This window comes from Amblyraja radiata, chromosome 5, assembly GCF_010909765.2.
Source record: "Amblyraja radiata isolate CabotCenter1 chromosome 5, sAmbRad1.1.pri, whole genome shotgun sequence".
NCBI classification, from domain to species: domain Eukaryota; kingdom Metazoa; phylum Chordata; class Chondrichthyes; order Rajiformes; family Rajidae; genus Amblyraja; species Amblyraja radiata.
Window position 1 is genome coordinate 14,268,901 of NC_045960.1, and position 107,835 is coordinate 14,376,735.

The 107,835-nt window shown below is 44.5% G+C and overlaps 1 protein-coding gene across 1 annotated transcript; it reads right to left on the bottom strand.

Annotated features, from left to right (window-relative positions):
* Positions 1-26,496: 26,496 nt before the first annotated feature.
* LOC116973016 (EH domain-containing protein 3) lies at positions 26,497-101,951 on the bottom strand. The gene is made up of 6 exons (XM_033020652.1): positions 101,321-101,951; positions 96,667-96,843; positions 79,982-80,079; positions 54,764-55,176; positions 36,691-36,855; positions 26,497-30,997 (listed from the first exon to the last, which is right to left on the bottom strand). Exons 1-6 carry the CDS (start codon positions 101,545-101,547, stop codon positions 30,470-30,472), a joined length of 1,608 nt encoding a protein of 535 aa, XP_032876543.1. The 5' UTR covers positions 101,548-101,951; the 3' UTR covers positions 26,497-30,469.
* Positions 101,952-107,835: the final 5,884 nt, after the last annotated feature.

A 107,835-nucleotide genomic window follows, 5' to 3' on the forward strand; every position in this document is an offset into this window, starting at 1 on the left:
AGTATTTGTCTATCTCTGCCTTAAAAATATCCACTGACTTGGCCTCCACAGCCCCCTGTGGCAATGAGTTCCACTGATTAACTACTCTCTGGCTAAAGAAGTTCCACCTCACCTCCTTTCTAAAAGAGGCCTTTTAATTCTGAGACTGGTCCTAAACTCTCCCACCAGTGGAAACATCCTTTCCACATCCACTCCATCTGTGCCTTTCATTATTCTGTAAGTTTCAAAGAGGTACCCTGTCATCCTTCTAAACTCTGGCGAGTACAGGCCCAGTGTTGTCAAACGCTCATCATATGCTAACGCACTCATTCCTGGGATCATTTCTTGTAAACCTACTCTGGACCCTCTCCAGAGCCAGCACATCCTTCCTCAGATATGGAGCCCAAAATTGCTCACGATACTCCAAATGCGGCCTGACCAGCGCCTTATAGAGCCTCAGCATTACATCTCTGTTTTTGTATTTCCAGTCCTCTTGATATAAATGCTAGCATTGAATTTGCCTTCCTTACTACCGTTTTGACCTTTTGGGAGTCCTGCACCAGTCCGGGTGTGGGAGATTGCAACCTTCACGTGGTCCGCCCTGTTTCGACGAATGCAATCAACCCGGCGTGCACAATCAAATAAGATCAAATAGAACAAGTTGTCCGACAACTTTGGGCTGTGTACGCCATACGCAAGAAGAAGAAGATGACCCCAAGTCCTTTTGCACCCCAGATTTCAGGATGCAGCCAAACGATTTCCCCTTTGACCCACTTAACAAAGTGAGGAACACACTGTGTTGACGGAGTGCCAGCGAAACACCACCCGAGCAGCAAAAAAATAGAACCTGCTGTCCCCGTGTTATTATTTTATTTTTGTAAGAGGCAGGGATCCTCCCTATCCTGGTGTGAGGACACATCCTCGAACCTTTGCCGCCATTTGATTAATAATAGTCTGGCAACTATCTGGAGCGGAGATAATTCCACACACTGCAAACAAACATCCTGACCCCCTGGAGACGTCAGGTTGGTAAGAAGCCACATTCCTTCTCGGAGTAGGATTCTAACAACAAGTCACTTAATCACAGCTGAATTCCTTGCCGATAAGCAAACAGGAACCATTGTGCTTTTTATAGATGTCCAGTTTACAGGTTACGGGAGCAAAGGGCAGCAGAGCAGTTCCCTGGTTTGCGTGCTCGGGGGAACGGGATCCCAATGCTCGCTGCCGCCGCGACTGAGGCGGGCAGCAGAAATCATGGAGATGGCACGACACGGTGGCGCAGCGGTAGAGTTGCTGCCTCACTGTGCCGGAGACCCTGGTTCGATCCCGACCTCGGGTGCTTGTCTGTATGGAGTTTGTACGTTCTCCCTGTGACCCGCGTGTGTTTTCTCCGAGATCTTCAGTTCCCTCCCACACTCCAAAGACGTACCGGTATGTAGGTTAATCGGCTTGGTGTAAGTGTAAATTGTCATTAATGTGTGTAGGATAATGTTAGTGTACGGGGACCGCTGGTCGGTGTGGACTCGGTGGGCCAAAGGGCCTGTTTTCGCGCTGTATCTCTAAACTAAACTAAGATCATAAGAGGTAGTAGGAGGAAGAGCACGGGGACAGGCCCATCGGCCAACAATGTCTGTGCTAAACATGATGGCGCGTTAAACTCTCTCCTGCCTTACTCAGATTCATCATTACGCAATTAAAATTCTCCACGGTGTCGCAGAGTAAACAGCACCAACCTTAGCAGTCGCTTTGTACCTAATAGGACAGTACAGCACAGGAACAGGTTCGTCGGCCCACAATGTCCGTGCTGAACCTGGTGCCAAGTTAAACTAGTCTCCTCTGCATGCACGTGATCCATATCCCTCCATTCCCTGCATATCCATGTGCCTATCTAAACACCTCTTAAACACCACTATCGTATCTGCCTCCACCACCATCCCTGGCAGCACGTTCCAGGCCCCCACCACCCTGTGTCCCGCACATCTCCTTAAAACTTTGCCCCTCTCACCTTAAAGCTATGGCCCCTGGTTTTTGACATTTCCACCCTGGCTGTATCCTGCGAGTCTCCTCAACATCTTCTCCAGTGTAGTCACATCTATTAAATGGCATCATAGAGTCATACAGCACGGAATCAGGCCCTTCAGCCCATTCCTTCACTCCAGAGATGCTGCCTGTCCCACTGAGTTACTACAGCATTTTGTATCTATCTTCAGCCTAACCCATTCATGTTGCCTTCCAGATCCAGTCACATTAGCCTGTATTCGTCCCATATTCGTCACCACCAGCGCGATTGGCAGCCCCACCAACAGTGTTTACTTTTTCATCTTTTTTTATTTTTAGCATGTGTTAAAAGTTTGTGTAAATGTTCTCCGGTTTTTTTTAAGTGTGGGGAGGGGTCGGGGGAAACTTTTATTTTCAGTTTCATACCTTGCCGGAGATGCGGCCTACCATCGATGGAGGTGGAGGCCTCCTCGGACTAACCTTGGGCCCCACCGCAGGGCTTGGACATACATCGGCATCGATCCCTTGCCTGGGATCGCTCCAACCACGGCCTGCGGACGTTACATCGGGAGCTCGCTGTATCGGGAGAGGCCGTGGATGTCGGGAGCTCCAACGTCGCGGATGGTTTCGACTAGCCCTGATGTGGAGTGCCCCCCCCATGCAGGAGCTGATCGCCCCGACGCGGAGGACCCACTGCCGGCTACTGGAGCCAAGATCATCCCGTCAACGGAGGGATCGAGGGATTGAAATTTGTTTCGCCTTCCATCACAATGAGGAATGTGGAGGAGTCACTGTGATGGATGTTTATGTTAAAATGTGTTTTGTGCTTTATATTTGTATGACGGCTAACAAAATTCCTCGTATGTTGCAAAACATACTTCGCTAATAAAGTATTATTGTGATTGTGATTGTGATTGTGATATCTTTCTAAGCTTTTCCTATCCATGCAGCTATCGAAATGTCTTTGAATGGTAGTTATTGTACCTACTCAGGGTAGCACAGTGCCAGAGGCTTAGGTTCGATTCTGAGAAAGTACAGAGAAAGTGTGATAACACAGAACCAGTGTGAACAGGTGATTGATGGTCGGTGTGGACTCAGTGAGTTGAAGTATAATGTATCTGTAAACCAAACTAAACTACCACCTCTGGCAACTCGTTCCATACACCCACCACCCTCCGTGTGAATAAATTGCTCCTCGGAAAGGAACAGCAGAAGCTGGTTTAAACCGAAGATAGACACAAAATGCTGGAGTAACTCAGCGGGAGAGGCAACATCTCTGGAGAGAAGGAATGGGTGATGTTTCGGGTCGAGACCTTTCTTCAGACTGATGGACATGTGTGATTGTATGATTTTACTGGAATCCATACAAAACAAAGAATTTCAGAATGACAAGGTACATGTGACAATACAGTAACTATTGACCTACAATTGACTGAATTATTAAGCATTACTCCACATATTCCACAGCCCTAACTTTCTCATCCACTCATGATACACTGGAGGCAATTTACAGAGGCTAGTTTTAACCTGTCTTCTGTTTGCTTAGTGAGCATGGCAAAAACTAAGAAAGACATGAATGTAATCTGAGTAGATATTTGTTACACATCAATAAAACACTTCAGGTGGAGACATGAGGAACTGCAGATGCTGGAATCTTGGGCACCTGTAAATGGGGAATTAGAGGAGGGCACCTGTAAATGGGGAATTAGGGGAGGGCACCAGTAAATGGGGAATTAGAGGAGGGCACCTGTAAATGGGGAATTAGAGGAGGGCACCTGTAAATGGGGAATTAGAGGAGGGCACCTGTAAATGGAGAATTAGAGGACGGCACCTGTAAATGGGGAATTAGCCGTTTTTTCTGGAGAAAATTCAACGGGTGCAGCAGCATCTATGGAGCGAAGGAAATAGGCAACGTTTCGGGCCGAAACCCTACTTCAGACGTCTACAGGCACGTGCCTGTAGACATGATTTACACAAATTATATAAACAGTGGGGCCGGCCAGTATTTTCAGAACTCCTTGACACATCTCTGCAAAATGTCCACCGTGTTGTTTTTTGTGCAAAATCCCGACGTCGATCTTTAGCCGTGTGGTTGATTCTGTTCAAAAGTTGTTCTGATGAGGTATGGTTTTTCCTGTGTCTCCGGGACTTACAAATCAGCGGGTAATTCACAATGCGTTCAGCAAAATGCATGAACTTCCTTTAAGCGGTGGAGAAAATAGAGGGGGATGGATTTAACACATTTGCAGTCGGGTTTATCTTGAGGTCAGCTGAAGTTCTTCAGATTCAGTATAAGATCACCCCTCATCCTCCGGCGCTCCAAGGAATAGAACCCCAGCCTACTCAACCCTCGAGTCCTAGCAACATCCTCGTAAATCTTCTCTGCACCCTTTACATCTTGACAACATATTTCCAATAACATGGTGCCCAGAACTGAGCACAATACTCGACGTGTGGCCTCACCAGCATGAATTGGCCTATTTTGCAGCACCCATGAAGAACACAACCTAGACTGAATTATTAAGGGGGCTTTATATGGAACTGATGCATTGTCTATGGAATTAATGTACTGTCCGATTCACCGCTACCTTATTGAGAATATTGCTTATCTATGGAATTGATAACTGATGTACTGTCTGATTCACCTCTACCCTATTGAGAACATGGGACCTTGTCTATTGAACTGATGTGCTACAATATTGAGAAATTGAGTTTGACTTAATTGTATTTTGGCCGAACGCAGGCAGGTGGGACTAGTGTAGATGGGGCATGGGCAAGTTGGGCCGAAGGGCTTATTTCCACGCAATGTGACTATGACTATTTATGTGTAGTAATTGAATTGAATTGAATTGAATTGAATTCCTTTATTGTCATTCAGACCTTACGGTCTGAACAAAATGTTGTGCCTGCAGTCATACATACAATCATACAATAATAAACAACACTAAACACAAATTAACATCCACCACCGTGTATCCTCCAAGCACCTCCTCACTGTGGTGGAGGCAAAAATCTTAGGGCTGCAGTCTCTTCCCTCCTCTTCTCCCTCTGCGCTGAGGCGATTCCCCACCGGGCGATGGCACAAACAGTCCCGCGGGTCACCGAACCCCGCAAACGGGCCGGCTCAAACACCGCGGCCCGGGGTGGTCAAAGCTGCCGCCCTCCAGTCTAGCGGACACAGCCGCTGGCCCGCGGCTGAACCCCGGACTCAGGTCACCACCGCCAGAACGCCGTCCCAGCCACCAGAGCACCGTTCCAGCCCCGAGCCGGATCGCCCTCACGTGAGTGCCGTTCCTCCCTCGAGCTGGGCCGCTCCGACGGGAGTGCCGTTCCTCCCTCGAGCTGTGCCGCTCCGACGGGAGCGCCATTCCACATCGAGCTGTGCCGCTCCGACGGGAGCGCCATTCCACCTTCGAGCTGGGCCGCTCCAACGGGAGCGCCATTCCACCCTCGAGCTGGGCCGCCCCGACGGGAGCGCCACAGCCCCTCACGGGAGAGTCTCAGCCCCTCGCCAGGCCGCCCTCACAGGAGCGTCACAGCCCCTCACGGGAGCGCCGTTCCAGCCCCGAGCTGGGCCGCCCTCACAGCAGCGAGCCCAGGGTGAGTCCTGACTGGCTGCCTCCGGAGTCTTGAGGTCGCCAGCTCCGCCATTAGGCCTCAGCGCAGACGGAGGCAGAGAAGGGGGATACGACAAAAAAGTCGCATTCCCCCAAAGGGAGAGACAGCAAGCCCCGTTTCAACCCCCCACCCCCCCGCCCACATAAACACAACCTAAAAACCAAAAACTTAACTAGACAAAACGAAAAAAAACAACACAAAAAAAGTAAAGACAAACGGACTGCCGGCGAGCCGCAGCCGTTCACCAGCGCCGCCACTTCCGGATCCAACTGATCCGTTTGGATACCAGTGGCACAGTGGTGCAGCAATAGAGCCGCTGCCTCACAGTGCCAGTGACACAGGTTCGATACTGACTACAGGTGCTGTCTGTACGTTCTCCTGTGACCGCGTGGGTTTTCTCTGGGGGCTCCGGTTTCCTCCCGCACTTCAAAGACGTGCAGGTTTGTGGGTTAATTATCTGGTAAAAATAGTAAATCATTCCTAGTGTGGAGGATAGTGCTGGTGTCCAGGTGATCGCTGGTCGGAGCGGACTCGGTGGGCCAAAGGGCCTGTTTCTGCGCTGTATCTCTGAACTAAACTAAATTTAAAAACTAAACTAAACAAAACAAAGCGTTTAAGAAGGAACTGCAGATGCTGTAAAATCGAAGGTACATAAAAATGCTGGAGAAACTCAACGGGTGCAGCAGCATCTATGGAGCGAAGGAAATAGGCAACGTTTTGGGCCAAAACCCTTCTTCAGACTGATGGGGGGGAGGGGGGGGGGGGGGGGGCGGGGAGAAGAAAGGAAAAAGGAGTAGGAGGAGCCCGAGGGCTGAGGGATGGGAGGAGACAGCAAGGGCTAACAAAATTGGGAGAATTCAATGTTCATGCCCGCAGGATGCAGACTCCCCAAGCGGAATATGAGTTGCTGTTCCTCCAATTTCCGGTGTTGCTCGCTCTGGTCGTGGGGGAGACTCAGGACAGAGAGGTCAGATACAGAGTGGGAGGGGGAGTTGAAGTGCTGAGCCACCGGGAGGTCAGCGAAACAAAGCTTTTCACTGTGATGTGCCTCGGTACATGGGACAATAATAAGCATAAACCTAAACCCGCCCCAATTTTCAGATTACACACCACCTCATAGACATGTAGTCCCAGGCCTTTATCACTGTGTCAATATCACAGTCTCCCCTCATTAGTACATCATTTGGAACACAAGATCATCAGTACATGTTCTACACCAGGGTTCAAGCAGGCAGCACAACATCATCATCAGACCAATGAATATAACCGTGCCAATATTGCATCCATGCATGGGTCTAACAGTTCATGGTTAAAGATGTAAATTTGATTAAAACATGCTTTCAAAGAGAATTATAGCATTTTCCAAAGCGAACATGAAACTTCACAGGTACGAGATGGCGCTGGAAGCCTGGGGACTCGTGTGTACTGCCTCAGTGTAATCTGCTATCTTACGCTCTTGTACTTATGTGCAGGATTCATCGGAGGTGGTCTTGGAGAGGAGGATGTTCCTCAAACTGTGGGCAATACTGGGCAATGTAGCTCACCCCCTCCATGACACACTGGTCAACCTGAGGAGCACCTTCAGCAACAGTTAGAGACAGTCATGGAGCATCAATGGAGCGAAGGAGATAGGCAACGTTCGGGCTGAAACCCAGTAACTTACTGAATTGTACTGGGTGACAATTTCACTGCCCCTAGGTATATGTAACAATAAAGTACCATTGAACCATTGACACTGCCTAACCTGCTTAGTATTTCCAGGTCCTCCTATCAGTCTGAAGAAGGGTTTCGGCCCAAAACGTTGGGGAGGAGCCATCTTGGTGAACGGCTGCTAGCCAGCAGCCGTCTGTTTTAAATTCGTTTTTTTAATAGTTTTTAGTGAGTCCTGTTTTTTGTTTGTAGGGGATATGGTCTTTTTAATGTAGGGGGTTAGGTGTAACTATATTTTTTGGTCCCTACCTGGTCGGTGTGGCAGCCTTTTCTCCGGGCTGCCCGTTGACCCGTCCTCGTGGCCTACCAGCGGGCTTGGAGCGCCGTTTCCTGGCGGGGACCGCCCAGCACCTCGGCCTCGGCGGTGGCACAGCGTTGGAGCGCTGGAGCGGAGTGGAGCGGGCGATGCCTTGCCTGGGTCCCCGCGCTGGAGCTCTGGCGAGCTGGCCCGCCGAGAGCAACATCTCCGGGCTGCGGGTCTGCGGAGCGGAGAGGCGGCAGTGCGGAGAGGCGGCGCCGACTTTTTCATCGGGAGCCTGGGAGCTCCAAACCGCCGCGGCCTTGTCGGCTTCGGCAGCCGCGGGCTCCAACCAGGAAGCGGCCGTTCCAGGTGTCCCAGCCGCCGAAAGGACTCTCCCGACGCCGGGGCAAGACCACCCGGTGAGAACGGCCAGGGACATCGGGCCTCCGTAGAGGCAATTGCGGTGGCCTCAATAGGCCTGACTTTGGGGTGAACATGGGGTGGGGACTGGACATTATGCCTTCCCCCACAGTGCTATCCACTGTGGGGGGATGATTTTTTAATCTAATTGTAGTCCTGTAGGTCTGTGTCCAAGATGGCTGCCGTGAAGAGAGAGTGGATGCTGGCGCGCTTTGGCTGCCACTGCTCTCTCTTCACACTGTGTTTTCGATTTTCTGTTTTTGGATTGAATTCTGTTTTTAATTTGTGTCTCTGTGATGTCTTTATTACTTGTTATATTCCGATTATATGTTATTCCGATTACTATTTAAGGTGTCCTTGAGATGTCTGAAAGGCGCCCATTAAATAAAATTTATTATTATTATTATTAAAACGTTGCCTATTTCCTTCGCTCCGTAGATGCTGCTGCACCCGCTGAGTTTCTCCAGCTTTTTTGTGTACCTTCAGCAACAGACTGGTTCCACCAAGATGCAGCACAGAAGGCCAAAGGAGATCCTTCGTCCCTGTGGCTATCAAATGGTACAATTCCTCCCCCTTCGGTCGTGGGGTAGACTGACCCCCCCCCCTCCCAAGCTTTACACATCCCCTATCCTGGACTTTCCACTTGTCACTTTTATTTCATGTTTCATGTATCTTGTGTCTTATGACCGTTGGCAGTTCAATTTCCCTCCTGGGATAAATAAACTTCCATCGTTTCGGATCGTATCATATCACATGATTATTCTTATGTATCGTAAGATGTTACTGAATTGTACGTGAAAAAATAATTTCACTGCACCTATGTATATGTAACAATAAAGTACCATTGAACCATTGACAGTGCCTAACATGCTTAGTATTTCCAGGTCCATCTGTTTTTGCTTTAGATTTTGATTATCTGCAGTATTTTTTTGTTCTATCAGTTTGCCATCAGTTGCTGAAGGCTGGTAAATCGCCAGGCGTCGCTGAAATTAGATTCTGTAGATTTTAGACTTTAGATATAGAGCGCGGAAACAGGCACTTCGGCCCACCGAGACCACGCTGAGCAGCGATCCCCGTAAACTAACACTATCTAACACACTAGGGACAATTTACCATTTTAACAAAGTCAGTTAACCTGCAAACCTGCACGTCCTTGGAGTGTGGGAAGAAACTGGAGCACCTGGAGAAAACCCACTCAGTCACAGGGTGAACGTACAAACTCCGTACAGACAGCACCCATGGTCAGGATCAAACCCTGGTCTCTGGCGCTGTGAGGCAGCGACTCTACCGCTGCACCACCGAGCCACCCCGAAGAGCGAGACTCAGACTGAGCAGGTCAGATAGCATTAGGGTGTGTGAGACACAGAAGTGCTGACTGCTATGCTGCCTAAAACCACAGTAGACACTGTTATTTTCCTTTGACGAAATATATCACAAGGAACTGAAAACAATTTTAGCTAAAGAGTCATACAGGCTGAGTCAATCATTGACTTAAGGATACAAAATGCTGGTGTAACTCAGCAGGTCAAGCAGCATAAGGTCATAGGTGATAGGAGCAGAATTAGGCCATTCGGTCCATCAAGTCGCAACAACCTGGAGTTCAATGCTCTTAAGACAGTGAAATTGATTGTAGACTTTAGGAGAGCTCCCTCTCCCCTAACTCCATTCACCATCAACAACAGCACAGTCACATCTGTGGAGTCATTTAAGTTCCTTGGAACCATCATCTCCAGGGACCACCATCGACTCCACAGTTAAAAAGGCACAACAGAGGATGTACTTCCTGCAGCAGCTGAGGAAGCACAATCTGCCACAGGCAATGATGGTCCAGTTTTATACTGCATCATAGAGTCTATCCTCACCTTCTCCATCATGGTCTGGTTTGGCTCAGCCCCCAAGCACGACATCCGGAGTCTGCAGCGCCTCGTTCGATTCGAGAAGGTTATTGGCCGCAACGTTCCCCCCATCGACGAACTGCAAGGGCCAGTAAGTGAATGGGCAAGATCATCTCTGACCCCTCTCACCCTGGCCACAAACTCTTTGAAGCACTTCCCTTTGGAAGGCGATTCCGGACTGTCAAAGCCACCACAGCCAGACATAAAAACTGTTTTTTTCCCACAAGTAGTAGGTCTAGTCAACAACCAAAAGTCTCCTTATGCTCTGGTATTTTATTTCATTCTTCACATGTTTAAATTATAATGTTTTATTCTTAATTGTTTACTGTATGTCATGTTGTTACTTGCGAGCAAACCACCAAGGCAAATTCCTTGTATGTATACACACTTGGCTAATAATATGTATGGAATTCAAGTCTACTCCGCCATTCAATCATGGCTGATCTATCTCTCCCTCCTAACCCCATTCCCCTGCCTTCTCCCCATAACCTCTGACACCCGTACTAATCAAGAATCTATCTACCTTAAAAATAATCCTGCATCTCTGGAGAACATGGACAGTTGGCACTCTGGGGGTCAGAATTTAGACGAAGGGTCCCCATGCGAAATGACACCTATCCATTATCTCCAGAGATGCTGCCTGTCCAGCACTTTGTGTCCTTTTGTGTATTAGCCAGCATCTTTCAGTCTGAGGAAGGGTCCCTACCCAAAACGTCACCCATTCCTTCTCTCCAGAGATGCTGCCTGACCCGTTGAGTTACTCCAGCGTTTTGTGTCTATCTTCGGTATCAGCCAGCATCTGCAGTTCCTTCCCACACATTTTGTCTGCAGTTCTTTGTTTCTACATTAATCATTGACCTGATTGCAGACAGATACCTGAAGAAAATAGGATTAGGGAGGAGTGTTGACATTTAGGTATCCACGACTGATTTACCTTTAAAAATCTAGTGTAGGGATTTGCTTCCATAAACCTGAGTTCACCTGAAAAACCTTGTTGTCGTGACTCACTCACTCTTTATCCATCACTCTTCAGGGCCTGTTCCACTTGCCGATTTTTTCGGCATCATTGACAGACGTATCAGGGTCGCCGAAAGATTTTGAACATGTGAAAATCCAGCGGCGACAAAAAGAATGTTGTGACACGTGAGGAAACACCGCGCATCAATAGGTCATCACGTCATGCCGCGTCACGCCGCATCATTTTTTCGGTGACCCGATACGTCAGTCAATGATGCTGGCAGTCACCATAAAAATCGGCAAGTGGGACAGGCCCTTTCCTTTCACTCGCTGACTGCTACCTAGTTTTGTATTCCTCATCATTCCATGGTCTACGGTGCCGTGCATCGAAGTAACTTAGCGGGTCAGGCAGCATATCTGGAGAAAATGGATTTCAGGTTGGAACATTTCTTCAGACTTGCCTCAAAGACTGCAGACCTGAGGCAAATTCTTCAACTATTCATAGAAACATAGAAAATAGGTGCAGGAGTAGGCCATTCGGCCCTTCGAGCCTGCACCGCCATTCAATATGATCATGGCTGATCATCCAACTCAGTATCCTGTACCTGCCTTCTCTCCATACCCCATGATCCCTTTAGCCACAAGGGCCACATCTAACTCCCTCTTAAATATAGCCAATGAACTGGCCTCAACTACCTTCTGTGGCAGAGAGTTCCATAGATTCACCGCTCTCTGTGTGAAAAATGTTTTTCTCATCTCGGTCCCAAAAGATTTCCCCCTTATCCTTAAACTGTGACCCCCTTGTTCTGGACTTCCCCAACATCGGGAACAATCTTCCTGCATCTAGCCTGTCCAACCCCTTAAGAATTTTGTAAGTTTCTATAAGAACCCCCCTCAATCTTCTAAATTCTAGCGAGTACAAGCCGAATCTATCCAGTCTTTCTTCATATGAAAGTCCTGCCTTCCCTGGAATCAGTCTGGTGAACTTTCTCTGTATTCCCTCTACGGCAAGAACGTCTTTCCTCAGATTAGGAGTTAGCATCTCATCAGATTAGCATCCCATCAATCCTCTAGCGACACAATTTGTGACTCTCTAATCCTTTTCTCTCACACCTTGTGTGTGTTCATCTCTGGCCTCTGTCCAACCATCTTTCAATCAATGGTGGCACGGTAGCGCAGCGGTAGAGTTGCTGCCTTACAGCGCCAGCGACGCTGGTTCGATCCCGACCACGGGTGCTGTCTGTACGGAGTTTGTACGTTCTCCCCGTGACCTGCGTGGATTTTCTCTGGGATCTACCGTTTCCCCCCACACTCCAAAGACGTGCAGATCTGTAGGTTATTTGGCTTGGTATAAATGTAAATTGTCCCTCATGAGTGTTGGATAGTGTTAATATGCAGGGATCGCTGGTCAACACGGACTCGCTGGGCTGAAGGGCCTGTTTCTGCACTTTATCTCTAAACTAAACTAAACACCCCTCCCTCGCCTGTGTTCAACTATTACCTACTATTCCAGCTTTCTTCCCCTCCACCCCTGCAATCAGTCTGAAGACAGGGTCCCGACCCGAAACATCACTGATCAATGTTCTCCAGAGATGCTGCTTGACCCGCTGAGTTTAGTTTGGTTTAGCTTAGTTTAGAGATACAACACGGAAACAGGCCCTTTGGCCCACCGAGTCCGCACCGACCAGCGATCTCTGCACACTAGCGCTATCCTAAACACTCTAGGGACAAGTTACAATGTTATCATGCTAATTAACCTACAAACCTGCTCGTCTTTGGCATTCCTCCAGCATTTTGATATACTGGTGCTATTTTTGAATTTGCTTTCCCTCAGTTATTAATGCTATTACACAATCACCGCATGACCGCACCTTATAATTTTGTTCAGGTAAATATTTATATTACTCAGCCAGGACTAGATCATATCCTGCAGCCCAGAATCACATCGTTATTGTCAAAGCATCACTTTTTCTTCAAACCCGCAATTATCCGGTAACAATTATCCGGGGGCGAGACAGCAACAAGGCCGTCTCACAATTCCAGTGCCTTCGCTTCAATCCTGACCTCAGCAGCTCTCAAAATGGAGTCTGCGTGTTCTTTTGAATGTGATGGGATTAGTGTAGGAAGGAACTGCAGATGCTGGTTTAAATCGAAGATAGACACAAAAAGTGGAGTAACCCAGCGGGACAGGCAGCATCTGTGGAGAGAAGGAATGGGTGGCATTTCGGGTCGAGACGCTTCTCCAGTCTAAAGAAGACCCTTCTTCAGTCAGAAACGTCACCCCTTTCTTCTCTCCACAGATGCTGCCTGTCCCGCTGGATTACTCCAGCTTTTTGTGTCTATAATGGGGTTAGTATCAGCGCCCCACCAAAGGTTTCCGTGCGGTTCCAGGAGGTTTTTGTCAGTCTCCCTACCTGCTTCCACTACCTGCAACCTCCGGCAACCACCTGCAACCTCCAGGAACCGCACGTAAAACTTGGGTGGGGCGCAAAGTCTCCAGAGGTTTCCGTTCAGGTTTCCTAAGTGGGACAGGGGCATTACTCCAACATTTTTGTATCTATCTTCGCCTCTAACCCTTTTCTATCCATGTCCAAACTGCTCTAGCACTCACCCCAACTACCTCCTCTGGCATTTCGTTCCATATACCCACCACCCTCTGTGTGAAAAAGTTGCCCCTCGGATTCCTATTATATCTTTAACCTTTCACCACAAACCTATGCCCTCTGGTTGTTGATTCCGCTACCCTGGGAAAAAGTCTCTGCATAACGTGTGAGTGTGTGTTCCTGCCATTGAATGTGTGGGGAAGAGGCAGAGCCGGACCTCCTTATCACTCTAAAGAGGAAATACTCTTTCTTCCTGGAAGTGCTACGCCAATCTCATTGCTGTTTCGGGAAATTGTTTCTGTGTGATTTATGTTAGTTCCCAGGGGACAGGGAGAAGGCAACAGGATGAAAATACTTGTCGGACTGGATACCATATCTCGGAATGGAACTGAGTCCATCTCCTTCAGACTTTGGGCAGAACAGGATGCTTCCTTGTACATCTGGGCCATTGGTGAAGGGAACTAGGAACCGACTGATCGGTATCTGTACTGATTTCCACAGTGAAGAAATAAGAACTTAAACACATTTAAAATGAAGGCTTCCTCATTCACATGGAGCAACTTGCTCCCACCTTCATGGCCCGGCATGGGTCATTCCCTAAAGGGTGGCCATGGTGGCGCAGCGGTAGAGTTGCTGCCTTGCAGCGCCAGAGACCCGGGTTCGATCCCGACTACGGGTGCTGTCTGTACGGAGTTTGTAAATTCACCCCCGTGACCCCGTGTGTTTTCTCTGAGATCTTCGGTTACCTCCCACACTCCAAAGGTTGATTGGCTTGGTATAAATGTAAATTGTCCCTAGTGTGTGTAGGATGGTGTTAATGTGCGGGGATCGCTGGTCGGTGCGGACCCGGTGGGCAGAAGGGCCTGTTTCCGTACTGTATCTCGAAAATAAACTAAACTAAAATAAACCAATGAGCAGAAGGTCATAAACTTGGGACTCACTATGTAGAAAACACACAGGTTGAACTAACGTAGCAGATAAAATCATGAGTGGATTCAATAGAGTGAATGCACAGAGTCGTCTACCCATAATAGGGGAATCAAGAACTAGGTTTAAGGTGAGAGGAGACAAATATAAAGGGAACCTGAGGGGCATCATTTTCACACAGCGGGTGGTGGAACAAGCTGCCAGAGGAGGTAGGGGAGACATTTGGACAGGCATGGGGTGAGGAGGGGAGAGGTGGGGTGGGGAGGCGAGGGGTGGGGTGAGGAGAGGTGGGGTGAGGAGAGGAAAGATGTAGTGCGGAGGAGACAGGTTGCGATCAATCAGCTCACAGCAAGCTCCACATAATGGAATGTTGATTTTACTCTGGAGGGTGAAGGCTGCCATACTTTAGGCTTAGAATTTAGAATCATAGTGTCATACAGTGTGGAAATAGGCCCATCGGCCCAACTTGCCCACGCCGACCAACATGCCCCATCTACACTAGTCCCACCTGCCCATGTTTGGCCCATATTCCTCTAAACTTATCCTATCCCTGTTTCTTAAACAGTTGTGATAAATGCTTTGGGCGGTACACCCTATTTATCACTTTGGAACAAGGAGCAAAAGCATAGAAGGACGCGAGCAAATGGGATTAATGTGAATGGGGAAAAAAGGTTTGCATGAACGTTGATTGTTTGAAAGATACAGCATGAAAACAGGTCCTTTAACCCACCGAGTCCATGCCGGCCATCGATCACCTGCTCACATTAGTTCTGTGTTATCCCACTTTCTCATCCACTCCCTACACACTGGGGGCAATTTACAGAGGGCCATTCGACCTACAAACATCCTTGGTATGTGGAGGGAAACCAGAGCACCTGAAGAAAACCGGTGAGAGGGAGAACGTGCAAACTCCTCACAGATAGCACCCAAGATCAGGGTCGAAATTCAGCAGTGCTGAATATTGCAGGCTGAAGGGCCGGTTTCTGTGCTGGATGACTATGATTCAATGTCTTTTTTTTTTTTTAATATTTTATTTTATTAGAAGTAAGTACAGTCATATGGCACCAAAGTGCCTAATATATATTTTCATAATACATTTTATGTACAACTTCTTTTTTTTTTTTTTTGTTACACTGAAAAAAGATTAGAATAAGAAAAAGAAGTTAGATACTAAAGGATAGAAAGATGTGAAATATATAGTGTGTGAAAAAAGAAAACGAGTAAATGAAGAAAGTTGAGAGAGAGAATAGAGAGAAGAAAAGAAAAAAAGAGGAGATCATTATTTATAGTCTTGACCAACCCTCGACCAGTCCTGGAACAGTTATTTTTTACAATTGTGTTGCACCATATGATTCCAAAAAAACGACGAATGGAGACCAACTCGTTATGAATTGGTCTGATTTATCCATTAGGAGGAATCGCATTTCCTCAAGATGAGCGGTGTCCAACATACTTGCAATCCACATTTTAAGCGTTGGTATTGATGTACCCTTCCAAAATTTAAGAATTAATTTTTTTGCTATTATTAAACCATAGTGATTCAATGCCTTATACTGGATTTGAAACAGCTGCCCTTGGCTCCCATCCAGGGTCGAACAGGAATTGGATTAGTGCTGCTGCATATCCTGAGGTTATGCGCTGGTTAGTCAGTGCAAAAAAATGTTTCACTCTTTCACTAGTTGGAAAGGACGACTTCAATGTTTCCTGAGAATCTGTCACTGTTGTGCAAAATCCCAGGGAAGGTCAACGTCGGAGATGCATCTGGAGGGTGATGGTTCTTTGCTGCCAGGTTTGTTGCTTGTCTCCTCGTTGTCTCTGCACTTCCCAACCCCAACCACCTCCTAGCAAGCACTGACATGAATGAAGAACTAACACGACAGAACATGTGCGATGGGAACAAACTTTCTTCTATATTACAGGGAATATAGAGAACATTGAACAATACAGCGCAGAAACAGGTCCTTCCGTCCACATTGTCTGTGCCGAACATGATGCCACGTTAGACAAACCTCCCCTGCCAGTACATTATCCATATCTCTCCATTCACTGCATATCCGGTGCCTATCTAAAAGCCTCTTAAACACCACTATCGTATGTGCCGCTACCACCACCCCTGGCAGTGCGTTCCAGGCGCCCACCACCCTCTGTGCTAAGAGAGTTGCCCTACAATCTCCTTTGACAATTCAACCCTGGGGAAATGGTTATGACTCTATAATCTATCCATGCCTGTCATAATGTTATAGAAACATAGAAAATAGGTGCAGGAGTAGGCCATTTGGCCCTTCGAGCCTGCACCGCCATTCAATATGATCATGACTTAATATACTTCTCTCAGATCTCCCCTCAGCCTCCGACATTCCAGAGAAAACAATCCAAGTTTGTTTAACCTGTCCATGTACTGTACAGTGCCAGGCATAAATTTGAATGCATGATTCTGAAAATTGGAGTGTGAATGGAAATCCTGAATCAACGCTGTAAGATTGTTCTGTAAAGGTAAAATGGTTGGACAGGTAGACTGAAATAAAGAGCATAAGATGGCTGCTGACCAGGCTTGCTGGAACTGAGGCTGCAGGTTTCAGGAAGGGAATACACATTGTCTTGCAGTTACTGCATAGCCGTGTATAGGGGATCACAGGCCCCGTCTGACAAAATTGAGGAATATACAATCCCCCTCGCCGGGAAGACTAAGGAATGTACTGGTCTGAGCTCTAGTGTGGTTCCTCTAACTAACATCTCCTTATATGTAAATACCTGTTGTCCTGTATTTTGCGTACGTGTCGGTTCTTTGATCGGGGAATGTGGGAGGTGCTAAACAGTGGCATTAACATATAAAAGGCATTGCAATTAAGGGCAGAGAGCTTGACTCTTTGCTAGGTTGTTAACCTGTGTGAAGACTCCTGCTCAATAAACGTACGTTTAAAGCAACCCCGGTGCCTGGTTGATTATTGTCGAAACAACCGATGTGAAAGAAAATCAACATTTACATCAAACCTCCATGGTAATTAGAGAAGCTCGTTAATCTAAAAACGTGTAAATCAGGAATGCATAAAAGCTGAGTGGCCTGCATTTTTATTATTTCTCGATACATGTAACAACAATGAACCAATACCAAAGATAGGCACAAAATGCCGGAGTAACTCAGCCGGACAGGCAGCATCTCTGGAGAGAAGGAATGGGTGATGTTATGCCCCTGTCCCACTTAGGAAACCTGAATGGAAACCTCTGGAGATGCTAGTTGAAGGTGGTTGCCGGAGGTTGCAGGTGGTTGCCGGAGGTTGCAGGTAGTGGAAGGTAAGACCTTCCACTACCTGCAACCTCCGGCAACCACCTTCAACTAGCATCGCAACCAGCTTCGACTAAAAAATTACCGATGTTTAAAACGGCAACCTATTTTTAGTCGCGGCCAGTTTTGAATTTTTTGAAATAATTGCCGGAACATAGAAAAAGCGGAAACCACTTTCGACCATTAGGGAGACTGACAAAAACCTCCGGGAACCGCACTGGAACCTTGGGTGGGGCGCAAAGTCTCCAGAGGTTTCCATTCAGGTTTCCTAAGTGGGACAGGGGTATTATGGGTCAAGACCCTTCTTCAGACTGATGTCAGAGATACCATGGAGATGGAGAGCGAGGGAAGGCAGAGGTGGATGTTAGAGAAGTCCATGTTCATACCTCAAGGGTGTAAGCTGCCCAAGCGAAATACAGTATGAGGTGCTGTTCCTCCAATTTGCGCTGGGCCTCACTCTGACAGGCCCAGGATAGAAAGGTCAGATTGGGAATGGGAGGGGGAGTTAAAGTGTTGAGCAACCGGGAGATCAGGTGGGTTTAATAATAATAATAATAATAATACATTTTATTTATGGGCGCCTTTCAAGAGTCTCAAGGACACCTTAGGCGGACACCTTAGGTTTAGGTGGACTAAGCGGAGGTGATCGCCGAGCCTGCGCTTGGTCTCGCCGATATACACCTGGAACAGCGGATACAGTAGATCATGGTTGCTCAACACTTAAACTCTCCCTCCTTTTCCCACACTGGCCTTTCTGTCCTGGGCCTCCTCCATTGTCAGAGTGAGGCCCAGCGCAAATTGGAGGAACACCTCATATTTCCCTTGGATAGCTTACACCCCAGCGGTATGAACTTTTCCAAATTCCTCTTGCTTTCCCTCTCTCCAACCCCTCCCCTTCACAGTTCTCTGACCAGTCTTACTGTCTCCAACTATATTCTATCTCTGTACCGCCCACTCCCCTGACATCAGTCTGAAGAAGGGTCCCGACCCGAAACGTCACCCATTCCTTCTCTCCAGAGATGCTGCCTGTCCCGCTGAGTTACTCCAGCATTTTGTATCTACCTTCGGTATGAATATTGACTTCTATAACTTCAAGTAACCCTTGCTTTCCCTCTCCCTCCATCCCTCCCCCTTCAGTTTTCCAACCAGTCTTACTGTCTCTGACAACATTTTATCTCTAGGATCTCAGCGGGTGCAGCAGCATCTATGGAGTGAAGGAAATAGGTAAGGTTTCGGGCCGAAACCCTAGAAGGGTTTAGGCCCGAAACGTTATATATTTCCTTCGCTCCATAGATGCTGCTGCACCCGCTGAGTTTCTCCAGCATTTTTGTGTACCTTCGATTTTCCAGCATCTGCAGTACCTTCTTGAACATTTTATCTCTGTTTGCTTTGTTGTCACCTTCTGTTGCTAACAACGATCTATTCAACATTTTCCTTGAACACCACCCCCTTTGATGTCTCGTTTTCACACCTTACACTTCCTTATCTCTGCATCTCCCTCTCCCTTGACTCTCAGTCTGAAGAAGGGTCTCGACCAGAAACATCGCCCATTCCTTCTCTCCAGTGATGCTGCCTGTCCCGCTGAGTTACTCCGGCATTTTGTGTCTAACTCCCTGCCCTCTGGCTTCCTCCATTTTTGATCAAGGGAGTCACATTGGAAGTTTTCCAATGTTTTGATACCCTGTCAGAATTTTGCGAGCTTTGATAAACTTTCAACCAATGGGTCCACTCCCTTTGCTGCCAATACCTGTAAAACCGTTGGGCACAGGCCATCAGTTCCCGGTGATTTGTCCGTCGTGAATTAATCCCGTGAGTTTCTCTAATGCTTTATCCAGCGTGTTGGGATTTTTACAAGTTCTTCCCTGCATTCAAAATTAACCCATGGGTTATCTTTGGGATATTTGCTTTGTCCTCCAAACAATTGTTTTTATCCTGTCACAATTCCTTTGTTTACTGATATTAATTCACCAGCCTTGCGTCCGAGTGTTCTCACATATACCTTGGTGACTTCAACACAACAATATACAATACAATTTATTGTCATTTGAGCCTCAGTGAGGCGCAAACGAAATTCTGTTTCCACAGCCATACAAACAAAGACAATCCCCAGACATAGACACAATTTCATATTCATGGATCCTGGGATGTCAGGACTTTCATATGAAGAAAGACTGGATAGACTCGACTTGTACTCGCTAGAATTTAGAAGATTGAGGGGGGATCTTATAGAAACTTACAAAATTCTTAAGGGGTTGGACAGGCTAGATGCAGGAAGATTGTTCCCGATGTTGGGGAAGTCCAGAACAAGGGGTCACAGTTTAAGGATAAGGGGGAAATATTTTAGGACCGAGATGAGGAAAACATTTTTCACACAGTGGTGAATCTGTGGAATTCTCTGCCACAGAAGGTAGTAGAGGCCAGTCCATTGGCTATATTTAAGAGGGAGTTGGACGTGGCCCTTGTGGGATCAGGAGGTATGGAGAGAAGGCAGGTACAGGATACTGAGTTGGATGATCAGCCATGATTATATTGAATGGCGGTGCAGGCTCGAAGGGCCAAATGGCCTACTCCTGCACCTATTTTCTATGTTTCTATGTTTTCTTTTCGATTTGAAATTGCACACAGGCTTTCTCACAAAATCAACTATCTACCTGCTACTTATTTTAATCTTTCGTGCTGGATCTTACAAAACTCCCTGTTCCTCTGGCCTACCATCAGCCCACACCACTTTGTAAGACCTGCTTCTCAATTTAACAGTTAAAAACAGATTGCAGGTCCGCGCGGTGGCAGAAGGCACCTGTGATGCGTCGCGGAGCTGAACAGGAGATGGGCCGCCAAGAACAATTTGGGACCTGGCCGGTTGCCGCCGAGAACGAAGAAGGGCCTGTTGGGGGAGAGGGACCGTCAAGAACGAAGAGGGACCCAGTGGGCCTTCCGCGGCGGCAGGCCTGGTTCGCCGCTGCGGGAAAATAAGAGTGTACTAAGAACTTTGTCGGTGGCAGTAACGTGGTGACTGTGTGTACTGCCTCGGTGAAGTCTGCTGTAATGTTTAACCGGATTGTATGCAAAAATGAAGAATTTCACTGTACCTAGGTATTCTTCTACTTGTGACAAGTTCCTGCTGTGTGCTATACGATACGATAGAACTTTATTTATCCCTGGAGGGAATTTGATCTGCCAACAGCCATAAAACACAACATACATGAAATTAAAGTGATGAGTGGAAAGGATTGGGGATGTGTAAAGATTGGGAAGGGGGGAGGGGGGGTGCGGGGGAGGAGAGTCAATTTACCCCACGACGGAAGGGGAGGAGTTGTACAGCTTTTATAGCCACAGGCAAGAAGGATCTCCAGTGGTGTTCAGTACTGCTTCTTGGTGGAACCGGCCTTTTGCTGAAGGTGCTCCTCATGTCGGAGAGAAGGAATGTCAGCTGTTCCCAGATATTGTTTCAATATCTGCCACTCTTCAGCTCCTGATCTTAGTTAATTTTCCCACAATAACACAAGGACTCCACGAAACAAGACCAGGAGTAGGCCACTCTGCCGCTCAAGCCTCATGTCAAAACTGCTTTGAACCTCTACAGGCATATGGTGGAAAGGATATTGGTTGCATCATGGAAGATAGAATAGGATAGATAGAATTGAATACGTTTATTGTCATTGCACAATATTATGCAACAAAATTCCATTGCATCTCCTTTGGTTTAAAAAGAACAAACACAACAGCCATTAACTCACATATACGCAAATGAGTAAAAAAATAATAAATAGGTATTAAAAATATTTTAAAAGAATATTTCGCATTATCTTGCACCCCGAATTATATTGTGCTTCCCCTGTTAGAATTAAGTTCTTTTATCGCACATGGGTAGAAACTATTTTTTAGTCTAGCCTTCAGAGATCTGTATCGCCTCCCAGAGGGTAGCAGAGTGAAAAGGTGGTTGGCAGGATGGGGTGTGTCCTGCTTGATGTTTGTGGCCCGGCGCAAGCATCGGGCCCTGTATATGTCATCCAGGGAGGGCAGTTGAGCGTTTGTGATGCTCTGTGCAGTTTTATAACTCTCTGCAGCGCCCTCCTCTCAGCCACAGTGCAGCTAGCAAACCACACCAGGATGCCATAGGAGAGGATGCTTTCCACGGCGCACCAGTAGAAGGACAGCAGCAGCGGTTGTGAAACGTTTGCTCTCCGCAGAGACCTCTGGAAATATAGCCGCTGCTGTGACTTCTTCACGAGAGTGACGGTGCTCATTTGTCATTTGAGGTCCTGGGAGTTGTAAATTCCCAGGAACTTAAAGTCAGTGACTCTCTCCACCATGTCTCCTTTGATGTAGAGAGGAGCAGGTTCCTCTCTCCTCTTCCTCCTGAAGTCAACAACCAGTTCTTTTGTTTTGGTTGGGTTGAGTACCAGGTTGTTTTTAGTGCACCAGACAGTCAGTTTTTGGACTTCATCTCTGTAGGCAGACTCGTCGTTGTTTTTTTATCAGTCCCACCACAGTCGTGTCATCTGCAAACTTGATGATCCGGTTTGTACTGTGTATTGGTGTGCAGTTATAGGTGTATATTGTATATGAGATGGGACTCAGCACACAACCTTGTGGCGCTCCTGTGCTGAGCATCAGGACTGGGGAGTGATTGGACCCCATCCTGACAGTCTGTGGACGGACTGTGGACGGTCTGTTGTAGACACAAAAAGCTAGAGTAACTCAGCAAGACAGGATGCATCTTTGGAGAGAAGGAATTTGGGTGATGTTTCGGGTTGAGACCCTTCTTGGTCTCGACCTGAAACGTCACCCATTCCTTCTCTTCAGAGATGCTGCCTGTCCCGCTGAGTTACTCTAGCTTTTTTGTGTTTACCTTCGGTTTTAACCAGCATCTGCAGTTCCTTCCTGCACATTTGGTTGCATCATGGTCTGGTTCAGCAACTGAAACACCCAGGAATGAAGGTGATTACAAAATGTGGTGGACACCGCCCAAACCATCACAGGTACTGGCCTCCCCACCATGGAAGGGATCTTTCGGAGGCGCTGCCTCAAAAAGGTAGCTAGCAACATTAAAGACCCACTCCGCCCTAGCCACGCTCTCATTCCACTCCTACCATTGGGAAGGCCAGGAGTCAGAAAACTGACCGCCAGGTTCAAGAACAGCTTCTTCTCAACAACTACCAGGCTCTTGAACCCCACACAATAATAATCCAAGAACTATGGACTGTCTTTGGTTGCACTAAGGACTCTGGGTTTTTTTTTGCAATAGCGTTGGGTTACTAATTTATTTATTTTTTGTTTATTATACATTATCAATGTGTCTGGTGTTACAAGCCTGTTCTGCTGCTGAGTGTAAGGATTTTAGTGTCAGTATATATGACAATTCAGCACTCTTCACCTTAAGCCTACCCCACTATTCGACATGATCATGGGTGATATCTGCTGGCCTCAACTCATTATCTGTGCCAGAATCACCTCATACGCCTCAATTTAATAGCATTAATACAGATGCTAATACAGACAGGTGCCCACAGTCAGTATAACCATGTGAGCCCAATGGCCTGTCTCCATGCCGTATGATTCTAAGGTCTCTATTGGATGAAGTTTTGGAATTGATTGAACAAAAGGCATCCTGGGGAAAGAGATTATGTAACTTTAGAAATGTGTAGGAAGGAACTGCAGATGCTGGTTTAAACCGAAGATAGACACAAAAAGCTAGAGTAACTCAGCGGGACAGGCCACATCTCTGGAGAGAAGGAATGGATGACATTTCGGGTCGAGACCCTTCTTCAGACTGGTTAGGAATGAGGGAAATGATAGATATAGACAGTGATGTGGAGAGATAAAGAACAATGAATGAAAGATATGCAAAAAAGTATCAATGATAAAGGGACCAGCTGTTTGTGGGGTGAAAATGAGAAGCTAGTGTGACTCGGGTTGGGGAGGGATAGAGAGAGTGGGAATGCCAGGGCTACTTGAAGTGAGAGAATATTCATACCACTTGGCTGTAAGCTGCCCAAGCGAAATATGAGATGCTGTTCCTCCAAGTTGCATTTATCCTCAGTTTGTTAGAAAGCTCTGTAGGACACAGTTCGGATGGTTGAGTTCACAATGCAATAGGCTGACATTCACCTTTAGAGTTAAGGACTACAGAGGCGCCAGTCTTTCCAACCAACACATGTTCTGTGACCTTCAATGATAGGAAATAGCCACTTTGTTCTGAATAGGGGCAAGTCCAGACTCTTAGACTTACACAAATTCCTTTCCAGATAAGCAAACATTGTTATTCTACCAACAAACAGCAATAAATTGCATGTTATTTTCCTTGCTCATCCATTACAATAAACACAATTGACTTAATCTGGGACTTCAAGTCAGATAAGATGCACTGAAAAAGTTCTAATCAATTTTAAAAGTTCCGCTGGCAAAGTTTGAATCAGTGTCCTCTTGCCCTTGAAGTTTGGATGCAAATCATATTCTGGATCCACCTTCCCCACATCTACTGTCTGATAAACCTCAGCTAAAATACAGAGAAGATTTACAAGGATATTGCTAGGATTTGAGGGCCGGAGCTATAAGGAGAGGCGGGCAGGCTAGGGCTTAACAACATTTAAAAGATATTTGGATATGGATAGGAATGGTTTAGAGGCAACTTGGTTGGTGTGAACAAGTTGAGCCAAAGAGCCTGTTTCTGTCCTGTATGATTATCATCTGGCAAGCGTCTGACTGCGCTACGATTGAAAGTCTGCTTCCCTTATCACAATAGCTGTGAAGGGAGGCACGGTGGCAAAGCAGAAGAGCTACTGCCTTACAGCACCAGAGACCCGGGTTCGATCCCGACTACAGGTGCGTGTCTGTACATTCTCCCCCTGACCTGTGTGGGTTTTCTCTGAGATCTTCGGTTTCCACCCACACCCCAAAGATGGTCTGAAGAAGGGTTTTGACCCGAAACGTTGCCTATTTCCTTTGCGCCATTGATGCTGCCTCACCCGCTGACTTTCTCCAGCATTTTTGTCTACCTTCCAAAGACGTACAGGTTTATAGGTTAAATCGCTTGGTTATAAATGTAGAACTGTCCCTTGTGTGTAGGGTAGTGTTAATGTTGATGCGGTTGCAGCACCTAAACTGTGGAATGGCATCCCGCTCCTCATCAGAACTGTCCCCACCATCGACTCCTTTAAGTCACCGACTCAAAACCTATTTCTACTCCCAAGCGCTTGCCGGCGCAGACTTAGTGGGCCGAGGGGCCTGTTCCAACTCTGTATCTCTAAACTGAACAGATTAGTCATCAAATGCCACCGTGCAATTATATGTGAGTGCCACAGACTAAATTGATTGAAATATTCGAGTTGGTTGATGGGGTTAGTATATTTGGTACAGTCTACCCGACTTCAGTGATGTATTTTGTCAAGGTTGGAAGCACCAGATTGTTCAGAAAGGTGATGTTGGAGCGGAAATACCTTAATGGCAGGAAACACAGGGTAATTGCTGACTGGAGTCGACCATTGACCATGTTAAGTGACTGGATAACTAATTTGTAATAGAGAATCACAGGAGCCAAAGACTTTGCTTTTGTGGTTAAATAACTAATATATCTGCATCATCTATTCTTTTAGAGTGCAAATAAAAGGGATGAATTAAGTACTGCAAGGCAAGTACCCTGTCAACCATTGCTGTCACATCTATGGGCCTGATATATGCTTCGCCAGAATGCAGAGACAGTGGGAGTGAAAGCAAGATATAATTTATCCAAAGGGACAGAAAGTAATACCATGTTTCTCTCTTATGAGCAATAAGACAGAAGTGTCTCGACCCAAAACATCACCTATGCATTTTCTCCAAAGATGCTGCCCGATTTAGAAACATAGAAAAATAGGTGCAGGAGTAGACCATTCAGCCCTTCGAGCCAGCACTGCCATTCAATGTGATTATATTGGGTGATTATAGAGTGATGGGTTGTAAATATGACCAAGATACTATATAGTATATGCGGGGTTTTTTTTTTTTTTTCTTTTTCTGTTTTGTATGGCTTTGTAAATATTTGTTTAGTGTTCAAATGTAAATAATTTGGTGTACATATAGTGGCTGGTGTACATATGGTGTACATATAGCTGCTAAATTTGTATAAGATAATTACAAGCAGTTGAATAAGGGGTGGGAATTAATAAGCTTTGGCTTCTTCCTGCTCCTTTTCGGACACATATGATTTCATTTATTTATAGATATTGTTTATGACACTTTATAAATATTTTTTTTTTTTTTTTTGAATGCTGTTTCACATTTGCTTTTTATTCTTTATTCTGTTCGAAATAAATAATAAAATAAATAAACAGACAACTAAATAAATAAATAGATAAATATGATCATGGCTGATCATCCAAGATCAGTATCCTGGTCCAGTTTTTTACCCATATCCCTTGATTTCTTTAGCCCCAAGAGCTATATCTAACTCTCTTTTGAATACATCCAGTGAATTTCCCTCCACTGCCTTCTGTGGCAGAGAATTCCACAGATTCACAACTCTCTGGGTGAAAACGGTTTTCCTCATCTCACACTTAAATGGCCCTTATTCTTAAACTGTGACCCCCAGCTTCTGGACTCCCCCAACATCGGGAACATTTCCCCCGCATCTAGCCTGTCCAATCCTTTAAAAATGTTATATGTTTCTATAAGATCCTGCTGATTTACTCCAGCACTTTGTGACCTTTTGTGTAAACCAGCATATCAGTTCCTTGTTTCTACATTCCTCTTACAAATTTAGCTTCCTGAAGGTTTTGTTAGCGTTGACATTCCCTGCATACCTTCCTTTGGTACTTTTCCTTCAATTATTTTTTGTATGATCAACTAGTCATATTTTTATATCAAGTTAATAAAAACATACAAAACTTAAGACACCATTTTATTAGCATTTCACCAATCTACAGGTTTTTTTTTTTTAATACAGTATGTTAATATAGCATTTTTATAAATGTACAATAGCATATTATTGGCAAATGATAAATATATTCAGAGAAAACCACTTTTTGGCAAATTTTTGTAAGCATTGTATAGTTTGTAAAGAACCAGGAATGCCATAAAGGAATTTCCAAAATACAATATGCATGCTTCGAATAATTTGTTTCACGCATATGCAGGGTCACCAGAAACAAGTAATGTTAACAGCCAAGAACCATTGTCAATTTTCTCTCTTTTTGCCTTCTGAAGCTCGGTTGATTAAGGATTGATATTTGAAGTTTTCTTAAGTGCAACACAATTGAAAAAAAAAAAATAGTGTGAACAAGATTTACTTTTAAATATAGCATTCTCAAACTCTGCACATCTGACAGGATGCCACAATGTACAAAAAAAATGCTGGTCTTTGTTCTACTCTTCATTATAAAGGCAGCAACCAGTGCAAATAGGGCAATGACTACTTGGTCTTTAAAAGTACAAAATGCCAAACCCTTGAAATTTGTTCAGTGTTATCTCAAACTCTCCTAATTGCAGAAATATAGGCATTTGGAAAACATGCTATTCACTGGTATTTAATCTACATTAATTCTACCCTGAAGACCAAGCTCCCTGAACAATATTTGGATACACACTTCAATAACATTGCTAATTAAAGATATTAATAACACTACCTAGAATGCAGAGGTCAACTAAAAACTCCAGACATCAATAATTCCTTGTGACCTTCCTACGTTAACCCAAACACATAAATATGCATGTAATGAAAAAGGTTCCATTGGAATAAAAGACGATCAAAACCATTGGGGGGGGAATTTTTTTTTGGGTCAGTTGAGAGGGAAGTAGGGAGACCCAAATGTACACTCAGTAAACATATGATAATTTGATAAAATGCAAGTTTAACACAGTAAATAACCTACCGTATCCCTGCTTAATAAGACTCAGAGCACTATGAACACTGGCTTTCCGAACATTGAGCAAATAATCCCACTTTCTATAGCGTTTATTTTCAACGTTGCTGTACTAATCTTTGGTAGATATGGCCATTTCATGAAATAGCAATTTGTAGGCTATTAAAAACTTGGGAAATAATGTTAGGCTTGACTAATGCACAAATAGCAGTGACAAATTATGTCCTTTACAGAGGAAAGGTGGTCACTTTGATATTAGTAGATACAAGTAGAGCTTTCGAATACTGTCCAAAATGTTTCCGCTTGGAGTACAGGGAGATGTGTGGCAGTGGGTAAAGATCTTTGTGCAGTTACTCTCAACTTTGAGTCGCAGCAAAAGCACTATTAAACAAGTGGAATAAAAGGAATACTTTGGTAGTTAGATTTTCACCAACGTTCTCTTGTATGCATTGAAGCATTCTCAAAGCATTGGTACTTTCATTTGAAAAAAAAAAAATCACAAGCAGAGGGCATCTTAATTCTCCATTACTTAAGAATGTGCAGATGGCGTAGGAATATCACATTTTAAAAAGATTGTGAAAATTACATTATTTTAAATCATAATTTTAACTAGAAAGTGCTTTCACAATGCAGTGCACAATAAAGATATAGCCCCATGGTGAACAAACCTTTCCCATCAATCGTGCAGGTACTTAAAAATACTGGTGCGATCAACTGCTCAGAATCATGGACCCTATTTTAAAGTCCTTATCCTAACCACATCCCACGGCAGTTGGGTCAGTGCATTGCTCATCAAGTATACAAATGGTTTGTGGCAGACAACAACTAAAAAAAGTCCAGCGCATTGCAAAGACTGTTTTGGTGATGTTGTGGGCTGAGCAGAATCATGATGTCAATGTTTTTTTGGAATTAGCTGAGAGATTAAGTATGGGTTAGCCTAATGGACAATCACAGTTCATGCTTTATAAGCATTTATCAAGAGAAAGGGATTTATTTCAATGATTGTTCCTTCCATATCCCCTCAAACCAGGAGTCCCGTTGATTCTCGGATAGAACAACAATTAGGTGCAGAGCTTGTGCAAATGTCAGCTCTTTCCTCTCTTCACCCTCCACCCCAGTGCTCAAACAAAAAACATTTGGAATCTCACTGTTTTAATTTTTAAAAATAATGATTTCACATTTGCAGTTAACATTTATTGTTGGTTATAAAATGGTACAGAGTATTGTAAGCGATATCCATATTCCTAGGTGAGAGTTGTGAGAACGGGCGGTGTCACGATTCTGGGAGAGTTAAGCGTTCAGCAAATAGCTCTGCATTCATCCAATACCAATGAGAGAAATTGTACTTTTTCCCACCAAGGTCTCACTGTGTCCAGTCTGTGGGATGGAATCATATTCAATGCTACAAAGACAACTTTATTGCTTCTAACTAATGCAAGATCAAGACTTACTACTCACAAATGTACTACGAGTCTGGACTCATTATATGATTTCAATATAACGGCAGTGATTTTCCTCAGCAATTTTCAAGAGCTACAGAACAGAAAAATAACTTACATTTACAAAGAACTCGCATACAAGCAACATTAAAAAAAAAAAAAGTGCCATAGTATCCAAAACTATAACGAAGGAAGTTGGACTAACTATTATCAAAGTTTGTTTTATAGTAACTTGAACTGAAGCCAAGTTTAAAATAAAATATGCACAAAGGTCAGGTGACATGTTGAGAATCACACTATATTTAAAATGCTACACTTGGAATACAGACAAGCTAGAACATGTATGGATGTATCCAACATGTTGCAAGTACAAGAGTTGGTATACTTTCCCTCCAAACACTGCATTGCACATTAAACTTGATCAATAAGCTTACACTCGAATATACAGCTGTACAATCAACAGTACTCCACATTTGGTTTATTTTTTGCTAAATGTCAAAATCTTCGTTGAATTATCATTGTCACATATCCAATTAAACTAAAAACCATCTTTACAGATTATTTATCACAGTCAAGGCTTCAAAGTCTTGAAAGAGAAAATACTCAAAAGTAGAAATTCTGGGCGTGAATCAAAAATGACCGGTGCCAAACTTATTTAATAGAAATATCAAAGTTTTCTTACAAATCACCTATTCCTATGCTAGTGTGGTTCTGAAAACATTTTTCTCCCAACCTTCCTGTCCATGGGGAGAGCATCATAAAACATTACCCTACTGTTCATACGGCTGCGACACAGGGCAAAAATCTAAACAGTGATTACAAATTATACTTGCGGTAACTAGTTGCTCAGTGGTTAAGGATAACCATCTGAACTACTTTTTAGTATCTTGAACAAGTTGACTATTAGGGATAAAGTAAACAGCCCAGTTATTATCCGGGGCAGAAGCTCGACAGGGGAACATTTCATCCGCCCTTAAATAGGTTACAAACTTGTGGTCACAGTAATAAGGTGCCATTTTGTTACTTCACAATAAAAAAAGAACCAAGCGATAGAGCAGTACAATCCCAAGGAACCTCTGCCTCCAAGCAAACAGTAACCATATTGCCGAATCTCCTGGGAATGCAGAATTGGCTACCTCAAATAAACTAACCACCAATAGAAGATAGACACAAAATGGTGGAGTAACTCAGCGGGACAGGCAGCATCTCTAGAGAAGGAATGGGTGACGTTTCGGGTCGAGACCATTCGTCAGACACAAACCGTCAACCATTCCTTTGCTCCAGAGATGCTACCTGACCCGCAGAGTTACTCCAGCATTTTGTGTCTATCTTCGGTTTAAACCGGCATCTGCAGTTCCTTCCTACACCAATAGATGTCTATGCTTTGAAAGCTAATAGAGTATTGTGATGTATGCAAATACAGGAAAGAAAAGTCTTTACTATGTCAAAGCTGCAACACTATTTTTGCCTGGTTAAGATTTAAGATTTTGACTTCATTCGCCAGTCTTTGTCATCTTCATCCTATTGTGTAGCATTTCACAAACGAGAACATTTTCCTTTTCAATCAGCCAGCTTTCTCTTTGACGGGGGAATGAGATGTTGTGGAATTTCACCGGGCAGTTCGTGACCTTCCAGCTTGACTTTAATTAGATGGTTGGCCAAGGCAAATTCTTCATCATCCAACATGCCATCCTTGTCAATATCTGCCAGTTTCCAGATTTTCCCCAGCACCGTGTTTGGAAGCTTGGACTTCACCATCTCCCTCTTTGCATTTGCACCCGTAACCTTCCCATTGACTGGCGAAAGGGTGTAAAATATCTCGTCGTAGCTTGGTTTATCTCGGATCACAATCCACTCGAGGTCGTCGATGCCCTCGCCAGCTCCCTCACCGTATCCATGCCCAAATGGGCCATTCATGGTGCCTTCAAAGGCTCCCCCTTTCACAATCGGAACAGGCCGCTGGGATTCCTCCTGACGGACGAGTGTCATTAGTTGAGCAATATCGTTTCCCAACATGTCGTCCACGGTGTCCAACAGCTTAATCTTCAGTGGCTGGAATTTGGAAAAATCCTGCCCTTGCAGCTGATCCTGGAAACCAAAAAATAGGAATGTTATTCTGCATGAAAAAAATAATCTCAAAATGTAGTTTAGTAATAATTTGTAAAATGGTTGCAACCGGTGGAAAATAATCTACCGCTCATGCAACACCATCACTAACTTAGTTTCAGGATTTGATGGAAATATGGGATCATAAAAATAGTTGACTTCTACTTTTACACTGTTTTACTTATCTGCTGATTGCCACCTAGGTCCCTTTATCCCACCACTGATGCATGTACATCCTAAGCCCAAGCTCCAAAATTCATTCTATTAACTCCTGTCCAAAATCCAGTTGTGACCATTCTTACCACTAACATCTATAACATGGCGTGTATTTTTACTCTTACAGCATCTGTGAGAGTTACTAGCACTACAAGCACTACATTACTAGCACTACAAGTGCAAACAAACAATTTGCAGAAAATAGGTAGCAGCAAATGGAATGGGGAAATACAATGATTCACATCCTTTTCACCCCATTTTCTCTTGCACTGGACAGCATGGGTGATTATAAACACAAATAATATTAATTTGGGTTAAAAAAAAGAACTTGCAAACCTACAGTGGGCCGCACTATACCACGGCAGTAAATTTGCTGCCTTAAAGCATCAGAAACCTGAGCTCAATCCTGAGTATGCACTTTCTGTACAGAGTTTTTACAGTCTCCCTGGGATTCTCCAGGTGCTCTAGATTCCATCCATGTTCCAAAGATGTACAGGTCTATGGGTTAATTGGCTTCTGTAAATTGTCCCTAGTGTGTGGGATAGAACGGGTGATCGCTGGTCAGTGCCAACATGGTGGGCCGAAGGGCCTGTTTCCAAAGGCCCTTTCAAACTAAATGCCAGACGTTCTGTGAGCAGACTGACCACTGAGCAATACCAATTACTGAAAAGATCACATGACATTTATTGAACAGAACAAATTATCAAGGACACGTCTAGTCAGATTGCCAGTGAACAGCTCTGCACTCAATAAATCTATCCTCATTTCAAACAAACCTTTGTGTAGGAAGGAACTGCAGACGCTGGTCTAAACTGAAGATAGACACAAAATGCTGGAGTAACTCAGCAGGACTGGCAGCAGCCCTGGAGAGAAGGAATGGGTGGCATTTTGTGTCGAGCCCCTTCTTCAAACGAACCTTTGATGTGCTAATGAATTATGTGTTTTCAAAATGTGACACACCCTGCTGACATTGCCAGCATTCATGAATATTAACAGGGTGCCAATACAAAGATAGATAAAAAAAATAAGGCTGTTAAATGTCATTGTTGTCTAAACAAATATGCAAAGAGATGCAATACAATTATTTCAGTCCATCATTCATCCCATTCCCTATTGTCCCATTCTTCTTGTACTTTCAGTGTAGCCTTCAGTTGCAAATTTCTTTTTTTTTTAAACCCAAATTCCCTTGATTGCCTGCAAGAGTGTGGAAGAGAGTAGTGAGTGTGCAATTACTCACAGACCTCTGAAACCACTACCACCAAGGAGAACAAGAATAGCAGGCGCATGGAAACATCTGTAGACCCCCCCCCCCCTCCCCTCCTCATGCACACGCTTTTCCTGACTTTGAAGTATTATTGTGCCTTCATGTTCCAAATCCTGGAATTTCCTCTCCAACACCATAAGTGTTCCATGGAAGGAGAATTGCCGCAGTTTAAGATGGGGGTGAGCTTCTATCTCAATAGCAATTTGGGATGGACTAATTAGCATCACGCAAAGCTTGAAAATTAAACAAAAGCTGTCTTAGAGCATCAAACAGCAAATGCAGGGATGATGCTTCATCTAGTGCTGGTGTCTAGATTCACAGCTGTTAACCAAGGACTGAGAATAATAAATGTCTTCACTCAGTGGTGGTGCATCTTTGGAATTCGAGTCAGAGGTGGGAGGGGGGTCAATACTATCCTTCGTAGTGCGACACTGGAGGTAATACTAATAGTTTTATTATTCTGTAGTATTGGGCGAGTTGGTAGCTTAGAGAGATTACCAATGATATTATCCACAAGCATGATTAGTATCTAGGCAATATGTAACATCTAATTATGCTCCATATAATTAGATATTACATAAATCAGCTTAAGAATTCTATTCACAAACATTGAACTTGATCTATGGGCAATTACTTTACATTTCATTTCTCTACATTTGTCAGAAACAGGGTATTCTTGTTCCCTCACATTTACATGCATTTGCAGCACATTCTACCTATAGTTCACAAGTTCACTAGTTATAGGAGTAAAATTAGGCCATTCGGCCTATTGAGTCCACTCCGCCATTCAATCTTGGCTGATCTCTGCCTCCTAATCCCATTTTCCTGCCTTGACACACTTTCTAATCAGGAACTTGTCCATCTCTGCCTTAAAAATATCCACCGACTTGGCCTCCACAACTCTCTGTGACAATGAGTTCCACAGATTAACTATCCTAAAGCAGTTCCTCCTCACCTCTTTTCTAAAAGAGCGCCCTTTAATTCTGACGCTATCACCTCTGGTCCTAGACTCTCCCACCAGTGGAAAAATCCTCTCCACATCCACTCTGTCTATGCCTATCACTATTCTGTGAGTTTCATTGAGGTCCCCCCTCAACCTTCTAAACTCCAGCGAGTACAGGCCCAGTGCTGTCAAACGCTCATCATATGCTAACCCACTCATTCCTGGAATCATTCTTGTAAACCTCCTCTGGATCCTCGATAGAGCCAGCACATTATAGATCTGCTCTACCTATATGTTCACCAATACTAACACACATATGTTACACACCACTCGGATCTATATTCCAGTCTGGGTTTTACCATATAGTCACCATTTAATACTAACGTTTCCAGACACCAGCTGTCAGTCGAGATGCTAACCTGTGCTGCCTCCCAGTACGGATTGGGTGCTGCCTGTCTTCAGAGCACCAGTGAAGGTGACAACAAACCCGTGGCATATGTCCCTCGTACGATGTCTGAGACTGAGCAACGCCCTCACCCTGTCCCTGCCCTACCATGGCAACAGACATTTTTGAATGGCATGGTAAACAATACCTGGTTCAGGCAGTGACTAGTGCAGGGTTTTTGAGCGGTGGGGGAGCTGCGAGACGGCTGCCCTGCCAGCAGCGTGTTAGTCAATTCTACTTTTTTGTTTTCTTTAGTATGTCCAAATGTTTGTTTTAATGTCCCTCGGTGTGTCTTGTATGGAGGGCGGTGAGGGGGGGGAACCGCTTTTGGTCGCCTCCTCCACGGAGATGCGACTTTTTCCATGTCGCCTCCCTCGCGGCCTAATACCAAGGATTGGTGCAGCCTTTCCTGGAGATGGGTCCGGAGCTTCAGCAACAGGCGCAGTGTGAACTTTACATCGCGGAGAGGGCAAGCCCTCGCCGGGGGTCACCAGAAGGGAGTGCCCCGATCGCTGGCAGCCTGAAGCCGCGGTCTGCGGAGATTCCAGCTGGTGCGGCGTACGGAGCCTGGGAACCCTTGTTGGGGACCCCTCGAGGAGAAGAGCTCCAACTGCCGCCCTGCCGCCTACAACAGCTTGTACAACGGCCTACAACCGGTCCGCGGTGCTTCCAGCCGCGAGCGCGGCGGGTACTTACCATCCGGAGCGGGATCCCTTGCCGGGAATCCCTGGCGGAGAGCTCCGACCCTCGGCCTGCGGCCTACGTCATCTTCAAGCCGCAGTCTCCGGAAGGGAAGCACCGATTCGGGACTTATCTTGCCTGTACATCAGGCCGCCCACGGCGGCGACTGCGGAGCTTTATGGTCCCGACCAAGTGGAAAAATGGAGGAGGACTGACTGAACTTTGTGCCTTCCACCATAATGATGAATACTGTGGTGGATGTTTTGTGTTAAAAATGTTTATTGTGTATTGTGTGTTCTTTTTTATTGTACCGCTGCTGGCGAGTTCATTTCATTGTACTTCATTGTGTATGTGATGAATAAATCTGACTATTGACTATTGATAGTGGGATGCTGCAAGGCTCGGTGCTGGGACCGCAGCTATTTACAATATACATCAATGAATTAGATGAAGGGATTCAAAGTAACATTAGCTAATTTGCAGATGACAAAAAGCCGGGTGGCAGTGTGAACTGTGAGGAGGATGTTATGAGAATGCAGGGTGACTTGGACAGGTTAGGTGAGTGGGCAGATGCATAGCAGATGCAGTTTAATGTGGATAAATGTGAGGTCCACTTTGGTATAAAAAACAGGAAATCAGATTATTATCTAAATGGTGTCAAGTTGGGAAAAGGGGAAGTACAACGGGATCTGGGGGTCCTTGTTCATCAGTGAAAGTAACCATGCAGGTACGGCAGGCAGTGAAGAAAGCAAATGGCATGTTGGCCTTTATAACACGAGGAGTTGAGTAGAGGAGCAAAGAGGTCCTTCTACAGTTGTATAGGGCCCTAGTGTGACCACACCTGGAGTATTGTGTGCAGTTTTGGTCCCACATTCTTGCTATTGATAGGTGCAGCATAGGTTTACAAGGTTAGTTCCCGGGATGGCATGATTTTCATATGCTGGGAGAATGGAGCGGCTGGGCTTGTATACTCTGGAGTTTAGAATGATGAGAGGGGAACTTAATGAAACATAAGATTATTAAGGGTTTGGACACGCTAGAGGCAGGGAACATGTTCCCGATGTTGGGGGAGTCCAGAACCAGGGACCACAGTTTAAGAATAAGGAGTAAGCCATTTAGAACGGAGACGAGGAAACACTTTTTCTCACAGAGAGTGGTGAGTCTGTGGAATTCTCTGCCTCAGAAGGCGGTGGAGGCCGGTTCTCTGGATACTTTCAAGAGAGAGCTAGATGAGGCTCTTAAAGTTAGCGGAGTCAGGGGATATGGGGAGAAGGCAGGAAAGGGGTACTGATTGTGGATGATCAGCCATGATTACATTAAATTACGGTGCTGGCTCGAAGGGCCGAATGGCCTACTCCTGTACCTATTGTCTATTGTCTTGTACTCGGGCTGGTTTGAGATCGATCTGCTTCCCAGCCCCACTTCAACAGTGGTGGTTCAAAAACTAGCGCAACACTTTTCAATTCACGGGGCGCCCGTGAAACTCCTGTCTGACAACGGAAGCCAGTTCACCAGCCAATGCTTCAAGAATTTCGCCCAACGATGGGACTTTCGTCACATTACCAGCAGTCCCGAATTCACTCAATCGAATGGGCTGGCCGAGCGGGCAGTCTGGACTGCCAGACAGGTGATAGAAAGATTACATCTAGCAAAATCCGATTTTTACGTGGACTTGCACAACTTGAGAAACATTGCCCGCGACCCAGTGCTCGGGTCTCCTGCCCAACGCCTCATGTCAAGGTAGACCCGTACCACGCTGCCCGTACCCAAGCAACTACTTCAGCCACAGGTTCTCAAGCCATCGGTAAATCAAGCACAACTTCGGCATAAGCGCGAGATCCAGAAACACTCGTACAATAGAACAAGCAGACCACTCTGAGTCGTATTTCTAAAGTCCAATACTTTCTACTTAATGTTGTACAAGGAAAGCAGACTACAATGCACAATTTAAAAATATTTTTTCATTTTTCTAGACCATATACATAATTTTCTCAGATTATGTAATAAAATAGATTCAATATGCACACGTCAATGTGCTGCATATTTGGATAATGTACAATTGAGGCAGAAATACCAAACCTATGGTGACAAAATGAGGAACATGAAGCAAGGCAATTCAGACCTACCTGCATTTTCTTAAGATTAGGAAAATCTCCTGGAGAGATCTGATGTTCTCGCTCAATCCGGGCGTAAACATCTCCAAGGCCATTAATCAGTTCTTTCTTCTTGTTATCTTTACCAAATACCGCTGGCATCTCTTTCCGTAATGCACTAATAATGTAGGCATGAACCTGAAGAGGAAAAACACAACACTTTGTTTACACAAGAGCCTAACATTTATGGAATAACTGGCAGATAGCATGTTCAAACATTGTAGGTGCAGCATTAGATTAACACATTGCACCATCAAATATAACAAGAGTCAGATGCAATTCCAACTTCTATCCTTTATCTCCTTATCTCGCTTTCTCTTTTAAGTCTCTAATCTTTGTCCAAACATCTGCCAATCATTAATCTACCTATTAGTCTGAAGAAGTCTCGAACCAAAACATCAGCCATTCATTCTCTCCAGAGATGTTGCCTGTCCCACTGTTACTCCAGCATTTTGTCTACCTATTACTTGCCAGGCTTTGTCCTGCCCCCACCTCATCCAGCTTTATCTCCCCCCCCCCACACCACTACCACTACCACAATCAGTCAGAGGGTCCCGATCCAAAACATCACCTATCCACATTCTCCAGAGATGTTGCCTGACCCACTGAGTTACTCCAGAATGTGTCTTTTTTTGTAAACCAGCATTTTCAGTTCCTAGTACCTGTACCTTCATTATTTATTTGTTGCTATTCTGTAAATCATAACGACATTTGCCAGAAAGTTGTAAAAGCCTCATCCATCATATAATGGATCCAACAATCCCCTTCCATGCTGGCTTAGAGAAAATTACAAAATCTTCCAAAAGGTATAACATTTACTTCTATCCCTTTGAAGTGAAAAGACAGGCCATTATTCACCATGAGCATGGATGATAAACAAAATTTCAGCTGGACTTTCACTTTAGAAATGAACAATACAAGTAAAGCTTCAGAACCCTATTCACAAATATGGAACAACTTCCATTGGCAATTGACTAATATAACCACCGAAGGAGGAGGTTGCAGAAGAGCCTTTGCCTGGACCTTCACGGGTACTGACCTCTCCACCATCTAAGGGATCTTCAGGACACTACCTCAAAAAGCCAGCCAACATGAAAGAGCCACACCACCCGGGTCACGCTCTCATCTTGCTAATTTCATGAAGGTGGTACCGGAGCTCTAAAAGCAGATCTTCAAGTTCAAGTACAGCTTCTTCACAGCAACCTTGAACACTGCAGAACACTAGCCATTGCCTCAACAACTATGTGTATGAAGGAACTGCAGACAGACACAACATGCTGGAGTAACTCAGCGGGTGAGGCAGCATCTCAGGAGAGAAGAAATGGGTGACGTTTCGGGTCGAGGCCCTTCTTCAGACTGATGTCAGGGGAGGGGGCGGAACAAAGATAGAATGTAGGCGGAGACAGTAAGACTAGTGGGAGAGCTGGGTAAGGGAAGGGAATGGAGGGAGAAAGCAAGGGCTATCTGAAACTAGAGCAGTCAATGTTCATACCGCTGGGGTGCAAACTATCCAAGCGAAATATGAGGTGCTGTTCCTCCAATTTGCGCTGGGCCTCACTCTGACAATGGAGGAGGCCCAGGACAGAAAGGTCAGATCGGGAATGGGAGGGGGAGTTGAAATGCTGAGCCACCAGGAGATCAGATAGATTAAGATGGACTGAGCAGTGGTGTTCAGTGAAACAATCGCCAAGCCTGCGCTTGGTCTCGCCGATGTAGAGAAGTTGAATAGCCTACACTTGGTCTAGGAAATGCAGATGCTGGTTTAAACCAAAGATAAACACATTGCTTTGCTTCTATCTTTGCTTCAACAACTATGATCTACTATGGTTGCACTGCAGACTATTCTATTTTGCAGTTATGACCTTGCTGTGAACAGCGTTCCCACAGAGCTGAAGATGCCTGCAGCAGCCAGCAAATCTATATTGCTGGTCTTCCAAAAGCGAATTCTTATGTACGGGCTGTATACAAATCGAGCACTCATAATCTGGGGAGGAACCGTATTGGCATGGACACTGTGCAGTTATGAAGAAATAAGACAGAAGAGAAAGATTTTAAACAGAGCACATAACTGAAAGCAGTCAAATCGCAAGCTTTTATTATTCAAAATGCAAGCTTTTTATGAAAGTAAATCACTAAGTCCTCCAATCCGACATGGAAACTTCCAGTTCTCTAGTCAGAAAGCACCACTTGCAGAATCCAAACAAACCAAGTATCTTGGCATCAAATTGCAGAATGATCTGCGTTGGAATTGTCAGACTCATCATGCAACGGTGAAAGCAACAGGTGTCCTAAACTTTCTGAGGCACAACTTTCATCATTGTTCAACTTCTGTCAAGGAGAAGCTATACTTCACCCTCGTTAGACCTCATTTGGACTACGCAGTTGCAGCATGGGACCCATACACAAATACAAACCCAAACCAATTAGGAGCAGACGAGGGCATTTGATCCAATTTGTGATCCCAGCTACAAAGACAGATGTAAACAGCAATTCGTTCTTCCCCCGCACAATTAAAGCATGGAATAATCTCCACCCAACTATAGTTACCCAACCAGATGCAACTAAATTTAAAGTAGCTCTTTCTTCCCAATAACCCTTTCTGGCTTAAGCCCTCCCTTCACCACCTCCAGTTTAAATTCCTTTTGGAATATTTTGGAGGACCAAGAAACCAAGAACCAAGAATAATTCATTCCACATTAGATAACAAAAATGTCTGCACAATTTTAAATTCACCAGTAAATAACATTATCCTTGACATTACCAGTAAGGTAAAGAAAAATGTATGCTGCTTTCTGTGGCCTTACAGCTCCAAAACAAAAAGTATTGGATTGTAGAGTGAACAATGTTCATATTACAAATCACCCATTGCAAGAGCTGAACGGTTCAAAATATGATTACCAATAATTCCCTTACTGCAATTAGTAAATATAAATTCCAACTCTCTGTACATTTGGACTGTTGCAGGAAATCATTAAACCCCCAAAATAAACTGCACCTGATGAAACATTTGTGATCGACTATATCCAGGGCTAGAGATGACTGTGCAGGAAGGAACTGCAGATGCTGACTTAAACCGAAGATATGCACAAAACGCTGGAGTGGCTCAGCGGGACAGGCAGCAACTCTGGAGAAAAGGAATGGGTGACGTTTCGGGTCGAGATCCTTCTTCAGACCTGGCGATTTAGAGATGTCTAGAGAATAATAATTCAATTAGAAGGCCAGCTGCATTTATGCAAGGCTGTCCAAGAACAACAGGCTGATCGCAGATGCCTGTATTTTATTACAAAACCCCTGGCATGGAGTTTCACAATAAAGCCATAAACTTTAAGCTAACAGCGATTGGATCGCAACACAAAGAGCTGGAGGAACCCATAGATTCAGCCAGCATCTCTGGAGGATGTTGATAGGTAACGATTCAGGTTGGGACCCTTCTTCAGACTCTGACTCAAGTCTGAAGAAGGGTCCTAACCCGAAATGTCACCTGCCCACAACCTAGAGATGCTGCCTAACTTGCTGAGTTACTCCAGTACTGCATTCCACACAAGATTCCAGCATCTGTAGCCCCATCGGTCTGCAATGATCTTTGGATGGTGCGCATTTGGAAATCTGACATTTGTTCATTAAAAAATGTTCGTCAGCATTTGATTTTATTGCTTAAAAAACAATTGAATCATGCAGTTTTAGGTGTTTAACCCTCATTTTCCACATGTCCAAAACAAATCTTCTAAAGCTGAAAAGCATAAGAATCCTCTCCTTAATTTTGATCGTGTCTATCTTGTATATTGGTGCTTTAACACCCCCACATTAAGGCAGATTAAGGCACATGTTATCAAGGGAGGCATGTTAGATTAGATTCAAAATTGGCTATGGCATTGAAGACAAGATAGAGGAGGGATGTTATTTTGATTGGAAGTCTACAGCCAGTGGTGTTCTGCAGGGAATCAGAGCTGACCCTCCTGTTGAAATAATCTGGACAAAAGTGCAGGTGGGCTGATTAGCAAGTTTGCATCTGACCCAAACAATTCCCGAGTTGTGGCTAGCGAGGAAGATTGTCAAAGTTGGAAATTTAGGCAGAGAAATGGCAGATGGATTTAATCTGGATAAGTGTGAGATATTTCTCTCTGGGAGCTTGGATGTCAAGGAAAGTATACAGTAAATGACAGAAGCCTTAGAAACATTGATGTACAGAGGGATTTTGTTGTGCACAGCTCCCTGTAAGAGGAAAGAGGTAGCACATTGACGCAGTGGTAGATCTGCTGCCTCACAGCGCCAGAGACCCGCGTTCAATCCTGACTACGGGTGCTGTCTGTACAGTGTTTGCACATTCTCCCCGTGTCTGCGTGGATTTTCTCTGGATGCTCTGGTTTCCTCTCACACTACAAAGATGCTCAGATTTGTAGGTTAATTGCCGTTGGTATAATTGTAAATTGTCCCTAGTGTGTAGGATAGTGCTAGTGTATGGGGTGATCGTTGGTTGGCGCAGACACGGTGGGCCAAAGGGCCTGTTTCTGCACTACATCTCTAAAATCTAAAGTAAAATCTGTGGATAGGATTGTAAAGGCGTCTACGCTGTATAGTCAGGGCAGCAAGTATAAAACTTAGGAAGTCGTGTTACAGTTGTATATATTTTAAAAAACTGGTTAGGCTACATTTGGAGAATTGCATGCAGTGTGGTCACATTGCAGGAAGGATGTAGAGAGATACTTGAGAGGGTGCAGAAGAGGTTCACTGGAATGTTTAGGAAGGAACAGCAGATGCTGGTTTAAACCAAAGATAGACACAAAAAGCTGGAGTAACTCAGCAGGACAGGCAGCAACTCTGGAGAGAAGGAATGGGTGACGTTTCAGGTCAAGACCCCTGAAGTACCCTCTACATTAGCTACAAGAGGTTGGACAAACTTGGATTGTTTTTGCCTTGGAGGAAGAGGGGTGACCTGATAGAGTTATCGCTTGCCTGGGATCGACGCTCCAACCGTGGCCTGCGGATTTCAACATCGAGGAGCTCGCAGTCTCGGGTAGAGACTGATGTCGAGAAGCTCCAAGCCGCAGGAGGTTCGACCAGCCCTGACTCGGGAGTCTGTTCGCCCGGCGCGGGGTAGCTCAGATCCCCCCGATGCGGGTGCTTGATCGCCCCGATGCGGAGAGCTGGATCGCCGGTTACGGGAGCCAAGATCGCCCCGACAACGGAAGGTTCGAGTGCCCCGACCGTAGAACAAAGAAGTGAAGAAGATTGAACTTTTTTTTTGCCTTCCATCACAGTGAGGAATGTGGGGGAGTCACTGTAGTGGATGTTCATGTTAAAAAATTATTTGGGTGTCTTGTTCTTTATTGATATGACTGTATGAGTCTGAATTTCACTGTATCTTAATTGGTACATGTGACAATAAACACAAAGATAGGGTAGACAGACAGAACCTTTTTCCCCATGTTGGAAATATGAAATACTGGAGGAGGACATAGCTTGAAAGTGACAAGAGGAAAGTTGAAGGAGATTTTTCTTCTTTCAACACAAAGTGGTCAGTGCCTGGAACGCACTATCAGGGGACCTGGTGACGGCATATATGATAGCAAAGTCCAATAAGCATTCAGACATACACACGAACAGACATGGGATTGATGGATATAGAGCACATGAAGGCAGATTGGATTAGTTTAAAATGGCATCATGGTAACACAGACATTGTGGGCTGAAGGGCCTGATCTATGCATCACCTCAAGCCTGCTCTGCTACGAGTAAGATCATGGCTGGTTGTATGTGATGTCGGCTCAATTGTGCAGCCCGCTTCTCAATCTCCAAGATGAAAAATCGGTGCTGGCTTTGATTATATTTGCAGCTCCCTGGGTAGAGAATTCCAATGATTCACAAAGGTTACAAGGTTAGAAAAATTCATTTGTCTTTAGACTCGGGCAATTGAAAATAATCAAGTTGGAAGAGAAATGCTTAACCCTCAGCACAAATGGAATTTGAAGTGATTGCAGGATAGAGACAAGTACACATTGGCAAAATAACTTTTGACCCAGTGCCAGGAAGAACATATTCACAGTGTCAATGACACCAGGAAGAAACTATTAGATAAATCACTGAAAGCAAACAGACTAATATTTCAAAGAAAACAATAGTAGGCCATTCTTCCTTGTGCTTTCTCTGCCATTCAACATTACCATGGATCTATCTCAACACCATTTTCCCTGCTCCACCTTGAAGTCCTTAATTTCCGGTAATGTGCAAAAGATTCATCTCAGTTTTGAATGCAATAACCATATAACAATTACAGCACGGAAACAGGCCATCTCGGCCCTACAAGTCCGTGCCGAACAATTATTTTCCCTTAGTCCCACCTGCCTGCACTCATACCATAACCCTCCATTCCCTTCTCATCCATATGCCTATCCAATTTATTTTTAAATGATACCAACGAACCTGCCTCCACCACTTCCACTGGAAGCTCATTCCACACCGCTACCACTCTCCGAGTAAAGAAGTTCCCAATCATGTTACCCCTAAACTTCTGTCCCTTAATTCTGAAGTCATGTCCTCTTGTTTGAATCTTCCCTATTCTCAAAGGGAAAAGCTTGTCCACATCAACTCTGTCTATCCCTCTCATCATTTTAAAGACCTCTATCGTCCCCCCTTAACCTTCTGCGCTCCAGAGAATAAAGACCTAACTTATTCAACCTTTCTCTGTAACTTAGTTGTTGAAACCCAGGCAACATTCTACTAAATCTCTTCTGTACTCTCTCTATTTTGTTGACATCCTTCCTATAATTGGGCAACCAAAATTGTACACCATACTCCAGATTTGGTCTCACCAATGCCTTGTACAATTTTAACATTACATCCCAGCTTCTATACTCAATGCTCTGATTTATAAAGGTTAACATACCAAAAGCTTTCTTTACCACCCTATCTATATGAGATTCCACCTTCAAGGAACTATGCATGGTTATTCCCAGATCCCTCTGTTCAACTGCATTCTTCAATTCCCTACCATTTAGCATGTACGTCCTATTTTGATTTGTCCTGCCAAGGTGTAGCACCTCACATTTATGAGCATTAAACTCCATCTGCCATCTTTCAGCCCATTCTTCCAAATGGCCTAAATCACTCTGTAGACTTTGGAAATCCTCTTCATTATCCACAACACCCCCTATCTTGGTATAATCTGCATACTTACTAATCCAATTTACCACAACTTCATCCAGATCATTGATGTACATGACAAACAACAAAGGACCCAACACAGATCCCTGAGGCACCCCACTAGTCGCCTGCCTCCAACCCAACAAACAGCCATCCACCATTACCCTCTGGCGTCTCCCATTCAGCCACTGTTGAATCCATCTTGCTACTCCTGCATTTATACCCAACAGTGGAACCTTCTTAACCAACCTTCCATGAGGAACCTTGTCAAAGGCCTTACTAAAGTCCATATAGACAACATCCACTGTTTTACCCTCGTCAATTTCCCTAGTAACCTCTTCAAAAAATTCAAGAAGATTAGTCAAACATGACCTTCCAGGCACAAATCCATGTTGACTGTTCCTAATCAGACCATGTTTATCCAGATGCTTATATATATTATCTCTAAGTATCTTTTCCATTAATTTGCCCACCACTGAAGTCAAACTAACAGGTCTATAATTGCTAGGTTTACTCTTAGAACCCTTTTTAAACAATGGAACAACATGCGCTGTACGCCAATCCTCGGGGACTATTCCCGTTTCTAATGACATTTGAAATATTTCTGTCATAGCCCCGGCTATTTCTACACTAACTTCCCTCAATGTCCTAGGGAATATCCTGTCAGGACCTGGAGACTTATCCACTTTTATATTTTTCAAAAGTGTCAGTACTTCTTTTACTTTGAAACTCATAGTATCCATAGCTACTCTACTAGTTTCCCTTACCTCACATAATTCAATATCCTTCTCCTTGGTGAATACCGAAGAAAATAAATCGTTTAATATCTCCCCCATCTCTTTTGGCTCTGCAGATAGCTGTCCACTCTGTCTCTCCAATGGACCAATTTTATCCCTCGTTATCCTTTTGCTATTAATATAGCTGTAGAAAGCCTTTGGATTTACTTTCACCTTACTTGCCAAAGCAACCTCATATCTTCTTTTAGCTTTTCTAATTTCTTTCTTAAGATTCTTTATACATTCCTTATACTCAAGCACCTCATTTACTTCATGCTGCCTATAATTATTGTAGATCTCCCTTTTGCTGCCTATAATTATTGTAGATCTCCCTCTTTTTCCGAACAAGATGTCCAATTATTGGAGATGTCCAATCATTGGAGACTCCAGAGCCCTCTGGAAAAGAGAATTCCAAAAAAGATGTGACAAGTGAAGAGATTACCAACTTCAGTCCTAAATGTCTACTCCAATTTCTGAAATAATGGTCATGATATCTGGACTCTTAACCAAAGGGAGACATCCTCCTGCATTTATTTCTAAACAATTTTTATGTATCTCAAAATGTCACCTTTATTTCTGCTAAACGTTGGAGAATAGATTCATTGTCTACTCAATATCTCTCCAAATTATGGTTCTGCTACCCAAGGAACCAGTTAGGTGAATCTTTGCCGTCTTCTTTATATGTACTTAAAGACAAAGGAACTATAATTGCAAACAATACTCAGGGTTGGTCTCACCTGGGACAAATTGAATTGCCATCAAATATTTTACCATTTTACCCATACATCAAAACAGGATAAAAATACAACTTAACACAGTTATTCAATTAAACATTGACTATTTCCTGATGTACTAGTGGCCAGAGGATCTGGGGTGATGGAGGAACTGAAGGAAATGCACATTAGGCAGGAAATGGTGTTGGGTAAACTGATGGGACTGAAGGCTGAATCCCTAGGGCCCGATGGTCTGCATCCCAGGGTACTTAAGGAAGTGGCTCTCGAAATCGTGGATGCATTGGTGATCATTTTCCAATGTTCTATATATTCAGGATCAGTTCCTGTGGATTGGAGGGTAGTTAATGTTATCCCACTTTTTAAGAAAGGTCGGAGAGGGAAAACAGGGAATTATAGACTAGTTAGCCTGACATCGGTGAGGGGGGGGGGAAGATGCTGCAGTCAATCAGAAAAGATGAAATAGCGGCACATTTGGATAGCAGTAACAGGATTGGTTCGAGTCAGCATGGATTTACGAAGGGGAAATCATGCTTGACTAATCTTTTGGAATTTTTTGAGGATGTAACTAGGAAAATAGACAAGGGAGAGCCAGTGGATGTAGTGTACCTGGACTTTCAGAAAGCATTCGATAAGGTCGCACATAAGAGAATAGTGGGCAAAATTAGGGCACATGGTATTGGGGGTAGAGTGCTGACATGGATAGAAAATTAGTTGGCAGACAGGAAACAAAGAGTATGGATTAACGGGTCCCTTTCAGAATAGCAGTCAGTGACTAGTGGGGTACCGCAAGGCTCGGTGCTGGGACCACAGCTATTTTCAATATATATTAATGATTTAGATGAATGGATTACAAGTAACATCAGCAAATTTGCAGATGAAACACAGCTGGGAAGCAGTGTGAACTGTGAGGAGGATGCTATGAGAATGCAGGGTGACTTGGACAGGTTGGGTGAGTGGGCAGATGCATGGCAGATGCAGTTTAATGTGGATAACTGTGAGGTTATCCACTTTGATAGCAAAAACAGGAAGGCAGATTATTATCTAAATGGTGTCAAGTTGGGAATAGGGGAAGTACAACGGGATCTGGGGGCCTTGTTCATCAGTCAATGAAAGTAAGCATGCAGGTACAGCAGGCAGTGAAGAAAGCGAATAGCATGTTGGCCTTCATAACTAGAGGAGTTGAGTATAGGAGCAAAGAGGTCCTTCTGCAGTTGTACAGGGCACTGGTGAGACCACACCTGGAGTATTGTGTGCAGTTTTGGACTCCAAATTTGAGGAAAGACAATCTTGCTATTGAGGGAGTGCAGCGTTGGTTCACAAGATTAATTCCCGAGATGGCGGGACTGTCAAATGCTGAGAGAATGGAGCGGCTGGGCTTTTACACACTGGAATTTAGAGGGGATCTTATTGAAACATATACGATTATTAAGGGTTTGGACATGCTAGAGGCAGGAAATGTTCCCGATGTTGGGGGAGTCCAGAACCAGGGGCCACACTTTAAGAATAAGGGGTAAGCCATTGAGAACGGAGGTGAGGAAACACTTTTTCACACAGAGAGTTGTGAGTCTGTGGAATTCTCTGCCTCAGAGGGCGGTGGAGGCCGGTTCTCTGGATACTTTCAAGAGAGAGTTAGATAGGGCTCTTAAATATAGCTGAGTCAGGAAGAAGGGGTAATGATTGTGGATGGTCAGCCATGATCACATTGAATGGCGGTGCTGGTTCGAAGGGCCTATTGTCTATTGTAACCGTCTGAACCATGTGCTTAGCCACTTTTCTGAAAACTGTAGCTTGTACTTTCATCTTAGCTTTCAAATGTAGTGTTGGTTGTCAGGGTGTTTGGAAGTTGTATTGAGATGAAGTGCTACACAGTACACATTCTGCTCTTTCCTTCTCTGGTGAAACTAACCAACAAAAATCTCCCACTGTCTGTGGAGTTACATCACAAGCTCAACCCTGCACATATGCAGGCTGCTGATGACCGTTTTTGCTTTCAACAATAAATCACGGCCAACAGATAGGCTGCTTTCTAATTGCTTTCTTCTTAAGAGATCATCCTAATTGGTGAAAAGGTCAATAAATGTTCACCTGACAGCTGCAGGCAACACTGCAAATAAAAGTTACTGGGGACTGACAAACATCATTGGAGTCTTTAAAGTAACAGAATAAATGTCATGATGGCCTAAATTTCATTATGTTCCACACCAATCCACAAGTTATTGTTTAATTAACATAATTTACATGGAATCAGTGAAGACAGTCTTTATACTGGTACAATCAACTCTGGCCAATGTAAAACAAATATGCAATTTGTTTTCCATTATTTTCTTCATAATGGGCCTATTGAAAGCAAATTCAGCATTTAGATCTACTACCCGCACCAGAACAATATTTCATTTAGATTCTCTCATCTAGTTAAATGCCAGCTCAGAGCAAACTCATTCGTCGGCTTATTTCCTATAACCCTTTACCTCCCAAAGTCCACCTACTCCATCTCATTCTCCTCCATGAGAGAAAACTTAGAATGGCTTATTAGTCCACACACTAGAAAGCCTTTGTGCTGTGAGAGCACCCAAGAGGCACCCACACAGTCCCAGGGAATAAATACACACAAGCAACAAATGGCACAGTCGCGCAGCTGTAGAGTTGGTGCCTTACAGTGCCAGAGACCCAGGTTTGATCCTGACTACAGATGCTGTCTGTGTGGAGTTTGCACGTTCTTCCTGTGGGTTTTCTCCAGGTGCTTCAATTTCCTTCGACATTCTAAAGATGTGCAGATCTGTAGGTTAATTGGCTTTTGTAAATTGTCCCTAGTGTGTAGAATTGAACTAGTGTACGAGTGATCGCTGGTCGACAGGTGGGCTGATGGGCCCCATTTCATGCTGTATATCTAGACTAAAGACAAGGATTGAACAGCTTGCTGGAGAAAAAACAGCAGAGCTAACGACTGTGTCACTGTACCATCTAATATAACTTTGTTTAAATTAGGTAAAGATTTGCAGCATTAGCTTTGCTACCATTTAAACTTAAAGAATGAAGAACAATTTGAAAGCTATAATGATTATTTCCAAGTAAACAGGAAATTACATTCAAGTACTGGAAACATTCAATTTACATGCAATAATTCAAAAATCAGAAAATCATGACTTCACAAGTTGGGAAATTGTGTTTTGAAGCCAATTCTTTTTCAAAAAGCATCTTGGATCAAACATGACAGATATCCTGTACTATTTTCGTTTGCAAGTTTTGACCTTGAAAAATTCAGCAAATTGACTATTATTGAATAAATTAATCCTGGCTGCGCTATTTGGAACACGCTGAAGAGGTTACTGTAAGTAATAGTCTATGGCAGTTGAAGGTTACTGTATTGTAAATTAGTTGATATTAGTTAAGACAGTGAAGGACAATCTATTTCAATATTTCACAGGCTAAGGAATTTATTCTTGATAACCAAGATTCTGAATACACTGTTTGGGATGTCTCCAGAATCAAATATCCTATTAAGACAACAAATAGAACAAATATCAGATAAATGCCTACTTCCAGTATGTCCAACTCTCATGCAAAATGGTATTTTGTGGACAAAAAAAAAAACAGGTGAAAGGAGATATTTAAAGGTTAACAGAGTGAGTTCTAGGTTACAAACAATGGAAAATATGGAGTTGTTTGTTTTTGAAGGAAGAGCAAATACAGTAATTAAATGGAGAAACACTGCAGATTGCTGGAGCACAAAAATAATTAGGGTTTAAGAAGGAACTGCAGAAGCTGGAAAATCGAAAGTAGACAAAAATGCTGAAGAAACTCAGCGGGTAAGGCAGCATCTATGGAGCGAAGGAAATAGGCGACGTTTCGGGTAATTAAGGTTATTGTCCCATAAAGTTAAACAAGCGACCATCAGAGTTTCTAAGAATGAGGTGCAATCACATTGAGGCATACTAAATTTGTTCGAGTGCTGGAGTAAATGCTGAAATGTTCCATCCTATGCAAACTGATGCATCTCCTCTGCACCTCTCCAATGCAATTAAGTCCTTCCTATGTTCATTTTGAAAGGAGAGATGAAATGGTCAGAAGTCATCGCCCATAATCAGCACTGCCAACATAGGCAAGAGACATGGAGTCCTCTGAAGGATATTTAGTGAGTTGCATAGAAAGTTCAATAGCAGGAGCCAAGGTTCTAATCTGAGCATTACTTCCTGTGCCATAAAATAGCCAGCATAGAAATAGATGAGCAAGGGGTTAAAGAGAGGAATGCAGGAGGGAAAGGTTTAGATTTTTGGATCAAAGGAATTTCTTCTGGTACTTTGTTGGGGGGGGGGGGGGGGGGGGGGGGGATTGGATAGGCAAAATGGCACATTGACTGACAAGGCAGCAGATTGAGATACTGACTCAATGTAGGGAAGGCTATGTAGACAGATCCCCAAAAGGTGCTAAGGCAATAGAGTTGTAGTAGTGAGACAAAAAAACCCTGCAGATGCTGGTTTACACAAAAAGACAGTGCTGAAGTAACTCAATGTCAGGCGGCATCTCTGGGGAACATGATTAGGTAACATTTTGTGTCAGGACCCTTCTTCAGACTTGTATTAGCAGTGGTGGTGATTCTAACTTTTATTATAACATTGACTGGGATCGCATGAGTGCAAGGAGCTTTGGTGGGGAGAAATTGTAAGCTACATTCAAGGGTTTTCAGAAGAATGAAGAGTCCTACTGAACACTTCATCTTAGAGAATGAGGACAGACAGGATTGAAGTGTCTGTGTCCACAGAGATTGGTGAATGTTTGGAATGAGCTGCCAGAAGAGCTAGTGGAGACAGGTCCAATTACAATGGTTAAAATGTGTTTGTACAGGTACAGAGAGAGTTTGATAGAGCTCTTAGGTCTAACAGAATCAAGGGATATGGGGAGAAAGCAGGAACAGGGTACTGATTTTGGATGATCAGCCATGATCATATTGAATGGCTCGAAGGGCTACTCCTACACCTATTTTCTACGTTTCTACTTGGATAGGAAAAGTGTAGGGGATATAATAATAATAATAATATTAATAAATTTTATTTGCGGGCGCCTTTCAAAGTCACAAGGACACCTTACAGAAATTAACAAGAGAGAAAAAACATATAGTCGGAGTAAAATAAATAATAAGGACATCACCAATATGGGCCTTAGGCAGGAAAATTGGATTTGTGTGGATAGGCACTAGGTCGGCATGAAAGCTGCATACGAGAAGCCATTCACGAGTAATAACAGCAGGTAAGAACATCCCTGCAATTGTATTCTATGCCTCGGCTAATGATGCCTAGCATGCTGTGTGTCTTCCTCACCACCATATTTACATGTATTGCCATCTTTAGCAATCTTTGTACTTGTTCACCAAGCTCCCCCAATACTTCCTACTGCCCTATCATTTACGGTTTTACTTCCTACCAGCCTTTCTAAAAGACATTGCGTCGCACTTTTTGGGATTAAATTCCAAGTGAAATGACTCCATCCAATATTACTCTCTTGACCAAATTTAGAACTTGATACTTAAATATCACAAGAGAGCCGATAGACCAAGGAATACGTATGGGTCTACGGAAGGAATATCATCCGCAGAATAGCAAGCTACTTATTTAAGCTATGATTCTGTACTTCATACCTAATTTGAGGAAGGACATCCTTGTGTTTGAGGCAGTGCAGCGTAGGTTCACGAGATTGATCCCTGGGATGGCGGGACTGTCATATGAGGAAAGATGAAAAAGACTAGGCTTGTATTCATTGGAGATTAGAAGAATGAGGGGTTATAGAAACATATAAAATTATAAAAGGACTGGACAAGCTAGATGCAGGAAAAATGTTCCCAATGTTGGGCGAGTCCAGAACCAGGGGCCACAGTCTTAGAATAAAGGGGAAGCCATTTAAGACTGAGGTGAGAAAAAACTTTTTCACCCAGACATTTGTGAATTTGTGGAATTCCCTGCCACAGGGGGCAGTGGAGGCCAAGTCACTGGATGGATTTAAGAGAGAGTTAGATATAGCTCTAGGGGCTGGTGGAATCAAGGGATATGGGGAGAAGGCAGGCACGGGTTATTGATTGGGGACGATCAGCCATGATCACAATGAATGGCGGTGCTGGCTCGAAGGGCCGAATGGCATCCTCCTGCACCTATCTTCTACGTTTCTATACCCGTGGCTTGCAAATTTCTTCCCAAAATTCCAACAACCATTCTCCTACATAAACCCCTAACCACCTGATAATGACAATAAAAACATTTCCAATTTCTCATCTTCAGAATGCCCCCCATCCAATGGAAAATATTTATTGGAGCCATCTGATAATCCTTTTGTGAGGAGGCTCATAATTTTGGAAATTATTTTTAATACTTACTAATGAATTACATTATACACTACCTTAAATTAATGGTCTGCCATCCCACAGTTAGTGGAGCCACTGCCTCACAACGCCAGAGACTCTGGCTCGGTATAAACCTCAGGTACTGTGAGCGGAGTGTCCACATTCTCCCTGTGACCGCATGGGTTTCCTCCCATATTCCAAAGACGTGCAAGTTTGTAGATTAATTGACCTCTAAATTGCCCCTAATGTGTAGGGAAAGTGGCATAACAGAACTAGCGTGAACTGATGATCAATGGTTGGTGTGGACTCGGTGGGCCAAAGGGCTGTATTTACACTGTATCTCTAAATTAAATATGTATTCATTCTAGAAATGGGAATTAAAAAATTAGTCCCAATGTCTTTAGTTACATATTATACGGGCAGATTTGCTGAATAAATGACATGATGTGTTCACAGTATGCACACACTGAACTGTATTAGGTGGAACAGAAATACTTGGAGAATATCAACAGGGTGGGATTTCAAACTTTAATTAAAATTTGTTTCTTTGCGATTATATTCAAACAATGAAGTGTGCTATGTCAAAGCTCCAGAAACAATGATGTAACTGGAAACTAGAGTTACTATTCACTTGATGCCCTTGGGGACAATTCTAAAACTCGCACAGCAGGAAATCTGCCCTTGAGATTGGAAAGTGATTATATCCCGATCAAAATTATACAAATACTTTCAAATATTGTTCACTTTGAAACACTGCAAAGTAGAATTACCTGCTGTTTGATGCACTATGTCCACTCTGTATCTGTCAATTTAAGACTAAGATATATATATTTTTTTAATTCAAATATAAACTATTAGCATTAGAATTTTAAAATATGTGTAGCAAAAAGTGTAGCACACAAAGTGCTGGAGTAACTCAGCAGGACTGGCATCATCTCTGGAGAGAAGGAGACTTCTGAAGAAGGGTCTCGACCCAAAACATCACCCATTTCTTCTCTCCAGAGATGTTGCTTGTCCTACTGAGTTACTCCAGCATTTTGTGTCTATCTTGGATTTAAACCAGCATCTGCAGTTCTTTCCTACACATAAAGTGTAGCACAAATGTCCTGACATTCTACCATGCACTGAACTGGTGGAACATTGATCTTCTACCATCTCTTGCCTTTGCCGAAAATAATTCTGTAGAGGAGAACTTCCTAGACATTGGGCGGGAGGGGGCAGAGACACTAAAAGTGGCTAAATGTTTAAGAGGGAACTGCAGATGCTGGAAAATCTTTTTTGTGTACCACTAAAAGTGGCTGTCGGGGCAGGTTCTATCATTGGCAGTGAAGCAAGGTCAGTAATATTGGAACGTTAAAGTCAACATCTGCAGAGAGAGATGGTACTCTAGATTCTGGCAGAAGCCCAGGTAAAATCAAAAGCTCTAATCCTATCAGTTAAAATCTGTAGTATTGTCAAGAACACCTAACCAATGGTAAAATCTTGAGCAAGTGATGCCAGATGAAGATTGCACCGTTTACCATCACTGTGCATTCTCGGTGATCTTTGTAAATCAATGAAGAAGGCGCACTAATGGACCATGAACAATCTTAGCCCGTCAAGCCCGAAAGCTTAGTACTTTTGTTCTATACTTGCTTCAGTACTGCTCTCCTGCTATGTCATATCAACCATTCAGATGAGACATCAATAAGCTCCAAAGATAGGCAAAATGCTGGTGTAATTTAGCATGTTCACAAGTTATAGTAAAATGAGGCAATTCAGCCCATCGAGTCTACTCTGCCATTCAATCATGACCGATCTCTGCCTCCTAATCCCATTTTCCTGCCTTCTCCCCATGACCCTTGACACCGTTGTAATCTAGAATTTATCTATCTCTGCCTGTAAAATATCCACTGACGGCCTCTACAACCCTCTGTAGCAATGAGTTCCACTGATTAACTACCCTCTGACTAAAGAAGTTCCTCCTCCTCCTTTCTTAAAGAGTGCCCTTTAATTCTGAGGCTACGACCTCTGGTTTCCACCAGTGGAAACATCCTTTCCACATCCACTCTATCTGTGCCTTTCATTATTCTGTAAGTTTCAATGAGACCCCCCCCTCAACCTTCTAACCTCCAGCAAGTAGAGGCCCAGTGCTGTCAAACGCTCATCATATGCTAACCCACTTATTCCATGTCAGGCAGCATCTCTGGAGAAAAGGGATTGGTGATGTTTCAGGTCAAGATCCTTCTTCAGACCCATTGTAGAAGGGAGTATGGGGGAGAGATGGGTAATGCCCCTAGCCAACAAGACAGCTGATCAGCGAACCTCCTTGCCCGAGGTAAGCGGCCTTGATTTCTCCTGTTTTCTTTTCTTCGCTTCCTGTTCATTTTCCCCAACTCGGTATGGTTAAAACATACAAAATGATAATTGAGCAGCACTTTGTGTTCTCTTTTGTAAATCAATATCTGCAGTTCCTTGTTTCTACAACACAATGGCACAGTTGGTAGAGTTACTACCTCAACGTCAGAGAGTTGGGTTTGATCCCAACCTTGGGTGCTGTTTTTGTGTGGAGTTTGCACACTCTCCATGAGACCATGTCAGTTTACTCTGGTGTTCTGGTTTCCTCTAGCATCCTAATTAAATGCGAGTTTGTAGGTTACTTGGCCTCCAAATCGTCCTGGTGTATAGGGATAGATTCAGAACATGGAATAACAGAACTAATATGAACAGATGATCAATGGATTGAGTCCACACTGCCCAAAGAATCCGTTTCCATGCTGTATCTATTAACTAACTTAAATATAATTCAACTTAAGTGTATTATGAAAGCACTAGTGACAAACTATGATGTGTCAAAATGTTGGGATTTGTAAGTTCATAAGTAATATGAGCAGAATTAGGACCTTCGGTCCATCAAGTCTACTCCGCCATTCAATCAGCTCTCCCCCTCAACCCCATTCTCCTGTCTTGTCCCCATAACCCCTGACACCCGTACTAATCAATTCTTGAATGTAGGCAAAGAGGGAAATTATGGATTGGCTTCGGATTACTACCAACATTTTTTCATGATTGTATACACATCTACAAACCTTTGCAAGTCGGGCTCTCTTGATTAGGTCGTTGAGTTTTCGTAAAGCGGCATTTCGGGGGAGGCTCTGGATGTCTTTAAATAAATCTTGTTCTTCTGCCTCAAAGAGTTTGCGATTGTCTGGAATCAAAAGAGGGTGAGACCAGAACGAGCCGATGTACACTCGAATCACTTCAGGTGTATTGACAATTTTCCCCAGAGACCACATGAGAGCACCATAAACACGCATGAGTTGCTGGGTCTCAATTTGATCCGCCTTGTTCAACACCACACGTATCTTGTCCTCGTGGTTCTTCAGTGCTTTGATGACGTCAGAAAATTCATCAGAAATATCCAGCTTATGAGCGTCAAACAGCAGGATGATACGGTCAACTCGTTCTGCAAACCATTCTAGTACTGCAGCAAAATCATAACCTGGGAGAGATAATAAACAAATTGCAGTTTAAAAATGCAAACATTTTACAATTATCCTACCGTTACGGCACAGATGATATACAGAGTCAATACTAGCTCGAAATATAGCAATTTGTCCATTCCCCCCCATAGCCCTGAAAATCACACTCACATTTATGTCCGTTTCCCTCTGGATGGTACAAATCAAACCAGTTTCCATCACATTTGCAGACAGCGGAGACTGTTCATAGAGTCAAGAGTGTAGAGCACAGAATCAGGTCCTTTGGCCCAACTCGTTCATGCTGGCCATAATGCCCCATCCAAGCTGGTCCCATTTGCTCACATTTAGTCCATATTCCTCCAAATCTTTCCTACTCAGTTCAGACCTGTAATTTACTGCCCACTAAAGTGTACCTCCCCGTGCCCCCTCCCTCTAAAATCACCATCAGAATCCTTTTGTTACAAATTTCTAAATCTTTGCTTTGAAAGACCAAGCAAGCAATTGGATTTTCTTATGGCCTCATGTTACATTAAAGTAACAAATTTTGGAGCGAAAGGAAGCTTTAGAACTTTAAACCATATCAGAAAAATATGGAAACAGTGAATAAGTTTAGTGCAGAACTATACAAGCTTCGAAGCTAAACTGTCACACCACGCGTGCAGGTTTGGACAAGTCACATCTATCCACTCAGCAGGCTCAGGAGTCAGAGATCTCCTATTTATTTAAACTAATTTTGATAAATATATGGGAATCTGAAAATTATTAACCGTTCTGTTTTTACTGCCGATTGTGAATGAATAACTTCTTATCTTGATCTTCACTGATCCTCTCATTATATTAACTGAGGTGGCACTCAGGGTTGAACAATGGTATTCTATATGATTTCCATTACAGAACATTTTCCTGCAGCTCAAATCTGCAGGAAAACAATGACGATTGCATGAAAACAAATGCAATATGTTAGTTTTACTTTAAGAATTAAAATTTGCGTATTCTGCTGTTTGTTACAAGTACAAAATGCAACAAAAGTATACAAGGTACACAAAAATGCTGGAGAAACTCAGCGGGTGCAGCAGCATCTATGGAGCGAAGGAAATAGGTGACGTTTAGGGCCAAAACCCTTCTTCAGACTGATGGGGGGTGGGGGGGGGGGGGAGACGGAAGGAAAAAGGGAGGAGGAGGAGCCCGAGGGCGGGGGGGATGGGAGGAGACAGCTCGAGGGTTAAGGAAGGGGAGGAGACAGCAAGGGCTAGCAAAATTGGGAGAATTTGCCGGCTGGTGGGGTGAAAGGTGAGGATTAGGGGGACTCTGCCCTTGTTGCGAGTGCGGGAATGGGGAGAGAGAGCAGTGTTGCGGGGTATGGACGAGACCCTTGTGCGAGCCTCATCTATGGTGGAGGAGGGGAATCCCCGTTCCCTGAAGAGCGAGGACATTTCCGATGCCCTGGTGTGGAACGTCTCATCCTGGGAACAGATGCGGCGTAGGCGGAGGAATTGGGAGTAGGGGATGGAGTCTTTACAGGGGGCAGGGTGGGAAGACGTGTAGTCCAGATAGTCATGTGAGTCAGTGGGTTTGTAGTGTATGTCGGTCAGAAGTCTGTCCCCTGCGATGGAGATGGTGAGGTCAAGGAATGGTAGGGAAGTGTCGGAAATGTTCCAGGTGTATTGGAGTGCCGGATGGAAGTTGGTGGTGAAGTGGATGAAGTCAGTCAGTTGTGTGTGGGTGCAGGAGGTGGCCCCAAAGCAGTCGTCAATGTAACGGAGGTAGAGGTCGGGGATGGGGCCCTGGTACGTATTGAACAAGGATTGTTCAACGTACCCGACAAAGAGGCAGGCGTAGCTGGGGGCCATGCGTGTGCCCATAGCTACGCCTTGTGTTTGGAGGAAATTTGAGGAGTCAAACGTAAAGTTGTTGAGTGTGAGGACCAACTCCGCTAGGCGGAGGATAGTGTCAGTGGCTGGGTATAGGTTGCTCCTCTGGTCGAGGAAGAACCGGAGGGCTTTGAGGCCATCCTGGTGGGGGATGGAGGTGTAGAGTGACTGGACGTCCATGGTGAAGATGAGGGGGTGGGGGCCTAGAGAGTGGAATGCGCTCTCGCAAAAGTATACAAGGGATCGATTTGGCATTTCTGAATAACTAAATGAACAATTCCTATTTGTGTTAGGAATATGGATAGTAGGTACGAATTGTTAGTTTAGTTATTTCTTACAGAATCAAGGTGTTTGCGACCTTTTGAAACAAGTTAAGTACCAAGCCAATTTTCTCCAAGCACTTAGTTTAATTAAACGATCAATAATTTAAACAGGCTAAATGGCAGAGGTGCTCTGGTAAAGCAAAATACAAATGCACTTGTAAAGGATTTCACAGAAAGGACAGTGATGACTTTGAGTATTTACTGAACTAGCTTGAAAATACCATTAGTTTGCTTAGCAAGGTAAATCTCCTTGAATGCATCCAAATCATGCTAGTTAATTCTGGGTGTTGTATTAATACTGATCAACACCAATTGTTAATAGGATGGGTGACATTTTGGGTCAAGTCGCTTCTTCAAACTGAAGATCCAGTCTGAGGAGGGGTCTCGACCCGAAACATCACCGACCCATGTTATCCAGAGATGCTGCCTGACCTGCAGAGTTACTCCAGCAGTTTGTGGCCTTGCATATATACAGTGGCTTGCAAAAGTATTCATACCCCTTGAACTTTTCCACATTTTGTCACGTTACAACCACAAACGTAAATATATTTTATTGGGATTTTATGTGATAGACCAACACAAAGTGGCGCATAATTGTGAAGTGGAAGGAAAATGACACATGGTTTTCAAATTTTTTTACAAATAAAAACCTGAAAAGTGTGGCGTGCAAAAGTATTCAGCCCCCTTTACTCTGTTACCCCTAAATAAAATCCAGTGCAACCAATTGCCTTCAGAAGTCACCTAATTAGTAAATCGAGTCCACTTGTGTGTAATCTAATCTCAGTATAAATACAGCTGTTCTGTGAAGGCCACAGAGGTTTGTTAGAGAATATTAGTGAACAAACAGCATCATGAAGCCCAAGGAACACACCAGACAGGTCAGGGTTGTGGAGAGGTTTAAAGCAGGGTTAGGTTATATAAAAATATCCCAAGCTTTGAACATCTCACGGAGCACTGTTCAATCCATCATCCGAAAATGGAAAGAGTATGGCACAACTGCAAACCTACCAAGACATGGCCGTCCACCTAAACTGACAGGCCGGGCAAGGAGAGCATTGATCAGTGAAGCAGCCAATGGTAACTCTGGAGGAGCTGCAGAGATCCACAGCTCAGGTGGGAGAATCTGTCCACAGGACAACTATTAGTCATGCACTCCACAAATCGGGCCTTTATGGAAGGGTGGCAAGAAGAAAGCCATTGTTGAAAAAAAGCCATAAGAAGTCCCGTTTGCAGTTTGCCACAAGCCAACCTGTGGAGGAAGGTGCTCTGGTCAGATGAGACCAAAATTGAAGTTTTTGGCCTAAATGCAAAACGCTATGTGTGGAGGAAAACTAACACTGCACATCACCCTGAACACACCATCCCCACTGTGAAACATGGTGGTGGCAGAATCATGCTGTGGGGATGCTTTTCTTCAGCAGGGACAGGGAAGCTGGTCAGAGTTGATGGGAAGATGGATGGAGCCAAATACAGGGCAATCTTGGAAGAAAACCTGTTAGAGTCTGCAAAAGACTTGAGACTGGGGCAGAGGTTCACCTTCCAGCAGGACAGCGACCCTAAACATACAGCCAGAGCTACAATGGAATGGTTTAGATCAAAGCATATTCATGTGTTAGAATGGCCCAGTCAAAGTCCAGACCTAAATCCAATTGAGAATCTCTGGCAAGACTTGAAAATTGCTGTTCACATACACTCTCCATCCAATCTGACTGAGCTTGAGCTATTTTGCAAAGAAGAATGGGCAAAAATTTCAGTCTCTAGATGTGCAAAGCTGGTAGAGACATACCACAAAAGACTTGCAGCTGTAATTGCAGCGAAAGGTGGTTCTACAAAGTATTGACTCAGGGGGGCTGAATACTTTTGCACGCCACACTTTTCAGTTTTTTATTTGTAAAAAAAATTGAAAACCATGTATCATTTTCCTTCCACTTCACAATTATGCACCACTTTGTGTTGGTCTATCACATAAAATCCCAATAAAATACATTTACGTTTGTGGTTGTAACGTGACAAAATGTGGAAAAGTTCAAGGGGTATGAAAACTTTTGAAAGCCACTGTATATATTACCCAGCATCTGCAGCTCTTTGGTATTACCAATCATTAATGCATTTTACCCTGGTTTGACCATATAGCTGGTAAATACCAAAATAGCTCAAAGTTTATCAAAGTATATTAATAGAAAAAAAACAAAATAGCTCAGTTTATTACTGAAATATCAAGAATCAGTGTATCGAAAAAGATTCCACCTTTAGGATTCTATTCTATCTTATGAAACATACAACATTTGAACAATTAAAATACATTAGTGTCATGGAGAAGCAAATCATTCAGTGTGTAAGCGTCAATTTTCTAAATGTGAAACAGTTAGCGCAGAATATTATTGGCAAAATAAAGAGCAAATTAGACAAAATCAGGCAACTGAATCATCCTAGCACAAGTAAAGAGCAGATCTAAATTACTATCTACCTCATTGGTGACCCTCAGACTATCCTTGATTGGACTTTGCTGGCTTTACCTTGCATTAAACATTATTCCCTTATCATGTATCTATACACTGTAAATGGCTCGATTGTAACCAAGTATTGTCTTTCCACAGTGGTTAGCATGAAACAAAAGCGTTTCACTGTACCTCAGTACACGTGACAATAAACTAAACTATAAACATATATCCAAATGTTAGATTGGAGACATCTTGGGACATGGTTGGACTTTACTGGACTTATCTTGCACTAAACATTATTCTATTTATCCTGTATCTATACATTGTAGATGGCTTGATTGTAATCATGTAAAGTCCTTTCGCTGACTGGATAGCACTGAACAAAAATGCTTTTCACTGTACCTCTATTCACATGCCAACAACATTATCAAACTATGTTACATTATCCATTTTGGGTTACCTCAACGATTAACTGCTTTCCAAAATGACTATGGGCAACAGATTCCAAAGGGAATTACTCACCTCCAGATTCAATGAAACCATGTTTTCCATTGTGGGGTGTACCCAGTGTCAAATGCACCAAAGTAAAACTTATTTAATACAACAGCACAATCAAATCAGCTTCTATCTATTGCTTTTAGGACAAAGAGAGATTGCAAGGTTAAAAGAGCAAAAGGCTACGGGTGTTAGTTTAGTTCATCCCTATATAAAAGGAGCATATTCTCTCGGGCCCACTGTCAACCATATCCCTTGCTCTTCACAATCCTCCTCCCCACCCACCCTGTCTCCCCACCCCCCTGCACATCTCAAGGAGTAAGAATCCAGCAGTTTCCGATATTATGAAAGTTTGTATATTCACAGAGCACTGTAACATTTGAGTACCAGTTGGTTTCATGACAATGATCGAGAGATGGGTTTTAAACAATGGTAGCTTGGTTTTGCAGGCTTCCTGCTTTCATGAAACAGTAAAGGGCGAGCATGGCGTCTTGAAACTGTACTTGTCATGGATAAGCCATTGGGAAGTATCAATCAATAAGGGACTATTGCAAAGAAGTATTTGTAAGCACGTTTATTAGGTTATTAATATTGTTTTTACCTCGTGTCACCATTTGCTGAAAAGTGTCAGCAGCCAGGCTCTTTCACTTGAGCCAGGACACTGAAAATTAAAACGATGAGACTGCCTACCTTCAAGAACAGACTGGATACTTTTGTTGGGGGAAGGGTGGGGGCAGAGACAAGAAGGAAGAAACATAAATATACTCAAGGTGTAGCTTTGCAAAGCAAAAGTGGAAACAGGCCAAGTTATCGATCCCCAAAACTACTGATTAACACAGTGAAGGAATTTCATACAGTGAAGCAAACGGCAAGCGAGAGCTAGCCTTCAATTGGTGAAGAGTGAAAGTCAGTAAAATTTGCTTTAAAAAAAAGAGCTGTGCTGCTTTGAAGTACCTCCATATGGGCATCTACGAAGCAAGCTGAACTCCTCCTCTTGCTCTGCTTGAAGATAAAATGTTGATAAAAGCAGTAAAGAGATAATAAACAAGTTAACAATTAATCCCTTCAAATCAAGCTCTTCACTAAAAAATTACCATTAGCTTTTTAAATTCCAATTTAAACAATCAATTGGATGGAAAAAAAAAAGATGCTTTAATAAGAAGAAAAATGAACGTGCTCTGCATTTAGCCTTAGAAGATCTAGCACCATCTTTCAATCTTTCGTGTTTACAAGATGAAAAAATGAAAGTCTCGAAATATGCATTTCACAAGATTTGAGAGCAGACTTTGTTTCACTCGTGTGATGCTTCCCTCTTTACATTCCGAACCAAAAGATGGTGCTTTTGAAGTAAACAAAGATGCTGGAAAAGTGAAATAAAAACAGAAAATGGTGGGAACACTGAAAGAAGTGTAGCATTTTGTGGAAAGAGAACTGGATTTAATTGTTTAGGCTTGAGACTATTTGAACTTGAAATTAATTTGTCAGGTATTCAATATTAAGGATTTTTAAAATTTTGCATCCACAGTTTCTTGAATTTCAATGAGAACACTTAATTAATCATTCCTCATCCAGACTACAAATTAAGCAAGGCTTTGATTTTGAATAGATTCTAATATTGGTGTCAAGGTACCTGATACAAGTTACCCCACGTAATTTGCTGGAAAAAAAGATTAATCAAAGAAAGATAGATAGATACTTTGTCACATGTACCATGAAGGTACAGTGAAGTTCTTTGTTTTTGAATACACAGCACACAAAAGAGTTGCCACAAGGCACCAACAAAGTTACAAAGTCCCCTTAAATACAGTTGGTCCCTTCGTCGTCGTCCCTCACCACCGCCACCACAGGTTCCCTCTTGTTCTCGGCGCCACCCCACGCCAGGTTCCCCCTTTGTTCTCGGTGGCCCCGCCACGCCGGGTCCCATTTGTCATGAAATAATTCAACCACCACTTCACAACATTGTGACTGTCGGATAGTCCATTTATGTCCAGGGACACGTATAGGAATTTAAATTACTCAAGGAGGTTTGCTAGCTCTTTATCCCTTCACCCCAGCTTTAGCATTGCTGCTATAGTTCATTTCACAGCATGAGGAAAGTGTGCAACTTGATCAATGGTGTCCAGCACATTGGACTGGGTCAACACTATCTCAGTATCAGGAACCTCATTTGACAATTAACCACTTAAAAACTGTAGATCTGTACAAGCATTAACTACCATTTGCTGATCCATCTCAGTCATCCATATAGAAGCTAAACAGCCCGTCCTCTAACTATGAGAAGCATTCAATATATTAAGCATTACACAATTACCAGGCACTAACCTTTAAAATACCAGCACCTATCAAGGCAGAAAGGGCCAGGACTTTGGTATTTGCAACCCCCAACCCAGGAGTGTATGTTGACTTAAATTTGGATAAAGGCCATAGGTGCAGAAAGGTTACTTGCAGCTGCTGGTGATGCTACATACTTCTGATGGAGGGTCTCGACCCGAAATGTTACCCATTCCTTCTCTCCAGAGATGCTGCCTGTCCCGCTGAGTTACTCCAACATTGTGTCTACCTACATTCATCAGTTCCACACCAGCAGGCATCTTCCTAATTTCCTGGAGAGTAGAAACAATAGATCTCCACTGTGCTTTCACATTTCCATCACTAGCATACACCAAGAATCATAAGGGCTCCAAATTCAAGGTTAAGCTCTGCAAGTGTGTTGAAGGGAAAGGTGAGGATGAGTGGGTAAAAAAACAGCCAACTTTTAAGAAAAAGTAACACAGTACAGCGCAGGAACAGGAAAAAATAGAAACAAAGAAAAATAGGTGGAGGAGGCCATTCTGCCCTTCGAGTCATTCAATGTGATCACGGCTGATCACTTGCAATCAGTACCCCGATCCTGCTTTTTCCCCCATATCCCTTGATTCCTTTAGCCCCAAGAGCTAAATCTATCTCTCTCTTGAAAATATCCAGTGAATTGGCATCCACTGCCTTCTATGGCAGAAATTTCCACATTCACAACTCTGGGTAAAAAAAGTGTTTCCTCATCTCAGTCCTAAATGGCCTACCCATTATTCTTAAACTGTGATCCCTGGTTTTGGACTCCCCCAACATCGGGATTTTTTTCCTGCATCCAGTCTGTCCAATCCATTACGAATGTTATATGTTTCTATAAGATCCTCTTTCATCCTTCTAAATTCCAGTGAATGCAGGCTCAGTCGACCCATTCTTTCATCATACGTCAGTCCCGCCATCCCGGGAATTAACCTGGTGAACTTATGCTGCACTCCATCAATAGCAGGAATGTCCTTCCTCAAATTAGGAGAACAAAATTGCACACAATACTCCAGGTCTGGTCTTACCAGGGCCCTGTACAACTGCAGTAGGATCTCCTTGTTCCTAAACTCAAATCCTCTCGCAATGAAGGCCAACATGCCATTAATTTTCTTCACTGCCACAGATCGTTAAGCCCACAATTTCTACGCAGAACCTGATGCCAATTTGAGCTAACCCCATCTGCCTCCACATGAAGAAAATAAAAAAGACAGATGCTGGAAAAATGAAATAATATCAAGGACTAGAAAAATTCAACAGGTCAGCAGCATCGGTGGAATTACAAATCATGCTGCCAGACCTACTGAGTTTCTCTTCGCATTTTCTGTCTTTCAGCTTTTCGGTAAGTTGTCAAGATAGCAGCTTCAAATTCCTTGGAATTAACATCTTGGATGACCCATCCTGTGCCAGGCACATAGATGTAATCATAAAGGCAGTACACCAGTGACTCTACTTTCTGAGAAGTTTAAAGAGATCCAGCATATCATCGAATACTTTAAAACTTTACAGACTGACAGACTGCATCATGCCTGGTACATGAATTCTAACAGATAGAAACACGAGGATGCAGAGAGTGGAGGACTTGGCTCAGTCCCCGGCGGTCAAGGAAAGGGCTGGCGGAGGGTCCTGGAGGTCAGACGAAGATGGACCCGCGTGAATGCCAGAGGGCGAACGGGCCCGCGTGGGTGTCAGAGGTCCGACAAGCCACATCGGACAAAGAAGGATCCAGCGTTGGCGGGTTGCTGTGAGAACAAAAGGGGACCCAGTGTGGGGGAACCACCAGGAACAAAGGGGGACCATGGGGACTCAATGGAATGCTTTAACTTTGTCGGTGCTCTTTATGTAGCGACTCTTGTAGAATCTCACTGTGACATGTCACATGTGATAATAAAGTATCATTCATTCAAAGGGACAACTCTCTCCAGCAATGAAAGCATCTACATAAGAGGTTGCCTCAGAAAAAGACAGCATCTGCCATCGAAAAACTGCAGCAGCCGGGTAAGGCCCACTTCTTGCTGCAACCATCGGGCAGGAGGTACAGAAGCCAGAAGTCCCACACCACCATGCTCAGGAGCAGCTACTTTTCTGCAACTACCAGGTTCTTGAAAGAACCTGCACAACCTTAATCTTAATTGTGCAATGGGACACGTCTTGCATTACCATGGACTTGTAATTTTTCCTAATTATGTTTTGCACCAATGTCTTCTTTCTTGCAGCTATTTTTCTTCTTTTTAAAAAAAAAGTGCCGGTGTAACTCAGCAGGTCACCCAGCATCTCTGGAGCCCATGAATAAGCAATGTTTCGTGACTCTTCAGCAGGTCAGCCATCTCACCCGCTAAGTTACTCCAGCCCGGCCTTTTGTAAACCAGCATATGAGAGCGGTGGGGGCTTGAGTCGGGCACGGGGCTTGTTCTCGCGGAGACCCAGGACCGTTGGAGACAGCGGTGGAGGGTCAGAGCGGTGGGGGCTTGAGTCGGGCACGGGGCTTGTTCTCGCGGAGACCCAGGACCGTTGGAGACAGCGGTGGAGGGTCGGAGCTTACCAAATCCCGTAACGTTCCACACTCCATAGGGAGGGTTTCTGGGGAAGCCGCTGATTGGTGGGAGCAGACTAGAGGAAGCAGCTGATTGGGTGCAACCTCAGGTTAGCATTTCTGCTTTTTGGTTAAGGGTACAGTGATTTAGTAAGGGTACAGTGAGCTAAGGGAGGCTAGGGAAGCGGAAAATCAAAATGTGACAGGAGGATCCAGAATGTGTGAAGATAAAGCTCTAGATGTAAAAGGGGCAAAAACGGAAGGAAGGGTAGTAAAAATCATCTGAAAGTGCTTTATCTAAGTGCGCTGTACACGGTATTAGTGAGACCACATTTGGAATACTGTGTACAGTTCTGGGGTCCATACTTAAGAAAGGATGTACTAGCCCTGGAGGCAGTGCAGCGAAGGTTTACAAGATTAATTCCTGCAATGAGGGGATTGACATATGAGGAAAGGTTAAGTAAGCTGGGACTCTACTCTTTGGAGTTTAGGAGAATGAGAGGCGATCTCATTGAAACGTGTAAGATCGTGAGGGGCCTTGATCGGGATATGCAGTTTCTTGTATCTACGCATGTAATTTCTTTTTATTGACTGACAGAATATGTGTACTTTGTTTTAATGTTGTCTGGTCCACGCCAACCATCAATCACTTATTCACTAGTTCTATCCTACACACTAGGAATAATTTACAGAAGCCAATTAACCTACAAACCTACATGAGGGAGGAAGCCGAAACACCCATTGAAAACCCACACGGTCACAGGGAGAACGTACAAACTCCGTACTGACTGCACAGCAGTCAGGGTGGAACCCTGGTCTCTGGTGCTGTGAGGCAGTGACTCTTCTGCTGCACCACCGTGCTGCCCTATCCTGGAATGCAGCATTACAGCAGCTCATGTTGCTTTTTGCCCAAAGCTCCTCTAAAATGAGTTTTTCCTATAGTTATCCATTTCCCTTTTAAAAGTTTGACAGCAGGGGAGTGGAAGAGAATAGAACAAAAACCTGAATCCAGGAGATAGACACACAAAGCAGTACAATTTCCTCTGACAATGATCAATGCCCCAGGATATCAAAATAGACAATGGAAAATATGTACACTACTTAAGACTCAAATGCCAAGTTTTTGAATACAGTGTAGCTTTCAAAGTTCACATGATCCTTGACACCAACAATATTTCCGAATCAAATTTCCACTTTCATTTGGCAGGTTAATACTGCCAAAACTTCAGTTGTTTTAGTGAAGTGAGAAAAATGAAATAATCAAAACAATAAGCCCAAATCCCTGTAGAACAAGGACAAGGACAAATTGTTTCTGCTGTTCCTTTGCTGTGCTCATTTTCATCCTTGCTGAGCCAGTCTAAATATATTCTACTCTCAAGAGAAGCTCGGGGATATAGCAAAAATGGCCACCAGGAAGTCAATTATTTTTATGTTTGACAACCTCAGGCTCCTCATTGAAGTCTCCATCATCCAGTGCTGCCACAGAACACGTCTTAAGGGCCTGTCCCACGAGTATGCGACCTGCATGCGGCAAGCGCGACCTAAAGGGCTGGTCCCACCAGCATGCGGCAAGCGCGACCAAACCAGAAGCGGAGGTCGAGTGAGTGACAGGGCGTCGAGGCGGCTGCGGGCCGGCAGGCAGTTGCCGCACGGAATTTTTAAACACGGTCAGTTTTTCGGAGCCCCGCGCGATGTCGGGACCAGCTCCGCACAACTCCATACGGCTCCGGCGATCGATGTGTGACCGGCGCCGCGAGGCCGTACGGCTCAAGCGACCACGTTAGGTCGTACTTGCCGCATGCAGGCGCATGCTGGTGGGACCGGCCCTTTAGGTCGTGCTTCCCGCTTGGAGTCGCATGCTCGTGGGACAGGCCCTTTACTTTACTGAGCACTCCCTGGAAAGGGCAGAAAACTAGAATTTGAGAAAGATCTGGCAAAGGAAATAATTATGAACAACAATATGCTGGAGAAACTCAGTGGGTCAAGCGGCATCTGTAGGTGGAGAGGAATGGTTGCTGTTTCGGGTCAAACACCTACATCAGGAGTGAAAGGCACCTGCAGCAAGGTTGTCACTCAAGATTCCAGGATCTGCAGTCTCATGCAGCTTCAATTTAAAAAATCTTTCCCCCCACACCTCCATCCACTTACATGCTTTTATGCTCAGCACAAGATTGGCCCAAGGCAAAGTTTGACCCCTTTCCAGGGAATGCTCAGTAAAGTAAAACTTGTTCAGTGTGGCAGGACTGAACCATGGAGATTTCAATGAGGAACCTGAAGTTGTCAAACTTGTAAAAATAATTGACTTTCTGGTGGAAAGTTTTGCTAAATTCGCAGCAATTTACAATATACATTACTGATTTAGATGCAGGGATTAAAAGTAACATTAGCAAATTTGCAAAGCTGGGTGGCAGTGTGAACTGTGAAGAGGATGCTATGAGGATACAGGGTGACTTAGACAGGTTGGGTGAGTGGGCAGATGCATGGCAGATGCAGTTTAATGTGGATAAATGTGAGGTTATCCACTTTGGTGGGAAAAACAGGGAGGCAGATTATTATCTAAATGGAGTCAATTTGGGAAAAGGGGAGGTACAATGGGATCTGGGGGTCCTTGTTCATCAGTCAATGAAAGTAAGCATGCAGGTACAGCAGGCAGTGAATAAAGCATATGGCAGGGAGACAAAAATGCTGGAGAAACTCAGCGGGTGAGGCAGCTTCTATGGAGCGAAGGAAATAGGCAAGACTGAAGTAGGGTCTCGACCCGAAATCTTGCCTATTTCCTTCGCTCCATAGATGCTGCCTCACCCGCTGAGTTTCTCCAGCATTTTTGTCTACATTCGATTTTCCAGCATCTGCAGTTCCTTCTTAAACAAAGCAAATGGCATGTTGGCCTTCATAACAAGAGGAGTTGAGTATAGGAACAAAGAGGTCCTTCTGCAGTTGTACAGGGCCCTAAGGAGACCACACCTGGAGCATTGTGTGCAGTTTTGGTCTCCCAATTTGAGGAAGGACGTTCATGCTATTGAGGGACTGCAGTGTAGGTTCACCAGGTTAATTCCCGGGATGGCGTGACTGTCATATGTTGATAGAATGGAGCAGCTAGGCTTCTATACTCTGGAATTTAGAAGGATGAGACGGGATCTTACTGAAACATATAAGATTATTAAGTGTTTGGACACGCTAGAGGCAGGAAACATGTTCCCGATGTTGGGGGAGTCCAGACCCAGCGACCACAGTTTAAGAATAAGCGGTAAGAACGGAGATGAGGAACGACTTTTTCCACACAGAGTTGTGAGTGTGAAATTATCTGCCTCAGAGGGCGGTGGAGGCTGGTTCTCTGGATGCTATCAAGAAAGAGCTAGACAGAGCTCTTAAAGATAGCGGAGTCAAGGGATATGGGGAGAAGGCAGTGATCAGGCTGAATTATGTTAAAAATATAAGAAAATATTAAATGAATTCCTGGGCCAGCTTACAACTTATATGATCAGCCATGATCACATTGAATGGCGGTGCTGGCTCGAGCGGCCAAATGGCCTACTACTGCACCTATTGTCTATTGTCTAAATGAAAGAGAATGCCATGGTAAACAGAAGTTAATGGAAGATTCCCAGTAGGTGGCCTTTGAGAATTCAAACACATCTGAAGTCTGAGTGTGTCAGTCTGAAGAAGGGTCCCAGCCTGCAATTCATTTGCCCATTCCCTCCACAGATGCTGCCTGACCTGCTGAATTTCACCAGCATCTGTAATTTGTGTCTACAAAATACAAGGTGGTGTTCTTCTACTTTGCATTATACCTCACCTTGACAGTGGAGGAGGCCAAAGACATTTTAAATCAGCATGGGGATGGGAGGGGGTATTAAAATGGTTGGCAACAGGGAGAACCAGGTACTCAGTGGACAGAGAGCTGGTGCTCACCAATGCAATTAACTGGTGTGGGTTTGGTCTCATCAATGTAGAGGAGGTCAGATCAGGAACACTGAAAGCAATAGATTAAGGTTGAAGATAGGCAATGTGCAGGCAGCATTCTGGTACACCTTTTCTGCAACCTCTCCAAAGCCTCCACATCTTCCTGTAATGGGCGACCAGAACTATACATGACACTGCAAATGCAACCCAAGGAAAGGTGCATAAAGCTGCAAGGAGCTAAAGGATCTTAACCCAAATTGTCAACTGTCCATTTACTACCACAAATACTGCCTGACCCACTGTTTATCCAGCTGGTCTCTTTGTGCTGCAGATTTCAACATCTGTAGTGCGTGCGCCTCCAGTTAAACAAGCACATGTTTTATTCCACACACTTTGAACCCAATTTAGGATTAACAAATTCATATTTTTAAACTTTTGGGAGGGGTTTTAATTAGAGTAATTATACATGTATAGCAAGACTTTTACTAAACAACAGGCAAAAAGAGCACTTGACTGTATCTAGGTACGTGTGACAATAAAGTAACACTGAACCATTAGTTAAAAATTAGTACGTTTTCAAAGTTAATCTCAAGAAAAAGCAGAAACCAATGCAACTAATCAGGACTGATGCTCTGAGGAAGAAGTTACGGCATGAAGATTTGAGTAATAAATATGTGGCTGAAAAATGGGTGGATTCAGATGTGCCTGAATCTTGTTTGAAAGCTGGCTTCAAACCAAGTATAAATGTAATTGGATGCAGAATAACAGGGTGTGTGTGTCTGTGTCTGTTTGTGTGCAATCACATCTACTCAAAGAAACGATGGGCTAAAATAAAATTTTAACACATTCCGTGTTTTATCCCGTGAAATCAAATATTGCCTTATCTGAAAAATTCATGCATTATTTCTAGAGTCATTTATGAAAATGATCAAAAATTTCAAATAAGTTAGAAAATAAACGAGATGGTCTCGCTGATGGTCACAATGGATCTGCCTGTCTACCTCTGCTCGTGCTGCTAGTGACGTTACCCCTGCTCTGTCTTCTGTACTTCTAGGCTTCTTAACTTTTACTTCTTTAAATTTGTCACTTAGCGTTTTTAAACTTCTGCTCAGGACGTGCTGCGCGCTCCGCTGGGCTCCTTGAAGTTCTAGAACATGGCGGTCGTTATCGCCGCGCGGGTGAGGGGCAGACGCAAATTTGAAATCCCAGCTCCAAAAGGCAGCGAACACCACGAAACCCCAGCTCCAAAAGGCAGCAAGCTCCCCTGCCTCCGTGTCCATGACTAGTGGAGTGCCGCAAGGCTTGGTGCTGGGACCACAGCTATTTACCATATTAATGATTCAGACGAAGGAATTAAAAGTAACATTAGCAAATTTGCAGATGACACAAAGCTGGGTGGAGGTGTGAGTTGGAAGGAGGATGCAGTGTGACTTGGATAGGTTGGGTGAGTGGGCAGATGCATGGCAGTCGCAGTATAATGTGGATAAATGTGGTAAAAACAAGGTAGCAGATTATCTGAATGGTGCCAGATTGGGGAAAAGGGAAGAGCAACGAGACCTGGGTGAACTTGTACATCGGTCACTGAAAGTAGGCATGCAAGTAGAGCAGGCAGTGAAGAAAGCTAATGGCATGTTGACCTTCATCATACCGAAAAGTTTTGATTATAGAAGCAAAGAGGTCCTTCTGCAGTTGTATAGGGCCCTGGTGAGACCACACCTGGAGTATTGTGTGCAGTTTTGGCCTCCAAATTTGACGAAGGACATTCTTGCTATTGAGGGAGTGCAGCGTAGGTTCACGAGGTTAATTCCCAGGATGGCGGGACTGCCATATGATGAAAGAATGGAACGACTGGGCTTGTATTCACTGGAATTTAGAAGGATGAGGGGATCGTATAGAAACATATAAAATTAGAATCGTATAGAAACATATAAAATTATTAATGGATTGGACAAGCTAGATACAGGAAACATGTTCCCGATATTGGGGGATTCCAGAACCGGGGCCACAGTTTAACAATAAGGGGTAGGCCATTTGGAACTGAAATGAGGAAAAACGTTTCCACCCAGAGAGTTGTGAATTTGTGGAATTCTCTGCCTCAGAAGGCAGTGGTGGCCGTTTCACTGGATGCATTCAAAAGAGAGTTAGATAGAGCGCTTAGAGCTAGCAGAATCAAGGGATATGGGGAGAAGGCAGGAACAGGGTACTGATTGTGCACGAAATGCCAAATGGCCTATTTTCTCTTTCTATGCCCCAAGAGTTACTTCATCTTATTGCAATAGTCTTCATGCTGCCTTAAAAAAAAGGGAACATTTTACATGTGCACAATGAATTATGAATATAAATGTAAAAAAATGATTTATCCCCTTCTCTCCCCTTTCTTTTTCCTCCTCTCCCCATGCCCCACCTGGACTCGCACCCATGTCTCTTCTGCCCCAACATTCTTTCCTCTAGCTCACAATTCACAACTCTTCTATACTAGTCTCACACCTATCTTCTCATCTCTGGCCATCTACCTATCAACCTCCCCCCACCTCCCCTCACCTGTATCACACTATTATTGGCTTTGTCCTGGCGCCCTATCATCCTATTATTGGCTTTGACCCCTCCCCCCACAATCAGTCTGAAGAAGGGACGGAGCCCAAAATGTCACCGATCCACGTTCGCCAGAGATGTTGCCTGAATGCCTAAATGAGTTACTTCTGCAGTTTGTGTCATTTTTTGTAAATCAGTATTCCGCAGTTTTGTTTCCAAGTTATTTTTGATTGCCATTGATTTGGTAGGAAAGCCACCGAGATGACATTTAGGAATAGAATGGCATGCAACTTATAATACAAAAATCAATTACTCTGTAATCAGATTTCTTGAAAAAAAGATACTACTATACTAAAACAAACGGCTGTCGAAAATAGCAGTCAGACTATTTCATCAGAAAAGCACCAAGGAATTGATTAAGGAGGGGAAGACCCAAGGAGAATAAATGGAGAGAAATTAAAACTGAATCCAAAAGCTTCTATTTGTGTATTTAAAGGAAATGGCCAGCAAGGGCAAATGTGGGTCCCTTAAACAAATGGGATAATTTATAATGTGGAATTAAATAAAATGGCCGAGGAAATAAAAACTTGTGTAGGTTTTCACTGAAGGTAAAATATCTGCCAGAATGAAAACGAGCCGCGTGACATTGTGGAACTGAAGGAAATGGTGTTAGTACAAATACAGCACTTTGAAGTATTAAAGTTAGAGACAAAGCTAAAAGATCCAAGGATGCAATAATCAACATCCCAGTGTTTAAGATAGCAAGAGAAGTCTGATGTATTGGTCATCTTTCAACTTCAATAGATCCTGTAACAAAATCGCTCTTCACCAGCCTGATTATGGTCTGCTGCCAAATACTGCCAAATGTTGTCCTCTAAGTATGTAGGTTGTAAAATGCACCCACCCCACCCCCCGATCAAATCTAGATTAATTGCTTCAAAATATAATGACTACAATATCAACCCAATGAAAATGCCACTGTTCACCTTTTTTCCCTATTCAAACAAATCTGAATAGTATGTGAATATTTATTTTTACATTCACAACGGGCAGACAGAGACCCAAAGTAATACCTTGTGCAAAAGACTTTAGATCTTGGATGACTACCCCTTAAAGTGAGGCAAGTTGCATCATCTTAACAGCTATCACAGCTGTGCTCTAACTTTGCACACACTGCATTTAGAACTTGGTCAGTCTAACTTGCATTCTTTAGAAAAAAATTATTCATAAAATGGGTGTGCCGCTGAAAGCGTTGGTATTTATTCAGTGATGGCCTACACTTACTGCAAATGGTACACATACCACAGGCGAACAAATTGGCCCAGAACTTGTGATTGGCAAGCTATCCTCATTTGTCATAGATCACCATACATTTGACCTACTCAACAGTCGTTCCAGTCAGAACACTGGGCTCTGAGTTTAAAGGGCTCTGCAATGTAAAATCATCAGGCAAAGAGAGTGCTCTGAATAAGCACAACAAAAATATCTGATAAATAACAGCTGTCTGAACCAATTCCCCTCTGAACCAGCTGTCAAAACCACCTGTTTGCGATTCAGATATTGCAAACCAAATTCAGGTTTAAAATGAGTGTATTGACCACTGTGGACCTCTACCTGCCTCCATTAAATCAAGATTCCAACTGGCACCCAAATGCCAGCAGTAACTGCCCCTTGTAATTATTGGGGAACAGAACAGATTAGGCCTTTCGGCCCATCGAGTTTACTGATTCTGTTCTGATCAGCCACGATTGAATGGCAGAGTAGACTCGTTGGGCCGAATTGCCGAAATCTACTCCAATAACGTGAACTTGAGATTCTGAATTAGCGTGCTAGGATTTTGCAAAGAATCCCTCGTTGGAATGAAATCAGGCAAACCGTCAAAAGGTCGCTGACCACAACTTTGGGGTTCATGCTTTGTTTGGGGATGGGGGAAGGGTGGGGTAGGGAGAAGCGAGGAGTTGTCTTGAAATTGCTGACAATCATTTAAGTAGGGGTAGACATTCACCCACAAATTCAGGTCTTGAACCTCGGAGAAATATGGCCAAGTTGTCGATTTGGAACTGGTGAGCTGATCAGCACCACATTTTTGGACACAGTGTTCATTATTTCACTTGTTTAACTTATACTAATCCACCCAGTTGTATATTACCCCACATGGGCCAAAATCATGTTCCAAATGAAAACTTGTAACAATGCACTTGAGAATTGAAGGCGTGTCAGCAGCTGCTGAAAGGAGAGTCAGTAAAGACCCAGTTTCCAAGTCATGGTGCTGCCCTGAATTCTATTGAAAACATTTCAATAAAGCCAACTCCTATCCGTTAAACGAGAATCATTGTCAAAGTGTTGGAGAAACTCAAGGGGTGAGACAGCATCTCTGGAAGACATGTATAGCTGGCCTTGTCCATACATGTCATCCAGAGATGCTGCCTGCCCCGCTGAGTTACTCCACCACTAATCTACCCAAGATTCCAGCAATCGTAACATTTTGCGTGGGCATCACAAATTGGGATTTTGTTGTTTTCTTTTGTAATCTCAAAAACTCCTGAGAAAAACAGAATAATTCCAATTCAGACTCTTAAAGCAAACTTCAAACAACCCATTAGTTCCCACCCAAAAGGGCAGCATCTCAGCGCTTCACAGGAGTGGATGTTTGCAAAGGAGGTTACTTAGCTTCAGTTCAGTTTATTGTCACGTGTACCGATGTACAGATAAAAAGATTTTTGTTGCCCGCTAACCAGTCAGCAGAAAGACAATACATGATTACAATCGATGCATTTACAGTTTATAGATACATGATAAGGGAATAACATTTAGTGCAAGATAAAGCCAGCAAAGTCAGAGTGACACCAATGAGGTAGATAGTACTTCAGCTCTGCTCTCTGGTTGTGGTAGGATGATTCAGTTGCCTGATAACAGCTGGGAAGAAACTGAGATGGGCAACACCACCCCAGGTCTGCCGACTATTGACAATACACCCGCGGGCTGGCTAACGAAGTTGAAGGGAGGAATGTGCACACATTCTCGCTGTCCGAGCACGATGTGAGGAGGGCTCTTACACGGGTGAACACGAGGAAAGCTGCAGGCCCCGATGGCATCTCAGGGCGAGTACTCAAGTCCTGTGCTACGCAGCTAGCTCCGGTGCTCACTACAATATTCAACCTCTCCCTGGTCAAGTCCGTGGTCCCTGCCTGCTTCAAAAAATCCTTCATTGTACCGGTACCAAAAAAAGCCTCCCCAGCCTGTCTGAATGACTACCGTCCGGTGGCCCTCACCTCGGTAGTCATGAAATGCTTTGAGAGGCTGGTGAAGAAACACATCTGCGCCTTCCTCCCTCGCAACATGGACCTGTTACAATTCGTCCGAACTAAATAATCGTGGGTGATGGGGCTATTATTTCTATGCGCGTGAAATCAGAGCGGACTCGGGGGATATGGGGAGAAGGCAGGAACGGGGTACAGATTGTGGCTGATCAGCCATGATCACATTGAATGACGGTGCTGGCTCAAATGGCCGAATGGCCTACTCCTGCACCTATTGTCTAATGTCATGGAGCTAGGAAGTAAGGGATTAATTGAAGGGGTGGGGGTGTTCGGGCAGGAAACACATTAAAGAGAATAGGGTTTTAAAAAATCACCACAAAACCACACTGGTTAACAAGAACAAAGAGACCTTTGAGATGGGGTGCAGCGAGTCAAGAGTGTTTTAATGTCATGTCCCGAAGCAGAACAACAAATTTCTTACTTGCAGCAGCATACATGATATGCAAGTATAGTACGCTGTAAACTCCATGACAGGGTGATTCTTTAGTAAGTGTCTACTTTTAAGTTTCTGGAAACCCCAAAATAAAACCTATATGTTTGCAACTTTGAATGTTGTTTCACATAGATGAACATCTCTACTATGGGGAAAATATGTTTGCCGCAATCTTTTAGAGAATAATTTATTTTTTCCTCTTCTTTTTCCAGGTTGCCCATTGCATTCAGTCATATACGTCATTTTTTTGTAATGATGAACACTGCAAAATATAACTGATTTAAGAATATAAAATCAATTTTTTGTCACAATCTTTCAAATTATAGAGTATCTTCTTCAAATAAACCACCAAAAAAACTATTTTAGTCTAACACATTGATTTTAAACCTTCGTAACAGTTTACTGCTGATAAAAATGGTGATTTTCAGCAAGAATGGTAACCTTCACAATTTTTCACCAACTTCCTATAAACAATGTTTCCCCGGTGGGCAGAGAGACAAAGGTTGATGAGGGCCAGGCGTGGAGAGGGACATCGGGTCATGGGGAGTGGCGACAGCTGCGACGGCTTTGCGTCCGGCTGGAGCTGGAGCTGGAACGGATGGAGATCGGATGGGGCCGTGAGGGGAATGGTGCGGATGTGGCCGTAACGGGAATGGTGGCCCAAGTTTTTAGAAACATAGAAAATAGGTGCAGGAGGCCATTCGGCCCTTCGAGCCAGCACCGCCATTCATTGTGATCATGGCTGATCGTCCCCAATCAATAACCTGTGCCTGCCTTCTCCCCATATCCCTTGATTCCACTTAGCCCAGGATGGCCTCGCCGGAAGGCCATGCCTGGCCATATCATTTGGACGAATGGCATATGGCACGATTTGTTCTCCAGAACAAATCGAAAAATAATTTTTTTTAAAATTTTCTAAGAGTTCAGCTCCGTTCGGGAATGGTGCTGAATAAAGTATGCAGCAAGAAACGGAGTGTGCACATGCTTCTCGTCCCGCGAATCAGGAGAAATTCACAAGGTAGGGGACTTTTGAATTCCGCGGTCTTTTGAGGTCGGACGTTCACATCTAGCCACGTGGGACGGCTCAACAAAGCTGCGCGACGGTAAATGACTCCAATCTTGAGATCAGCTGATTGGCCCTCTCGCCTGTCAATCACCACGATGAAGATAATGCCCCTTCCGGGGGTGGGGGGGCAGGACTATAAAACCCCAGACGCCTGGACGCGAGTCAGTCACTCTGAAGGATCGCGAGGGAGAGGCCACAACGGTGATTTTAAGCTGTGAATCAACTGAACTGTGAGTCTGCAAAGTACTTGCAATAAATGATGTGTTAGCCCTTAATGAAAATGCATTGAGCTGTTTGGCCTGCCCTGTGCTTGAAACTGCAATGGAAATGGAAATGAAATGAAAATGCAATTAGCTGTTTGGCCTGCCCTGTGCTTGAAACTGCAATGGAAATGGAAATGAAATAAAAATGCAATGGGCTGTTTGGCCTGCCCTGTGCTTGAAATTGAAATGGAAATGAAATGAGTTGTTTGGCCTGCCTGAAACCACTTATTTCAGCCCACAGGGCCCCTATTTGCCGGGAATCCAGTCCCCTTTGCCCAAAATGCCCGTATGTGCCCAGGAGGAACATTTTGGCCCAAAAGGCCCGTGCCAGGCCAGGAAAAGTCCGGAAAAGGTGCCTTTCACTGAGATTTCACTCAGATTTAAAAAATTTAAAAAGCCCATTCGGCCCATCAGGCCTGTACTAGCCTAGGAGTCCCTTCAGCCCATCAGTAAGTATTCCCCCTGCAAGTATTAAACCTCACCCCAGTATTTTTCTCCCTCTCTTAATTGGCTCCCTGTTTTGCCTCCTTCATTGCTGTGATCTGCAGAAAAAGATGAAAAATGTCTAAAATTGATTCTCCACCCTCTCCCCCTGCTCTCTCTCAGTCTCTCACCTGTTTTGGGCAGAATTTCTGGCAGTTTCCGAGCTGCCAGCCCACCAGGCCTGAGTGACTGAGCTGCCAACCCACCAGGCCTGAGTGACAGAGCTGCCAGCCCAAGAATCCATTCGGCCAACAATGTTCATACTAGTCTTCTGGGAACAGTCCCTTCGGCCCACAATACCCATACTAGCACTTCAGAAAGCCAGCCCCCCCCCCCCCACTGGCCACCAATATTGGATTTGGTGGAGAGGTGGAATATTGCGTTGGGGGACCAGCCCTCCCATGTGAACATGGGACCGTTGGGTCCCACTTAGACTAGTTTTAATTATTAATACCTACCGTTTAAAAGTATTTTAATTTCAGGACACCAAAGTAGACACTTACTGAAGAATCACCCGACAACAAAAAGTTTAGGATATTTAAAAAAACACAATAATAGTGCAGCTGTTGGTTGAACATGAATTCTAGGAGATTGAATGAAAATGGTTCATGTTAAATGGAATATAAAAGGCAAAAGTGAGAAAGGGTTGGGAAAATTAGTGTGCCTGTTCCCACTCCCCCCAGCTGTATTATTATAATTTAGAATAATAAAATCCTCTCCAAATGAATACATCTGCTATGAGATACCTTTTCAAAGAACAACGTTTGTCACAATACCCAACATTTAAATTACCGGTCAAGGGCTTCTCAATAAGATCCGTTTCCTTTGAGATCCCAGAGATCCTCCTGGTGGACATCAACTTTTTTTGGAACATTTTGCAAAAACTATGTAATTACTGACTTAAGAACAAATCTCTCCAATCGTACCATAGTTGCAAAAAACCAAAAAGTGAGCATTGGAATGTATTAGAAAGGGATGAAATACAAAGACACAAACACACAGCTACCTGGATATGACATGCTCGATGCAGATGAGATTTTGGTAATCCGAATGTCCATTTGGAAACGGAAGCCAACATGAAGCAGGCAATTTTAAAAGCAGAGCAATTGTAGATTTACCGTAAGAAATCAAGAAGAAAATCTGGCTGAAAGAGTGGTATGTTAGCAATGCATTTATGTCAAAACATCAAGATGACCACTAATCGCACATCATGGACAATTTGAATTATTTCTTGCTCACACAAATAACATCTTAAATTTGGTTGACATTATATTAGGTATGTTCCACAACACTGCCATTCACTGTATTTAAATTTTAGTTTTGTTGTTGTTTTAGAGATAGTGTGGAAACAAGCCCTTTGGCCCATTGAGTCCACCCGACCAGCGATCCCCACCCATTTACACTATCCTACACACACTAGGGCCAATTTACAAATTTACCAAGCAAATCAGCCAACAAACCTGTACATCTTTGGAGTGTGCGAGGAAACCGGAGCACCCGGTGAAAACCCACGCATGTCACGAGGAGAATGTACATACTCTGTACAGATAGCACCCATAGACAGGATTGGACCAGTCTCTGGCGCTGCAAGGCAGCAACTCTACTGCTGTGCCACCGTGCCACCCCATGTATGCACTGGTCAAGATTAACTTCTTAAAATGCATTATTTTGCACGAACTAATATTTTATAAAGTTGTTCCAGGACCTCCAAGATCTTGTATTTTGTGCCCCAGTTAATGAAGGCCAGCATCCCATCTGCTGCCTTCACCAAACTATCTTCCTGTGCTACCATTTATAGCAGGGGTCGGCAACCGTTTCTGCCAAGTGGCCAGGACATATGTCTGAGCGGATGGCGGGCCACATCTATCACGTGTAAACATGGACCCCGCCCCCGATGGAAGGCATCAAATCACGTGTTCACATAGATCCCGCCCCTTCGAGGACTGAGCACAAATATCATACTCACTCATCCCCGCCCTATTGACAACCCCGATCCCGACAGTGAAGCCTAGACACAGAAGGTGTGCGGCTGTGCCGGCGGCTTTGCACAGGAAGCGGTACAGCCAAATCACCTTCTAGGTGTTTCCAGAAGAAACTCACTCCAGCATTTTTTTCTACCTTCGATTTTTCCAGCAGCTGCAGTTCTTCCTTAAACATTCCAGGTACCGGAGATGATGGAAGTCTGTGGGCCGGAAGATTGAGGAAAGAAATAAAATACGCCTGCCGGCCAGATGATTTCGAGTTACGGGCCGGATTCGGCCCGGGAGCCGTAGGTTGCCGACCCCTGATTTTTAGTGATCTGTGGACTTACTCAAGGTCTTTCTGCTCCTCATTCCACTCTAGGGCTTACCACTAAACCTGTAAAAAAAATACGCTTCACCTATCAGTACTGCAAATAATTACTTCAGGAAATAATAGATGCTGATTTTCAAGGTAATTCTACATCGAGTACGTAAAATGAATCAAGTAATTTGGTTCAGCATTATAGTATCCAGGGTAAAATCATTAATCTAGAAAATTCCGTCCCACATCCTTCACTGTACAAATTCAATGCACCTTCTATGAACTATTGGAAATGTAGCCAGTGTGCTGACAGTGAGCAAACAACACCCAGTGTCTCTTAAAACTAAAGTTTTGAGGACAATTATTTATAGTTTTCGTGATGAGAGCTCACATTTCTGACTGAATATCTATCATGGGTATATTTTGCTTGGCACAGAGAGAAAGAGAGACTGCACTAAACAAGCATCCAGTGCCACCGTCTCATCACGTACTAAAACATAAGCAATTGTAATATTTTATTTAATAGGAACCATGCATCACGTTTAAGACCTCACCTCTGCTGATGCGCTGCTTTTCTCCTGAAAGGATACCAGGCGTGTCAATTATGCTAATGCTTTCAAGCACAGGATTCGGTAACTGGGCGCACATAAATCTAGAAAACAAGTATTTCATTATTATTCATTAATAATGAATTTCAAAGGCAAACAATTTAAATATTAATGCACGCAAATAAAGTTACACTATTGGAATGCAGCAGCTGAAGACCGGGATGGGGTAACTCAGCACCATTTTCTTGACCAGGCATTAATCTACAACTTCCAAATACTTCGTAGTCATTTGAACTTGGGTTCCTGCAAAACTTTTAATATTATCACTTTTTAAATTATCAACAGGGATATACACAAAATGCTGTAGTAACTTAGCGGGTCAGGCAACATCTCTGGAGAAGGGTCTCGACCCGAAACATCACCTATTCCTTTTCTCCAAAGATGCTGCCTGTCCCGCTGAGTTACTCCAGCGTTTTGTGTGTATCCCCGTTGATGACTGGTGCTCGGCTTTCGCCTGCACTGAGGGGGTTAACCGACAGCCACTGGATAAGGCAAGAGGTGCAACTGACGGTGCCTGGCCCGTCGGGGAACAGGTTCCTTGGGAGCTGGAGCAGAGTTGAGCTGGAGTTCACGCTTCTTCTCCATGCTGGCTGTAAGCCTGGGGCCGCCACTGCTCCGGTGTCCCGTCAGTCCAGGGTCACCCGGACATCTCCAGCCACCCCCAGACAGAGATGGGACACTCGGGAGAGGACGGGGACAGTCCAGTAGCAATTCAACAGCGCTTGCAGCGCCGGAAATCCTGACTACGGATGAAACGCAGGTCTGTACACACGCAACAGCTCAGCTGCCGAGAATGTCTCTCTGCCGGTCCAGTCTCTCCCCGATTCCCACTCACATCTGCCCCCTCTCTCTTGCTGTTACACCCCGCTCTCCCGCTACCTGGCACCCCTGTTCCTCAGATTAAATACATTTTTACACAGAAATTACAAATAAAGATAAGAAAATGTTTCAAACAAGTAATATTTTCTTATTCCAGTAGCAAACACATTAAGGATTAAATGAAAATTAATAATTTCTTTAACTTTTTGAATATTTCTTAATCTTAGATTAATTAACTGAATTAGAACTGGGACTGTAAGTAGTGTCTGAACAGCAAAACAATAAAGGAAGCTATTGAGTTGACAGAATTCTAGATATTTCATTGCTAGAATAGTTAACAATTTATGCACAGTTTATACAGCCAGCGCTTCATTTGCTTTTTCTTTATCACAAACGACCTTTGACAAATCCCATGATTCCTTGCACTTTTCGGAATCCCGACTCGCTTATTGCATCCGTGCCTTCAACCAAGTCAATGTTTTCAGGTTTTCTCTTGGTACAAAAGGTGAAGTGGGAAACGAAGAGAAATATTCTGCAAACACGTTAGGTGAGCAAGTGGGTAAAGTGTTGGAAAGTAAAATTAAGGAAAATGAAAATAGAAAAGGAGCAAAAACATCTATTGTTTTTTGCACAGAGAGCTCAATGCGCAATAGGGGCTTGGTTGTGCTGGTTCAAAAATGCAGCGTTAACACACGAAGAGAGCAAACAATTAGGCAGACAAATTGCATTGGCTGTGTAGGAAGGAAATTAAAAAAGGAAATTGACTGATTCAGTGGTCGAGGAAGAAACAGATGGCTTTAAGACCTTCCTGGTGGGGGATGGAGGTGTAGAGTGATGGACATCCATCATGAGGGAGTGGGGGCTCGGAAAGCAGAAGCCATTAAAGAGACAAAGGACGTGTGAGGTGTCTTGGACAGGTCGGGAAGGATTGGACCAGGGGGGAGAGGATGGAATAGAGTTATGTGTGACAGGAGCAGGCAGAAACAATGGGTCTGCCAGGGTAATTGTGTTTATGGATTATGAGAAGAAGGTTAAACCGGGAAGCGCGAGTTGGGAGAACGATAAGGTTGAAGGCTGTGGAGGGCTGACAGCTGGAAGTGATAAAATCAGAAATGGTCTACGAGATTATGGCCTGGTGCTCATCGGTGGGGTCATGGTCCAAGGATAAGTAGAAGGTGTCCGAGAACCGGCGCCTGGCCTCAGTGCGGTAGAGGTCAACTTGCCAGACTATCACAGCACCTCCCTTGTCGACGGTTTGATGATAATGTCACGGTTGCTGTAGAGTGAGCAGAGGTCTGGATGTTCAGAAGGGGTGAGGTTAGAGTAGGTAATTAAGCAAGAATTAGATTCAGTTCTTTATGGCTAACGGAATCAAGGGATATGCGGAAAAAGCAGGAACAGGGTACTGAATCTGGATGACCAGCTAAGATCATATTGAATGGCAGTGCTGGCTCGAAGGGCCAAATGGCCTACTCCCACACCTACTTCCTATGTTTCTATGCAAGGGGAGTGGAAAAGTTGGGACGACTGACATCACGCAGGCAGTTAGAAATGAAGAGGTTGAAAATGGGTTTATTTTCCTTTTCTCCAGAGATGCTGTCTGACCCACTGAGTTACTCCAGCTTTTTGCATCAAACTGCATTGGATTTTGTACTCCACTCCACATAATGAAAGTAGTTTACTGGACATCAAATGGAATATTGTTAACATGTCATTTAGAGCAATGTACATAGATTTATCCCCATACCCAAAGCATGCACTTGCATTGGAATCAGGGCATCATGGTTTCAAAAGCAGGATTCCTGGGGCGAGAACACCAGAAACAATTCACATCTGTGAAGATACAGTTCTGACAAAAGGTCTTCATTAACTTTTGCTCTCTGCAGATGCTGACCGACTGCTGGGTTTCCGACAAGTTTTAGTCCAGATTACCAATATCTTCAGATGTTTTGATTTTCATTTACCTGGGGTGATGCTAAGAACCAAGTACAAATGTAGGAATTTAGAAGAAGTTCGGATGATCCCACCGAGAAAAGATTCCGAGAGGAATTAACAGGATGGATGAAGCAAGACAGGTTCCCCAAGCTGGGTGATTAAAACTAGATGGGATGGACCATTTTTGGACACCAAAGGATTTGAATAAAATAGGAATGGGATAGAACGAGCAAGTGAAGGAATAAAAGTATCTGACATGGTAGTGAATACCTGACAGACTGTACTGCCTACACCAGTTTCTACTCCTTTTAACGCAAATCCAGTATTCTTAAGTTTATTCATGGATTACATGTTCTCCTCCTTATTCATAAATACTGATAATACAAGATTGTACAACCAATCGCAAGTATCGCAGCAAAGAAAAACTCAGAATTTCCATATATTCAATTCGTACATCACAGAACTAACCAGCTTGTAAAGGTGTCCTGCAAAGTCTACCCCAGAGTTGGCTTTGTAGACCTAGAGGTTAAATCCTGACATCTTTAAAAATTGAAGCTTCAAAAACACAGTCTAAAATTTCTCTCATTATTCAGTAAACACATTTTCACTAATGTGGAACTAAATCACATCCATTTCTTTTAATATTACTTCAATACATGGCAACAATTATATTCTGATATAATACTCAATGAGAATTAGCAACAACAAGTTCTACTAGAGGAACTCAACAGGTCTGGCAGCATCTGGGGTGGGAACAAACAGACGATGTTGTCTAATGAGTTCTTCCAGCACTGTGCTTTGCTCAAGATTCCACCATTTGGGGGGCACAGTGGCGCAGCAGTAGTTGCTGCCTTCCAGCGCCGGAGACCCAGGTTCGATCCTGACTACGAGTGCTGTCTGTAAGGAGTTTGCACGTTCTCCCCGTGACTGCATGAGTTTTCTCCGAGATATTCGGTTTCCTCCCACACTCCAAAGAGGTACAGGTTTGTAGGTTAACAAGCAGGGTACAAGTCTAAATTGTTCCTAATGTGTGTAGGATAGTGTTAATGTGCAGGGCTCGCTTGGGAGCGTTGCATCTCTAAAACAGGGCCTGTTTCCACGTTGCATCGCTAAAACTAAAACTACAAAAAAGAAAATTACCGTTTTTCTTCTCTAGAATAAGCAAAACCTGTACTGCGTATTTGTAAATATGTAGCTGTACATATGTAGTTTAAAAGCAAGTGGAATTAAAAAATATGGATAAAAGATCAAAGATCTTCATGACATCAGTAAACATTAACGTCTGAGCCAACAGTTCACAATATGGCAATAAGCCGGAGAGAAAATTAATGCTTTTTCCAAAGTGGGAACTTAGCTTAATTTTACTTCGGAGTCACGTGAGTGACTACGTGAAGAACCCGCCAGCCCGCATGCGCGTCATTACATCTAACGCATGGCGCGCGACTGGCTGGCAGGCGCGCTGCTCCTCCAGCGGTAAGTTTCAAACCTGAAGGTAATTTTCAGATTGTGTTTTTACCTTGTAGGAAGCTCTCTATAGAGTTCCTGCTGGATGGCGTTCTGGGGAATCCCGACACCGTGGGGAAACCCAGCTGCGGAGACCACGGGATATCCCGGCTCTGCGAAGGGAACCCAGCTCGGGAAACCCGGAAGCGGAGGCTGCGGGAAGACCCGGTTCCGCGAAGTTAAGTTCAGCCCGGGGAAACCCGGAAGCGGAGACCGCGGGATAGCCCTGCTCCGCGAAGTAAAACTCGGCTCGGGGGAAACCCAGCCATGGTAACCGCCGACTGCGGAAGCCACAGGGAATCCGGCTCCGTGGGAAATACCGGCTCGGCAGGCCGGTTGAACTTTAATCTAGTCCGGCCAGGAGGATTCACCTCCTGCAGTGGGATCATCTTCGGACGTTTTCTTTTCCGGATAGAGCATCTCATGGGGAGATGCTCCACCTGATACTCCATGTAAGGAAGTATATCAGCACGAGTCTCGGGAGCCCACGGCAGCGCCTGGTACAGGTCTGCAATATATCTCCCTCTCTGAGGGGAGCTAGGCAGTCGCAGTTTGGTGGTATGTCGTGAGGGAATTTTCCACGACACGCCAGCTGCGTGACACCTGCAGCAGCGCCTGTTGCAGGGCTGCATTATATCTCCTTCTCTGAGGAGAGGAGCGTAGGCAATCAGTGTATGACTGACTCCTAATTCAGACGTATGTCCGTGAAACATACTGTAGTGTGGCGAAGCATACCAACAGAGCATCGATTTGCACAGCTAGTCCTGGCGGCTGCTGAAGGACAACCTGACAACCCCAACTCAGAGTGCCAAAATCTTGGGCATCTATGTCAGACAAGATTGCGACTCGTCACAGTCAAAGAACGCTCCATCTTAAGGCATGTCAGGCAGCAGCACGGAGTGGTAGAGAGTTGAACGCAGTGATGGAGATGGTGCTAAAATACATGCACACATGCCTGAGGCAGCTCCTGGTTCAGGTTGCATAAGCCCTTCCATTTGGATGTATAAAGGATGATGATGGAGCCATATATATTATAAGACCATGGGAAATGGTGACACCTGGTTCAGGTGCAATTACACCCACTCTAAAAAGAGTGTCTAAGGTTAGTATGGATTAACTCCAAACAGGAACCCGAATATGGATATGTGCCGGGGTCCCATGCTTAATGCATAATGCACAACTATCGCATGAGGGGAAGTGGTGTGCTTTGCCTCTAAAATTGCTGCTCCGTCAGAGACAGACTAGCCACTACAAGGAAAGTTGGTCAGCAGCATCAGCGATCTAATGGAGATTACAACATGGACAGAGTCTGCGAATATAATTTCGCTGGAACTCCAGCAAAGGTAGGAGACCTGGAGTTAGAGACACTGGTAAGTAGGTCTCATTATTCACCTCCATGAAAGTTCACTATGGTGAACGAACAGTATTCAGCATTGCTCCATTAACTTTTGTCAGAAAATCTTCCGTTATTACAAACTGATGTTAGTGCTCCAAAATGGGAAATTACCAATACCATCTCTAGTTACAGAGGTGATGGGATTTGCACGAGTTAACAATTCTTCAGTTATATGGTATCAACTACCTATAGACACTAGGTGCATTCTGTGGGTTAAATGTTTTGTGTGAAAATGCATAATCTGCATGCTCAAGTTGATACACTTGGTAGTGTCATATGTTAATCACATGGGTGCAATCAAGTCAAAGTATCTGGTGATAATTTACCTAACCTCATTTGGCTCTATCATCACGTAAAATCAATGCTAAAACAGAGTGGATCACGAAGTATTAATGACTGTGGCTCATGGAACACTAGATCGAGTGTTTGCATCCAGGCTCAATCACCAGTTGCAGTAGGGTAAAAATAATAAATAAAATAAAATATGTGGCATGGCAATGGCGATAGGTGTATTCTCGCCACACTGGGGAGGAATGTCTTCCTCCATTTTGCCTCATCAGTCGGGTTGCAAAATATTCAGCAATTTTTGACCCGATTTTGTAGTGACTGGCCTATGCAGCCATGATTCCCGCTGATGTTGGGAATGATTATAGAACCATATATGGTTATTTCTACATAGAATTGCTGGTTCAGGCAGTGACTCGGGCAACCATCCAATGCATGATAAAATCAAGTAATTGACTTACAGACCCTGAAGAAAAACTGTTCCTGCAGCTTGGATTGTGAGGCCAAACCATGGATGTGCTCAATGCAGATAAATAGGAAAAACAACAATTTATGTTCATGGCTTAGTCAAGCGGAGCGGACCAGGGGCATCAGGTCTCAAACTAAATTTTAGACATGCCCCATGGACCTTCGGTTGTGTGTGGTCACATCTACTACAATACGTGAAGGTCACTAGAACCTTAGGGGCACTGATATAGCAATGTTGGTTAGTTACAAAAACCTCATAAGAACGTATCTGTACAGACCATCTCCAGGAGGTTAAACGAGTTCTGGCTTGTGCAGGAGTGAACACTAACTTTAAAAAAAAAATCTTACTCCACCAGGGCTGCAACAGTTTCAGCAGCAGGGTTATGGACGTCCACTGTACCACATCCTAGCGACTGCAGGATGGTCAAACGAACGTTTTTTCAAACATTTTATAACAAACCCATTGCCAGAACAAAGGTACAGGTGCACAACCTTTTATCCGAAGATCCAAATAACGAAAACCTCCGAATAGCGGACATTTTTTCGGTCCTTGAAGAAAGGTCCTTGAAATCGTTCACCGAGGGCGGCCCGCAGAGGTGACAGCGGAACCTCCGGTCGGTCCTCGAAGAAAGGGGAACTAAATCCCCATTCATAAAAGAGAAGGTGAGGGTATATTGCGCGGGAGGGTTAATAATTGACAATATGCTGCTGCCTGCCCACTGAGTTAAAAAGTTCCCACGGTAGACTCACGATGCACAGTGTATCGTGAGTCTTGCGTGGGAACTTTTTAACTCAGCGGGCAGGCAGCAGCAGATTGTCGCTCCCTTCAAATTCACCCCACCTACACCCCTCTGCTTCCCGGCCATGTGTGTGACCCCTTCCCTCTCCAGCTCCCCGCCCATTGCACCGGCGCGGGGGCTTTGCACTGTCTTCACGTCGGCGATGCCAGTCACTGGAGACGTCAGGACCAACGGGACACCGACTCCCAGGCCCACTGCCAGCAGCAGCCCAGCCCCGTTCCAACTCCAGAGGAAAACTGCAAACTGGCCGGAGACATCAGGACCACCAGAAACCGCTCCCCGATGGGCCGCTACGGCAACAAGTGGCAGTTCGCCCACAGCCCGAGCTGCGCCCCCTCATCGGGACACCGACCCCCAGGCCCACTGCAAGCACGGAGATCCCAGATCAGCAACTCCAGCCCAGCCCCGCTCCAACTCCAGAGGAACACGCTCCCCGAATGGGCAGAAGCTGATGGTGTGCAAGGTACGTCTTGTTCTTGGGGTGGCGCAGCTCGGGCTGTGGGCGAACTGCCACTTGTCGCCATAGCGGCCCATCGGGGAGCGGATTCCTCTGGAGTTGGAGGGGGAGGGGGGTATTGTGCTGTTTGATCGCCCCCTACTATCCCAGGGACAGGGAGACAGGACGTTCACCGAGGGCGGCCCGCAGAGGTGACAGCGGAATCTCCGGTCGGTCCTGGAAGAAAGGGGAACTAAATCCCCTTCATAAAAGAGAAGTGGAGGGTATATTGCCCGGGAGGGTATATCGCCTACCTGGAAGAAACCGGACATTTTTTCCAGGATGTCGTCTGCACACCAAAGCTCACGTTTGGCGCCAAACGCACGTCACCTCTGCTGCACACGGATATAAGAGTGTGAAAATGTCGCCTTTGGCTGCCTACGGGCATGTAGCCCCGCTAGGGTGACATGAGTGCGAGAGGTGATTCAATGCTGTGGTCACATTTACAAATTCAGGAATTCATTCAACACACTGCATTTCATACAGACATTTATTCTGCAAGAAAAAACTACATTGGAGACTCAAACTCGCGACCGAGGAACTGCCGGGATCAAGGCGCAAACTCGCGACCTTGCGGATATGAGCCGAGCACTCTACCACTGAGCCAGCCATTAAAATCTACGCTAAAAAATTTCCATTCCGAAGGCCGACAAATTCCGAATTACGAAAAGTGTCTGGTCCCAAGGCTTTCGGATAAAAGGTTGTGCACCTGTATTGCCAACTCTATTTTTTTAGTTCTGTTTATAGTTCCCTCCCGGATGAGAGGGGTTACTATTGTCATTTTGTTCATTAAAATGTATCAGCATGTCTAAATCTATGTCATGTCTGATAGCATTATTAATGTCCACTCATCCTTGGTCAATCGATGCAGTGAGTGATGTATGAACTCGTTCCACGGCATGAAATCACAGAGCTTCAAAATCTTCATGTAGTCACTCACGTGACTCTGAAGTAAAATAGTAAGATTAAACGAGAACTTACCAGTTTGAAGTTTGATCTCTATTTTATGAGGAGTAACATTGGGGGATTACGTGCCCTCCTCTCCCAACCCTCTCTCATAAAGATCAGCTGGTAGTTCTAAGTTCTCGAAATCTTACTATATTCAGTTCATCAACTGTTATCTGTGATTTCACACCGCTGCTTTGAAGATTGACGCGCATGCGGGCTGGCGGGTTCTTCACGTAATCCCTCAACGTTACTCCTCATAAAATAAAGATCAAACTTCAAACTGGTAAGTTCTCATTTTATCTTACTATTAATATGTGGTTTCCTCAATTTAAATTTTTGCTTCAGATAAACTGGTGTCATCAGTCACGGAGACCGTCGAGAGAGTCAGTGATGAGTAGCCCCTGCAGGTGTACCAATGAGTCTACAAAAACTGACACATCTGCCAGAAGCATCTCCAAATCAGACCTTGAACTAGAGGTCGAGTTGAAAGCCGTCCAACAACTTGCAACTCTGCTGTGACAACGTAGAAGCCGAGTAATACAGATCAGTGAAAACAAAGTGAAGACAGGCTAGAATTAGATATTCTACAGGAAATCATCCATGCCAACATGCTCAACACAATGACTTCCTGCAGGGCAAAGAACAACTAGAGGCTGGACCATCCATTATATCCTGTCAGTTAAAACAGAGGAAATCGTTGGAAGAAATAAAAATAGGGGTGGTGGAGGAATAATGTTGAAACAAAGAAGGGGGGGGGGGGAACTAAAAGACGGGTAGACAACCAAAACATTTGAACAACAGCTCAACTGGGAGGCAAGATGTTTTGAAAAAACATTACAAGGCAGCAGTTCATGGATATAGTGCCCTCCATAATGTTTGGGACAAAGACCTGTCATTTATTTATTTGCCTCTGTAATCCACAATTTGAGATGTGTAATAGAAAATTTTATACTTCTTGGTTGATTGTCAAATCCACACCTAACTCCTGAAGAGTGTTTCTGATCTGTTGGACAGGCGTTTGGGGGGTTTTCTTTATTATAGAGAGAATTCTTCTGTCATCAGCTGTGTAGGTCTTCCTTGGCCTGCCAGTCCCTTTGTGATTAACAAGCTCACCAGTGCTCTCTTTCTTCTTAATGATGTTCCAAACAGTTGATTTTGGTAAGCCTAAGGTTTGACTGATGTTTCTAACAGTTTTATTCTTGTTTCTCAGTCATAATGGCTTCTTTGACTTTCATTGGCACATCTTTGGTCCTCATGTGATAAACAGCAGTAAAAGTTTCCAAATGTGATGGAAAGTCTGGAGGAAAGACTAGGGCCCCGAGAGCTCTCTTATACTAAAAGTTAGTATGCAGGTGCAGCAAGCAATCAGGAAGGCCAATGGAGTTTTGGCCTTTATTGCTAGGGGGATTGAGTATAAAAACACGGAGGTCTTGCTGCAGCTGTACACAGTATTAGTGAGACCACATTTGGAATACTGTGTACAGTTCTGGGGTCCATACTTAAGAAAGGATGTACTAGCCCTGGAGGCAGTGCAGCGAAGGTTTACAAGATTAATTCCTGCAATGAGGGGATTGACATATGAGGAAAGGTTAAGTAGGCTGGAACTCTACTCTTTGGAGTTTAGAAGAATGAGAGGCGATCTCATTGAAACATATAAGATCGTGAGGGGCCTTGATCGGGTGGATGCACCGAGGATGTTCCCAATGATCGGGGAAACTAGAACTAGGGGACATAGTTGCAGAATAAGGGGGGGCTCTTTTAAAACTGAGATGAGGAAGAACTTCTTCACCCAGAGGGTGGTTAATTTATGGAATTCACTGCCCCAGGGAGCAGTGGAAGCAGAAACTTTAAATATATTTAAGACTAAAATAGATGGTTTTTTAGCTGCCAAGGGGATAAGGGGCTACGGGGAGAGGGCAGGGATATGGACCTAGGTATGGTTAGTATAGTAAGACCTGAGTGATCTCCTGGACAAGTGTCGATCGCCTAGATTGGGGTCGGAGAGGAATTTCCCGGATTTTTTTCCCGAATTGGACCTGGGTTTTTATCCGTTTTTTTGCCTCCCCCAGGAGATCACGAGGTTTTTGGGGTGGAGAGGGGTGATAGCGGTATAAAGGGGAGGGTAGTGTCTTGTGTTCTGTGTCTTGTGTCTACTGTTTGTGGGTAAGTGTGTCTGTTTAGTGTTCAGCCATGAGCGAATGGCGGTGCGGGCTCGACGGACCTGGTGGTCTACTCTCGCACCTACTTTCTATGTTTCTATGTTTCTATACCTGCATTAAGGAGGCAATTAAACACACCTGAGCAATTATAAACACCTGTGAAGCCATGTGTCCCAAATATTATGGTACCCTGAAATGGGGGGTCTATGTATAAACGCAGCTGTAATTTCTACATGGTGAAACCAAAACGTATAAAAATGGCCTTTAATAAAATCTGACAATGTGCACTTTAACCACATGTGATTTTTTCTATTACTTATCTCAAATTGTGGAGTACAGAGGCAAATAAATAAATGATGGTTCTTTGTCCCAAACATTAAGGAGGGCACTCTAGTAATTAAGATAATAGAATACAGATTTCTAGCCCCCCTATTTGACATCCAAAAGCATCCCAAATCTAAAGCTTCCATAGTGTCTAAACAAAAATACTGATGAATCTATTAAGTGCAATTATCAAAAGGGGGTTTACACAGTTACGTACTGAGAAACCAGAGCCAAGACAAATATCCAAGCATATTTGTATTCAAAATATTGCTCAATTACAAAGAATTTGGAATAAGCTTTAGAGCAACAAAAAATACAAAGGCTAAAACAAAACAATGAAACAAAGTAGTTGAACAAGCTTTTATAATTATTGTAAGCATACAAAACATTTGTTTTCTGCATTACCAGTGCACTGGTGCTAAAATACACCATCTATAAAATCCACTTAAGTAGCATCGTCCAAATCTATACCTGCTGCCAACAATAGCGGGCACATGGTAACAATCACTACTACAGATATCCCTCTAAAATCACACTTGGCAGGAAATATTGTCACTGAATTGAAAGTAAGGGATTTTCCCATCCCAAACAATAGCACTTATATGAACACTTGCACCTGAAGGTTGTACATAGAACGATACAGCACAGGAGCAGGCCCTTTAGCCCACAATGTTCATATCGAACACGATGCAAACATAAGTAGATTAGTGTTAATGTGCAGGGATCACCGACTCAGTGAGCTGAAGGCCTGTTTCCACACTGTCCCTCTAAACTAATGTAAACTTATCTCCACTGCCTACAAATAATCTGGATGCCTCTAAAACATGGATAGTCGTGTCGTGGGGTAGACTGAGACTGACACCCCAATCATTTGCACATCCCCAATCCTGTCCACTCGTCATTTTAATTTCTAGTTTCATGTATTTTGTGTTTTTATGACTGTTGACAGATCAATTTCCCTCCTGGGATAAATAAAGTTCTATTGTATCATAACCCTCTTAAATCCCACTATCGTATCTGTCTCCACCACCACTAGCCCAGGCGGTGCATTCCAAGGACCCAACACCCTCAAAAAATAACTTGCCCTGCAGATCTCCTTTAAGCTTTGCCCCTCCACCTTAAAGCTATGCTTTCTCATCTGAAATCTCCACCCAGATGATAAAAAAGTTCTGACTGTTTAGTTGTTCGAAGACAGTAATTCAAACACCTTTTCAAGGACAATTAATACCAAATTTGCCGGCAGTGATCAGATGTCGTAAAATAAAAGGGAGGCTGCAAATTGTAATACATTATTCAGTTTCATTCAAAGTAACAAGGCACAGGACAGAATCATAGCCTTGAATCTGGAGTTAATAAAATAATTCAGGTCAGAGCAGTGAGATTAAAATTTGGATTGCACCCAAATTACCACATTCAAATTACTTGCAGTACACACAGCTAACCATTGCCAAAATAAAATGTTATATGGATATGAAGGAAGACAAAATGCTGGAGTAACTCAGCAGACCAGGCAGCATCTCTGGAGAGAAAGAATGGGTGACTTTTCGGGGTCGAGACCCTTCTTCAGACAGGTTTGAGGCAGATACGATAGCGGAGTTTAATAGGGTTTTAAATCACACACAGATGGCCTAATCTATGGTAATTGGTTTACAATTTTGGATTTTCTCTTGCCTATGACTACGGTGGCAAGTTCAATTTGAACCCAACAAAGTTCTTCAAAGCATCAAATGTCTACATCCTACTGCGTAGAATCCCTCCACCAATATACCCGAACTGCAGTGCAGATTTCTAATTTATCTTCCTTCAGCTGCTGCCTTCACTCGATTCAAACACAAGAATTAATATTGCTTATTAGGCATTCAGTGATTTGCTCTATTTAAGCAGAGTTCGATTACATTGATTTGGGGACAACATAGGTCGCACCAACTTAAATTGTGAGCCAGTGAAGGCCAGGGGGTGGATGATGGGTCAAAAGGGCCTGGGTGCACGTGAAGACACAGAAAAATGGATGAGACCTTACATGGACAAATTGGGCAGAAGGGCCCGTTTCCGTACTGTATTACTAAGACAAATGGGGAAAAATAGAATACAAAAACATTTACTTCATTTGTATTAAGTAAAGAATTTCCTCAATGGCAATCTAAATGCCTGAGTGCCATGCCATTTCAGTATACAGTACAATGCTTTGTTTCAAGTGAAAGAAAAGTCCCACGTTAAAATCTTGAATGCAGAGATTAGTTATCAAAGAATTAACATGATTTTAAAACCAGGATTGCAGTCGAGAATAAGTGCAGCAACAAGTTAAGATGGGAGGTTGCTGCAGATGGAGGCACGATTTAAGGGAATTATTGAGAGACACAAAAGGCTGGAGTAACTCAGCAGATCAGACAGCATATTTCTGGAGAAAAGGATTAGGTAACGTTTCGAGTCCAGACCCTTTTCAGAATATATATTTCCAATCAATATATATATACGATTGATATATATGCTGCCGAAGAAAAGGGGTCTGAAGGGTCTTGACCCGAAACATCACTCATTCCTTCTCTCCAGAGATACTGCCTGTCCCGCTGAGTTAGTCCAGCATTTTGTGTCCTTCTTTGGATTAAACCAGCATCTGCAGTTCCTTCCTACACATTGTGCTGCCGAAATTCAGTTGAAGGAGGAATGACATCATCCCACAGATCCTTGGTGTGAATCATTTTCAAACTGCCTAGCAGAATTTAGAAATGCAAAATGACCTGCAAATGATTACCGTGTTTCATTTCAGAAAATTACAAATTGATTTGGAATTCTAGAAATACTGCAAATGCCAAACAAACTGGGAGTATTGCAATATTTTGCAACTATCTAAATTGACTATATAATTACATTTGTTCTGCATTGCCAGATGTTAGATATTATGGAGTGGCATAGTTGGGAGACTAAAAAAAAAAATCTAATATCTGTGTTAGACAAATTGCAGGACATGAGTCTGAGGCCTAAGATGTATATCCATGCATTTGCAAGGACTGGAATTGATTAGACGTAGTGAGCATGGTTTTGTACATGGGAGATAATGTTTTATAAATTGGATTGAGTTTTATTGAAGAAGCAACCAAGAGGATTAACAAGGACAGGGCTATAAACGTCACCTATAGCTTCAGCAAGGCCTTTGATGAAGTTCTGCATGATAGGCTGCTCTGAAATTTTGGATTGCATGGGACCCAGGGAGAACTAACCAACTAGATACAGAATTGGCTTCATGCTGAAAGCAGAGGGTGATGGATGAAATATTATTTGCCAGACTGGAGGCCTGTGACTAATGGTGTGCCTTAATGAGGAGTGCTGGGCCCAGTCCACAAGGCGCACCATTGCTGTTTGTCATCTGTATCAACAATTTAGATAAGAATATACAAGGCATGATTAATAAGTTTGCAAATTAAATTAAACTTGGTGGTATCATAGACAATGAAGTTGGTTATCAAGAATTCGAGGGATCTTAATCAACAGGGCGTGTGCCAAGGAATGGCTGTGGCATTTGATTCAGGCAAGTGCATGGTGTTACATTTTGGGAAGTCAAACTAGAGCAGGGCCTTCACAGTGAATGGTAGGGGCCAAGGGAGTGTTGAAGAGCAGAGATCTGGGAGTATATTTACAAAGATCCCTGAAAGTTGTGTCACAGATTAATAGGATGGCAAAGTTGTCTTTTGGCATGCTGGCCTTTATCAGTAAATACATTGAGTACAAGTTAGGATGTTATGTTACAGTTGAACAAGATGTTGGTAGAAAACATGTGGAGTATTGTGATAGTGTTGGTCACCCTGCTAGTGAAAATATGCCATTATGCTGGAAGAGTGCAGAGAAGATTTATGAGGATGTTACCAGCATTTGAGGCTCTGAAGGAGAGGGGGGAGTGGTTAGGCAGGTTAGGACTTTATTCCTTGGACTGCAGGTACTGAGGGATGATCTTATTGAAGTGTACAAATGCACAGGACAAATAGACAAGGTGAATGCACATAGCCTTTTTCCCAGGGTATGGAAATAAAGGGCATAGGTATAATACAAGTTCTTGGGGCAACTATTTCCAAACAGGGTATATGGAATGAGTCAGCCATTAAAAGTAGTTGAGGGAGGTACAATACCATTTAAAAGACATTCAACAGGTACATGTATGGAAAGGGTTAGAGGGAAGGGACCAAACACGGACAAATGGAACAAGCTTAGTTGAGGCTTCTTAGCCAGCATGGATAAGTTAGGCAGAAGGGCATGTCAGCATGATATGTGACTGACTCTAAAACAGGGCAAAAAGAAAAGTCAGTTCAAGAAAAAATGCTGCTACATTGTTTTTACTGATCAAGCCACAGCCAACTAAAAATTATTTTATTGCCCAGCACAAAAATCAATATGCATCATATTATTTGAACCCATTCCAACAAATCACTCAATTACTGCTGCTCCTCTAATTTAATTCCTTTGCTCTTATTCAAACACATTTAACAGCCCAACTAAATGTTTAATGGCCTTTGAACTACATCTATAATGCATGAACATTTCTGTACATAAAGGTTATTAGCTGGATATGTTTGATCCCAAGATCCCCTTATTTTCAGACTAGGCCATTTTAATGTCAGTTGATAACATTTAAAAACAATTATAACTTCACATTAAGGACAAACATTCGGGGAAAGTTCAATGAACAACCAGTTTCTAGAAACTGATTGGATTTAAAAGCAACCTTATCTACATGCAGATTAAAAATGCTTTGAAACCTACTCTACCATAATATCTTTTAAACAAGGTGCAAGTTTGCTCATAAATGGAGATAAAACTAATCCACGTCCTAAAGATTGGAAGTACAAACTGAAAAAATAGTTTTAACGCAACAATATTAAGGAATTACAGTACTTAAGGAATATACGTTGTGTTCCTAAAATGAGAAGCAAAAGATCTATAAGAAAGAACTGCAGATCTGGTTTAAATCAAAGGTAGACACAAAATGCTGGAGTAACTCAGCGGGACAGGCAGCATCGCTGGAGAGAAGGAATGGGTGACGTTTCAGGTAGGGACCCTTCTTCGACCCAAAACGTCACCCATTCCTTTGTTCCAGAGATGCTGCCTGTCCCGCTGAGTTACTCCAGCATTTTGTGTCTACCAGCAAAAGATGTATTGTTAATTGGAATACTCAGCCTACAAACACCAAGACCGGCTTCAATATCAATGCTGTAACCACTTTACTTAGTGTAATTTCTGAAGCCGGAATGTTAAACTTGATCTATTAATGTTTTTGTTGCAATGGATTGAAGTTAGAAAACTGTATTATCAAGTACTGGTTGAATGTTATTCATTCTTGTATTTACCATTGAACTTAACTACCAAAGATAGAAGTAGTCAGCTGTCAAAATAGTTTTTGTACTCATCCTCTCCTATTTACTTGCCAGCCACATTGTCTCCTATTGACTTGCCCTACACATTACATTCCCCCAATATTATAATCAACTCTTAACAGGATTGTGACAAACCTGTTCAAATAGGCATTGCCAAAGGCATTAAGCTTCCGGAATGGCTTTTTTGGATCCACCACCAGAGCATTTCCTGGAATGACACCTTCCACATCCCCATTCATTACCGCAATGAAGCAGTCAGTCGTGGGCTCTGGCCCGATTCGCATTCCTGGAAAATCTTGTTCAAGAAGATATCTGAAACAGAATCAGCGAAAAGTAAGAATTTGCAGCAACCAAGCAGACATTTGATAGACATACAATTGTAGCAAAAGATAGGCGAAATGCTGGAGTAACTGAGCGGAACAAGCAGCATCTCTGGAAAAAAGAAATTGGATCATTCCTTTTCTCCAGGGATGCTGCCCGAGTTACTCCAGCAATTTGTGTCTACCTACAGTTCAAACCAGCAGCTGCAGTCCCTTCCTGCACAACGATAACCAAAGTCTGTTCACCATGATTCCTGAAGTTTACTGAAAGAACAATTCGCTTTCTGACACAAAGTGTGAAAAGTCAGGAGCAGGGTATACAACTCCGAGAAGTGTTTGCCATTTAATTGGTGAATGGCCGATCGTAACTCAAATCAATTTACTCTGTTTTCAATACCTCCAGGAAAAACACCAGGGTGTTCTATTTTCAACATAGTGGCTTTTGAAGCAAGAGAAGGTGCCCCCATTTTCCCTGTCCCAAAGTTAAAAGAAAGTGATGGCCAAATCCTTTTTCTAAATTGGTAACACTATCCCTGGATTCTTCCAAGAGGACATTTTTTCCCCCTCAAATTCAAGAGGCGTTTAAAATAAATGAATCCCAATAATTAAGGGAATAAAAGCCAACTTTAGCAACTAGCCTTACAATTTAAACTCTTGAACCCAGGTATGACATTGGTGAATCTGTTGCTATCCATCCAAAAGGGAACATTTTAATTTTGGTGGACAGACTCAAAAATCAGCACAAAGGATTACATGCGAGCAGCAAATTGTCACTCGCTTACATTTGTGTTCCAAATGATTATGTTAAATCATGGCTGCATTGCACTGTTAATACATTGCAAAGTTTTCTTCATCACAGAAATTATGCACTTATGAGCAAAAATATTGAGCATGATACTGTAACCGTCAAATAATCACACACGTGAGGAAACAGGCCAAAGTATTTTCTCCAATTAAAAAAGATAAGGCAGAGGTACCCCGAGTAGAGACTTGCAGTCATAAATATAAAAGTAGCTGCAAAGCAAAAATAATTTGGGGAAATATATACACAGGGAGTGCTGCAAATGTGAAATTCTCCATCTGAGAGCAATCAAGGGACAGCAGAGATAAATTCAAGGGGAAAAACTTGAGAAAATACCAGGACGAAATGATCGAAAGTTCAAAGAAGCTGAAAGAGCCCACCTACCCCTCCCTCAAAGGACTGGTCAATAGGTCCATTTATCTGTGCTAAAATAAGTGCAGGTGAGGTTGAAAGCCTACTTATTTAGGCCAGGGGGCAGGACAAAAGCACCTAACCTGGGCAAAATAATTCTAAAGAAGTCAATGAGGGCAAGAGTACAGAGCAGATAGGTCGTGATGAAACGATAAAATATTAAAAAGGCCACAACTGTACACAGATATAGTTACCAAATCACAAGGTGGATGCAATAGTGTGAGAGTTGGATGACATGGTAGACGAAATTTAATGCTGAGAAAAGCAAGGTGATACACGTTGTTTGAAAAGAGACAACCTGGACTAAACAAAACAATTCCACAGGGAGATTCAGCAACACTGCTGGAAAACTAATTGACCTTTGAAATGGCAAAATATGTTGAGAATACAGTTGCTCAAGGCTCAACGTTTGTTTTTAAATCAAAGCACGAGGTGCAAAATCAAGATTATATTGAATCTTTATAACATGTGTTTTATAAAACACTTTCCCCAATTAGAGTACATCACATTATCAAGTCCAGAACATCACACCGTGACTGCCTGTGATTTTCAGAATGATTAAGGATAATGGTTTTTAGTTACATGGGCAGACTAGAGAAGGTAGAGAAGGTATTCACCTTCATTCAAGTCAAGATGCCAATGGGATTTTTAAATTAATTTATTTTTTTATAAATATAAAAGAGTTCAACATCTGGATTTTTTTTTTCAAATAAGGCAAATTGAAACCAATTGAAAATGGATCAAGGACACAGGACACATATTTAAAGTGATCAGCAGAAGATCCTGTGATAACCATCTTGGAAGTAAATAGTTTAGGAGGAATTTGGAAAGAGGTGCAGAGGAATGAAATCAGCTGTACTGCTCTGCAAAGAGCACCAGATACTCCAGATTATCTTATATCGTCACCAACTCTACATTTCTACAATTCTTTTCCTGTGAGATTTACATGGATGTTGTACATGCTAAAGAATTTGTTATAAAGAAAGATTGGATAGGTTTCACCAAGTTCCTCTGGCACTGTATTTTTGGGGCAAGATTCCAGCATCTGTGGTTGTTTGTGACAATTAAACCTATGCTCTCTAGTTTAGACTCTCCTACCTTGGAAAAAAGACCGCAGTCATTCACCTTGTCCATGCCCCTCATGGTTTTATAAATCTCAGCTTCCTGCACTCCAGGGAAAAAAGACTGAGCCTATCTAACCTCACCACAGAACTCAAGCCCTCCAGACCCACTAACATCCTGATAACTTTCAAGACATTGTCAAAAAGGCAGAAACTGAATCCTCACCACTTTATCCAAAGGAGCACTCAAGCTACTTGTCAGCATCACTAGCTTGGAACAAGAATTGGTCTGGGGAAGTGGAGGCACAGGGATGGGGAATGGGGGAAGGAAAATCTTTCTTGGTCCTGGAATCCTCCTGTGCCACAAATTTCTATTATCATTGCAAGATGTTTAAGAGAGAGTTAGATAGAGCTCTAGGGGCTAGTGGAGTCAAGGGATATCGGGAGAAGGCAGGCACGGGTTATTGATAGGGGACGATCAGTCATGATCACAATGAATGGCGCTGTTGGCTCAAAGGGCTGAATGGCCTCCTGCACCTATTTTCTATGTTTCTCTATGTTTCTTTGATGTTGCCAGGACTCGAGGGCCTGAGCTGTAGGGAACAGTTGGGCAGGCTAGGACTTTATTCCTACAGGAGGCAGAGGGGTGCACAGGAGGCAGAGGGGTGATCTTATAGAGGTGTATAGGAGGGGGATATATAGGGTGAATGCATACTTTTACCTTGGTTGGGGCATCAAGAACCAGAGGGCATGGGTTTAAGTCGAGTGGGGAAAGATTGAAAAAAGGAACCCGGGGGGCAACTTTGTGCCCTCACATAGACGGTGGCGAGCTACCAGAGTTGGTGGTTGAGGCAAATACTACAGTAGCATTGAAAAGAAACCTGGATAGGTAAGGTTTAGACAGATATGGGGAAAACACAGAAAAATGTGACATCTTGGTCAGCATTGACAAGTTGGAATGAAGGGCATGTTTGCACGTTGTATATCTCACTTCCAGGCAAATACAGTACGCTGTTTAAACACCATGCCATGCAAATGCCACACCTTTTCCCTCCAGCAGCTGAAGATGGGGTGGTCAGTCTGAATCTTCCTTCTTCCCTCCCCCCCCCCCCGTAGAAATGTCAAATACTAGAGGGCGTATCATTAAGGTGAGAGGGTCCAGTTTAAAGATGTGCGGGCCAAGTTTTTTTTACATAGAGTGGCGGGGGCCTGGAACACAAGGCCAGAAGTGGTGATGGAGGCAGATATGAAGGCAGTGTTTAGGAGGCTTTGAGGTAGGCTGTGAGGCCAAATCAATGGATATTTTTACGGTAGAGATTGATAGATTCTTGATTAGTACGTATCAGGGGTTATAGGGTGAAGGCAGAAAAATGGGGTTATGAGGGAGAAATAGATTAGGCATGATTGAATGGCAGATTAGATTTGATGTGCCAAATGGCCCAATTCTGCTTCTAGAATTTATCATATGGATTATGTGCAGACACAAAATGCTGAAGAAACTCAGTGGGACACACAGCACAAGTTTGTAAGTGATTCGGCTCATCAAGTTTACTCCACCATTCTATCATAGTTGATTTATCTTCCCCTCTCAACCCAATTCCCCTGCCTTCTCCCCTTGGCACCCTTACTAATCAAGAATCTATTTATCTATCTTTCTCTGCCTTAATAATATCCTTTGACTTGGCCTCCTCAGCCATCTGTGGCAATGAATTCCACAGATTCACCACCCTCTGACTAAAGAAATTCCTAAACATCCTTTAATTCTGGGGGGTCCCAGACTCTCCCACTAGTGGAAACATCCTCTTCACATCCACTGTATCCCTGCATCTGTAAAGAAAGAATGGGTGATATTTTGGGGGGGGTGTGGACCCTTCTTCAGACTGAGAGTGAGGGGGAGGAGGAAGTGTAGAGAAGTGGCTGAGCACGGACGTGATGGGACTGTTCCTCGCTTTAGGACCATTTAGGACTGAGATGAGGAGAATCTTTTTCATCCAGAGAGTTGTGAATCTGTGGAATTCTCTGCCACAGAAGGCAGTGGAGGCCAATTCACTGGATTTAGCTCTTGGGGCTAAAGGAATCAAGGGTTGTGGGGGGATAAGCAGGAACAGGGTACAGATTGTGGATGATCAGCCGTGATCATATTGAATGGTGGTGCTGGCTGGAAGGGCCTAAAATGACCTATGTTTCTATGTTACCTGATGAAGGTGGTCTTGCCGGTGGAGTACTGCCCCACCAGCAGCAGCATGGGCTTGTTGTCGAAGTCGGCATCCTCCAGCGAGGGCGAGTGAAACTCGTGGAAGCGGTAGTGCTCCTCCAAGGGCAGCAGCTTGGTCCTGTACAGCTTCTTCAGGCCGTCCGTCACCGTCTGGAACAGCTCGGGATCCTTCTTTCCCCGATCACTCCTCCCCAACCAGCTGAACATTGCGATTGATCCTCTCAGAGTGATGGACGATACAGCAAAATATTATATATATATATCTCTTTCGCAATAGGCGTGACCCGATTGGAAAAGCTTTGATTGCAGTAATAGATGCAGAGCTGTGTAGTTGTTTTTGCAATATATATATATATATGCTCCTGGAGAGAAAGAATGGAATATATATATAATATATATGACAGCCGCTTTCCTCCTCTCTCTCTCTTCCCCTTCAGAGCTGTGTAGTTGTTTTTGCAATATAACAGTCGCTTTTCTCTCCTCTTCTCTTCCTCTCTTCTCTCTCTTCCCCTCGCCCTGTTTCACTATTTCACTTCAGCAGCAACCACGACCCTGCTGCTGTGGCGGCTGCTGCCGCTCCGCCTCCTGTTAAAGAAGCCGGGACTCGGCCGCGCGTCCCCACTCCCCCGCCCCCGCCCCGCGTGCGCGTCCCCGCCTCCGCCGAGTCGGCTGGCGAGCGAACTGGGCGGCGGTTGGTTTAGCGGGGGCGCGCAGAGTTTTGAAGTGGGCGGTTGTTTAGTTGGGGGGGGGGGGGTTGTTTAATGGGGGTTGAGGCAGTTGTTTAGTGGGGGGAGCAGTTGTTTAGTGGGGGGGCAGTTGTTTAGTGGGGGGGCAGTTGTTTAGTGGGGGGGGGCTGTTTAATGGGGGCTGGGGGGCAGTTGTTTAGTGGGGGGACAGTTGTTTAGTGGGGGGGCAGTTGTTTAGTGGGGGGGCAGTTGTTTAGTGGGGGGGCTGTTTAATGGGGGCTGGGGGCAGTTGTTTAGTGGGGGGGGCAGTTGTTTAGTGGGGGTTGGGGCAGTTGTTTAATGGGGGGGCAGTTGTTTAGTGGGGGGGCTATTTAATGGGGGCTGGGGGGCAGTTGTTTAGTGGGGGGGGCAGTTTAGTGGGGGGGGCTGTTTAATGGGGGCTGGGGGGCAGTTGTTTAGTGGGGGGGGGGCTGGGGGCAGTTGTTTAGTGGGGGGGGGCTGTTTAATGGGGGCTGGGGGGCAGTTGTTTAGTGGGGGGGGGCTGGGGGCAGTGTTTAGTGGGGGGGGCTGTTTAATGGGGGCTGGGGGGCAGTTGTTTAGTGGGGGGGCAGTTGTTTAGTGGGGGGGCAGGTGTTTAGTGGGGGGGGCTATTTAATGGGGGCTGGGGGGCAGTTGTTTAGTGGGGGGGGGGCTGGGGGCGGTTGTTTAGTGGGGGGGGGCAGTTGTTTAGTGGGGGGGCAGTTGGTTAGTGGGGGGGCAGTTGTTTAGTGGGGGGGCAGTTGTTTAGTGGGGGGGCTGTTTAATGGGGGCTGGGGGCAGTTGTTTAGTGGGGGGGGCAGTTGTTTAGTGGGGGTTGGGGCAGTTGTTTAATGGGGGGGCAGTTGTTTAGTGGGGGGGGCTATTTAATGGGGGCTGGGGGGCAGTTGTTTAGTGGGGGGGGCAGTTTAGGGGGGGGGGCTGTTTAATGGGGGCTGGGGGGCGGTTGTTTAGTGGGGGGGGGGCTGGGGGCAGTTGTTTAGTGGGGGGGGGGCTGTTTAATGGGGGCTGGGGGGCAGTTGTTTAGTGGGGGGGGGCTGGGGGCAGTTGTTTAGTGGGGGGGGCTGTTTAATGGGGGCTGGGGGGCAGTTGTTTAGTGGGGGGGCAGTTGTTTAGTGGGGGGGCAGTTGTTTAGTGGGGGGGGCTGTTTAATGGGGGCTGGGGGGCAGTTGTTTAGTGGGGGGGGGGCTGGGGGCAGTTGTTTAGTGGGGGGGGGCAGTTGTTTAGTGGGGGGGCAGTTGTTTAGTGGGGGGGCAGTTGTTTAGTGGGGGGGCAGTTGTTTAGTGGGGGGGCTGTTTAATGGGGGCTGGGGGCAGTTGTTTAGTGGGGGGGGCAGTTGTTTAGTGGGGGTTGGGGCAGTTGTTTAATGGGGGGGCAGTTGTTTAGTGGGGGGGCTATTTAATGGGGGCTGGGGGGCAGTGTTTAGTGGGGGGGGCAGTTTAGTGGGGGGGGCTGTTTAATGGGGGCTGGGGGGCAGTTGTTTAGTGGGGGGGGGGCTGGGGGCAGTTGTTTAGTGGGGGGGGGCTGTTTAATGGGGGCTGGGGGGCAGTTGTTTAGTGGGGGGGGGCTGGGGGCAGTTGTTTAGTGGGGGGGGCTGTTTAATGGGGGCTGGGGGGCAGTTGTTTAGTGGGGGGGCAGTTGTTTAGTGGGGGGGCAGTTGTTTAGTGGGGGGGGCTGTTTAATGGGGGCTGGGGGGCAGTTGTTTAGTGGGGGGGGGGCTGGGGGCAGTTGTTTAGTGGGGGGGGGCAGTTGTTTAGGGGGGGGGCAGTTGTTTAGTGGGGGGGCAGTTGTTTAGTGGGGGGGCAGTTGTTTAGTGGGGGGGCTGTTTAATGGGGGCTGGGGGCAGTTGTTTAGTGGGGGGGGCAGTTGTTTAGTGGGGGTTGGGGCAGTTGTTTAATGGGGGGGCAGTTGTTTAGTGGGGGGGGCTATTTAATGGGGGCTGGGGGGCAGTTGTTTAGTGGGGGGGGCAGTTTAGTGGGGGGGGCTGTTTAATGGGGGCTGGGGGGCAGTTGTTTAGTGGGGGGGGGGCTGGGGGCAGTTGTTTAGTGGGGGGGGGCTGTTTAATGGGGGCTGGGGGGCAGTTGTTTAGTGGGGGGGGGCTGGGGGCAGTTGTTTAGTGGGGGGGGGCTGTTTAATGGGGGCTGGGGGGCAGTTGTTTAGTGGGGGGGCAGTTGTTTAGTGGGGGGGGCAGTGTTTAGTGGGGGGGGCTGTTTAATGGGGGCTGGGGGGCAGTTGTTTAGTGGGGGGGGGGCTGGGGGCAGTTGTTAGTGGGGGGGGGCAGTTGTTAGTGGGGGGGCAGTTGTTTAGTGGGGGGGCAGTTGTTTAGTGGGGGGGCAGTTGTTTAGTGGGGGGGCTGTTTAATGGGGGCTGGGGGCAGTTGTTTAGTGGGGGGGGCAGTTGTTTAGTGGGGGTTGGGGCAGTTGTTTAATGGGGGGGCAGTTGTTTAGTGGGGGGGGGCTATTTAATGGGGGCTGGGGGGCAGTTGTTTAGTGGGGGGGGCAGTTTAGTGGGGGGGGCTGTTTAATGGGGGCTGGGGGGCAGTTGTTTAGTGGGGGGGGGGGGGCTGGGGGCAGTTGTTTAGTGGGGGGGGCAGTTGTTTAGTGGGGGGGCAGTTGTTTAGTGGGGGGGCAGTTGTTTAGTGGGGGGGCTGTTTAATGGGGGCTGGGGGGCAGTTGTTTAGTGGGGGGGGGCTGAGGGCAGTTGTTTAGTGGGGGGGGCAGTTGTTTAGTGGGGGTTGGGGCAGTTGTTTAATGGGGGGGCAGTTGTTTAGTGGGGGGGCTATTTAATGGGGGCTGGGGGGCAGTTGTTTAGTGGGGGGGGGGCAGTTGTTTAGTGGGGGGGGCTGTTTAATGGGGGCTGGGGGGCAGTTGTTTAGTGGGGGGAAAGTTGTTTAGTGGGGGGCTGTTTAATGGGGGCTGGGGCAGTTGTTTAGTGGGGGGGCAGTTGTTTAGTGGGGGGGCAGTTGTTTAGTGGGGGGGGCTGTTTAATGGGGGCTGGGGGGCAGTTGTTTAGTGGGGGGGCAGTTGTTTAGTGGGGGGCTGTTTAATGGGGGGGGGCTGTATAGTGGGGGTGGGCTGTTTAGTGGGGGGGGCAGTTGTTTAATGGGGGTTGTAGGCAGTTGTTTAGTGGGGGGCTGTTTAATGGGGGTTGGGGGCAGTTCTTTAGTGGGGGGGCAGTTGTTTAGTGGGGGTTGGGGCAGTTGTTTAGTGGGGGGGTGGGTGTTGGGGCAGTTGTTTAGTGCGGGTGCTGTTTAATGGGGGGCTGTTTAATAGGGGCTGGGGCAGTTCTTTAGTGGGGGGGTTGGGGCAATTGTTTAGTGGGGGGGTTGTTTAATGGGGGTTGGGGCAGTTGTTTAGTGGGGGGGGGTTGGGGCAGTTGTTTAGTGGGGGGGTTGTTTAATGGGGGTTAGGCAGTTTAGTGGGGAGGGCTGTTTAATGGGGGTTGGGGCAGTTGTTTAGTGGGGGGGGGTTGGGGCAGTTGTTTGGGGGGCAGTTGTTTAGTGTGAGGGGGGGCTGTTTAATGGGGGTTGGGGGCAGTTGTTTAGTGGGGGGGTTGGGGCAGTTGTTTAGTGGGGGTTGGGGGGCAGTTGTTTCATGGGAGCAGTTGGCTAACTGAGCAAACAATTAGTATGTTTAATCTGCAGATGCTGGAAATATGGGTTAGTGCTGGTTAAATGATTAGGACGGGTGTCGGGTTATGGGGAGAAGGCAGGAGAATGGGGTTAGGAGAGGGAGATAGATCAGCCATGGTCGAATGATGTAGTGGTCGTGATGGGCTGAATGGCCTAATTCTGTTCCTTTCACTTATGACAATCAATTGTCAAAACTGATTAGCCAACTCAAACCAATCAACCAAATTGCCATATTTTTAATCAATTGACGTAGACAAATTAGAGTCAAAACAGTAGATCAAATTAGTCGTGTCAAACTAGTCAAAACCATACAGTCAAGTAAGTTAAGATGAGTTAAGACAAGTTAACCAATTCAAGCAAATTAACATACAGAACCAAGCAGTCAAGTTAATGTGGTCAATCATGTTATTGCAGTTTTCTTACAACAGTGAAGGTGGACACTCAGTCCTGTGGCCACCGTGTTGAAACCCAAATTGTTCGCAAGTTAGTAACGCAGTCGCAAGATAATATATCGAAGCATAGGCCAACCAAGGACAACGTTGTAGAGTCACCAAACGTCGTGAATGAACGGTTTCTTTATTCAGGCATTATAGGTCACAGTGGTGCAGTGGTAGAGTTGCTGCCTTACAGCAAAATACAGCGCCAGAGACCCGGGTTCAATCCAGACTATGGGTGCTGTCTGTGTGGAGTTTGTACGTTCTACCCGTGATCTGTGTGGGGTTTCCTCCGAGATCTTCGGTTTCCTCCCACACTCCAAAGACGTGCAGGTTTGTAGGTTAATTGGCTTGTTAAAATGGTGAAAAAAAAAAAATTTCAGTATAAAATTGCCCAGTGCTGAGTGATGCTCTACCTAGAGCTTTTCAGCGTACTACATCCAGATCCAGGTAAGATATACATGCACGTTTAGTCCTCTTACACAAAAGTCATTGTTGCTGCTATGAGGCTGCTGCCTCGTGGGCTTGAGCTGAGCTCTTGCTGAGGTAGCAGGACACTCACGCGAAGAGAGAGGAGGAAGAGAGAGCGGGAAGGTTGACCCGTGGTTCGTTATATACTAAGGCACACCCCTATACCCCGTGACAACTACTTCCTGCTATTGCCCAGTCACGTGATCCTACCCCCGATTGCCAAGGGTTTGTGTAGCAAGTGGCCTAACCAACGTGTCCAGCCATAGGACCCCCCGCCTCCCCAGAACCGGAGGCAGGAAAACGAGCAGGCCGACAAAACGCGACGGCCTCAACTCGTAAACACACAGACAGACCGTGAGGGCAGACGTCAAAAAGGGATGGAGCGCGGTCACCTTCTACAAGAAGGTGCGCAAGCATGGTCGAGGACGACTCCTGCTGTGGGTCGGGGGCAACCCGGCCGTGGGTCGAGATGGCGGAGCCCGCGGACGCAGTCGACGCTCCGGCTGGGGGCCATCCCGCCCGTATGCTGAGGGGTGCAGGGAGACCAACGCAAAAGCCACAGGATGGACGAGGTACAGATCCGACACGTCGACCAGCAGGGGATCGTGTCCTGAGAAATACGGCGCCCAACGATGGCTGGGGGACATCGGCAACAATGCAAATACAACAAAGAAATAACAAGAAACTAATAGCAATATTACATTACAGTGTAAAATGGAAAGTAAAACAAACTACAGTGAGCAAACATACAGCAAAGTCCTAAGTGGTCAGATGCCGAACGTTTGTGGTTCGAATCAAGCAGGGTAGGACAGGAAACCAAAGTTTGAATTGTCCAAAGTATGATAAGAAGAAGGTACACAAAAATGCTGGAGAAACTCAGCGGGTGCAGCAGCATCTATGGAGCGAAGGAGATAGGCAACATTTCGGGCCGAAAACCTTCAGACTGATAGGGGGTTGGGGGAGCCGGGGAGATGAAAGGAAAAAGGAGGAGGAGGAGCCCGAGGGCTGAGGTAGGAAGGGGAGGAGACAGCAAGGGTTAACAGAATTGTGAGAATTCAATGTTCATGCCACCAGGATGCAGACTCCCCAAGCGGAATATGAGGTGCTGTTCCTCCAATTTCCGGTGTTGCTCATTCTAGCCGTGGAAGAGGCCCAGGACAGAAAGGTCGGATACGGAATGGGAGGGGGAGTTGAAGTGCTGAGCCACCGGGAGGTCAGGTTGGTTAGTGCGGACCGA

Coding starts and splice junctions, on each gene's coding strand:
- LOC116973016 (XM_033020652.1), bottom strand. CDS start 101,547: ATGTTCAGCTGGTTGGGGAGGAGTGATCGGGGAAAGAAGGATCCCGAG. Junction 96,844..101,320: donor GGCAAGACCACCTTCATCAG/GTAACATAGAAA, acceptor ATTCTGTTTCAG/ATATCTTCTTGAACAAGATT. Junction 80,080..96,666: donor GGCAATGCCTATTTGAACAG/GTTTGTCACAAT, acceptor CTTGTTTTCTAG/ATTTATGTGCGCCCAGTTAC.